Source organism: Crocodylus siamensis, chromosome 1 (genome assembly GCF_052110815.1).
Source record: "Crocodylus siamensis isolate JL-2025a chromosome 1, ASM5211081v1, whole genome shotgun sequence".
In the NCBI taxonomy this organism is placed as follows: Eukaryota; Metazoa; Chordata; order Crocodylia; family Crocodylidae; genus Crocodylus; species Crocodylus siamensis.
In genome coordinates, this window is record NC_143395.1 from 222,677,745 (window position 1) to 222,821,923 (window position 144,179).

General features: G+C 42.9%; 5 protein-coding genes across 8 annotated transcripts; 1 reads left to right on the top strand and 4 right to left on the bottom strand.

Annotated features, from left to right (window-relative positions):
• Window positions 1–2,312: 2,312 nt before the first annotated feature.
• Window positions 2,313–14,628, bottom strand: LOC149874190 (OX-2 membrane glycoprotein-like). The gene is made up of 5 exons (XM_090031594.1): window positions 14,566–14,628; window positions 12,527–12,862; window positions 4,114–4,419; window positions 3,545–3,678; window positions 2,313–2,648 (listed from the first exon to the last, which is right to left on the bottom strand). The coding sequence occupies exons 1-5, from the start codon at window positions 14,612–14,614 to the stop codon at window positions 2,544–2,546; spliced, it is 930 nt and encodes a 309-aa protein (XP_089887720.1). The 5' UTR covers window positions 14,615–14,628; the 3' UTR covers window positions 2,313–2,543.
• A 6,115-nt stretch (window positions 14,629–20,743) lies between these two features.
• On the top strand, window positions 20,744–35,310 carry GCSAM (germinal center associated signaling and motility). The gene is made up of 4 exons (XM_090057805.1): window positions 20,744–20,886; window positions 26,023–26,063; window positions 30,382–30,416; window positions 32,971–35,310. The coding sequence occupies exons 1-4, from the start codon at window positions 20,861–20,863 to the stop codon at window positions 33,232–33,234; spliced, it is 366 nt and encodes a 121-aa protein (XP_089913931.1). The 5' UTR covers window positions 20,744–20,860; the 3' UTR covers window positions 33,235–35,310.
• A 110-nt stretch (window positions 35,311–35,420) lies between these two features.
• C1H3orf52 (chromosome 1 C3orf52 homolog) lies at window positions 35,421–53,364 on the bottom strand. 4 transcript variants are annotated; one of them, XM_090057775.1, is made up of 7 exons: window positions 53,229–53,364; window positions 51,674–52,002; window positions 47,531–47,651; window positions 42,834–42,964; window positions 40,348–40,418; window positions 38,525–38,724; window positions 35,421–36,731 (listed from the first exon to the last, which is right to left on the bottom strand). In XM_090057775.1, coding segments are annotated over exons 2-7 (666 nt in total). In that variant the 5' UTR covers window positions 51,815–52,002; window positions 53,229–53,364; the 3' UTR covers window positions 35,421–36,729. The 4 variants fall into 4 exon arrangements, with proteins under 4 accessions (XP_089913901.1, XP_089913892.1, XP_089913910.1 ...); XM_090057766.1 differs by having other exon boundaries at window positions 53,258–53,317; XM_090057784.1 differs by lacking the exon at window positions 53,229–53,364 and adding an exon at window positions 52,974–53,055.
• A 1,565-nt stretch (window positions 53,365–54,929) lies between these two features.
• Window positions 54,930–86,739, bottom strand: LOC149874193 (suppressor of tumorigenicity 14 protein homolog). The gene is made up of 14 exons (XM_090031595.1): window positions 86,499–86,739; window positions 86,368–86,406; window positions 84,891–85,107; window positions 81,956–82,098; window positions 81,277–81,374; window positions 80,206–80,318; window positions 79,141–79,274; window positions 76,742–76,846; window positions 75,731–75,838; window positions 71,460–71,579; window positions 67,249–67,432; window positions 63,841–64,112; window positions 61,939–62,075; window positions 54,930–56,613 (listed from the first exon to the last, which is right to left on the bottom strand). The coding sequence occupies exons 1-14, from the start codon at window positions 86,737–86,739 to the stop codon at window positions 56,455–56,457; spliced, it is 2,070 nt and encodes a 689-aa protein (XP_089887721.1). The 3' UTR covers window positions 54,930–56,454.
• A 4,479-nt stretch (window positions 86,740–91,218) lies between these two features.
• TMPRSS7 (transmembrane serine protease 7) lies at window positions 91,219–133,076 on the bottom strand. The gene is made up of 16 exons (XM_090031596.1): window positions 132,946–133,076; window positions 129,227–129,294; window positions 127,062–127,255; window positions 126,130–126,168; window positions 121,905–122,133; window positions 116,125–116,255; window positions 113,579–113,691; window positions 112,134–112,240; window positions 107,995–108,131; window positions 106,572–106,679; window positions 105,706–105,816; window positions 102,668–102,784; window positions 96,912–97,092; window positions 96,162–96,430; window positions 93,660–93,796; window positions 91,219–91,389 (listed from the first exon to the last, which is right to left on the bottom strand). Exons 2-16 carry the CDS (start codon window positions 129,292–129,294, stop codon window positions 91,219–91,221), a joined length of 2,112 nt encoding a protein of 703 aa, XP_089887722.1. The 5' UTR covers window positions 132,946–133,076.
• Between the last annotated feature and the right edge of the window lie 11,103 nt (window positions 133,077–144,179).

Below are 144,179 nucleotides of genomic sequence, written 5' to 3' on the forward strand. Positions count from 1 at the left end.
TCTCAAACCAGTTTCAGCCATTTTGAAATGGGTTTATGTGCACTGAACATCTATTCTGTTACAGGTTTACACCAGTTTCTGGTCACTCAAACCCATTTTATGTGTAATGTCTGTCCTTAGCCTTAGTGGTTGATTGAAGTTCCTACATCTTGCAGCAGCTTATTACACACGTCTCTAGTGTCTGTTGCATTGCTCACTCCCCTCACTGCTATTTTTATGTCAATGTAAATCCAACACCTCCTAAAGCAGTATTAATTCCCAATTAATTCAAGGTCAGTGTAGAGGGTCTCTCAGAAAATATACCTGCACTTTACAAAAACCACTCACAGAATTGAACCTTTGGTCTGGGTCACATAACTGCTCTGGTTAAGGTGACCCCCAGTCATACCTTTCATATTGCAGTGTAGACTTTAACTGTTCGAGAATAAACATTGCTCTACATCAGGGGTGTCCAGCTGGTGGCCTGTGGGCCCCAACATCTGCCTCTTGTATTGGCATGCAGTGAGGAAGGATCTGGGGGTCTGTGCACCTGCACAGTCTGTGTGGTAGGGGGAGATGGGAGGACCAGGGGCTTCCTCCATCATTTGGTGATGGAGGGGGACCATGTGCATCTGGTATAGTAGGTATGGGGGATTCCAGGGGTGCAACTCTTTTCCCCAGCGTGCCAAAGTCAGACAGCCCTGTCCTAGATAACTCATTTGCCTACCCTGTGAAAGAAGTGGCAGCGTCTCCTCTTCACAGCATTCTTAATGAGCTGGACCCTTGTCCTGCTCATTTGAATCTTGTGATAATGCAGCCATTTGGATTTCTCTGTGGAGCAAGCGTACATAGTTAACAATTCTTCAGCATTTTTGTTCACTTATCTCAGTGTGCGGCCTTCTGGAACACCACTGACACATGTTTTTCACAGGGCCATCAAGTTCAGTTTTCTCTCTCCAACTTGCAGTGGTCTAGCACATTGGCAGTGTTCTTCCATGTTCACATCTCCAAGCTCAATGAACTCACAAATTTTCAGTACCTTTTCAAAACTTTATTTTCTTGATCTAATGACAGAAACACTTCCCATACATTTATAACTAGACTGACTGATAGGAGGCAGCTCACTGAAGGTCTATCATTGGAACTTCTCATTCTTATGAGTAAGAGGTTGATGTCACACTGCTCAGAGCCATGTTGTCTCCCGATTGGAATGGTAGTGTCTTGTCGTAGGAAAGACCACCTGTCACGCCTTTGGAGTTATGGGAGATATGTCTAGACACTCTTGGGAGACACCAGATATTTGTCATAAACTCAGGATGTTGACGGCTCTTTGCAGGGCTCCACTGTCCCCATACCCTGCCCTCACCACACCTGATGTTCTGGGCATTGTTATGTGCCTCTTAGGTCAAGGTTCCCACTCTCACTTCAAGGACCCTTGCCTGAGGCTTTGGCTAATTGGCTGCTTGCCCCATTCTTCCCTGCATGGGTCCCAAGGCAGCTATTTCTCTCTTTTGGTCCCCTGTTGTCCTCCTGGGACTGGGGCCAACTCTCTCTTCCTACTACCCTCCCGGGGAGTAGTTCCGTCCGTACCTTCTTCCTTCTCCAGCTCCCCAAAGTGGTTCTCTTTATCCACTGGTATTGGATTCACTGGTCAATTAGCTCTCCCTGTCAGATCAAGTTCCTCACCGGGTCTCACCAGGTAGGGGCTAAAGTCTTCCCTTAGGCTCCGGACCTTCTCCTCCCATCTGCTTTCAGTTCTCCTCTCTTGTTCTTTGCTGTCTTTTTGTTCTCCTCTGACCCTGGATGCTTTCTCAGCATCTCTTAAATCCCCCTCTTTCTAGCTGGGTCTGCAATGGCAGCCCCCTATTCACTGCCCATCTGACGCAGTTATTCTTCTTTTGCTCCCTGGTGTGGTCTTTTCTTTTGCTGCACTGTTTTCTCCCTCCCAGGTTCAAATCCTGGTGTTTGAGTTTGCTGTGGCAGCCTTTGATCTGCCATGGCCCCAGCTGACTCCCCAATGATCCGGAGCACAGTGTTTTCCTTGTCCCAGCTTGCCGTGGCTTCTTCTGTTTCTTGAGGTAAGTTTGTCCCTTTTACTTCCCCCTTGGTGTTCCCATGGCAGTGCTTCAGTCACCCTGTCACATTATGACTGAAGTATGTACACATTTTTGAGATACCCTTCTTCCATGTGATTTAAGATTCCTAGCTTCACAAAATACAACACATATTTGAATTTTAGAAAAGGGTAGCAGTTTGTGCAATAAGCAATAACCAAGAAGTCTTAATAAAAAGATTATAGAAAATACAAATCTTGCCTTTTATTGTATGTGGCTGTGCAACTAAAATTTAATAAATAACTTCATTTCTATATAAAATTGAATGTATTGGCCCATGTATAAAAATAAATAGATATTTAAAACATCTCATTTTGCTTCATTCTTCATAAAAAATGTAGTAAAGGAGTATGAACGACACAAAAGTCCCAGGAAAAGTCAAATTATGGGTGAATGCTCCTACTTCACTATAGATAGGCAAAGTTCTCCTATATTATACACAACAAGCAGTCAGCTATCTAGTAAGTCTTTAGAGGCAGAAAGTGTGGTAGGGCATGGCTGACCATGGTCTGTGTGCCATATAGACTTCTTATCTCTGGTGCTGATGGGAAGTACCTAGCAAAAGAAAAAGACATCGTTTTTAAGCAAATAAAAGGGTGAATTATTTTAGGGTGGAAGGAGAGCTCCAGACTTCTCAGAGGCTAAATTACTGCTCCTGTCTATATCAGAGGACGAAGGATAAATTTCTTCCTCACAGTATGATCAAGGGAACCCAGCTTTGACTTAGAGAGGATTGTGGAGAGGCAGTAGAAGAGCCTCCATTAACCAATTCAGTTGTGGTGACTTTGCACAGCACTGCTTTTTATAGAATGCTGTGCTGTTTTCAGAGCAAATACTTTCCAGCAAAGGTTCACTATAGTCTGATACTGAGAGCTGTCCAAGACCCAGACTGCTGGACATATCATATTTAATTTCTGTTTTTGCAAACATTGCTGCAACTTGTTTTCCTCCCAGGGAGGGAGTTAGATATGAGCTAATCACTTTGTGTCCTAGTGCCTCTGTTTTTTTATCCAAGATAATATTAATGATGCCCACCCTCCTTTATATAAAGTTTTGAAAATATAAATGGAAGTCAATCAGGATCAGCAAAGAACTTGCATTTTTCTATTTCCAGACAAGATGTAACAGCACTGAGAAGTTATTCAGTAACTCTTAATAAATCTGGTGTTTAATCTTGGGGTCCACTGCACATCAGTCATGGGCTTATTTATAAGAATAGCCCATACATAAGACCAGCCATTTACTGGGTCAGACCATAGGTCCGTCATGCCCACTATCCTGTGGCAGAAAGTGGATGCCGAAAGGGACAGTGAGCAGGGTCTGACCATAGTTTTTCCACTGTTCCTCTCCCACTTCCAGCCTCCGGCGTTTAAGTTCTAGGAAGTTCCAGTTCAGAGGTGGTGCCCCTAATTTCCATGGTCCCCTGGTAACATAGTTCTGGAAGGGCTCACCCAGCACAGATATTGATTTTCGTTTGTTCGATGTTGCCATCTCCAGCAGAGGCAGCCGAGAAGAAGCAAGAGAACCAAAGCAGTGGACACATAGATGGGTATGTCTCTAACCTTTGGTTCATGAAGACCTTGACCTGCAAAAGAATCAACAAACCTTAAGAGAAGGGCTAAAGCTACATCAACAGCTGCAGTCAGCTTTGCCAAACTCCAGAAGGAGGAAAGGACCAGGTGCAGCTGTACTGCCAAACAAGCTGTCTGTCACCAGGATCTTAATGTAGCCTTCAGTCCATAACACATTGTGCTTTGGCCTGTTCCAAGTGAGGGGCATCACCAGCCATATTTTGTCCCTCACGATATACACACTCACTTCTTGTTCTCTTAGCTGTCCCAAAGCATCCCCTTCTCCTTTGCATGAGAAACTTTATCTTTCTCTCAGCTGTGCTAAAGGAGCTCTTGTTTGACAACTAGTCCAGGACCTCCTACTCTGCATCGTCTCAGAAACACTTTTGTTTATTTCGTACCACAGGATATAGCTCCCTCCTCCTCCACAAAACAAATCCTATACTCACTCTGTTTCAAACTGTCCTTGGGCAGGGCTAGGGTAATGTTCAGAGATGGATGTTGGATCTCACAGGTGAGAGATTCCTCCAAGAGTATCTTGGAGGGGACGTGCGTGAAGCTGCTTATAGCAGTCACAGTCTGGTTAGCATGTTTGATAAAATACTCTCTTGGTTTCTGCTGAAGGTTGCTGGACAGGATCCAGGAGACTTTTGGGGTTGGTTTCCCTGTTACTGAGCAGTTCATCTCCAGCAGCTTCTCCCCAGCCTTGTCAGGGTTGGACACAAGCTTGGACTCCACTCTGGGTTCTGATATTGCTGTAAAACACAAGATAAGCTCATTAATCAATACCTCCAGCTATTTCAGTGAAGAACTGTAGCAAGTATCTTGGTGAATCTCTTGGTGAAAAGAGAATCTTGGTGCCTGTTTCTTGCTAAGTCATGAAGACAAGGCTTCTATTAATTTTACTTTCCAGTGCTGTCTGCCATCTCAGCCAACCAGGACACTTGGCATGGTAATACAGGCTTTCACAATATTGGAACAAAAATGAAGAACTCCATAAAAACAGACATGGGGAAGTAAAAGCATGGGAGCTGCAGTAGATTATCATAGCTTGACATAAGCAAGAATGAGTGGGTTAAAAGATAAAAAGTAACATATGTGGGAAGTAAGAAACCAGGTAACTAAAATGAGTAAGCAACTTCAGCAAGGCAGATGTCTATTACTTTTCTTTTTTGTTTTTGTATAATTTTACTAGCAGATGGTAGGTGCTGACCTAAGAGCCCTAGGGCTGACCCAGGAAACTAATAAAGTAAAACAGGAACAATGCAAGTTTCCCCATACAGATCATTTTTAATCAAATCACAGTAACATTATTGGTTACATATTTATATTGTTGTGCAACTGAAGTAAATGAGCATATGTAATTCATGCACTCCCATGGGGTTTTTTCCTTTATATAGTTGTAAAGTGTGCTTATATTTTGAGTTACAAAATTAAGGACAACATGTATAAAGGAGTGGTTCCTTAAGTTAGGTATCTAAATACACACCCTTAAGAACTAAAGTGTCGGTCTCATTTTCCCACGTGCTGAGCATCCAGAAGCTCCCATTAACTTCAACACATGCTTGGGTCATGCAAATATCACCACTTCCTTAGGTGCCCTAATCACGCCAAGATTTACCCAGACATACAACTGTACTTTGGTGAGTTGGACTTCATAATACCATACATGTAAGTTAAATTAAGCATCTGTGTACGTCTTGGCAGGACCTGGGTCTACATATGGATCAATAAGTCTAGATACTTGCAATAAAATATTAGTTTCCTTGGATGCTCCCCGAGTCTTAAAAATGGCAACTATAGTTTTGTCTTTTGCTTGATACAAAAAGGATTTTGGATTTTGTTGGTTCACTAATATTTGTGTGTTCTATCAAAGCATCTCTTTTTCCACTGTGCAGGTAAATGGTTTCTGCTGAAGGTGGCTGGACAGGATCCAGGAGACCTTTGGGGCTCCATTCCTGAGCAGGATATTTCTTTTAATAAATAAATAAATATATATATAAAAAATTAAAAACCCAGGATGGATAAAAGCTGAAAGTCAAATCAGCTGAAAGTCAAAACAAAATTGAAGGATAATAAGTGGCATCTATCAGTTTGACATCCACATCTCTCCTGAACCATTAAGTAACTTCCCATAGCCCTAGCTAATTTTCCAAGCCAAAAATAAGACACCATGTACCAACCTTAACTTCAGAGAAGCTACAGCCACTCCAGACTTAGGAAAAACAATAAATAAATAATGTCAGTTTAGGGTTTTCTTTCAGGAGGTCTCTGATTTCTAGTTTCTACAATAATCCTAAAGCACATTGAAGTTCTATGTTATACCCCAGACAATGTGTTTATTATGGTTGCACCTGCATTTGAGATCTCATCAGAAACTTCTCACTTCTCTTTTCCCAACCAGATAGAAACACAATATTATCTAACTTCAAGGACTGATGAATTACAATACTGCTTCCTCTTAACACTGCAGTAAAAGCAGTCTTGGGGATTTCAGTTGGAACTTCAAAAAATCTCCCATCTGAGTTTGGAAATTGAGAGAGGAGTGATTACACAAAGAACGTTAAGTTTCAATTAGCAAATCACTCCTTGAACTTCTTCTTTTACTCACGGGATGCACAAAAATATGGTTTTGATTATCACCGCCTACGACATTGGCCTCAAATATTATTGAAACTGACAAAAAAGAAACAGTGAGTAAAATCTTTTCAGGGTCACATGGGCAGGTGTTTCCACTGGGAGGTTCATTTACAGAACATCAGTGAAAAATAACTCACATGACTGGCTATTAATACTTCACACTGTTCAAGTGAGACATCACTGCTTTTTGTAGACGAAACTCTGACGGAAGGCTCAGAGAAATGATCAAAATTGCCCCATCATGCAGTGAAACTGTGACAACGTGGAAATTCATATTTCTCAACTCTCACAACCCTGCTCTTTACAGTGGGCTGTATTTCCCCACCCCTGTTAGATTTTTGGTTAAAAGTTTTAAGCCTGACGTTTTATACAGCCAAATTCACCAGTTCTGCCCCAAAACAGCTCTCCTGGTAGACAGACATCTGAATCTTATATTGAATCTATCCTTATTCATTGGTTATGTCTCTGGTTTTAGATATTAAATGAAGCCGCTCAAATTTCTTTACTTTCAATGTTCTTTATTTTAAAGGGCTTGACCACGATCCCAGTAATGTCAGTGGGAGGCTAAGAGTGGCACTGGTATCTAATGTTTATAGAAGAGAGCCAGAATTTGCTCTGCCCCTGACTCACCGTATGAGGTTTGGCACATAAGTCTTCCTGAGCCTCAGTTTCCCCATCCCCCAAGGGATGACTAGGTCAAACGGTCAAAAACTCCTGCAAGACCGTTTCAGGCTGGACATAAGGAAGAATTTCTTTACTGTCCGAGCCCCCAAGGTCTGGAACAGCCTGCCATCGGAGGTGGTTCAAGCACCTACACTGAACACCTTCAAGAGTAAATTGGATGCTTATCTTGCTGGGATCCTATGACCCCAGCTGACTTCCTGCCCTTTGGGCCGGGGGCTGGACTCGATGATCTCCTGAAGTCCCTTCCAGCCCTGATGTCTAGGAAATCTAGGAAACAGTGTCAGTATTTATCCACCTTCCTTTGAGATCTCCATTATATTATTCAGAACATATCTGGATACACATAAATACACTCATAAAGGATCCTGTCAACTGGCCAGTCCCCATCACTGTAACAAACATTGCCTTTCTCTCAGGTTCCAGCTTCAGTATCTGGCATTTATTCTTTGGAAAGATCTTGAATTCAGAAGTACAAAGGAGCAACACTCTAAAATTTCCACAGTGTGTGGTTGCTAGGCCTTGTGTGTGGTATACAATACTAGCTGTGGTTTCAGTTCCCTTGAACAACTATAAACTAGTTATGGTGCCAATGCCAGAATAACCCTCCCATGGAATATGAAGACTGTAAAAGCTTGTCAACAACTGCCATGTAATCTCCCTGAGAATCCCCAGTTATCCCTTCCTCCTCTCTAGGGTAAGCAGATAATGATTTTCCTTCAAGCAGAAATTTTTGCAGTTGAATCTTGGTGTAAGTGACTGAGGGGTTCAGACAGTCTTTGGGGTGAATTCTTGCATCGCATTCTCAGACAGTAGGAATCCTCTATTTGGTTTAGCACAAGTTACTCCCATAGTCAAAATAGGAATTTAGGGCTGCCTCTATACATGCTCACTGGCGTTCTAATTCGAATGCTGCAGTGTCACGTGTATTAAGCTCCTGGGTGTTTTAAAATGGCTGCAGGGCACTTTAACTAAGCCTTGTTGAATGAGGTTTAAATAAAGTGTCCCACGGTCATTTTTAGACACGTGGGGGCTTAATATATGTGACGGTAAGGCATTCCAATTAGAGTGGCTACCCAGAGACCATGCTAATTAAAACACCTTCCCCTCCCCACACTTCTGATCATATGTATCAGAAGCCTGTCTAAATCAGGAATTTAAGGATATGCCTGTATTGCAGTGGCAAAATGTCCCACGTGGGCCATTGCCAATTCTATCCCATGCACTTCCATGCGCCAAACCTCAAAACATACCAGTGAGGCCACTGCAGGCTAGTCTCCTGGTGCTGGTATCTGGCTCTTGCAGACAACCCTGGACTGGCCTCACTGGAGTATTTCTATGCCTGAAGCATATGCAAAAATGGCCCATTCAGGACATGCCCTAAAGTACCTTTGAGATTGTGCCAGAATAATTAAGCAAAAATAAACGCACAATTTAAAGCATTCACAGTACAAATTAAATTATTTTGTAGTTAAAATGGGTCAGAGGGATTGAAAATGTTTCATTTGGTGATATCATTGGGTGAAAATATAGGATAAAAGCTAGTGTAAACATTTCAGAACATTTCCCATTTAAGTTTCCAAAGAGTAAGCTCATTTTGTAACTATATATCATTTATGGCCAGAAGGGATCAACAGATTATCTCATCTGACTTCTTGTTTATCCCAGGTCATTAAGTTTTACCCAAAAATCTCATTTCAAGCCCAAATACTTAAATTAGACCAAACCATTTCAGCCTACACAAAACTAAGCTGAAGTGGGCCAGAGGCTAAGAAAAGAATAGACCCAAGTTACCACCTACAAACCCAGTCCATGACATGGCAGAAAATTGTTTAGGTGAGATATATTCAGGTTATCGTAGCAGAGGGTCCACACAGCAGAGGAAGGCAACCACCACCTCCCTTCCTCCCTCCCCACCCAAGATCGCTGACAATCTGATGAGAATGACATTTCTTTTCCAGTCCTAAAGTTAATAAGAAATATGACCCAGAGTATATGAGCAAGGCAGCAGCCAGGAATTTAAGAAAGAGAATATCTTATATCTCAAAGCATGTATCCACCCTTGTCCTGAACAATTTCGGATCCATTAGAGGAAGGTGAAAATAAAAACAGAATAAATATGACCAAACATGCACTGGGCAAAAATGTGCGAAGGGGGTGGAGAGAATTTTTTCCTGAACTTGGCAGGGTGACCAGATGAAACGGGGAACTCTGCTAGATTTTAAGAGGTTAAGAATCCTGAATTATTATTAGAGGAAGGGTCATAAGGTATTTATTTTATACACACACACATACATATACACATTTTAGTGTTTAGGAATATAGACCCACATTGACAGTACCATTGTCAACTGTCTCCTTCATTCAGTACAGTTAGCAATGTTGGGGAAGGTATTTCTGTTGTTAGAACAGCAGAAGAAAGCTTTGAAATGGTACTGGAATTATCAGAATGTCACTGAGGTGCAAGAAGCTTGGAGAAGTACATATGGAAGAATGCCATCAATGTGCAATCTGGAGAGAAAAAATTTAACCTGATTGCCCTGTGAAATATGTGCATAAGCAGCATTCTAGGAGGCCACACACTGTGACAAGTGAAAAGAGTTGGTACACGTTATGTATCAATGCTCCTAAGGGAAAATCCACATTGTGTGCTCACTAGATTGAAATGGGCAGGGCAAGCGTCCAGTGTATTATGAAGGCTGCAAAAGGTAAGCCTGCCTCTGCCCTTACAGGGTAGGCAAATGAGCAATTCAAGGTAGGTCTACACTGCAATACAAAGAGTGTGTCTGCCACTGAGCTAGCATGGGTATTGGTAACAGGGTAACTGTGCCAGCAAAGACTAGGTATCTGAGTATTTGCCCAAGGTTCCCACCGGATCTCATGCTGTTTCAGCTATCCTATTCTTGGGGTAACTTGCTTACAGCTAGATTGGGGATGTGTATACAAGGTGCAAATGCACCTTTGGATTGCAGTGTAGGCATAACAGTAAAGTCCCACCAACAAGAATAATGCTTATTCCCTTACATTAGGAAATTCTCCATACCTTTTTATAATACGGCTGTATCTCATTGTATGGGATTCCTAACTGCTTTACAGGCTACATGAAGAACTAAGCCTCCTCTGGCTGAAGGTAGGGTTGGGTGGTACCTTAGAAAGTACCTGATTCAAAGAGGCATAGAGAACAATTTACTTTGTCAGATGCAAGTCAGAAAAAGGATGTATATCTTCCTGCAGAAACATCTGGTACCAAATACCACCAAATGGAGTACAATATCTGGTCTGATATGCTAAGTTTCATAAGGTTATTCATTTAATTAAGAAATGCTTTGATTATTTATTTATTCTCAATGCATTTTATTTCTCAATGTATTTGATATAAACACAGTAGGATATTTGAAAAAAAACTAAAGCCCTGGACAGACATACACAGAACCCAGTGTAATTTACTTTGGTTTTGTATATCAATAAAATACACTAGAAGCAAGAGCTGAGAGATGCGTAATCCTCGTAAAAGGTGGTTATTACAGCGTTCAGGTTGTATTCCATTAAGGAATGGGATCTCTGCGTGTTTTTATACATGCTCTGGTAGTGGGACAGAGGAAGGTGGGGGTGCTTTAATTAGAGTGGCTCTGAGAGCTGCTTTAATTAAAGTGCCTGCAGTGTCTTGTGTATCAGCATCCCCATGCTTCAAAACGGTGGTGGGGGTGCTTTAACTGAAGCTTGTTCAACAAGCTTTACCTGAAGTGCCCCCTCTGCCATTTTGATGTACGGGGATGTTAATATACAAGACACAGAGGCCAAATGGAGAGCAGTATTTAGCACTCTCCAGGGACTCAATTAATTAATTAAGCAGACTTAATTAATTGAGTCTGCTCTGACACGCTGAAATTACAGCATGGAGCAGCCTCCCCACATGTATACAGGCACCCTCTGTGACCAACAAAATCTAAATTCATGCCAGTAGAGCTTCACCTCTGATTCTTTAAAAGTAAGAGTGAAACCTTTGGAAGACTCACAGAAACTGCAAGCAATAATGTCTGTCAACTACGGATATGCTTGTGAAGATTATTGCATAGGGTTGGAGTCAAGAAACAGAAATGGCTGCTCCAAAAAGCATGTGTATTGGTAGAAAAATATTTTTAAGAAGTTTGCTCAAGGCCAGGAGGAATCATAATAGCAAGGATTTTGGTTGCCTTGGGAAAATTCTTTTCTTGCTTTAAATGTTAATGGCAAAAGCTATACGTCTGCATTGCAGGATGCATGTTTGTACAAAATGTTTTTCTTTGTTATAAATGATTTATTTTAAGCAAAACAAAACAAAGTGTGTCCCTTCTACTACCCAGACTACTACATTTAAATTCTTTCTGTAATTTGTCAATTTTGATTTAGGATCTAATCATGCCTTAATTCAGATTTCATTCTCAATATCTGTCCCTAGACACCTGTGATTAGCTATATGATCCACTCCATGGTTGCTTAAGAAATTTATCACATGAGAATTCAGAGGATTATCCTGAACTCTGGGCTCTAGTCACTTCGATGTGAGCTCTTTTTGGAAAGTGTTGGAATTAACAGATGAGCAAAGTTGCCACAACACTACAGGCTGCATTATGCCTCAATACTGTTATTCCGAGAAACTGTAAATGTGGAAAATACCTTCTGCTCATACTCCTTAGAGCACAACTTAATCCACTTGAGTGTCCAAGACAGTGAGAACGACAATTGCTAATAGTGGATATTGAAACCCTTCTCATATCCCGCCTATCTTCTAGCATTAAAACTGAAACACTCTAACAAGACACATTCTCATTTCATTTCCAGGTAATCTCCCATCCCTTTCTTTTTTATAGAATCTCTATTTTAATTGAGGACTTTTATTATGTTTGATTATGAAACCTGACATCTCATCTCACAGTGTTCTTCCCCACTCATTTCTTTGAGCCAACATAAGCTGATCTCTATGATGAATTCTTAGTCACCTACCACGGGGTAAAAACAGCATCTTGAAATTCCCTCTGCTTCCCTTCTTACCAATTTCTTGAACTCAACCTATCCACTGTTTTTTAATTGTTGCTCCATAATTCACCTCCAGATATGTTCAATGTTGAATGTCAAGATTTAAGCTTAAGGAAGAAGCTTAATTTAAACACTTCAGTGGCACAGAAGTACCATGTTGGGGAGGAGAGGTCCTCAGCTTTCAATGCAATGTGCAGTTGGAATTTCTTCCTACAACTAGAGCTTCAATGCTGGAAAAATAGAGAATGGTAACCTATCAGGTACTTTGAGTAAGCTGTATATCAAAAGTCACCATTTCCTGATTTTTTATTTTCTTAATGATAACAAAATTAAAAACAACCATTAAACACTACTTCCCCCCTATCAAAGGTACAGCTGATGAGGAAGGATGGAAGAACAATTAGGAAAAATTTGCCTTAGGAATAGAGAGATTTAACAAATGTTGCAACTAGAGATCAACATCATTCTTTCCATGAGAATGGCTAGAGTTTCAAAAAAGTCCCCTGAATACTGACGATGTCTTACCGTAGACCTTGAGACACATCCTGCCAAAAACGGACCCCATGGGAAATGTGTTGAAGATGCATTTGTAGCATCCCTCATCTTGCATGGTGACTGCATGAAAGGTGATGGCAGAGACTTTTAACTCACGCTGGGTAAAGTTTATGTGGCCAGCATAGTTATCCAGGATCTTGTGACCATTTATCTTGCTGTAGGTTGCTATGTTGTTTTCTTTCTTCCCATTCTCTTTTTGCCAGGTGACTTGAAGCACATCATGCTTTGAAATCAGGTGGCAAAGGAAAGTAGCATTTTTTCCTTCTTTAGTGGATTGGACTTTGCTTGGTATTACCTGCACAGAGCCTGTGGGAGACCAGAAGGTATAATTCAAAGATTGTTACATTTATTCATGAAACACATGCAATAGAGAGATCTCAAAATCTATTACATTAATATGCTAAATGTTCCCCAACAATTTCTAAAATTCGTTGCATGCTTCACCATCATACTTTCCAGAAAAAAGTAGTCCTGGAGAAATTCACTGAAATGTTAAACTGCTGAAAGTAACAGGGACACTCATTAAGATAAGACATATCCCTAGACTATTCAGTTGCCTCTTGCAAGATTGCCAGTGAGACAGCCAGTTCAGATCCCAAGAACAAGTGCTCATGTATTTTGTGATGCAAACATTTGTTCAATAGGATCTGTAACAAGGACTCATAAAGCCAATGAGCAACAGCTGCTTTATTAGCAATTTCTGGATGCTACCAGTCCCTATCCTACTGGACTTGAATTAGTAAAGCTGAAAATTGCACTTTAATGTCTACATACAAATGTATTGATGTAGAGCAAATGCTTCATATGTAATTTATTCTATATGTAATTCATATGTAATTTAAGCTATAGTCCATGGACCAGCAGGCATCTTAATTTGAGCACTTCTGATAGCTCACAGAATAAAACATATTAAGAATTAGTAGTGGGAGGGACAGGGAATGTCCATACATTACATCTTGGCCTCTGAGGAGTCCTTGACCAGGAGGCCTGGCCCCCCATGCCCGTGCTGGAATGAGACATGATCGTGAAAAGTTATCTTTCAAAATCAAAAAGCCACAATATTGAAAAACTCCATAAAATATTAATGGCTTCCCATTAACAAAGGCCCATTGAAGTACCATTAACATGACTGGTGGGCCTTACTTCATTTAGCACCAATTCTTGTCTTAGAATAGAAGCTAAAATTAACTTCATTACTTTATATCACTGCTCCCCAAAGTAAGATATAGGCAAACCAGGCACAAACAACAGTATTTCCTTCCCTAACCAGGCTTGAGTCAGTATGGTTATGTCTACAGCCAGTTGCTGACCAGGAATAAGGTTTTGCCATGCATACTGATATGACAAGGATACATTTTCTTCACATACAGAATATTTACGCCATAGTCACTCCCATAACTGCAATGTAGTATAAACACATCCAAGTTTGTTCACATATTGCTGCTAGCATAGTCGCAACAAGCACAGAATCCACCTAATCAGAAGAATAAATGCTCAAGTGCTTAGTTCTGTTACAGGTAGACTGCCACTGGAACCTTTTTCTGGCAGTAGTCTAAGTCAGTCATCCCAGCCTGACTAGAAGAAAACTAGTTTAATATTTGGCAACCATAAATTCAGCCAAAACATAAGATGGAATCAAGTTGGGTGGGGTGTTGGAAAGCATTTTAAGCAGTTAACCATTTTCATTTAATATTTTTAAAAATAATCTATGCACAAGCATCTAGCAAATGGACGTACTTCTTTTAGAATTAATATGAAAGTAAATTAATTAAGAAATCTAGGTAGGAAGTGTCAGTAAAGAAAGAGAGGATTAAAAGCCAGCCCCACCCCATGGACAACATGGTTGTTTGTCTAGCAGTAGTGCTTTGCTACTGAAGATATTAATCTGGGATGGTCAGTGAGAAGCCAAACTGGAGCAAACATTTCTTTGTAGCCATAAATCATCAGGTCAGCAGGATGTTTTGTCAACAAAAGTTTTATAAGTTTTAGCCAAAAAATATAAAGTTTACCTGAAGCAACAGTCCAAACCCCAGAAAAGAAGAGGAATTTGAATATCATCTCAGCTGTGAGAACAGAAGTCAACTGACTGGTTCACAGAGCTTTCAACTTCTCTTTTATAGTCTTCACAGCCTCCGCAGGGATTTCCACATCAAACTTATGGTAAATAAACTTCTCTAAATTTGTGAAAAAACCCCAGTAGAGGCTATATGTTCAGGGAAAGAAAACAATACCATCACACAGTTTCTTAAACCTATTACCTAGTACCTATTAAATGGGTATTTTGCGTCAGTCTTTCATCAGTCCCATGGGACACCCATGCCCGCTACTGGACAGGGAGGTCCAGGTGAGGATGATCCCTTGCCCTCCATAAATTCTGACCTCATAAAGGAACACCTTGAGAGGCTGGATACCTTCTAGTCAGCTGGCCCTGACAATCTACACCCCAGGGTACTCACGGAGATGGTCAGCGTCATAGCCCAGCCCCTGGCACGGATCTTTGAAAACTCCTGGCGCTCCAGTGTAGTGCCCGAAGACTGGAAGAAGGCCAATGTGGTGCTGATCTTCAAGAAAGGGAGGAAAATGGATCCAGCTAACTATAGGCCCATCAGCCTGACTTCTATCCCGGGGAAGATCTTAGAAAAGTTTATTAAAGAGGCCATCCTTAATGGACTGGCTGACGCCAACATCCTGAGGGATAGCTGGCATGGGTTTGTTGTGGGTAGGTCTTGCTTGACCAGTCTCATTTCCTTTTATGACCAGGTGACCTATCACCTGGACAGGGGAGAAGAGATTGATGTCATATATCTTGACTTCAAAAAAGCCTTCGATTTGGTATCCCATGATCACCTCTTGGTGAAACTGGCCAATTGTGGCCTTCAGTCCACCATGATCCACTGGTTGGGGAATTGGCTCTGTGGTTGGACCCAAAGGGTTGTAATTGATGGCAGTCACACATCCTGGTGGCCTGTGACCAGTGGGGTCCCCCAAGGCTCTGTCCCTGGATCCATATTGTTCAACATCTTCATTAATGATGTGGACATTGGAGTCAGAAGTGGACTGGCCAAGTTTGCCAATGATACCAAACTATGGGGCAAAACATCCACACCAGAAAACAGGCGGGTGATCCAGGCTGACCTGGACAAGCTCAGCAGATGGGTGGATGAGAACCTGATAGTGTTTAACACTGAAAAATGCAGGTCCTCCACCTTGAGAGGAAAAACCTTTCAGCATCCTTATAGGCTCAGTAGTGCTACATTGGCTAATACTACAGAAGAAAGACTTGGGGGTCATCATTGACCACAAGATGAACATGAGCCTGCAATGAAATGCTGTGGCTAGAAAAGCAACCAAAATGCTGGCTTGTATCCATAGATGCTTCTGAAGCAAATCCCAGGACGTCATTCTCCCCTTGTACTCGGCCTTGGTGAGACCACAGCTGGAGTACTGCGTCCAGTTTTGGGCCCCACAATTCAAGAAGGATGTGGAGAAGCTTGAAAGAGTCCAGAGGAGAGCCACACATATGATCAGAGGTCAGGAAAACAGACCTTACGACAACAGGCTGAGAGCCATGGGACTCTTTAGCCTGGAAAAGTGCAGGCTCAGGGGTGACCTGATGGCCACGCATAAGTTTATCAGGGGTGACCACCAGGATCTGGGGGAACATTTGTTCACCAGAGCGCCCCAAGGGAAGACAAGGTCAAATGGTTATAAACTCCTGCAAGACCATTCCAGGCTGGATATAAGGAGAATTTCTTTACTGTCCGAGCCCCCAAGGTCTGGAACAGCCTGCCATCAGAGATGGTTCATTTATCTGCATTGAACGCCTTCAAAAGAAATTTGGATGCTTATCTTGCTGGGATCCTATGACCACAGCTGACTTCCTGCCCCTCAGGCAGGGGATTGGACTTGCTCTTTCAAGGTCTCTTCCAGCCCTAATGTCTATGAAATCTGTGAAAAACCAGTGCTGACTAGGGGGGAATAATTACTTCCCTTGATGTACTGGCAGCACACCTACCAATGTAGCCCAGGATGCCATTAGCCTTCTTCCAATAAGGGCGTGCTGCTGGCCCATATTCAGCTTATTGTCCACTGTGACCCCCAGATCCTTTTCTGCAGAGCTGCTGCCCAGCCAGTCAGCCTCCAGCCTGTACTGGTGCATAGGATTGTTCTGTCCTAAGTGCAGGACTTTGTACTTGTTCTTGTTGAACCTCATTTCTTTCAGCTTAATCCTCATTTCTTTTGACCCAATCCTCCAATTTGTCTAGGTCACTCAGAATCCTAGCCCTACGCTCCAGTGTATCTACTACACCCCACAGCTTGATGTCATCTAAAACTTGCTGAGGGTGTTCTCTGTGGCATCTTACAGGTCATTGATGAAGTCATTGAACAAAACTGGCCCCAGGACTGACCCCTGGGGCACTCCACTTGATACCGGCTTCCAACTAGACACCGAGCCATTGATTACTACTCTCTGAGCCTGATAATCCAGCCAGTTTTCTATCCACCTTACAGTCCATTCATCCAGCCCATACTTCCTTAGCTTTCTTGGGAGAATGTTGTGGGAGACTGTTTCAAAAGCCTTGCTAAAATCAAGGTACACCACACCCATTGATCTCCCTGCATCCACAGAGCTAGTCATCTCATCATAGAAGGCAATCAGGTTCGTCAGGCATGACTTGCTCCTGATGAATCCATGCTGACTATTCATAATCACCTTCTTCTCCTTCAAGTGTTTAGAAATTGATTCTTTGAGGATCTGCTCCATGATTTTTCCAGGGCCTGAGGTGAGGCTGAGTGTTCTGTAGTTTCCTGGATCCTCCTTTTTCCCCTTCCTTAAATATGGGCACTATGTTTGCCCTTTTCTAATCATCTGGGACCTCTCCTGATTGCCATGAGTTTTCAAAGATGATGGCCAGTGGCTTTACAATCACATCAGACAACTGCCTCAGCACCCTTGGGTGCATCCCATCCGGCCCCATGGACTTGTACACATCCAACTTTTCTAAACAGTCCCTAACCTGTTCTTTTGCCACTGTAGGCTGCCTACCTCCTCCCCAAACTATTTTGCCTGGTGCAGTAGTCTGGGAGCTGATCTTGCTTTTGAAATCTGAGGCAAAAAAGGCATTGAGCACTTCAGCCTTTTCTGCATCCTGTCACAAGGTTGCCTCCCCCATCGAGGAAGAGACCCACACTTTCTCTGATCCTCCTCTTGCTGCCAACATACTTGTAGAAACCCTTCTTTTTACCCTTCACATCCCTTGCTAGCTACAACTCCAATTGCACTTTGACCTTCTTGACTTCATTCCTGCATGCCCAAGCAATGCTTTTATATTCTTCCCTAGTTATTTGTCCAAGTTTCCACTTCTTATAAGCTGCCTTTTTGTGACTTTGTTTACCGTAGAGTTCCATGTTAAGCCAAGCTGGTCTTCTGTCATACTTGCTGGTCTTCCTGTGCATTGGGATGGCTTGTTCCTGCACTCTCAGTGAGGCTTCTTTGAAGTACAGCCAGCTCTCCTGGACTCCTCTCCCCCTCAGACTGGCTTTCCAGGGTATCCTGCCCATGCCAGCTGTTTGAAGAAATCCTCATCCACCATTTCTTCCTGGTCTGGTGGTCTACAGCAGACCCCCACCATGCTATCACCCTTGTTTCTCTCCCCTCTGACCTTAACCCAGAAACTCTCAACAAGCCTATATCCAGTTTCATACTGGAGCTCTGAGCAATCATATGGCTCTTTTATATGAAGTGTGACGACTCCTCCTCTTCTCCCCTGCCTGTCCTTCCTGAACAGTTTGTACCCATCCATGACAGTGCTCCAGTCATGTGAACTATCCCACCAAGTCTGTTATTTCAATCACATCACAATTCTGTGACTGTGAGGACCTCCAGTTCTTCCTGTTTGCTTCCTAGTTTCTGTGTACTTGTGTACAGGCATCTAAGGTAACTAGTTGATTGACCTAATTTCTCAGGAAGTATGAGAGCACCTCCCCTGTTGCCCCCTCCTACTTGTTCTTCCTCCAGGTCTCCTGCCTCTCCATTTACTTCAGGGCTTTGCTCTCCATTCCCCCGGTGAACCTAGTTTAAAGACCTTCTCACTAGGTTAGTGAGCCTGTCTAAGAAGATGCTCTTCCCTCTCTTAGTCAGGTGGATCTCATCTCTTGCTAGCAATCCTTCTTCTTGGAAGAACATCCCATGGTCAAAGAAGCCAAAGCCTTGCTGGTGATACCACCTGTGCATCCAGGATTTGATCTGCAGGATGCACCTGCTCCTGCCTGGGCCTTTCCTTTCACCAGAAGGATTGACGAGAACACAACTCGAGCCCCAGACTCCCTTACTCTTGCACCCATAGCCCTGTAGTCACTTTTGATACACTCGGGATCTCCCCTGGCAGTATCACTAGTGCTCACATGGATGAACAGCATGGGGTAGTTGTCAGAGGGTCAGATGAGCTTTGTGACATCTTGGATCCAGGTAAGCAGCAGACTTCCCAAGACAACAGATCAGATCAGCCGATGGCTCCCCTCCATCCCCACAGAAGGGAGTCTCCAACCACCACTACCTGTTGCTTCTTCTTGGTGGCAGTTGTCTTGATTCTTCCCACCTTGGTGAGCCCTGGCTGTCTTCCTCCACCAATGGAGTGTGCTCCTCCCTCTCTGTTGCTAGGACTGCATATCTGTTCTTCAGATAAACCACTGCAGGAGGAAGTGAAGATCTCTGCTTACTGCCATAAGTCACAAGCCTCCAGCTTCCACCTCTTGGGAGTCAACGCCCTCTCTCTTCTCTAGTGCTTCCTCTGCCATTTCTTCCTCCAGTCCCAGAGGTGTGCTCCAGCATCCAACTGAACTCCTCATGGCAGAAGCCTTGCCACCTCCTCCTGTAGTTCTCTTGCCCGTTTCCTGAAAGACACCACCAGAAGGCACCACTCACACCACAGGTGCTCCCTGACCTGGCTGTCACTGGAAGGAACCTCCAAACTGCAGTTTCCACAGCGCCAAACCTGCACCTGGGTAACAGTGTTGACAGTGAGTGGTCCTGCCTGGACAGACACATCACAGGTGGAAGCAGAGGCAGTGGCAGTGGCTCTGGCATTGCAACATCTTCCAGCCATTTCCCTTGGTATCTTAATCTGCCTTATCTCTCTTACTGCTCTTCTTCCAAGCACACCTTCCCTAGAGAACTCACGTGCTTACACCGTTTGCCGCCCCCGCATGCTCACTTGATCCATAAGTGAAGCAAGCTTCAAGGACCTAGAATTCGAGTTTTAGAGCAAAGGGTGTCTGTACAAAAGTTCACAGTTGTGCTAGTGTCACAGTTTGGTTCATGGTGACTTTCAGATGTATACACAAAACAAATGGTTTATTCTGGGTCACAGTTAACACTAGAAACATTTTTGCGAGCTGCTGTTTACAGTTGGTTGCCTTCATTAACAGGTGCTAATGCAACATAGCAGTGCAAACCCTAGGAAAGCCACTGCAGAGATACCTCTGACCACCTACAAAGCCACAGGCTTGCAGACGGAAACATATCCTCTAAGGGATATCTAGACAAAGCCAGTCCTCTGGTTAACCATGAACTGCTAATTTATGTTTCAGTCATTAGTGTTGCCATTTAATCTTACCAGGGTTTTTCTTTTCTTTTCTTCCACAAATATATATCATAATGTATTGGCATGTCAGATGCATGGGCTCCCTGAATTGTCACCACTGACAGATTTTGTTTCTGGCTCCTCCATGTTAGGGATCTCTTACTCTTTTTTGAAACTCTTGACATACCAGGCCAACACATAAGTGAGGAGGGATTCCATGAAATCAGACACAGGAAACAAATCTTTCAGAAAAACTCAGTAATAAAGATTCTGGCTTTTTTTTCTTTCTTTTTTTTTTGCAGTAATTTGGTCACGTTGTTTTTCAGAATAGTTGACTGATAAAGATTGTGGTTTCTGTTTATTCAGAAAATCATGGGCCTAACATTTTAGCCTTACAATCCTAGGGGGAATTCATGATACATTCCAGTCACAATTCAGTTTCTCATCACTGATATTTTTCAATTTCAAACTAGTCTCTTTCATTTCTGCATCTCAGGAAGTGACATCAATCATTGATCCCTCCCTTCTTCCTGTACAACCCCACACTTACCAAAAACTGCCTACAGTGGAGATATGCTGCATCGTATCTGAGTGTATGCAGATGATGTAATTAAATGAACCTACCTGCTTATTTGAGTTTTAGCTTGTAAAACTACTGTTACAGAATACAAGAGGAGAGGAAGACAACTAAAAGACTTAACAGAGCTGATCGCTTGGGAAGATGGGAAACTGCATCCACAAGACAAGGTAGGGCCAATATTAAGCTATGTATTTTGAAGACTGGACTGTGACACAGAGGGAAAGGATTAAAAATAAATATTTTAGGAACTAAACAAGGGTAAGTGGCACCCATGATGTGTAACCCCTTAAGGGACCAAGAAAAGTCCACTGATTAACAAAAGCTCACTAATCAAGGTGAACAAAATCATAGTAGGTATGTTTTAGGGTAGGCAGTTGCTCCAGATTTTGGCTCTGAGGATTTGGCTGGTGTGGGTATCACTCTGTTGCAGAAGTAGAGTAAACAAGGCACAAGCACAAGCTATTTACCCAGAATCACACAACAGGTCAGTGGCAAGTCCAAGAATTAACGCAGGTCTCAATGCTGTGCAAACTTTCTACATGGGAGCAATTTAGGGGTTTCATTTTATTTGAAAATTAACTGCAGTTTTACCATGATATATTTGATCTTGCTGTTCACTGTATATACCGTTTGCCTTTTCCGAACCTAATCATTCAGTAGGGTGTCACTAGGGTGTCACTCTGGAAGTCACCAGAATTCTAAAGGTTATTGGGAAGTTCCTACACACGAGCTTTCCATCTATCATCTCCCATTTCCCATTGTGGCTATTAACTTTCCAGCCTGCTGAATATTCACATCTGCGGAATGCTATCCTAGTTCAAATTTTCTGTCCTTGTACTCCATGCAGAAACTGGTGGGTTTGGTCAAATAAGATATCTCTGTACTAGATATCTGAGAAACAGATGTAGAGGACTGATAGGTATATCGTTTCCTTGACAATGGAAACAGGTTTTTTTTTGTAGTAAACGAACTGTTTCTTGCGATGCTATAGTTAGAGTGCCTTAAAAAGTTATCACTCAATGACTCACTGCCAGGTCATGTGTCTTATAGAGCTTAAACAAGCCTCTTTATTATATTTCCTAAAAATATGAACCCAAATTCATCGTTTTGTTTATTTTCAAAATCAGTGACCCCTGCAACTGGCTACAGCCCTGGGAATAACTAGAAGACTCCAAGGCAGGGCCACCTAAAAGCACTGTATGTCCTCCTTGAATATTATGCAGACAGGATAAAAACTACCAAATCAGTAAAATTGATTTTTCAAGACAGACGTAGGCTCCCAACTCGATGGCTCTGTCTATACTGCCACTTTGTTAAGCCCAAGGCCTCTATAGTAGAAAGAGGCCTATCCACTTGCTCCTGGCTCTGCTTGTGCCCAAGCTCACCATTTAAGCAATGTAGATGGCCCACAGCACTTCCAGGCTTTCTGATTAAGGTGCATAATCAAGACTTCCCAAAACTGTCTATGGTGCCTAATACCAAGCTTCAGTACACATAGAGCAGAAGGTTATTTCTTTTGGCAGTGGTCTCAGACTTGGCAGAGAAGATTTAGCTAGTCAATTAATTTCATTTTTGGGTGGGGCAAGGAAGATTATCTATCAGAGGGGAGCTAAACTCCAAATGCAGCAACACATCCCAGCTCTTGCCTATACGAGACATTGTTGCTCATGCCTGAGTGTCCACAGCACAATTTATGAACTCTGTTACAGTGACCACACCTGCCTAGTTGACTTGGTTTGCCCACTGGGGCAATTCAAATTGGTTTTGCATGTGGGAAGGAAGGAAACCAATTCTGATATGTGTATCATTCCTCCCTTAAAACCACCTTCATGCTGACAAATCCATGTGTTTCTTATACGTTCCTGTATTCCATACTGAGGAATTAACAGGAAAACCAGAGGCAATGAGACAGACTGAAGTCCTAAATCAAAAAAAGTTTTTTCCCTGGAGGAAACAATGTACTTCTGAAACCCTGAACTAGACTTTTGGGAAAGTTAATCTGTTAGGACAGGTAACTTTACCATGAACTCTATCCTAGTGCAGGCTAATTTAATCATCACCTATGATGACAAAAAGAGATACCCACTTCTGACAGGACTAGAGACTGAGCTCCCTTAGAGAAATTATATTCAGTAGATATATCTGATGTAGCAACCCTCACCATCAGTCTGCTGCATTCTTGAAAGGAAGGCCTCCTTTGCAAGGAGAAAAGGGCAAATTAATCATTTTAGTCTATTCTGTCTTCGTTACTGCACTGTCATGAATGTAGTTTGTGCCCAATTTCTAACTGAAGCAACTTTAAGATACACTGTCAGCTAAGGTCCCTGCAACATATTCACATTAAAACTGGATAGAAACCAGCTATGAAGTTATTGCACATTTTCAAACATTAAATTAGTAGCTGGTTGGCTCTTTTTATAACTGGATGACCATTTTTATTTATAGTGCAATAATTACTTTGTGCATATGCCCAGTCTAAATGTATTACACCAGTGGTCTCTAAGCTTTTTAAAGTAGGAGATCACCTTTGGCATTTATAAGCAACTTCAAGATCTATCGTGTGCCCTACCCACCCAGCAGGTAAGTCTGTGGGAACGGAAGATGAGGGCAGATCCAGGCAGAGGGAGAAAAATTTATTTGGGGGCAAGCCTTCCCAGCAGGTAAGTCTGTGGGGGAAGGGGAGAAGGAAGGGGAAAGGGCTATGGGGAGGGGTAGGGCAGATCAAGGCCCAAGCCCTAGCCCCTCTTCCTTCCTCACCACTGGGGCCTCGATCTGCCCCCCTCTCCAATGGCGGGGAGGCAGGGAGGGGAGCTGGAGCAGAGGCAGGCCCTGAACAGCTGGGGCGCGAAACTAAGCCACAAGTGGCTTGTTTGTGGGCTGCAGAGAGTGGGGGCCATGCACCTTGGCAGGGCATGGGGGGCATGTGCCCCCTGGATCTACACACTGGCCATCCTGGCTGCTGCTGCAGGCTGTGGCCAGGGCTATGCTGGGTGGCACTGGGAGCGGGGCTACGTGGGGGGCTGCAGGTACCTGAAAATTCATCATAGCTCCTGTGCCCAGTGCCTGCAGCAACCACCTAGCCCAACTGCAACACAGTGCAGCACAATCCAGAGCAGACTACCACTGTGAAAAGCATGGTGCTGCCTTCCAGCTCCAGCCCGCTCCCCCTGCAGATCCCAGGGGGATGGGGAAGACAGTATCGTGCTCTTCACAGAAGTGGTCTGCTCTGCACTGTGCTGTGCAGAGGTCAGGCTGGGCAGAAGTGCTGGGAGCAGGGGCTATGGAAAATTTTCAGTGCCTGCAACCCCCCACATAGCCCCACTCCCAGCACCACCCAGCACAGCCCTGGCCCCAGCCAACAGTGGCAACCAGCCTAGTCAGTGTGCAGTTCCAGGGGCCTATGCCCCTATGCCCCTCATTCCCCACCTTCTCTGTGGCCCCCAGATGAGCCAGGTGTAGCTTTGTCCCCCACTCCAGCTGTGCAGGGCTTGCCTCTGCTCCAGCCTCCTTCCCCGAATGCCACCTGTGTCCAGCCACTAGACTGAGCATCGTCCCTTGCCCTCCCAACAGCAGGACTCACATGGTGTCAGGCCACTTCCAGGCAGGGTTCAGCTGGGCTCAGCATGCAAAGCTCAGTCTGCAATGGCAGCAGCCTCTGCTGTGTACAGATGGGGGGGCACCTGGGACCTCTGCCAGGGTACGCACAGTGACGGGAGCCCCCCTGTGGACAAGCTGCCCAGGCTAAACCACCTGCTCAGCTGGCTGGGGCCCCACTCAACTTACCCCTGCTCTTGCTTCTACAGGACAGTCCCTGACTGTGAGGGGCCTCAGTCTGGCCTCCGTCCCTTCCCTCCCCCAGGGACTGGCCTAGTGGGCTGGGGGTGGAGTGCACACATGCATGAACATGTGCTCAGCCCCCAATCCCAGCCTGGGATTAACTTCAACAGGCTCCAAGATCTACCAGTCAATGACCACTGCATTACATGATTGACCAGTTGATTGCATAAAATATGTAACATGTGGCAGGGGCCTAATAATAAGAAGAGTTCAGCAGTTTTATGCCACCTTAACGGCTGTCTGGTCACCAGAGTAACAAATTCTATTTGGTGCTATCAGGAGAGAATATTTCTCTCCTTGTCCCTATTTTTTTTCCTTTTGATTTGCCGTCACCCAATTTATCTTCTGGGTATCCCCAAGATTATTTCTGTGGCAATATGCAGAAATATACTTCTATATTTGTCTTAACCACTTACTGCAGCGATAAGAGGCTCCTATAGTTTTGTTGGACAATATAGTAGACCTATAAACAGCTGCTAGCACAAAATTACAGCCCCCTCTGGGCAGGCTTTTAAAATTATTAGATGTTTAAATAATTAATAAACACTGCATAGACTTCATCACAGTTTTTCTTTTCATTCTTCTGGGATTGTTCCCGCACTTTTTTCCTCTTTACTTTTCCACCATTGATCTTCTTGCTTAACTCAGTTCTCAAAAGTCATAACTAACTTTCTTAGAATGAGGGTTGCACAGCAGGCCTCATTCAAAATGAAGCTGCCTTAAAAAACAAGTGCCACTTCAGTTACTCAGTAAGTGAGAACTGGCACATATCCCTCTGGACAGAAAATTATTTTTCATTTCGTAGGCAATTTTAACATTGCGACCTGCATCACATCAGGATGAGCCCAAGACCTTTGCATGTTAAAGAAAAATATAATTTTTTGCCTTTACCACCACTAGCTTTCAAAAAATATTTCTCAGCATTCAACACATATCTACCCATGCAGGAGTCTAAAAGTCTCTCTCTCACATATTCCATACCCCTTTGGTATCAATTACAGAGAGGTGGAAATCTCACTCCAACACTGAGTTTTTTTGATGAAAGATGCAACAATAATGATTCCTTATGAAATTAATCTGGTATTTGCCACTTCCTCTATCAGCTTGTTAGACAAGATTGGCTGCTTCTCCCCTTCATGGCCCCCTTCCTCCTCACCCCCCCTCAAATTGTAGCTACCACTGTGGAAGCCATGATTTGCTCCCAACTTCTTTACCTTGCTTAGACCCACCCACAGCCTTTTCTTCTTTCCTAATACTGCCATGCATCAGGAGTTAATTACAGGGGAGCAGGGACAGGCAGGAGAAATACGGAGAGAAGCACCTAGATAAAAGTGTCCCATGTCACCCTATTTTGGAGAAGAAAGAGTGAGGCATCCCTATAGAGTACAAGGATCTGGGTGAAAAGTAAATGCTGTGGGAATATTAATACCAGGCCTAACGTACATCCCCTTATTTCCATTTTCCAGGCAGGAAATCCGTGCCTTCAGGAAGAGGCAAGACAAGACAGGTAAATAGTTGCTCTTTAAGCAAAATGTGGATGTAAAGCAATGGAGGCTATGGCTCTGGTAGGTCTTCTCTGAATTGAGCTGAGCAATAGTGAAACTGGCAGGAGCACTTTGACCATTACTACTGCAATGCTTTGGTCAGAATGGCATACAACATTTTCATCATTAAATCTGACATTCAGGGTAAGGCTCTTGGGCGTTTCCTGTGCCAATCATAACAATCCACTGTGCAAACTTTCAACTCGGTAGAAGATGTAGCTTCAATTCTTCATTACAAGATGTAGTCTCATAGCTCTGGGGGAAAAAACAAAACCAATGTACTGCCTTATTTAGGATGATTTTTATGTCATTCTATACAATTTCTATTCCATTTTTGCCTACCAAGTACTCATGTCAGGCCGCCAATTTGATGTGTTTATGCTGGTGGCTTAGATGAAGAAGCATTAAGTGGCATAACTCAAATGGATTTGACATTTTATAGCTATACACGTAGCTATAGAATAGTAGTGGGAACAACTGACAGAGAAGCTGAGAAAAAGGAGGAAGCTCCATCATAAATCCTCTGCATTGGTTAACCACCAGCAGTCATATCAGTTTGAATTAGTCTTTTGCCACAGACTACAAGTTTTTTTGCAGTATATGATGACTTGCACCATTTACTAATTTATACCTTGCATGCAACTTCTATTAACAATATGGACAACTGTTGTAATTCAGTTGTATTAGTTAATATAATTCAGTTACAGAACTGATGGTGGTATTCTTTAGGCCTCAACACGAGAGCACCACAAAAATGTAGCTCCTATTTTTCAGTAAATATTTAATTGCATGGAAGTCACCTTACAACCAGATAAAATGTTCATATACAAAAGATTCATTGTGCAAGATATTCAAGGAGGAACTTCAAACTGATAAGGATCATGCGAAACTAGGGGGCAGATTTTATTGTACCATTTAGGCACGTAAATGGACTTAGGTGCCTAAGTGCAATTCTGTTCCCCACTCTCAAGACCCTGAAAAAGTTAATATAAAAAGAAGGCGAGTCCTCCTCCTGCTCTTGGATTTTTTTGTGACCCGGTTTTAAAGGCAACAGGACTGCATATTATAAAAGTAGATGCATTCATGGATTTTCAAGTCTTGAGCAGGATGGAATAGAATGACATGTAGGTGCTTCAGAGATGCCTAATGGATGGAATAGAACCTGTCCCCCAGGGCCAGTCTGTACCACCGTTTGTACATGCAGCAGTGGTGTTCTGTAACTGGCTATAACTACCCATTAGGGCTGTGCAAAAAAGCACCATTTTGTTTCAACTTCTGTTTTGCCATTTTGAAGGAACAGTGTTTCATTTTGTCATTTAATTTTGTTTCAAAACAATTCCATTTTGTTTAGTCAAAACCGTTTTACTGTGTTTTGATGTTTCGCCTATAGGCTATAGTGGAGACTCATGAAACTGCTTATAACTTTATCATTTCTTGAGTCAGACAAAAATTGCAGGGATGGTAGCCCCTTTGGAGGGCATGAAGCCTGCCATGTTTCAAGGAGATAGGTGTAAGGGAAACTGTACCTCAAGTTGGTGCCAGGCAAAACTCAGGTCACTCGCTGGCAGTGGCAGCTTTCTGTCATCCCACACACAGATCTGGAGGCCTGCACCCCCAGGAGGGCTGTGGGGTTGAGCCAGACCCCTCCCAGGGATGTGAGCCCCTGGATCTGCACTCAGGATGACAGGAGGCTGCCACTGCTGCCTGGGACCGGCTCTGGGCACAGCCCACACATAGTATCAGGAAGACTGGTGCTGCCACTGGCCCCAGGCAGCAGCAGTAGCCTCCTGTCATCCCGCACACAGATCTGAGGGCTCTGCTACCCCTAGGAGTCATCCAGCAGCACTGGGAGGGCAGGTTGAGCTCCATGAGCCTGGCAGAGCCACTCAGAGTGAAGCCCTGGCTCTCTCTGCTTCCTGCCACCGGGCTGCACTCTGAGCAGCTCCACCTGCCCCATGGAGCTCAGCCCGGTGGCAGGAGGTGGCAGGAGAGCCAGTGGCAGAGCCGCTTGGAGCACAGCCACTGCCAGGCTGAGCTCTGTGGGGCTGGCAGAGCTGCTTGGAGTGCAGCCCAGTGGCGGGAGTTGGGGGCACAACCAGGGCTGCACTCTGACTGGCTCTGCCAGCCCCATGGAGCTCAGCCCAGGAGCAGGAGGCATAGCACAGCCCTGGCTTTCCCTCATCTCCCACCATTGGGCTAAGCTCTGTGGGGCTGGTGGAGCTGGTCAGAGTGAAGCCTGGTGACGGGAGGTGTGGGAGAGCCAGGGCTGCACTCTGAGCAGCTCTGCCAGCCCCACGGAGCTCAGCCCAGTGGTGGGAGGTGGAGCACAGCCCTGGCTCTCCCCTGCCTCCTGCCACGGGGCCGCTTTGAAACTCAAAATGTTTCCAAACTTTGAAAACACTTTGAGTGCCCACACTTCATTTTGAAGCTGTTTCAAAGCCTTCCATTTTGTTTCGATTTCACTGTTTTGAGCTCAAAACGCATTGAAACAGCTTCAAAAGAAAGCACTCGTCAACATTTCATACAGCCCTACTACCCACATACAGAGTACATGGTACTACATGTAGTTGGATGCCTATGCTTTTAAAAGTGTGCATGGGTACTCGCATCAATATATTAGCATTACAATACAAATGTGTGCTAAGTATATATGTGAGTTTCAACTGTGTGTATGTATAGTAAGTGTGCACATCTGTAACTGATAACTTTTAAAATTAAAGTACAAACAGGGCACAAGTCACTGTTTTCACAATGAAACTGGAAATCCTATGGGTATGCATTTATTTAATTTACACTGGGGTTTTTAAGGACCCCAAGTCAAGTTTCAGCTCATGAAAAGAAACGTATGGTCTCTGGAGAAACTAAAAATAATTTTGCAGTCATCTAGAGTTAAATTTATACAAAACAACCCAAAGTAGTCATGCAAACATGATCACAAGACTCACAATATCTTCTATAAATCAAACACAGAAGAAGAGGAAAGATAGTCTAGAGAACAGAGCACAGCATCTAGGTTTCAGTGTAGAGTGACACTGTCTCACTTTCATGGTGATTAAATGATTTGATCCAAATCTATTTCCTTTTCTCTAGAGATGTATAACATGTCCCTATCGCAGATGCACTGAAAAAGAATTCTTTATTTTGATTACAAAAAACTACTGACTCCTCTTTATTCTGTTATAAAAGTGGCAACCCCATCCTACTGCTCACTCAGGAAGTATGTGGTAATAAATGTTTGTAAGGGCTTTGATATCTTTTGATGGCAGGTACAATAGTAACATATAGAAGCAAGCAACAGCACTGACAAAATATTAAGAACCTGATTTCAAAAGGATCTGCCATCCAAATTAGGCACCAAAATAAATATTTCTATTTGGCTTGCCAAATTCATAACGACAACAAATATTTCAAACGAGCTCTACAACAAGGAACAGCAGAGTTGTGGCAAAAGTCTAAACAGGTGGATAACCATTGTATAAACAATTCTCCAATGATATGCCAACATAATCAGAACAGGAAAGTTCCAGGAGAGAAAGACACTCCATAACCAATTGCACCATCATCACAGGAAACACTTAAGATACACACTGCAACATACAACATCGCATGGTGTAGACTATACACTACCACACATAGACATTTGATAGCAAGCTGCAGGCGGTATAAAGCTAACGCTGACCAAAGGAAAATCTTATGTCCCTAAGGATAACTAAGGGAAATGTAAATATAAATTATGTGATCTATAAATTACATAGTGTCACTGAGCAAGACAAAGGTGGAGGATATTTCTGGTATTTACCAGGGCACTCAGCTACCTGTGAAAGGTTGTGGGCTAAATCCATTTTAAGTTCAGGAACCACATGCACGTATGGGTTCTATTTGACAGTGACAAGTTTTCCTTCCCTTTCCAATCAATTTCACATAAATTGCTTCTACTTCACTGCACCTAGGGCCTGTCTCAGGCTCGGTCTCATGATGACAGCCTAAGAGTAACATGGGGGGTGGGGAAGGGTGGCTAGGCAGCTGCAGCCATTCCCGTTATTAATCACTGGTCTCTGGTGCACCCAAATATGAGATAGCTAGTGTTTGTTTTTAATCGTTGCAGCCCTGGTGTTGGGAAGGAAGCCACAGAGACACCATGAGTCTCTATCTGTCAAAACCCCATAATAAGAGAAATTCCTCCATAGTTCTCTAAACTTTTCTTCTCCTATCTTCTTGCAGTCATGATTTACCTGTGCCAAAGGCTAAACATTCATACCTGTTTTCCTTCTCTCTTCCCAGGAAAATGTCTTAGATGCGTTTCAACTGCTTCTAAGGTAATCAATGCAACTGGATATGGATAGTTTTGCTGTTTTGTACAGAGACAACCCCAAGGCATTTTAAGTTCTCTTACGTGGGAAAGAAACAAAAAAAAAGACCCACAGCAGCCTGAGGTTCAAGGCCTCTTGACTGATTTGGGCAGAGCAAGTACTTAAAGCCAGCTTTCCCACATCTGAGGTGATTGCTCTACCTACTGGGCTATTAGTTATTTGGAGACTGTGTCTCTTCCTCCACTACCCTCCACTTCCACTTCAGACAGAAATTCTGTCCTGGGCCTGGGAAATCTGAGAACAGCACTTAACAACTATTTTCCTGCAAAAAGTTTCATTTTCAGTGAACCAATATTTGTCAGTAAGTTGAAATATTGCCACCAACACTAGTAAACAGCACTTTTCCCTGGAATTCTCCAAAGTGAGTTCAAGCCTTGGAGAAAGCTTTTGGTTAAGGTCCTGGAGAGCAAGACTCTAGTGAAAGGCCAAAACATGAACCTTTCAACATGTGGCTGAGTCTTCTGCAGAAATAAGGTAATACTTTCCTTTATGAGATTCAACCACTGCAATTAGGAGAATAGCCAGACCAGTTCAAAGAGAAAGATGGGTCAAATAGATAGACTTCCATAGCAAAAGGCCTGCAGAAGAGCAGAAAAATAGCTGAACAAATATATGCTTAAACCAGGGCATCTCATCACCGTGTAATTGCAGAGTGGAATTAGGTAAACCACCTAACGTCTCATACAACACAATATAAAACAGCTGCCTACAGAGCTGAATGTATTTGATGTAAACATAGGCCTTCAAACCAAATCTTTAAATGTGTTTTCAAAATTCAAAGTGTCCAAAGTGAAGCTGCCTATGATGCTGTGGGCTGAGAAAACAGATACTTGTGGTTGTGCGTCAGACACAGAGTTTGTGCATATGGGGGAAAAGAGATACAACCACGAAGAGACTTTCTAGTGTAAGTCTTGGGTGATGGCCCAGAGCAAGGTTTGAAAGTGATACTATTGCAGGGTCTTTTGTGAAATATGAATGGTTTCCCCTGGCAGTAAATTGGGCCTGTGGATAAAAATACTGGAGTGAGACTCAGGAGTTACATTTCTGGCTCTATACCCTGCTGAGTGACCTTCACCAAGCCACTTCACCTGGGGCCTCAGTCTCTTAGCACTGTAAAACAAATTTAATGATGCTGACTCCTCATAGCAAGGTAATTTGAAATCTCTGGATGAAAAGCACATTAACTTTATTATGAAAACTTTGGATGGGTGTGTGTTCTCAGTGTAAAGAGAAACAAGTCTAGATATAACAGGGATTTTGGAGTCCGTGGCCATGTACAGATATTCAGACTTATTCTACTGGAGCAAAATACCTAAGAACAACCAGAGTTAAATTGCTTCAAGGAGAGTTTCCAGGAGAATAGATGTCTGTATGCTTTTCCCTCTGAGAGAAGCCTCAGTACAGTCCTCCAGCATCCTAGGGTACTTTGCTCCCAGTCTCTTTCTCCTCCTTTTCCAGGGAGACAGGGTGTCACTTGTGATGGACTCTACTGCTCTAGCCAAGCCAGGAGCAGAATACACCCCTTTCACAATCCTCACATTGTTCTGTAGGGGGACACAGGTTGACCCTAAGCAGTTTGGGTTAGCCAATCAGGACTGCCATGTGCACTTTTGCCAGCTGTCTCTAGGCAGACTGAAGGTTCCTGCTGAGAACAGAGATGCGAGTATAGGCCCCACTTAGCTGTGCAGATCTAAGTATGTACACCACCTTACATGACCTTTCCAGGCCTGGTTAAGTTAGGTATCCTGATAATTATCAACATGCACATAGTAATATACTTGTTGGATAGGTAGGAAAATGGACATGTTTAGTATTAATCTTTTTATCTATGATCTCATTCTCTCTTGTTCATTGTTTTTCCTATTACTCTCCACTTTTCTGACCCTTTGGGTGAGATATCTCGGACACTGGTGTAAACTTTCATGTGTGCGCAACTCAAGCAGCCTATGGAAGGGTCTAGAAATGGCATTAAGTAGTCCAATATATATATATATCAGTTACACCAATTTGGATAGCCTGCTTCCTCTTAAATAGTCACAAGCAGCATTTAAATAGTCTTCTAAGTCCACACACATCTGAAGGGCAACTTGGCTCTGCCAATTCATGGTAACTGGAAGAAAAACATTGTAGCTAGGTAAAACTACAGAGAGTGAAAAACTTAAAATATCTGACCTGGAATGAAATTCAGACTTTGGTGTTTAATGGTGCTCATTTTACCAAAACAACAAACAATCTGGAACCTGAATAACCTAAGAGCAGGTGTTCTGTCACATACTGTTGTATGTTCCCAGTTTTGTAAAACCACAATGCACATAAATCTGGGAAAAGTGCATATTTGTGAACAATTTCCATAGTTCTTAGTAGCATGCTATGTTGACTGAGACTACCACATCAAGTACAAGTAGTCTCCAGGGATAAGGGAGTCCTCACTGGCAAAACCAATTCTTTACTTTCCAGGTGCAAGAATTCTAACTCTCTCGCTCTCTCTCTCTCAAATTAGAAGAATCTCAAGGGAAAAGACTCTGACAGTGCCAGTGAGGTATGCTATGCCGTCATCATTCCTCAGAATAATCTTAAGGAAAAAGACTCTGACAATACCAGTGAGGTATGCTATACCGTCATCAATCATCAATCAATCAAGGAAAATCCCAGTGTCAACAAAAGTGCTGTTGAGATTGAATATGCACTTGTTAACATGCCTGCCAGCAAAGTGACCACCAGCAGCTTCCAGGACAATGAATATGAATATGTGATGATACCGTAGACATCCCTTTTCCTTTTAGAGGTGCTTCCTATTAAGTAGCTAATCAACTGTCTACTCAACTGTATTTCCTGTCATGCCTGCACTTCAATCAGGCCAGAGGCATCCTGTTCTTCTACAGAGTGTATAAAATAAGACAGGTCTACCTCCTAGATCCTAAGGGACGCATTTGTCCATGAAGAGTTGAACATACCTGGAAAGAAACTGATATGGTATACAAATCAATGTAAATGTTGCACACAAATGAGCAGTCCCAGTTTATACCAAGGTGGCATTTCGGTATAGCATATTAGGAGCTTCATTGCTACCGGCTGCTGAGATGTGTTTTCAAGTGGATTGCTGCATTATTCCACTTTTTAAAATTATAGATTTGAAATATGCCTTCATCTCCATGACAAGCCCTTGTATGGGCTTGTCCTGATAAAGCCTAGTAATTGAGACCCTGTGCAGTCTGTGGCTAGTTTTTAAATCTACGTATGATCCAGATCTCTGAGAAAAAGAAAGGTCTTAATGAAATTTGATCTAAATGTAACAATAACATTTCACTGACAATTGCATGAAAATAATACCATACTACCATCACTACAAGGATGGTGGAGCCTACAGAGGGACCTTATGTTGCTTCAAATGCACATATGCCAAACCCATTATTTCCTATATTGGTTCCAGTACCCCTAATGGAACTCAATTCTTTCAAATTCATTATTATGCTGCGGCACCTTATGTTATTGCAGCACTGTGCTCTTTATGATGAGGGTCTAGGAGCAAGACCTAGGGCAAGAGTAAACTGTGCAAGCTTTTTTTGCACCATTTTCTAAACATAGCCCAGTCCTTGACTCCCTGTTATTCCAGTTTGGGGTTTTCCCCAAGGCACAGGCCAATAAATAGGTGTCATTGCTGATATTAATAGAGGTATACCATCTGCAAGATGAGAGGCATTTTCTTATGCAGCTTCAGAAGGAAAAAAAACCCAGGAAAAATAAAAATCAGAGCAGTTATGCTTGGTGGCATTTGAGGACAATAATTCCTCATGTAACATTTTGGCTTCCATAAGCCATCCCATCAACATGACAGCTCAGCATTTTTAAACACATGCTAACTGATTGTAGAACATGCATTTTCATTTTATGGATGATCAGTGAAATGAAAAAGCATGCTTCTGGAAATGCTGCTGGTTCTTGTGTTCTAAATTTGCCTCAAAAGGGAAGGTAAATAAACTCCAATTTGCTTGTTGGATATCACACTCGGGAACTGTAATGCAGAGCAGAAGAGATGGGATGGTAGCGGAGGAAGCACTCTGATGGCAACCAGCTTTCCCCACAAATGTCTGGCAGCTCCTTTTCTCCAGAACTTTTGAATCCAACTCTGTGACTCTATCCTGCTGCCCTTGCCCTCACAAACCTCCTGATACTTGCCCTACTTCCCTCTCCGCTTACAACAGTAATTTGGAGCTACTCCATTCCCCAAGTATGGTAAAGGTGGTGGGGCACAAGGAGCTAGACAGAATCTTCCCTCCCTCTCCAGCACCTTTCACTAAATCCCTGGGAAGGCAACAGATAAAAATGAGCAACTGAATTTCTTCCTAGCAGTGCTGTAGAACATTCTCCCAAATTAGAAAGGGCTTAGGGCACGAAAAAATCACTATCAACAACGAGAGCCATGGGAACAAAACAGCAGAGTCTAGGCAAGGCTACTTTACACAACTCCCACTGCTTGCAGATATTCTTCATGGCATGCTGCTTTGGGAGACAATGCAACCGCTACCTTCCATTAAGGTAGAAGCAAATTTTTCCTTCCACCAGTAAATGAAATTGAAGGAAATATTGTTTTTTATATATACAAAAAATGTAATGCACTACATAAGAGTCAACACAAAATCAGGAAATGGGATGTATGATTTTTGTCAGCCACAGCCAAACTGTATGTACCAATATAGTGTCAGCAAGTCATGTGACGCATGTTAAGAGCCATGTAATCAGCTAACTTACCTTGTATTATTTACCAAATTTACCTAAAACTCACATGAGCAGACCTCAACTGGGACACTTACAGTTTTTTTTTCTAACAACTGTTCAATAGTTCTAGTTGTCTAATAACTTCATGGTTATTTTTTCACCTCAAAATCACCAGCTGGGGACAACTTTAAAATGTTAAGTAGTATCATAATAATAATTGAATGCATATAAGGCGGCTTTCAAAATAATTCTTTAATATAAATTGAGAACTTAAACTTGAGAAGTTATTATTATTTCCCAAAAGCTCATCTCTCACCATAACATAAAAAGGTTTCTAAAATAACATGTTTATAAAAAAAAAAAAAATCCACATTTTAACTTTTACAAAAATATACACAGACATTTTCCTGATCGAATTATACTTCATTTATACAACATTAAATTTGTGTTCTGTCCACAAAGTCATGATACTCGTAAGAAAGTCTCTCTTCAAATGTGATCCCTTGCTCATGTGTAGTGTTGTAGTAAATTGTTACTCATTTTGTAACACATACCTATATTACACACTTCAAAACACAAAAGTTTCTTGATCTTCTACTGGTTTACTTGGCCCACTGTCTTGCCTTCATGAAGGCCTAGTGCTTAATGCTTTGGTATACAGGGAATGCTTTTGGAGCAAATTATCTGCATTACAACACAGGACAATTTCTGAACCCCAGGAACATCCAAGGTGCTTCATAACACTGAACAACAAAGGACTCAAGTCTTCCCTCCACCCCAACCTTCAGCTTAAATTCTCAATGCAAGAGAAAAAGAGAAGACGGCTCCTGCAAAGTGAACACAAGAAGGAAAAATGAGGAAGACAAGAGGATTCCGAGTTCCTGAGAGGCTAACACACACACACAAAGTCCGTTAAAAAAAATAATAATAATAATAATTTAATTTGTGGTTTCCAAACTTGCCAGAAATGGGTTTTGAGATCTATTCAGAGTTATGGGTAAAATACAGGAGGAGTAGGAGGGAGGAGGAAGGGGGTGATAGTCAACAAGAGAGAAGAGATGAAGGTGAGGTTGGGAATTAGACACAATGGGAAAAGCTTCATAGAAAGCAATCTTCTGGGATGAGCCAAGAAGATAATGTGACTATGAACAAAATCAGTTAAGGGCTGAGATTTAGAAAGCAGTGAGGTTATGAAAGCAAGAACAAGGAACTGGGACCGGCAAAGGACTTCTAAAGTCCAAAAATGTGGTCAGGTGTCAGGCACAGTGCAAGATTTATTGCAACGAGCTTCAAATGGATTGAGAGATGTGTGAGGTGAACATCAGGACAGTAATAAAAAAGGAAACTGCCATATCCCAGGAATAAGGATTGCTATAAATATGCTACATTTCCTACGCACAGTCCAGCATCATGTCTAGTATTTGCACAACACCACTTTTTCAGAAATGTTTCAGCACAACAAAATATCCATCAGGACATTAACAGATATGGCAAGCTCATCTCCTCAAGCGGTTGCAGGAGGCTAGGGGCTGCTCCATGGATTCTCTGAAACAAAAACCAATGTTATTTAGAATTAATTTTAAATAACCACCTCAATTCCTCTTAAATAATTTTTTTCTCACTACCACCATCTAACGAAGTAGACTCCAAGATTAGAATTCAAGAGTGCCTGGTCTCCAGTACTGCAGCAATACCCTTCTCCCTAGTGATATTACACATAGGGTAATGTCACTGCCTGAACTTATTTTGAAAGCCATTAAAGGGAGGTAGATTTCCAGTTAACTGCTTTTTGTTTGTTTGAAAATCCCATTCCATAGATAGGCACCAAGAAGAATGGAAAGCCCTAAAAGTGAGTCACTAGAAACTAGCTAGGAAAGCAGAAGAGTCTATAATTTGAACTAGACCACAGCTTGAATGACATGTTTTTAGAGTCTGGTCTGGGATTTTCCTCATTAAAAGAAACCTTTTTTACACCTCTGGACTTTTTAACAGTGCTTATACTCAGCTATAAAGGCCTTGTTACACCTTTGGATGAGTCACATGTGCAAGCCTGCAGGGGCCTGGTGGACTGAAAGGCAATCCCCCTCTCCCTTGCTCTGGGTCCCTGGGGTTCCCTCTGCTCCCCACTGCCTCTCCCCCAGGGGTTCCTCCATTTCCACCGGTTACTTGTGGCCACAAGCGGTCTGTCCCAAGGGAGCTGGCAGGAAAGGGTTAACTTGTCTGTCCCACCAAAGTGTCAGGCTGGTCTGAGCTGGGCCCAGCCAGAAAACAGCCACAGAGGAAGAGCAGGCAGGTTAACCCTTCTCCGCCTGCTCCCCCAGAGCAGACTGCACAGGCAGCCTCAAGGAAGTGGGGGGCAGAAGGCCAGTGTGCAGGGATCTGGGGTGCTGGAGAAGGCGAGGGGCAGTGAGCCCAATCCGAGCCAGCAGGAGAAGTGGGGCAGGTGGGGTGTTTACACCAAGGTGTAGCCTAGAGTGACCACACCTTAGTGTGACCTGAGCTGCGTAGCATAGATCAGAGATCATCCTGCCTTGGAGTGTCAACATTTTGAGATGCATAACCAGTGCTTAAAATTTGCTTCAGTTTGTAATGTGTGGACAATCTGGGTGTTCAGAGCTCCAAGACCCAAAACTGCCAAATAGCAAAGCCCTTAGGCAGAGCAAGATGCTTCATTCAGGGTCTACAGCAAAACTTGAAGCTCACTAGATTTTTAGTTAATGCATGTACTCTTAGCAGATGAGGCGCATGCTGCAATATAACAAGCTGAGAAACAGGACGGAAATCCAGCACTTGAATTCTGACAACACACACAGAACTCCTGTTTATAATACATTTCCCCAACTATATCCGGCACTTCCAAACAAATGAAATATAATTAAGCAAGACAAATCACATTCATTATTTCTTTGTAATGAGCTTTTTCTGCCCTCACACTCCATCATGGAAAAAAAAAACCCAATCATCATCATCTACTTGCTACTCCTCCCCTTTTCACTAGCATTTAAGCATTCAAAAAATCTTTTTTAATAAAAGCTTTTCCAACTAGTTCCTAAACCCTAAAATTATTTGCCTGATATTATAGCTGTGACCAAAGTAGCGTAGAAATTTAGCTGAGTGTTGTCTCACAACACTAATTTCAGAACTCATTTGAGGACATAAGTTCCATTTGGTACTATGAGACTGAAAATTTTAGAATAGTCTTAGCGTTTTGATGAGTGGAAATGTCTTAACTGACAAATCTCACCATCTTTCCATAACTAATATTTCAAATTTAAGAGAGAAGAGGATGTACACATGCTATTTCTGGAAATATGTTCTTTGTAACATATGACACTTACAAGTTAGCGTGAGAGAATCTGGATCAAGCCTTATCTTTGTACAGTCAAATGCTCCCTTATCATAACTATCTTCCTCATCAAGAATATTTTGACGCAAGACATTCATCACAAACTCTTTACTCATTGTGTACTTCATGAACTCCTCAGTCACAGGCGGTAAGGAGAATAGCAACTGATAGGATGCAGTGGCGTTTTCATCACTGAAAAACAAACAAAGCTCCATGGGCATATACACAAAATAGTCTAAGGGCTAATGTCACCTGTCAGTCCTCAAGTGCAACTATTGTTGAGGCTAATAAGTTGTGCACACAGCGTGGAGATAATGAGAGAGATGCTTTCAAAGGTACAAAGGGTAAGTGGGCAAGTAGTGATACAGTCAGATGTTTGCAACATACTTGTGTTATAAACTGAAAACAGCAATTAAAGGAGAGGTGCTGGCAGCACACAATTTATTTTCATTAAGAATTTAAGATCCCACAAACAGCTTTCCTGATAATGATATCTGACACAACCCATCAATGCATCTAATGCAAAATCTGGAGTGGATTGTTCAAATCACTGAACAAGAGTCAACCTCTGGAGCAGACCTATTAGTTCACTGAGCTGGAATCACTGTCTTATATTCTGTATATACAGTTTCTATGAAAGTAAACTTAGCATGGAGGAAGAGTGACACTAGCTTGGTTGCAATGAACCACTTTGCATTTGCTGATCTCCTTCTCCACCTGTGGCCAGGCCACATCCTCCTTCCCCCCTCCATGTGGCCGGGCTGGAGCCCAGAATGCCTGCAGGATCAGGCCACTGACTGGATCAGCATGCCTGCAGACATCTGGCCTGCCAAGTGAAAAGGTGGACTACCACTGGCCTGTCATATCTTTATGCTCTTCTTGCCCCTCTCATGTAGAGAACACTTCATAAAACATACTGGCACACTTTGAGGAACCATATAAATAATGGATATTTAAAATCAAGCTCTTCTGACTTTTAAGCCTATTTCTTACTTCTGCAAGTTTAATTAAACTAGCAGTCAAAATCCAAAGCAATATGGATAATATTTAGGAGGTATCAAAATATTTAAAAATTATTTTCTATCTACACACACCTTATCCCTTACAATATATCAGGCAAAATGTGATTAAAGTGCAATTTCACTGACTGGGGTGGTATTTCTTCTAGCAATAGTTATTTCACAAGTTTACACAGTTTTGTACATCTGTCAGCTTCAATCCTCATAATTTCTCCTCCCCACCCCCTTCCCCACCCAATCCCCTTGGCTGCTACATGCGTCAGGGAGTTTTTTAAGCCTCCCTCAGAGGCATTGGATATTGCCTGCAGTCAAGGCTGGGGATCTTGCCTGGGGTGTGCCAAATATCCTGCTGGGACTTAAGCCCAGAGGTTCCTGGTTAGAGGGTCTTGCCTTTGCTCAGGGTCAGACTGATCACCATAGTCAGGAAGGAAATTTACCCTATGGTCAGACCGTTAAGGACTGTGGTGGGTTTTGCCTTCCTCTGTAGTGGGGGACATGGCCCTTTTCCTAGGATCTCTTGAGAGTATATCAACAAACTGTACCGCAGTGCAACATTGGCCACCATGTTCCCCATGCTTTACCTGAGGCAGGTTAGGTGTTGTGTCAGTGTTGACTGTGTAGTATTGCTAAGAAGTTAGACACTGGATTTGTAAAGGATGGTTTGGATGGGGATAATCCCATTTCAGGCAGGGGGTTGGACTAAATGACCTATACAGGTTCCTTTCAGTCATACTTCTCCATGGTTCTAAACAAAAATAAAAGTTTAAAGAAAATTCTGATGATGGGAATTCCCTACCTGAAGGAAACTACATGAGCAGAGACAAAATAGCGCCCCAGGGCTGGAGAGGAATTGTAGACATCTGTTAACTTGAAAAGAGAAAAAGGTTAGCTATTTTCCCTATTGAATATCTTTCAATCCCCATGAAATAAAAGAGGACATATCCAGTTTTCAAAGTACTTTAAGAGAAAACATTGTAAGTACAGAAGTTTGACCCAAATCTCATTAGTCTAATTACAAAATCCATTTAGCTGCTCCTAGTTGGTTTTCATTTTCAATGTGTCAACTTAAATTGTTGGATTTATAAAATGATGTTCAACTAATCTAGAAAAAAAAAAATTCACTGGAACTCACTTAAAAAATGAGGATCTCAAGAGCCTGCATAGAGTCCTCACAGAATCTATACAAGAAAGTAGGTAAAATACTTCCTTGAAAATAAAAGTAATGTCAGAATGTCCTAGCTTCTGAAGCTCCCTGGAACTATGATATCTAAACAAGCAAGTTAAAAGGTGATGTATAGCTTCACTGAATAAAACTGAATAAAATTCTGTAGTAAATGCAGAGCCTGTGCAAGTCCCAGGGAGACCAGTGTTTGCTGCCTACAAGGTCCTTAGGACAAGAAGTTTAGGGTTATACATATCTTAAGAGATCACTGAAATGGAACTTATCCCCAGTAACATCCGAGTTAAATTGTGTGTGGGGTGATTGTTGGTAGCCTAGTCAGAGGAAGAATTCAGGGTGAGTTAAAAGGCTATGAGCTTCAGGCCACCACCCACTGATAAAAGCAATCAGCAGTTAGAGCAGGGGCGGGCAATTATTTTGGGCAGAGGGCTTCTTACTGAGTTTTGGCAAGCCATTGAGGGCCGCATGACAGGCAGCCCAGGGCAGATAAAATATTAATTTTCTAAAATTTTTAGGGGCCCCGCGGGCCAGATAGAATGGTCTGGCAGGCTGCATTTTTCCCACCCCTGAGTTAGATACTGTTATTACACAGTTTTCCATTAATTCATATGAATAGTGAAATAATTCCCTTCCACAGTACTTGAACAGATCTGTTGCATTTACTCAGCATAATTTTTGGGCAGCAATAGGCAAGGAAGGATTATAACAGTAAATCTGATATGTCAGTCATTAGGCTCTTACAAGAATTTTTAACCAGAAGGCTCATTTATACTAATATAGGTAATCACTAGGGCTGTGCAAAATTTCTCTGGCATTTCATTTCAAAGCTGTTCCAATGCGTTTTGAGCTCAAAACAGTGAAATTGAAATGAAACAAAAGCCTTCAAAACAACTTCAAAACGAAACAAGGACACTCAAAACATTTTGAAAGTTTTGAAACATTTTGAGTTCCAAAGTCAGGCTTGCTTGGCTTCAGCACCAGTCCCAGTCGGCAGCAGCAGTCTCCTGTCATCTGGTGCAGATCTGGGGGCCACATCCCCCGGGAGGATTCTGGCACAGTCCAGGAGGATTCTGGCACATAGCCCTCCCAGGGGTATGGGCCCCCAGATCTACATGCCAGTTGCAGCACCAATCTTCCCAGCACTTGGCACAGGCTGCGCCCAGCATCTGTCCCAGCTGGCAGCAACAGCCTCTTGTCATCTGGCAGGCAGACTGAGAGCTCACCCGCATCCCTGGGAGGGCTGTGGGGATGTGCCGGACTCCTCCTGGGGGTGCAGGCCCTCATCCACCTGCTGAATGACAGGAAGCTGCTGCTGCCTGGGACCAGCATTGGGCACAGCCCACACCCAGTGCCAGGAAGATTGGTGCTGCCACTGGCCCCAGGCAGCAGAACTAGCCTCCTGTCATCCAGCAGGCAGATCGGGGACCCATGCCCCTAGGAGGAGTCTGGCACAGCCCCCACAGCCCTTCCAGAGGTACAGGCCCCCAGATCTGCAAGCAGGATAACAGGAAGCTGCTGCTGCTGGCAAGTGACAGGACTTTTGCTTTTCAAAGATTTGAGGTGCAGTTTCCCAGAAACCTCTGCACCTATCTCCTTGAAACTTGACAGTCTTCATGCCCTCAGAAGGGGCTACCATCCCTGCAAAATTAATCCAAATCAGGGATGAAATGACAAAATTTTAGGCATTTTCATGATTCCCCATTGTAGCCTATGGGTGAAACGTCAAAACACCAAAATATTTTCAATGAAATGAAACTGAACAGTGCTTTTGAAACTAAACAAAACTCAAAACAAAACACTCTTCCATTAAAATGAAGCAGAATGGTGGTGTTTTGCACAGCCCTAGTAACCAAACAGCCTAGTTCAAAACTACCTGCATTACTTTTACTCAAATGCTTAGAGATATGCAAATTGTTCACTAGATGGAGACCTTGCATCACATGAGAAAGAGAAAAGAACCTCAAGAATGCTTTGCTTTAGTAAACTGCTTGGATACAGGAGGGATCTAGAGGCAGTGTACAGGCACAATAATTACTCAAAGGGACCCACACTCCTGCATTATGGTCAGAATTATCCCTGTTAGAAAGATGGTCAATACTTACCTTCTTTGTAAGATCTTCTGAGTAAGCAGTTCCAGCAGAACACCGTACTTTTAATGTTCCTGAAAAATTATGGTGATTTCCACTAGCCACCAAGTCAGGGTCCCAATATTCATCTTCATCTATGTAAACCTCTATGTTTTAAAATGAGACAGAAAAGGAGCAAGATAAAAGTTCCTGTTGTCACAGATGGGTTGGAGACAAGCAACTTGTTTCTACACAGATTGTGAACTAACACAACGCAGGCAGGCTTATTTTGTAGAAGACACTCACGTCCAGGATAAAGTTAGCTCTTGAAAAAGGTGTAGTAACTTGACCATGTCTCCCAGAATCTCCCTGCAACACAAAAGAACTTCCCTGCCACCTAGTGGCCAGGCCCTGTAACTGCTACTACTGCAGGCTACTAACTTGGAGGGTTGGTCAGGTATCTTCTTTCCACAGAGTACATGGAGATAAATTACAGGGTAATAACTAGGTTGTGTACCCGCCCTCATAGAAAAATGATGCTGTTTCACTCAACATCTACCAACTGTTAAGTACGTTCACTGGATGGAACACTGCCAAGTGGATCATTGGCTGTTATAGCCAGATTGGCAATGTATTTTTTCATGCTTAGAAAAAAATATTTTCTACCACTCATAATCTAGACCTGGCTCAAGGTTTATGGACTTTGTCTAGATGTAATCAAAAGTGCTATTCCTTCTATACATTTTCCAAGGCTGCTTTTCCCTGTTATTTTTCTGTATGTCTATTTAAACTAGATTTAGAGAGAGGAAAAAAAACAGAGCATGATTGAGTCAGATGCATGTTGCCACTGACTTCACACATTGTTTAATGCCTATCCTGATGGTAAGGCACTAAAACAAACACAGCTTCAATGGAAGGATCCCACTACAATTTAAATGCACAGCTGCCCAAGGCCAGAGGTCTCTGTATACCTTACCCAATGGCCTTTTTACACATACTCCAGGAGTTGTGGGGGGAACGGGGAATTTAATTAGAGAAGCTTTAATTAAAGTTCCTGGAGTCCCTTATGTGTCAGTGTCCCTGGATTTCAAAATGGCAGTGAGGATACTTTAAACCCCCACCACTATTTTGAAGCACAGGGATGCTGATACACAAGACACAGAGGCTGGCTGGAGTGTGCTAATTAGCATGCTCCAGCTGACTCAATTAATCTAGTCTGCTCCAGTGTGCTGTAATTACAGAACATTGGAGCAGCCTCCCAGCACATGTACAGGCATCCTGAGAGTCTGTACACATTCATGTATAGTAAAGTCCTTATTTACAACTAACAATAATCCACTGTTCAACCTAGCACCTTTGGTAAATCAATACCCAAAACTGCAGTCTTTCCATCACAAAACTAAAGACAGGTCACAGCATGATGTCATAGATCTCATCTGATTTGAGAGACGTATACTATTAAGCTAAGGACAGAAGTTACGCAAACTGGTTTAAGTGATTGGAAACTGGTTCAAATCTGTAACAGAATGGAAGTTCAGTACACATAAACTGCTTTCAAAATGGCCAAAACTGGTTGAAGATAAACCTGGCTGGATGCAGTATCAGACTTAACTGATTTAGGTTAAACCAGTTTAAGGAACTTCTGTCCCAGATCCCCACCTAACTCAAGTTAACTCATGGTCTCCTAATATGTCAGGATGCTTTCCAGCTGTGGGCTGTGCTGCCTACTCCATGGCTGGCCCTGTCCCCAGCTGTCACAGAGCTGTGGTAACCAGAGCAAGAGGAGTTAAATCAAAAAATATATTCTCTTGGAAGCATCTGGTAATTGTATAAGCAGTTAAGATTAACTAAGGCAAAGCTTGTATGTTTGCAACCTGCAAGTGGAATTTGTCTGTCACAATTTAACCAGTGTTAAATCTGTTTGCACTGATCATGGGACCACTGAACCCCCAAAATAAGCGGAGCTACAAGATTAGCTGATCTAATGGGTTTTTTAAAGGTCAAGCCATAACAAGATCTGACCACCTAATATAATTAGCACATTCCAAGGAATCCAGGAATAAGAAACTAAGGGCAGAGCAATGCTAATTTCAAACCTCAAAGTAATGTGGTATAATTGCTTATTGGGTAAACCCAAGTTCAGGCAGTAAACTTTCATGATAATTTCTAACACCTTTTGATCCCATAGGGTAACAGCTATAGGGCAAGATTGTGAGTGGCTCTAAAGCCAACAGATTAGCAAAAGATAAGGTATAAAGAAGCACGTATGTCAGGTGACCAGCATGAAGGACAGGAAGAGAAGGACCATCGCTGTACCAAGACTGGAGCCCAGACTCCCAGCGTGAGTGAGGACCGGATCCTGACCAAGGGACCTTCCCGGTGACCCCTCGAACAGCATTGATTGGGGATCCTTGACTTTGCTGGAACAACTTGGCGCGCACCTGGCATAGAGGGACTGCTGATAAGTTGCCAACCCCATGTGGGAACTCCTTGTCATTCTGTCTATCTGTTGCTATCATTCACTATTATCTCTTTATTACTGTACTATCTGTTTGTCACATTAACCCTTCTGGTAACTGTTGTAAGCTAAGCTATTAGTAAATTTGCCTTTACTTCACTCCCAACTTGCCTCCATGATCCCAAACCCAGTAGCCTCATGGCTGATACACTCACAGCGCCTAGCCAGCCTGTCACACAGAGCTGAAGCATTAAAGCCTCTGCTCCCCAGCCTGCTTCCCACTTGCGTCTGTTAGCTTGGCAGGTTGGGGGCCAGAGAAACAGACTCACAGGACCTTCTAGCCCCAGGCAAAAGACCCTGTGTTGGGAACTTCTTGCTCCTTCCCTTCCAGGCCAGCCACCTGGGCTGGATTCAGCTTAGCCCTGCCCTCTCCCCAGCCTCCACCTCCTAGAGGTGGAGAACACATCCCACCCTGCTCCCACCTGACATTCTCCCCACCAGGTTGCTTTTCACCCACTCCCTCCTGGCAGCTTAGAGCCAGGCTGGGATTGGCTCAGCCCTGCCTCCTCCTCAGCCATCTACCTGCTCAGAGAGGTAGGGGGGAAGGTGAGGTGGGAGCACACTCCCCTAGGTGAGGTCTGCCCATCATGGGGAGGAAGCACCCACTGGGGGGCTTTTCACCTCCCCTACCCTACAGCTTGAGCCAGGCTAGATCATAGCAGCTCCTCCGCTTCTTCAGTCATCCACCTCTAAGGGACATTGGGGGTGGGGGGAGGAAATGCACTGCCCCCATCTGCTCCAGCCTTCCCAGCCAAGGTCTGTCCAACATGAGGGGGGAAGCAACCACTTTTTCCCCTCCCTGCCCCACCCTTGCAGTGTCAGCCAGGCTGGGATCATCTCAGCCCTGCTCCTTCCCCAACCACCTGCCTCCAAGCGGTCGTTTGCACATGCTGCCCTCCTCTCCTCCCCTCCCCTTTCAGTCAGATGACTGGGAAAGGAGCAGGGCTGGGGTGATCCTATCTTGGCTTGAGCTGCAGGGTAGGGTCCTGAACCCCCCCCCCAGTGGGTGCTTTCTCCCTCATGCCATGCAGACCTTGGCTGGGAGGGCTGGTGCCAGGTCCCATGCCCCCCCACTCACTTCTCAGAAGGGAAGGGGCAGAGTTGGGGTGATCCCACCCACCTCTAATCTGGGGGGCAAGTAAAAAGACCTCCAGTGGGGGCTTTCCCCAACACCCCAAAGACCCTGGTTGCCAATCCATCCTGGGCTGCCACTGAGCTAGGTTCAGGAACACTAGGCAACCTGATCATGAGGGGTGGTGCACATGACTGCCCCCAGGCTCCTGGCCTGGGCCAGTATAGGCTTCTGGGTGTCTTGGCCACCCAGGATACACCTAAACCAGTTTAAGTGATCAGAAACTTGTTTAAACTGTAACAGAACAGAAGCTCAGCACATAAACCAGTTTCAAAATGTCTGATTGAATGTAGTATTAGACTTAACTGATTTAGGTCAAAATGGTTCATGAGACTTCTGTCCCAGACCCCTTCTTGGTTCAAGTTAAATCACAGTCCCCCAGCATGCTTTGCAGCCCTGGGTGGGATATGCTATCTGTTCCAGAGAGCAGGTCTGCCCCACCCCTCTGCTCCCTAGCTGGTGCAGTGAGGACTGGATGACAAGGGGGTGGGGGGCAGCAAGCCTGGCTGAGGATGCAGCCCAGTCTACAGAGGTGGGGACTGTCTCCCGGGAAACCCCAGCTGGGGGCTGGGGCCAGGGAGGGGTTTTAAACACCCTTTCCCCTGCTCAAACTTATTGTTGACTGCAACTGTGGATTACAAATCCCAGAGGCACCCGGAAGCAGGAAGAGGAAGTGATGAACAATCCTGCAGAGTTCTGCTGTAACCCTGCTGCACTGCAAATCCAAAAGACCTCAGGGGTATGAGGAAGAGGAAGTGAACACAGCCAGAGAGCCATGCTCTAGCACCCCCCCAGGGTTCTGGCCTGAGCTACTACAGGGATGTGGCTGCATTTCCTGAATTAAAGGTAAATGTCTGTTCACTTCTGTTTCAATTTAGTCTGCGCCATTTAGACTAATGTGTAAAGACTGAACTGATTTGACCTTGGGCTTTTTGACTGTCTGTACCTAGCCCCAGACACTGGACATCAGTTCAGTTTGTTATCGGTTTAATCTATACAGCTTAGAAAAAACTGTGAAGATTGAATCAATTTTGTTGTGGGTCTTTTGAATCTCTGTTCTTAGCCCCCATGTAATGTACATACCTGAATAAAGAATTAAGCTGAAGGTAATCAGTAGGAGGATCACTAGAAAAATTGCCAATATAAGCATCCACATCTTACATTTCCAGAAAACTACTTCTCTACACGGTCTCCAGATTCTTTCCTAGTCACACAAAGAATAAAAAGGAAATTTATATTAACAAATAAAGATGGGGGAACCCCCCCCCCAACAAAGCATTATCTGTTTTCAAATTTTAATCTATCTGGCTCTGCATTTTCACTGTGCCTTTTCTTATTCACTCAAGGGTATCAAAGCACTTCCAAAATTATAGACCTAGCTCTATCTTAATAAAAAGATGGCCAAATTCATGCATCCAAGGTCACACAGTAGCAAAACCAATTAATAGAAGAACCGGCCTAGCCTTCTTTTTAACTGAAAACTGAAAACCAGGAGCTGTTGCGTACTATTTAGTCAACTGTCAAATGTGTAGGTTTGTTTCTACAAAAGGCAGACCTGCACCTTTGTACCTTTTCAACCAAATGTTCAACTTTAACCTGATTCAGCTAAGTTATTTCAAAAGGTTGCATAAATACACTTGGCACATCCATACAAGCACAAACATGCAGTATGTGGTGCCACAGAACCATCTGCAGCACCCACATCACGCATGCATGTTCAGCACAGGGAGGTTGGGGTTTTTTTGGTGTGGGTTTTTTGAACACAGGATCTCCTAGGTCAAAAAAAAGTGGGGCTGTGCATGTAGCAGCAGAGCACACCACCCAAAACTGGAGCCTGGCTGACCACAGCCAGGCTCCAACTACTGGCCAGGCTTTCTGCTGCAGGAGTGCCACAGCTACAGCTGCCAGAGGCCTCCAGGATACCAGGTAAGGCTGCTGGGGTCAGTACAGTTGCACAGGTGTTCTCTGGGAACAAGTAGCAACCTTGTGCCACTGCTACTTGTCCCTGGGGGAAACACACTTTCCTGGTTGTCTGGACATACCCACTCATCTTAAATGAAATAGGTTTAACTTAAATACACCTGCATTGGTGGAAGATCAGTTTTATTAAATACCTTTAAATATAAATCTGTCTGGTGAGAGTTACTGCCTTGATAAAAAGTCTAAGTTCCTTGAACCATTATAACTAATGTGAAAAAGGTGGAAAACTATAGGCAGATCAGGGATTTGATCAGGGATTCACAGAAGTCACCAAGAAACTCAGGTCTTGCAGATCATGGTTACCTGCATAATGGATAACTATTATAGAAGTTTACAAAGTCTGGAGGATGCAGCTGTTTGGCAGTTATTCAGTTAGTTACCCCTCCCACAAACACTGCAAGCTACCCTAAAACAAGAGTACTCATGTATCATAGAATCTTTCTAATGGTGGGTACGTACAACAGTTCAATGGGCAATAGTGCTCAGCACACAATGTCCACTTGCTAAATACCTTTAAGTATAGGTGTTTGGTTTAAATACTTTACAGACTGTGAGGCATTTATCTAAAAGCTTCCTGGTTTCCTAGGATCAGAAATAATCAGCAGTGGTATTGTACATTTCACAGCATTTCTGAGTTTCTTGAACCAGACCATAGAGCCTGCTTTAGTTTACAGACTCCACAACCTGCCTCTTGAGTGTTTGCCTATTCTGGTATACTAAGGAGGAGTAGTTTACAAAAGTATTCACAACCTAACTAAAACATTAGGCCACAGCGTTTTCAAATATAAACACAGAGAGCAAATAATTCTAAGTTAACTTCTGTTTTCTAAAATAGAGTAGTATGTACTAAACCTTGCTCAGAAAAAAAAATGCCTTTTTTTCCTTTTCTTTTCTTTTTTGTTTTTTTTTTTAAAGTTTTAGGGGGTTTGGTTGTAGCTGTGTTGGTCTAAGGACATAGGCAGGCAAGGTTCTTTTGGCAGATATGGTATCTTTGATTAAACTAAATAAATAGTTGGAAAAAAGTTCTTTGCGACCTTCTGGGCACAAATACCCTTCTTCAGGCATTGGGAGACTCTGCTGTTGTTCTGAGTTCTCCAAGGTAGAAAAGAAGCTAAAAGTGTGACAAGAAACCTGTGAAAATGAAAATGGGTGAAAGTTCAAAAGATGTCGTAGATTTCATAGACATTAGGTCTGGAAGAGTTCCCATTAGGGATCATCAGGTCCAGACCCCTGGCCCCAAATGGCAGGAAGTCAGCTACAATGGGTAGAGATAGGAGGGGAGGGGGAAGGAGGGGAATGTAATGCAAATGGTAAGCTTCAGGCAGGTACCTGCTGAATCAGATGTCAGGCAGGTTGTCATATGTCATAAATCCAATGTCTATATTAAGTCCATGATTTTTTGTATCCAGTAGATTTATTCAGTGAAGTTTGTAAGCTTGTCAACATAAGGTGTTTTGTAAATTCCCTTTGAGGATTATAACTGAAAGATTGGAGAGGGAATGATTGTCTTGTGAGAGGTGTATATGCACAGGTAACTGGATATTTTTATTTTTGATGGATTTTCAATGCGTTCATTTTGGTATGCAGGTCTAATTTCTCAGCTCTAATCCCAAAGGGAACTTACAAAGCACGTTTCACAGATGAGCCCATTGAGATAGGGAGTTGTGATAGGAGTTTGTAAAAAATAAAAACAAATAACAACAACTGTTTACAGATAGATTCACACCACTGGATGAATTAACATTTGGTAGGTTTTCCCTTTTTAGGAAAGAGCTTCAAGAATAAGGAGAAAATTAGTGGGGCATGCTATAGGGCATATTTACCTGAAGGATATATTTTAATTTGAACATTTAAGTACGCAGCTGAATTTAACACTGAAAATTAATAGGAGTTTGGTTTTTAAAGAAAGTTAAGAGAGCTTTCAAATCAATACTTTGCACCCATGTCTCATGTTTTATCTGCCAATTATGTTTACTAATTGTTGCTTAAAACAATTCTGTAAAGTCAGCAGGCATAGTTCCCATTTTAAGTTTGGGGAAACTAAGGAAAACACTTGCCCAAGGACAGAATTTCTACTTCAGTTTCCAGCCATTTGCTAAAGCCATTACAAAAATGCTGCTTTCACTAAACATGTGTACACCAACATGACCTCAAGTACGCACTCAGGTCTGACCCCTCCCTACAGAACAAACACACACCCTCTACTTATGAGAAACTGATGTGTCAGAGGTCTGGGTGGAGAGTGGCTGTGGAAAGTTTCGCAAAGCTTTCGAGTGAGATATACTGGAGCAGATCAATATGAGAAATGCCCAAGGAGCCAGGAGTAATAGTATCCACAACAATATATATTATTAGTCTGCTGCCTAACAAATTGTTCAGTGGAGTTAGGGCCATATACATTCAAACAAAACCTTACTTGCAGTAGTCTGACAGGTAAGGGACCCAGACTGGGATTTAAAAACCTGGATTAAAATTTGGCTGTGTCACAGCCTGAGAGAGAGAGATTGTTTTTCACCCAAACTGAAGCCTGGGAGTCACTGAAACTTCTCAGTCTCCTCATGATACAAATTAATAAACTCTGTATCACCTGCAAGCTGTGACCACAGACAGGCCCAGTCTAGAAATCTGCTGTGCTGTTATTTGGACAAATATAAATACATTTATATTTTGTTTGGTGATGGGTTTTATCAATTGATATTGATCATCTCTAATTGTCATTGCTTCCAGTTCCATACAGAACATTAAGTTGTATACTAAAGGACAATCAATAAGTAATTTAGACCCAAATATGATTTACATTGTGGGAGAGGACAAATTTTTCAAAAATCCCACTATTAATGTCTTTTCCTGGTATTCTATTTCTAAGTGTAAAAATGGTTTGAATTTCAATATCTTTTCCACATATGCAATGCAATACTACATCAGAAAAGGAAAGTGAAACTAATAAAATAAACGGGCTGCTTTCCCTTCGCTCAGGAAAAATGACAAAAGAACTTTATTCTCAAAATCCTGCCATCCTAGCAGGTGTCATTAACAGAGGTGAGAAAAAAACAAAACTAAGCCTCAAAACCTTGCTTTTAAAGTATAAGAAAACATTTAGAGGCAAGTGGCATTTAAGCATAAGTGAACAAAAATTGTTATGAAATAGTTTTACAAAAAGCTCCCATGACCCTGAAATGCTCCTTTACTTCATTTCCTCTGCTTAGGGAACATCTTTATAAGCAAAAATCAAATGACAAATCCTACCTTACTTTTTGTAGATTCTTCAGGATTAAGTGGGTCCTTACTTTTTGCCTCATCTTCATCTTCATTCGGTTCTGCTCTTGCTTCTTGTAATTCAATAACCTGATGTTCCTGCTTAGGAACATGGTCATTCACAGTTTCCATGTCACTGTGAGAAACTGACTTTAAGGCAAGTCCCGAGAAAAAGCTCACTTCTTGTTATGGTCACGGTTATCTCAGTATCTGTTTAGCAAGGAAGTTTGAGGCATTGACAGCGAGGTCAGCATAGTTAAACAGGCAAGGGATATCGCAACTATGACAAACAAGGGGAAATCCATCTGCGAGTGTACTCTCTGCAAAGGAAAGGGATGGGACAAAAGTCTTGACTCTGGAAACAGGCTCCCATTCTCTAGCTGTGCAATACAAGATTTTCCAGTTTGGCTACCTCACTACATCAGCCCTCAGCAAGCATGAGCAGGCAAGTGACCCTGGGGCAAGAGAGTGTCCCTGATAAAACAACCAAGCAATACTAAAACAACTACAGTTTGTATTCCCAGCATCCACCACCCCACAACAGGACAAGCAAGCAAAATCCTCTCTGTGTCACAAGCATCAGTTACTGGAGTGCACACATTTGGTATCCCGCTTGTACAAGGTAAGTTGACTGGAGAGTCATACTGTGCTCCATGTTACTTAATCTTAGACCGGAGATGCCCTTTGCTGTCACAGACCCTATTAGAAGGCTGCCATGGGGAGCATGTGTTTGGAGACAGGAGGGCTCAAAATTTGACCTTGACAGGGCTCAAGACCGTCAGTTTGCCTACATAAGTAAACTACTGTAAAAGAAGGTAGGATGCATATCTACAGTATAATGGCTGCTTCGTCATGTGAAACCTCAGGTCACAGCACCTTTGGGCTACACAACTGAACCCAGCTCCCAAGTCCTCTGTTTTTTTTCTCACTATGCCAAGGTGCTCTCTGTGCACCCCCACTCCCTTTTGTCCCCAGACCTTCCTTTCCTTCAATGCCAGTTTGGTATGCCATAAGTATTTCTTTTTTTTCCTCTCTCCAAAATACCTTTCTTCCACATGGCTGAAAAAAGTTTGGCAGAGGACTGGTGCTTATTCTTATGTTCAGTCTCTCTGAAGGTCCCTTCCACACTGAAGTGTAGGGGGGAGTTAGTGCATGAGAAAGAAGTTAGGAAAAAGAGAAGTTTCTTTCACCCACCTCTCCCTTCCCCCTGCTGGCTAAACATCCAGCTCACTGCAGGTAGAGCAGAAGTAATGTTAAGTGTTAATGGCTTTCCAACTTCCATCACACTTACAATATAGTTATGCCCACTGATTCTTTCAAAATCAAGATTCCTGGTTTTCAGGGATCAGCTTTCAAAGCTAGCTACACATCCATCCATCCATCCATCCATCCATCCATCCAGTCATACAGCTGCCATCAAGCTTGATTGTAGTCTTGCTTTCCTTGTCCAAAACCAGAAAGACCCTTTAAAATTATGCACCACCTTTTCCCTTAAATGACGTCAAAGAGCTCAGCAGAAGAATGAAGTGCAAGTTATATGTCTTACTTTAGGATGTTGATTCAAGTCATTTCTACCTGAAATGGTCTCCTGGAACGTTTTGGTACTCCTGTCAGATCCGAGTTGCTTAATCCAGTGACTAGTTAGAAATCCAGTTCCAGTGAAATAGGAAAGGTGACCTGCTTAACATCTTTCAATCATTAACTTGTGTAAACTTTATTAAGGTTGACTTTATATTTCTCTCATCCAACAAGATGGAAGTTAATTCATTTCACAACTGGAGAGAGACAGGCTTGCATAAAAATTCCCGAAAACAGTTATGTTCCTTGGTTCTGTTTCGACCAAGATCCATGCTTTGTGGTCCATAAACTATAAAAGGAATGACCTGAAACCATTAACCTAACAACCCCTCCTCTCCATTTCAAAGGAAACCGAGAACTGAAATTGAACTTTGTCATCCAGGTCTGTGATTAACCTACACCATAAGACAAGAGCCTTGTTACAACCTTAGAAAAACAAAGAGACTCTAAGCTGTCAGTACACCTCTGAGTATTCCAAGAATTCAGACTACACATTTGTAGTGGTACAGAAAAACCAAAACACTTAAATCACTGCATTTTCATAAAGTTTATTTATTAAAACATAGGAAGGAAGGAAGTGATAAATTATTCAAGAAGAACAAATACATTAGTTGGATAATTTTACGATTTTTGATACCTTTAAAGTTTAGAAAATTGGGGGGGGTCATATTTGGTGTAAAATTAGAGGAAAAGCAACACACACTTTAATATGTCAACTATATTAAAATCAGTCTTAGATGCTGGGATTATGTACTAACCACATATGATTAGAACTCCTATCCAGTACTTACACAAAATTTACAAAAGACACCTTGCACAAAATATACTGTAACACAAGTCAGATTGTAGAAATGAGTTTAAGAAGAAATAAGAGAGACAACAAAGATGAATGAGATACTGAGTGAGATTTTTAAAGCTGTCTAAGAGAGTTAGATAAATCTGTTGATAAAATTAATGAACTTAACATCTTCTGGACAGCTTTGGATACCGTGAATTGTTATACGGATATTAGTAATGCACAAAAAAAGATCGTGATCAATTGGGTACATAGAAAACTACTAGAGGTGCACCAATATAATCAGCCTATATCATATCAGCACTGATAAAAGGAAAATTGACATTATTAGCGATCACCTTTTTTTGGCCAGTGCAGCTGATAATGTCATCAATAAAAGCCATGTGCGTGTGCACACCTGCAGCACTCAAGCAGTCAGGAATGCAGCCTGGCAGCTTGGAGAACAACATCTGGCCAGTAAATCTATGGGGGAAGAAGGGGCATGGGAGTACAGATCGAGGCCCCCACAGTGAGGGAGGGAGTGGGTCTGGGGCAGGTGCTGCCCAGCTGGGGCAGGGTGGAGTGGGGTGTGCGATTGAGCTGTGGGTAGCTCCTCCAGGAAGGGAGGACTCTCTGCTGCTGTACATACCTCTGGGGGAGGCATGGGGGGGAAATATGCCCCCCCGGATTGTGCTCAGGGTAAGGGTGGGCTGCAGGCTGCGCTGGCCTCTTCCTGGTGTGGGCAGGCTGGGCTCATCTGTGCAAGGCAAGAGGCAGTGACACGGGGGGGGGGGGGGGGGCTGCTGGATGCCCAAGGCAAATTTTGGTGTGCTTGTAGCTCATCTTGTAGCCCCCCTTCTCAGAGGCACTGCTGCCTGCAGCCCCAGCTTTGAACCCGCAGCGGGCCCACTGGGAAGAGGCCAGTGCAGTCCCTAGCCCTGAACCCACAGTGGGCAGCCTGCACTCACCCAATGCACAAATCCAGGGGACACATGTCCCCTATGTGTCCCACAGGGGTGTGTGCAAGGGTAGGGAGCTGCATGCAGTAAGACTCCAGCATACAAATTAGCACTACAGTGGCAAGAAAAAGGACAAAGGAGGATAGGAAAGTGCGACTGCATATCAGTTATCAGATCGGCATTGGCCAACATAGCTGATTAATATATTTGGCCATCAGCATCAGCTAAAAAAAATCTTTACCACTGCACCCCTAAAAATACTATTCCCTTGAATCCTCCCTTCCTCCCCCATGATTTGTGGTCCCCCTGGGTAGATATTCAGGCTTCTCCCTCTCAGCTGCTCTGTGGACATGCATGTATCAGCAAAGTCAAAAACTCTTATGTAAAGCTGTGACAAAGTAACCCCACATTTGGGGAAAGGGAAGCAATGTCCTGGGAAGATGAAAGCATGGGGAAGCTGCCCAGGAACTGGTTGTAACTGCTGAATGCTGTAATCAGGAAATGATAAGATCTCAAAAACCTATGGGTTCCTCTTGTATTTAGTAAATGAGTGGACTGGAGAAAAAAAATTCTAGGAAGAGGGCTTGAAGACCAGTGAACTTCTAGAAACTCAAATGTGAAATGCTGTTTTACTTGCATCACTTCTGACTGATTAACCCACTGAACATGGGGCACTTGCCATCTGACCATTTCTTAAGCAACCCAGGCAACATACCCATTTCATTTTAGCCATGTTACTGGGCCCTGTAGCATCTGAAATGTGAGCTGATAGTACTTGAGGAATTCAGTACATCACAGCTCTGAACTAATGACAATTATATCCTAATAACAACTACAGATCCTGATGAACCTCTAGCCTTCTGGAGGATCAACTATTCAGCTGAAAGCTTGGATTCTTATTTAAACATATTACAGTCTTTCTGGTGTGGACTATCATGAGGTTAACCTCCTGACTTCAAACCACATCACCCTGACTTGCCTTCTGTATATTCAGACATGACAAGTGGACAATGAAGCTTGCCTGGAAGCATTAGCAAGAGAAAGGCAAGACAATACCTATGCAATGGTCTGGGAACAAGTTCCTTATGCATTTGCCTCAGAGGCAAAAGGAACACTTTGAATATCAATTACGATTTTTTTGAATCTTAGTTCAAGGTTGTAAGCTGCTCTCACTTTTGTCAAACCTGTTGCTTATTCCTCACAAGGAGGAAAAGAAAAGATGAATCCATGAGAAAATAAAGGTCACTTTTAGTCCAAACTGTTACTGAAAGGTTCAAAAGAGAATCACTAGACAGACAGACAGACAGACAGACAGACAGACAGACAGACAGACAGACAGACAGACAGACAGACAGACAGACAGACTACCATGAATTATAATTGCCATGAAGATGTGCTTCACAGACTGCATTTCTAGGAATTTCAGCAAACAGGATGGTTTGTGTTGCCTGCCAAATGCATCATTTTGTATACAGACGAATCCAGTCATAAAGAGCTGTCACTTCCGTGTATACACCAGGACGATTACGCCGAGCGCATCCTTCACCCCAGCTCACAATTCCTGCAAGGTACCACCTATTTTCCTTTCCTATGCAGGCCAATGGACCTCCAGAATCACCCTAAAGTGAAGGATACAGTCCAGCCATTAGAACATGCACAGAACACTATAATCAATGTCAGGATATATCTGGATACTTACATTTTTACATAATTTCTCCCCCAACTTCTAATTATTTCCTATTATTAGACAATGTCTGTATGTCAAAGTAATTTTATTTAACATTTTATTTTAACCAGTAAGACTCCAGCACGCAAATTAGCACTACAATGGCAAGAAAAAGGACAAAGGAGGATAAGAAAGTGCGACTCACTAAGCTCTCATGTCGAAATCATCATTCAACAAATAATTAATCATAAAGCAGAACAGAGGGGAAAAAAAGAGACATGAAAAAAAGGGAGCTGCCGTCTGTGCTAACCAATATGTTATTAACTGGTATCAGGAAAAACATGGTGACAAAGTCAAGCAATAAGTCATAAACCTAGAAGTATGCATACAATTACACCCAAATAATACAGGGAGATATCACTAACACTTTCTTAGCAAGACTGTGGCAAACTTTGTCATCATACTAAATTATAAACACAATGCAGCATATTCTTATTCATTCTACAAATTTAGCTCTCTAGTTTAGAGATGACTTTCTGGAAAGGAATAGAAGCATTCTGAGAAGTTGCACAAGAATCACAAGCATTACTTCCTTTTGAAATACAAGTCAGCCATCTACATTTAGATACCCCAAGATCACAAATGATTTGGTGTTTTTAATTATTTTAAGGTTGTTAGAGCAATTTCAGAACCATTAACAGTTATCTCTCTTAGTGTTCTTGAAGAATTACAGAGGTTTCAGATTATGGAAAGATAAAATTTCCCCCTTAAATAGGCAGATTTTATGTCAGTAAACCTAACTTCAGTTACCAAAAATAAATTCTTTTAGACTACTAAAGGAAACTACTATAAAATGGGTATGCACCTGGCTGGTGGGGGAAGAAAAAAAAAACAGTTTTCAAGAAGTGGTTATCAATGGCCTGCTCTCAAAATGGAAAAAATTATCAGAGGGCAGAAGATAGGGGTGTTCTTCTGATGCTTATCTTGAATCAAGTATTCAGTGGGTGCATCTACATGTGCCAATTTAAGGCACATTAAGGGTGCATATCTACGCATGCGAGCCCTTAATGCATCTTAAAAATGGCAATTTTAGGCTATTTGTGTGTTAATAGCTGAAGTGCATTAACACACATGTAGAGATGTTATGGTGCATTAACTCTGTGTATGATAAAGCACGTGAAAGATTCTCCGTATAACATGCACATGGTGTTAATGCACTTTAATGCATGCACACGTAGATGCAAGCCTAAAATCACCTTAATGCGCATTAAGCTAATGCACATTAAATTTAAGCATGCCTAAATGCATGTGTAGACACACCCAATGTTTTAATCAATTACTTGAGAAGGAACTGTCAGCTACACAAATACAACACGGGGGATAAGTAGGTAGGCAGAAGTTTTGTTGAAAGTGAAGATGATTAACTAAATAGGAGTTACCAATGCCCTACTGTTACAAAAACAGCCACCACACAGGGATATGAAAACAAGAATACTGAATTGTATTCAGCAGTGAGAGGGCCTGAGCTAGATTTCAGTTTCCAGTTTAGGGTATTCACATCCAAAAAAAGTTTACCCAGTTCAGAAAGTTGATGGAGAGCAAGAAAAATTGTCATAAGATTTAGAAAATATGATCTCTGAGGAAAGATTGAAAGAATTAGGTTTGATTAGTAAAAGGCTGACCGGAGACAAAGTTAGAATGTTCAAGTTTGGCCTTAAGGGACCACGACCCCAGGGAGAGGGGAGTTCTGCAAAAGTGGCTGCATCTCAAGGGAGCAATCATCAATGCATAAGGCAATTCTATTCCATCTCATAGGAAAGGCAGCAAGAGGGCACAGCAGCCCCCCTGGCTCTCCAGGGATCTAGCAGACCTCCTGAATCTAAAAAGAAAGGCCTACAAAGGATGGGGTTCACCTCCAAGGAGAATTATTCTGCACTGGTCCGGTCCTGCAGGGAGCAAACCAGGAAAGCCCAGGCTGCAACTGAACTCCAACTAGCTTCGAGCATCAAAGACAATAAAAAGTCCTTTTTCAAGTATGTGGGGAGCCGGAGGAAAAGCAAGGGCAACACTGGACCCCTGCTGACCCAGATGGGACAACTGATGCTGAGGAAAAAGCCTACCTATTAAATGGGTACCTTGTGTTGGTCTTTCATCAGTCCCATGGGATGCCCATGCCCGCTACAGGACAGGGAGGTCCAGGTGAGGGTGATCCCTTGCCCTCCATAAATGCCAACCTCATGAAGGAACATCTTGAGAAGCTGGATACCTTCAAGTCAGCTGGCCCTGACAATCTACACCCCAGGGTACTAGAGCTGGCTACCATCATAGCTCAGCCCCTGGCACGGATCTTTGAAAACTCCTGGCACTCTGGTGATGTGCCTGAAGATTGGAAGAAGGCCAATGTGGTGCCTATCTTCAAGAAAGGGAGGAAAGTGGATCTGGCTAACTATAGGCCCATCAGCCTGACTTCTATCCCGGGGAAGATCTTAGAAAAGTTTATTAAAGAGGCCATCCTTAATGGACTGGCCAATGCCAACATCCTAAGGGATAGCTAGTATGGGTTTGTTGCGGGTAGGTCTTACTTGACCAATCTCATTTCCTTCTACAACCAGGTAACCTATCACCTGGATGAGGGAGAAGAGATTGATGTCACATATCTTGACTTCAAAAAAGCATTTGATCTGGTATCCCATGATCACCTCTTGGCAAAACTGGCCAATTGTGGCCTTGGATCCACCACAATCCCCTGGCTGGGGAACTGGCTTCGTGATCGAACCTAGATGGAAGTCAATCATCATGGTGTCCTGTGACCAGTGGGGCACCACAGAAAAGCTCTGTTCTTGGACCCATATTGTTCAACATCTTCATTAATGATGTGGACATTGGAGTCAGGAGTGGACTGGCCAAGTTCGCCAATGATACCAAACTTTGGGGCAAACCATCCACACCAGAATACAGACAGGTGATCCAGGCTGACCTGGGCAGGCTCACCAAATGGGTAGACAAGAACCTGATGGCGTTTAACACTGAAAAATGCACAGTTCTCTACCTTGGGAAGAAAAACGTGCAGCATCCTTATAGGCTCGGCAGTGCTATGCTGGCTAGCGCTACGGAAGAAAGACTTGGGCTTCATCATTGACCACAAGGTGAACATGAGCCTGCAATGCAATGCTGTGGCTAGTAAAGCCACCAAAACGCTGGCTTGCATCCATAGATGCTTCTCAAGCAAATCCCGGGATGTCATTCTCCCTTTGTACTCGGCCTTGGAGAGGCCGCAGCTGGAGTACTGAGTCCAGTTTTGGGCTCCACAATTCATAAAGGATGTGGAAAAGCTTGAGAGAGTCCAGAGAAGAGCCACGTGCATGATCAGAGGTCAGGAAAACAGACCTTACGACAACAGGCTGAGAGCCACGGGGCTCTTTAGCCTGGAAAAGCGCAGGCTCAGGGGTGACCTGATGGCCACCTATAAGTTTATCGGGGGTGACCACCAGTATCTGGGGGAACGTTTGTTCACCAGAGCGCCCCAAGGGATGACAAGGTTGAACGGTCATAAACTACTACAAGACCATTTCAGACTGGACATAAGGAAGAATTTCTTTACTTGTCCAAGCCCCTCAGGTCTGGAACAGTCTGCCAGCGGAGGTGGTTCAAGCACCTACATTGAACACCTTCAAGAGTAAATTGGATGCTTATCTTGCTGGGATCCTATGACCCCAGCTGACTTCCTACCCTTTGGGCCGGGGGCTGGACTCGATCTTCCGAGGTCCCTTCCAGCCCTAATGTCTATGAAATCTATGAAGTACAAAAAAAATTTACAAACTGTGCGCCACATTCACTGGACTTAGAAGAAATAATGGGCTTAGGTTGCAACAAGGGAGATTTAGGTCAGATAAAAGGAAAACTAGTTGTAAAGATAGTTAAACACAGGACTGGATTATCTAGGAAGGTTGTGGACCCTTCATCATGTGGCATTTATAAAAGCAGGTTAGATGAATATCTAGGAACAGTTTAGGTATATCTGATATGACCTTGGAGGAAAAAGATAAATCAGATGTTCTCCCAAGGTTCCCTTCCATCCCTATCTTTTTTATTCCATGAGTTTGTTTTGTTTGTTTGGTTGGTTGTTTTAAATACACTACAACTACTTTGGTAAATCCATCTAGGTGCAGTTTAGGGATCCAGTTTGTTATTTGGGATGTGATTCTGACAGCAAACTCATCTAGAACACTATGTTCTTTTGCTCTCTTTTGCTTCTGTTTTAAGCCCAAACTGAATGGAAGCAACGAGAGAACTATTTGCTTTTGGCACAGGACTAAACATGGAGAATCATTAAACCTTCATTATATTTATCAATTTAATATAGCCAGAGCAAAAACTGCCCCCCTATGCAAGTAGGCTAGTATCTAAGCAAAGAATAGGCTTTGATCTCTTGACGAGGCTAACCACACAGGTCACCTGGCAAGGAGGACTGGGGATTATTAAGGGAAGGGTTTCTCACTAGTCTTTTGAAAGAAAGATAACAGACTTCTTGTTCCAGAGGAAGAAAGCCATGTGCAGGCAGGATGAGAAAAGACTTTTTGATCCTTAAAAGTTTGATCCTTAAAACAATGAAACACTCAAGAACAATAAATAAACGAAGGCAGAGAAATGCAGACAGATGTACCATTGTTTCATGAAAATCTATACAGAAGTGTGAGGTGTAGATTCAAACCCCCTCCAGCTGAATGGGGTCTAGAACCCAGGCCTCCCACTTGATAGCTGGCAAGTACCATAAACATTAGCTTAATGGGCCAAACGAGGGCAGAGCCTTTTCCTGCCACTGGGCTTTAGTTTACACTTAAATCAGTGCTCTTCTAAGATGTACTGGTTGAGGTAGACCTCTGAACTACCTAGAATCTAGTTCTCACAGGTATCTCCCCTCTGAGGTGGATAGATCCTGATAAAACAGACAAAAAAGCTGCCCAGCATGAGAAAGGGAGAGCTATATGCCTCCAACATCTTGCAATAGGACTAGCCTCCAGAGGGGAGTATTTTTTGGGCAAGCAGCTGCAAAGTCTTTTAGATGTCCAGTAGGCAGATTAGATTTGAGCCATCAAACTTACACATTCTTTTAAATGAACATTTTTAAAATTCTGTCACTGCTTCTGAGAATAGGTTGCCATGTTAATAAATAGCCATATCCACAAGCCATGTTCTCCACCACATATGAATAATCAAATATTTCAGATAAACCAAAAAAATATCCTTCTTCAAGTTTCCTTACAGCTTTCTGCTTTACCTGGCATGCATCAATGCCACCATTGAGGTTTCCTGCACACAGCATGCGAGAAGTAATCAGATCATCATAAAGCTTGCTGCAGACACTTTGATTAATTATTTTCACTCTAGCTTCTTGCAGTGTTTTGGCAAGCTGACCTAGGAAAATAAGTACATGATTTGTAATGTTTCCTAAGACATTAATGAGTTAAGCAATGAGAGATCTGAACATACACTTCACCAGTTATAAAAGAGAATTGCTATGTAATTCTGGCCCTCTCAGACTGTTTCTACCCACAGCATTTGCATGTCCATTTGTAATACCATTTCAGTATGATCCTTCAAGAGAAAAGAAAGTTGCAAACATGTTACTATTGATTTCTTGTATTTCCTTAATGCAGTAGTCCTTGATCTTTTTAGACTCAAGGCACCCTTCCAGAATTTTTTTTGAATTAGTGGCATATTTCAAAAACTTAAAAAAAAAAAATGTAAAGGCAACAGAGCAATTCTTCTACTGCAAAAAAAAATGAATATGAGTCGCCAGTGCAATGAAGCAATAGGCAGAGCCAACTGCACCCTGTCATGCATCAACACGGGCATCACTAACAGGTCCAGAGAGGACTTGCTCCCCCTCTATGCGGCACTGGTCAGGCCGCAGCTGGAGTACTGTGTCCAGTTCTGGGCGCCGCACTTCAAGAAGGACATGGAGAACCTGGAGAGGGTCCAGAGGAGGCCACTCGTATGGTTGAGGGCCTCTGTGGCCAGCCTTATGAGGAGTGGCTGAGGGACCTGAATCTCTTCAGTCTCCGCAAGAGGAGACTGAGGGGGGATCTTGTGGCTGCCTACAACCTTATCAGGGGCCACCAGCAGGGACTTGGGGAAAGTCTGTTCACCAGGGCCCCCCTTGGGGTCACCACGAACAATGGCCACAAGCTGAGGGAGGATAGGTTTAGGTTAGATATTAGGAAGAACTACTTCACGGTAAGGGTGGCTAGAGCCTGGACTAGGCTCGCCAGAGAGGTGGTGCTCTCACCTTCCCTGGAAATCTTCAAGAGGAGACTGGATAGGCACCTGGCCGGGGTCTTATGACCCCTGCCACCCCCAGTGCTCCTTCCAGCCCATGGCAGGGGGTCGGACTAGATGATCTGTCTAGGTCCCTTCTATAGAAAGAGCCAGATTTGGTGCCATTAAATGTTTACCATTAGTGTAACATACTGTCACCTTTAAACTTAGTCTTTAGACATTTTTCTAGAATTTTTTTTGTAGCATTATGGGAGAGCATGTGACCTATTTAATTCTATTTAAAGAGACATTTTAATTTAATCAGTTATTGTTTTGATTAACAGTTTAGGAAATTACATCTTTAAATATCCATTTGCAATTTATTGTTGAGGACTTAAGATCCAGAAGTTTGGGGTTAACTGCTAGATAAAGCTCATCTCAAGAAAGCCAAAATGAGTACAGTAAACAACATCTGATCAAATGTGAGACCTGTGGCCACAGTACATTTCAAATGACTATTTAAGAGACTGGGACCCACAAGCTCTTGAGTTCTGATTCAGATACATACTACTTCTCAGTCTGAGCTAAATCAAAACTTGAACAATTTACTGCTAATCCAGGACAATTCCCCTTTGAATAGCCTATGAATTTTCAGTTTCTAACACTTACAGAAATTAAGAACACTACTTATTAAGAACACTAACACTACTACATGTAAGCATTCAGAATCTCTGCCGAACACCTTCTGTGGTTTGGTGCAGGCATTATTTGAAGTTGTTGTGGCTAAAAAGAAATACATTAGATTTTAACGGATCTGTTAGGTAAACCATAATTATTTTTCTTTGGCCCATGAACATGCAACTCCTTTACAGCCAAAATCTAAGTTAAACTTGCAAGAAACATATCCAGGAAATGAACATACTATTTTCTTTTATGGCTCCCCAGCCAGTTACATAGCAGACAGTTCCATAAAAAAATATTCTAGGGCTGCTGGGTAAACAAATGGGCTGTACCAGCTCACTGAAGAATACTGGCGTTTCCATTTCCAACAGGGCAACATCATAGTCTGAGATATACTGGTCGTACCGTGGATGGACAACAATCCTTTTGATTGATCTCATAGCTACATGATTGCTGTTTTTGCTCATAATCCTTATGCCCATGTATGCTTTCCAGCCAGAAGGTAAAGAGTATCTGCAAGGTCAATAAAACAACCATGAGGTAAGTAATACAGGACTAGTTTGTTTGGGTAAGAGTTAAGTCGGCTTCAGTTTGAATTGGTCAACCTCAAAAATGATGAAGCAAGAGAGCAAACAAACATCTTACAAAGCATTCTAGTAAGATAACTGTTTCAAGTTTTATTTTCATGGGAGTTTTAGGTTTTGTTTTTGCACACTGTTTGCATAACCATGCATTCCGGGAAAGCATTTATTTGCACTGAGAGATTTCCATCCCAAATTCCACAAACTCTTTATCTAGGAGTTGTCTAGACAAGTTACACGAGCCAATTAGCACTTGCTCTTCCAGTATAACTCTAATCTGTGGATGTAGCCCTAAAGGAGGAAATTGTCCCCAATATCTGGGAAAAAAAAGACTAGAGAGCAGATAGGTTAAGGTTTTTTCCCTCGATACCACATAGAGCTAAGCTGGGGAGCCGAAGTCAGATAGTGTCAGCAGTGACTGCTACACATCACACCACAGAGTGCTCATCTGCCTCAGTTTTGTTCGTGGAAATTTCTGCTTCCTCTGCATAAGCAAAGGCAAGCCCATTCTCATTTCTGAGACAACAGGCAAACCTACAGGAAAAAAGACTTCTCTAGCGCCCAGCAATGGCTGCCCCACCTGCCCCAGCTCCCAGCACTCGTTAAAAAAAAACCCTGACTGAGCAGGTGCTGCCGGGTGGGGGCCGATCCCCACTGCCCCCACTGCATGGGGGTCTCTTCATGAGCCCCGTAACCCCTCCTTTACTCCCCCAGTCCCCTCCATGGGTGCCCTACCTCGGGCCAGCTCTGGCCTGTTAAGAAAAACAAACCAACCAACCAAAAAACCCCAGACTCATCACTCCTGCCAGCGGGGGTGATCCCCGCTGCTCCCACCATGGGGGGGGCTCTGCATGAGCCCCCAAAGCCCCAAGGCCACACCAGTAGCAGAGAATCCTGGGTCTTTCTTCAGGTTTGTTTTTTTTTCTTAAAGGGCCAGGGCACGCATGAGGGGATCTGGGGCAGCGGGGGGGTGGGGAGGTTTGGGGGCTCATTCAGAACCCCCCATGCAGCATGGGGCAGTGAGGAGCGCCCCTTCCCCCACCCCACCCAGCGATTTGGGGCTTTTATTTATTTATTTATTTATTTTTAAGTACTGGGAGCTGGGGCAGCCATGAGGGGGCTGGGGGAGCAGGCGGGTGTTAGTGGGGGCTGGCAGGGGTCCCCCCCATGTCCCCCACCTCCCCTTCTCCAGGCCCCACCTCCCCTTCCCCTACTACTTACCAGCTCAGAGGGACTGTCCGAATCAAAGCTCTCTTAATCTTTTCCAAAGATTCAGACGGCTTTGAATCGATTTGGACCTTTAAATTGGTCCCCTGATTCAATTTGGATTCAGAGATTTGGCCACTCAGTCAAGCTGAATCTCCTCCAAACTGAATCACTACCCAAAGCTTTGCACAGTCCTACCAAATATTTCATTACAAGATGTTTTGGCAGCTACACTCTTCATTAGACTCATAGTTATTGAAGGAACCAGAACTTCCAATTCCCAGTCTTTGGGAATATCACCCATCCTGCCTATTTAAACCACAGGGCAACAATCTTTCTATCACCCTTCTATCAACTTTTCAGTCAGCGTATGCACTACCATGCTGATAAGTAGGTAGGGTGAGAGCATAATGGAGAATAAGTGGATGGTGTCGCTACAGTTCATTAAGTCCTTAAGCAAGTCAGAACATCTATGGTGTTATCAAAGTTGTATGTGAATGTATTAACACGTTCATCTCCAGCAATTACTCAGGATGGCTGCCAGGATAAGAAGCATGGCAGCCATCTTACAGTATCTCCATCCTTCCCCTCCATTCCAGCAGAGAAAAATCAGCTTCCCTATTTAAGATATACACTCCAACTCTGATTTTGAGAGGAAAGGTACATGTGATATTTGAGTAAATACGTCCAGCTCTCCCACTGAGTGCTATTCTAATCTCCTGGAAGTTTATTTGTATATAGTTATATTAAGAAGTTGCATTCATAAGCAGATTCATGTGGCTCAAACACAGGATTTGCTGGCCACAATGGTGAAAAAATTAGTATGAGCACTTCATACAGTTTTCAAAAGTCTGAAGTATCTAAAATCTATTCAACATACCAATTATGGTCAGCGCAGTGCATTAAAAGACTGCATCGCTATTGGTATTGCATTTACTATAGATAACCGATGCCTAGAAAATGGTGTTTAGAGGTTTATTTTGAGGAATTAATTTTAAGGTAAATATATATGTATTAGAATAATGGCCCAGGGTGGCAGCAAATATTAACTGATTTCTAATGCCATGGCATCACAGTCCTCACAGCTTTTAAGGAAAACTGGCTGTCTAACACAACAAGACTAATGTACATACACATAGCCTAGGAAATTGTGGGCATATACCATGCTGTTCCATAACCTGAGATAAGTGGCACCAGCTCGCAAGGCCCAAGAGTTGGGGGCCTGATAGCTCCAGTTTGTGGGGAGCAGACCAAATTAGGAAAAGACCTGGAAAGCCCAAATTAGGATGCGTGCATGTGATGGGCTTGTGAAACAAAGGAATATGCTGATAGGATAGTATGACGACCACAGAAAGACCAATCAGTGATAACCATGGATTAGGAGTCATCAGGAGGTAAAATGTATATAAAAGGAGAGCAGAGACTTTAGAGTAACAAAGGGTCCCCGTCCCAAAGAGGGGAACCCAAGGCACCATAGACAGAGGGATACCACCAGCCTGTATCATCCACCCCACTGTATGGGGGGTGGTGAGCCTCAGCCTCCAACCTCCAGGCTGCTGATATCTGACATTCAGGCGGGAACCTCAGAGTTAATCTTACGTCCTGGCCAGATGTATCTTGACTCTGACAACAGCCCTAGGATTGGTACCTATAGAATTGCTTGCATTATTCCTTTCTCTTATCACTGTGCATCAATAAATTTGCCTATTATTGAATGGAAAGGTCGTGGTCAGTCTGAGGGTTTTGGGTCCCTGCAGAACAAGGCACCTGAGTCCTAAATCCAGTGCCAACAATAACTTTCCTACTTTTTCTAACATATATGTATAGTTCACACCCCTGAATTAAAAGTGGTTTCTACTGACCTTATGGAATCAGAATCCAGGAAACAGTGAGCAGCAGATATCAGCCATCTATTTGAAATAACAGATGCACCACAAATATGGCCATAAGTTCCCATCTGTAAGCTTGCTTGCCATGGCCACTTTCCAGACCTTGCATCCTCACCGCCCACAATTCTATTTTTTTTAACCTGACTCCTTCCACAGGCTAATAAAAAAAAAAGGTGGATTAAGAAATGCTCAACACATTGGGCTCTTTTACACTGTTATTTTGTTTGTTTGTTTTTAATATTTAGCTCTTACACTTATAATTTTTCATATGATATACAGAAGTGCTTCCAAAAAGTAATCAGGAATACAGGTTGTAGCCATGTTGGTCTATAGGCAAAAGCAATCAGAACTCATGGTAGATGTGGCATCTCTTATTAGACTAACTAGATAGTTGCAAAAAATATATATATATATAAAAAAAAAAATAAAGAAAATGTTTTGCAGCTATCTAATAAAACCAAAGCTCCCTAGGCTGTACTCAACCAAAGTAATGGTATTTACTCCCATTTTTCCACAGAGGTTACTGAGGAAGTGACTGACACAAGGTCATACTATAAGCAGAGTTGAAAACAGAATCATAGTCTTTGGATCCTAAATCCAGTGTTCTAGCCACTGGATCAACTATTAAAGCAGCTAAGAATTAAAGGAGACACAGAATTATAGGGCAGCTATACATGACCAGTGAAGCTATTCTGTCTCACTGTAATTACAGAACATTGGAGCAGGCTTCATTAATCAAGTCTGCTGGAGCATGGTAATTACTGCATGTGACAGGGGAAAGTCACAAAGCTGCCCACAATGGTGACATGCCCCATCTCACCTATCACAACTTGATGTATAAAAGAAAGATGTAATAATGTGTGAGGTTGCCCATTTTATGCCCCAATACCTAGGGCATTATACACAGCTCTGACCTTCCCTATATCATGTCCCATAGCTTGCAGATGGCATCCAAAATCATCCAACTTCTCCCGGCTACATTGCTGAACTGCACCACTTACCCTCCGGCCCAAATTCAGCCTCAGGCATCCGTAGACTTCCCTTGGTCATTACACCCCCTCTCTGGGACCTCCACTCATGCCCCTTCACTGGGCCCTAAACCCACACTCCCTCACTGAGGCTCACTCATCAAACTACTGAGGCCATCCTATGCACAGGGCCTGAAGGACTGGGATCACTCCTCCGCCCCCTCACTGGGGCCTCAGGGCCTATGCCCCTCATGTACCAGGCCTGTCCATACTCTAGGGTTACCCACCAGGTTGTGGGGGCTGTGACTATAAGGTGCCCCATAATTGCCTTTCACTATGGAGGCAACTAGTGTGGCATTTCCTGAGGACCACCTTGCCACAGGCACCCCACCACACCATCCTACCCTAACAGAATGTAATTTTAGGTCATGCCCCAGGACCAGGAGTTGCCACCATCCCCATAGCTCCTGTTCTGTACCTCCAAGATATTATGTGAGCAGCAGCTCCAGCCAGGCAATATTCCCCCTCCAGCTGCTTGCAACAAACTGCTGGCCTAATGCAAAACATTTTCTTTATTTTTTTTTTCTTTATTTTTTGCAACTATCTAGGAGTTGGACTTGATGATCTACTGAGGTCCCTTCTGACCCTAACATCTATAAATCTATGAGAAGTGTTTGCTTGACTATCTCTTAAAAACTTCAAAGAATGGATATTCCAGAACCTCTCTAGGTAGTCTTCTTCAATCCTTAACCACCCTCATAGTAAGAAAGTTCTTCCTAATATTCTGTCCCTGCAGCCACAAAAAAAATCAATTGCTGACTCTAGAGTGTTTGAAGACTGTTATCAGAGCCTCAGTCTTTTCTTCTTTAAACTAAGTTACCCAGAAAGGTGGTGGAAGTTCCATCCTTGGAGGTTTTCCAAGACCTGGCTAGACAAAGCTCTGGCTAGGATGATCTAATTGAGGATGGTCCTGCTTTGAGCAGGGGGTTGGTCTAGATGACCTCCTGAGGTCCCTTCCAACCCTAAATTTCTATGATTCTATAATAGGGATCAGGATCTTGGGGCCACAGCAGCATGGGACTGGGACTCAGGGTAGAGCCATGATCTGCTCCCTCCATTCCTCTGCCCATAGCAGAAGGTGCAGGGCAGACAGGCCATGGTACATGAGCAGCAGCAGTCATGGAGACTGCCAGCAGGGAGTAGTGGCAGGTCCAGTGGCAATGGCAGAGACTGGCAGTGGCGGCAGGAAGGAAATGCCACTGCCAGGGCTGCCAAGAAGCAAGTCCAACTACTCCACCACGTCAGCCCCACTGCACACGCAGGGGTGGTGGGACTAGCCCAGGCTGCTCCCCACACCTGGGATGGGCAGAGCCAAGGGACCTGCTGAGGGCTGGATAAAAACCCTTGGTGGGCTGGATCCAGCCTCTGGGCCATATTTTGCCCACCCCTGTTATATGTCACAGTTCCTCAATCTCAAATCAGTTTTGCTACTCTCTGATGAACTCTTTTCATTTTATTCACATATTTCTTGAAGTGCAGTTTCCAAAAGTAGAGCAAAAAGCTGAATAGAGCAAAAGAATGACTTCCCTTAATTTGTAAGTGACACTCCTATAAATACAGCTCTGTATGCTACTGGCTTTTTTATTCTTATTTTGAAACAGGAACACACACATTGTCTCATAATAAGTTCGTGATCTACTCTAAACCGTAGGTCCTTTATGCAATACTGCTGCCTAGCTGGGCATTTCCCTAGGCTGTATTTGGACTGGAACAAGAGCATGCACAAGTACAGAACCATACACTTGCCCTTAATGAAACTAGTAGGATTAATTTCAGACCATTTCTCCAGTTTATCAAAGTAATTCTGAATCCTAATTCTAGCTTCCAGAGTGTCTGAAACTTTGTTATGTGTGCCCTCAAATCTCATTCTCCAAACCATTCATGGAGAAATTAAAACAGCACCAGACCAAGCACAGGTCCCTGGGCAACTCCACTTCACACTCCTCCCTTCTTCCCCCGCTCCTCCCCACCCCCCCCACCAAGTTAGACACTGAGATCTAGGTAGATATTGGATGACTACCTCTTTGAGCATGAAATTCCAACCAGCTACCAATGCACTTACAGTCTACATAAAAGTACTGCTATTTCCTAAATTTAGCCATGATTTCACACAAAACCTTGCAGCTCTACACCTATTAAAGCTTTGATGACAAGTTTCAGTATCAAACTTCCATTTTTCTACTGACATATACACCCTTTACTTTTTAATTGTGGTCTGTACAATGAACCTAGATTGGCTAGTTTAGCTTATTCCCAATAATTATCACATTTAGATGACACAAGGTAATGATAATTGGTCTAAACAAATCACAAGGAAAAACCGAGAGAAAACTAGGAAATTGCCCATCAAGCATGATGGGGCGGGGGGGGCAGGGACTGCATTGTCGTCCCCCGCTGCCGCTCGGGTCAGGTTCCAGCTTTCCTCCCATCCCTGCCCACTGCTTTGGCCTGAGCTCATTCCCTTCCTCCCCCCTGTCATTTCAGGTCTGGTTCCCCCCTGCTCCCCTGCTGCTTCAAGTGCAGGCCCATGCAGCCCCTAGCCCCATGCCTTCCAGGACTAGGGAGGGGAGTGCATGCAGTGGCAGCGGCTGGCCGGCAGCAGCGATGGGCAGCTGTGATGTGGTTGTGGTGGCAGCTGGCTGCCACATGCTACCACCAGTAACCCCCCCTCTCCTTCCTGCTCCCACCTGACTCTCCCTTTCTTCCTACCCTCTTCCCCAGTGCCTCCCCCCACTGCTGGCTGTTGTTATGGGGAGGGCAATGGGGTCCCGCTCTGGCCCCTGGCTCCAAGGAGCAGGGATGGGGGGGCAGTAGCACTGGCCTCACCCCCCAGCTCTGGTCCCTCAGTCCCCACCATCATAGCAGTGCTCTGCTGTGCATCTCTGTCTGTGGGAACACTGATTGGCTCCCAGGACAACCAATTAGAGTGCAAATAAAGCATTACAGACAGACAGACTAAGGCTTTTATAATATTGGAATATTTTCATACAAACAATAGCAGGAAATTATTTTTGTTCATATCTAACTGTATAAATCCTCTGTTCTACTAATTTTTAACCAAATCTACTACTAGTTATTTCAGTTTAGTGTAATAATTCAGCCCTAAATTAAACCCTAGTTTAAAATGTTTTCCATTGGACCTTAAATGTTACATACCACAATTAACTTCATCAGATCCATCAGCACAGTCTCTTATTCCATCACATTCAGGGTTTGGTTTCATTAAACACTTGCCATTTGAGCATTTATATGCATATGGAGAGCAATTTTCAGAGGCTGAGAAAAAAAAAATACATGACTTATGAAACATCTTGGAAGGTACTTTTTCGTAGGTTACTTAGCAGAATTCTCTCTCATTAATGACTTGTGTAAGGAAGTGAAAGGTTACAGGCTATCCCCACCTGACACAGTTTTAAATTAATACCAGGTTGTGGGAGAAAGGGACATTATGTTAAACACATCAATCCTGTTTGCAGATGGTGGTATGCGCTACCCATGCCCACCTACTGGGCAACTAGGTTCAGGACAGAATGCAACATATTAATAGATGTGATCAGTCTTCTGGCTGCATCGCTACAAATAATGAGGTTGTTGGTATTAATTGTAGATATACTAAACATTGATTATGATAAATCCTACGTGTTTAGGAATTCTACCTATCCCTACCCTCAAACAGTGGCATTTTATACCATCTCTTTCATATTTTTGTTGTTTAATTACTGATAAACTTGTTAATTTAACATTTCTACATGGAGTCAAATTCCTAGATTTACCCTGTGTATCTATGAGCAGTATGTGATAATATGTGATACTATGGCGAATGATGAAGAAAAAGGAGAATGTGAGGAAGGCAAGAAAGGGAGATGAAGCAGATGTTTTGGAAATAGCTGCTGCTGATTGCCATGTATTAAAAAAAATTGAGACATGATAGATCATCTGCCTTCAGACTATATAGTTCATTCTGCTTGAAAAATCACAGATATTAGATATGAATTTTAATCTTTTTCATTTTAGCCGTAATGTAGATCTCTGTATTCTTCTTTGGTGCTTTCTCTACTGCAGTTTTAAAATATTTGAAACAATTATATTTCAACTATTACCTAGCAATAGTATTGGATATACAATAGATCATAACAGGGTACCATGGTGGATTTGTTCAGAAAGATTTAATGTCATACCTTTAACAGCAATGAAACAGTGAGCTGTGTGGTAACACACAACTTTTCATTTAGATGCACAATGAAATCCAATTTGAGAAATCACTTGATAATACTCCAATTCCTACAATCTAAAAATGTATTACCTGTTTTGTATATTAAGACTTTCTTCACAGTAATGGAGGAGACTACAGACATGCTAGAATAGATGTCACTTGGACAAATTAAATAACCCATATAGCATATATCCTGAAAATCATAACGTGAGATGTTGAAAACTTAGACTAAAATTTACTTGAAGATTAACGTTTTTAGATAATAGAGTACAAGCTAGATGGTTTTTAATGCTTCTGAATGAAAGGTATTAATATGCCACTACTGCTATCTTCAGAGTTGAGTTTTTTACTTTTTGTTTGGAGAAAATACTTCCCTTAAGATTTGGGTCCCCAGTCCTTATTGCAAAATGTGTTGTTCCATTAGAAAGCCGGTGATTCATTTCGTGTGTCCCTGTTGGCAAACTTGTACTTTGGGCAGATGATTCTGTTCTAGCTTGTCTGATATTTGCATTTAAACCATAGTCTTCTTGCTAAGTCAGCTGTTAAGACTCCAAGAGTCTCCTCAACTCAACAGTTCAGTGGGTGGAAAACAAGCTGTATGGTAGGACCCAGAGAGCTCTCATGAACAGATCTGTCGTCCTGGTAAGAAGTTTCCAGTGGTGTCCCTTAGGGGTTTGTGCTTGGACCAGTGCTTTTCAACATCAACAAGGACACTGGAAAAATTTGAAAGGGTCCAAAGAAGAGCCACCCAGATGATCAGGACTTGCAAGAAAAGCTATACAAGGAGAGGCTGAGTGGCTTGAGCCTCTTCAGCCTACCGAAGAGAAGACTGAGAGGGGACTTGGTAGCAGCTTACTGCTACATCAAGAACTCAGTGAACACCTGTTCACCAGGGCACCCATGGGGAAGACCAAGAACAATGGATACAAATTCCTGGAAGGCCATTTCTGGTTTAATTCCAGGAAAAACTCCTTCACAGTCAGGGTGTCTGACTGTGGAATAAACCCCCTTCAGTAGTGGTGCAATCACCTACCTTGGAAATCTTCAAAAGGAGACTGGACAGTCACCTTGCTGTGGTCACTTGACCCCAGTTGTCTTTTCCTGCCTAGTGCAGGGGGACTGGACCTGATAATCTACAAGGTCCCTTCCAGCCCCTAGCAATCTATGAATCTATGAATATTTCTGAAAACTGATTTATATATAAAGCCCTCATTGTGACAACAGTAGCCTCTCAGAAGTTACTGCTTGGTAATGGATTTTGAAGTAACAAAAGCTACCATTTTTGCTGCAACATACAGCAAAAACAGTGTTTATTAATGAAATTTCTTATTCTAATCCCATGGTTATTCACAATATGCAGAAAAATATGATTCCACAGGCCACATAGGAAAAGTAATTTAAATTTCAAATATGAGGCAAGTCTGTTACTATACATGGTCTGAAAAGAAGAAAAAAAAAGCATGTTTATTGTCCTTTCTTCGTTTAGGGAAACTAATGACTCCTCCATGTTCAAGATGTTCAATATATGAGCATGCTACCTACAAAAAGAGAGATGACTGCTACATCAAAGTGCAGTAGACCCAAGCGTACCAAGTGTCATGCTTCTAAAACAGGGATGGGCAAAATATGGACCACAGGCCGGATCCAGCCCACCAGGCCATCTATCTGGCCCATGGAGCACCAAAAAAGTTTAAAAAATAACATTTATCTGCTTCTGGCTGCCTGTCAAAGATGACAGGAGCCAGGGGCAGCAATACCCAGGGAAAGCCGGCAGGAGTCAGAGCAAGGCTGGCTGAGCCCTGCCCCCCAAGTTCCCTCCCACAGAAGCTTCTGCTTGATCCATCTTTCACTGCTCCCCTGTGTGCCTGCTCCAGGACCACATGGCTTGGGCTGCATTGCCAAACCGTGGGAGCACAGGGCCATACTGGGACCCCAGGGCCAGGAACAGGAGGGAGTGTGTATATGGGCATGAGTCCATCCATCTGTGCAATGAGGGAGGGAGAGACAGTGTGCATCTGTGCATGTGTGTTTCCGTGCAATGAGAGGGAGAGACAGAGAGAGCAATGAGGGAAGGAGTGTGTGTGTTTGTTCATAGGGTGAATCCCACAAGCAGATCCCACCATACATATGCACCCACAGCCCCCTCACCCTGCCATACGTGAAGGCTCCCACCCCCACACACATCCCCCACAAACCCCATACCCACCCACACCCCACATAACCACGCCCACATGATCCATCCCTCTGCACACCCCTATAAACCCCCTGACAACCCCCCCACAGACAGCCCCCCCCCACAAACCTATACCCTCCCATGCCTCCCCCAGTATACAAGAGTAGGCTTCATTTTAAGCTTTTATGCAATCACCTCCGTGTACTCTTCACAAACACAAGTAAATCAGGACAAAAATATTTTTTTGAAATCAAATTAATGAATGTTGTAGATGTTTGATTTTTAGAAAATAATTTGGTATTTTTCTGGTTCTGAAATGGCAAAACCCCTTGCTAAATAGGAATATTTCCTGGGGCAAAGGGAGGGACTTCTGGTGGCAAAGGCCAGGGGCTAAGGGGTGGGACTTCTGGTCCCAAGATGGTGACCTGGGATCAGGGCACTTGTCAAGGGGTGGGGTAGCCCTCGACAGCTTGCCAAAACTCAGCAAGTGGCCCTCCGCCCAAAGTAATTGCCCACCCCATTCTAAAAAATCTGATTGCTGATGTTTATTAACCTAATACCACATGTGAAATAGAGAAATGAGAGAGAAATATGTTGGAGATACCACATTTTGTTGACACACTTGTCCAAAATCATCAAATTTACTGACACAGCAACACAAGGAATTTATGAGCTTTGTCCTGCTTTATATTACAACACCATTCTAGCATGCCCATATTTAATTAGACTGGCAGAACAAATATTAAATGTCAGAAAAATCCATTTTATTTTCCTTGGGCCTATTCATGCCAGGACAGAAATAATTATCTGAAACCACTCATTGACTAAAAGTTTACTAAAAGTCACTAAAAGTTCCCCCATTGTTGTTTCAGGAAATAAATCACTTTTGCACATAAGCAGAATTCTTGAAATGGTTTGCATCCATACACACACACACACGATCTACAAATGCAGTTAGTTTGAGAAAGAAAATTAAAGTGGAAATGTTCCTGTTTCTACCGCTCATGCATCTCATATAGAATTACTTCACAGTATGCTTACAGCAGTTGTTTTCATCACTGTCCTCTCCGCAGCTCTCCTCCCCTCTGCACATCTTAGAAGCATGCTTACACTTCCTATTACCACAGTTAGACTTCTCTGGACTGCAGCCTGAAGCCAAAAAAAAAAAAAAAAGTTAAAGCTTCCCATTAACTGTACCATTTGACCAGGAAATGAAGAAAATGTAATGGAGCATCAATACCCTGTGATATAGGTTAAGATTATTCTTTGCATCTCCTCTCATGGTCTAAGCCCTCCTTACAGAAATCTCTGTAACGAATGCATAACACATCATAGGTTTCTACATGGAAGGAGGAGTTTTGGTTGTAGCTGTGTTGGTCTAAGGACATAGGCAGGCAAGGTTCTTTGGGTAGAGGTGGTATCTTTTATTAAAACAACTGACTCACACTTGGGAAAAAGTTCTTAGCAAGCATGCAGGCAAAGCACCCTTCTATGGGCATAGGGAGTCTGCTGTTCTGAGACATCCAAAGAATGAAAGAAGCTAAAAGTATTGGAAAAAAAGGTAAGGGAAATAATGCCAAGGTAAGTAAGGGAGACACTATTATAGCTGAGTTCTCCAAGGTAGAAAAGAGGCAGTTTGGGAAAAAGTAAAACCTGGAAATTAGGAAGACAAAGGGTAGAAAAGGAAGGGAGGACAGAGAGGGGGGTTAGGAAGTGTAAATGGTAAGGTCAGGAAGGTACCTGGTGAATCAGATGTCAGATTTATGGCAGATTACAACCTGCCTGACATCTGATTCACCACGTAGCTGCCTGACCTTACCATTTATACTCCCCTCCCCACTCTCTCCTCCTCTCCTTTTCTACCCTTTGTCTTCCTAATTTCCAGCTATTTACAAATTCTTATGCATAATACATTTTATTTCTATGGGGTATATGCAACAGTACTGAAAGTTAGTATATTAAATGTTAATTCCTCTGTATTTTTAATGTTATACAGCCACCCAAGTGCCTTGGTGTACCACTTTCGTTCCATAGTAATAATTACAAACTTACCACAGTCTAATTCATCACTGCCATCTGAACAATCTTGCCATCCATCACACCGACTGTTTAAAGGAATGCATGTTCTATCTGCGCACTTAAATTGTCGAGGACAAACTAAAAGAACCAAAGATGGGAAAAAGCCACAAAATTCTAAGATATTTAAAAACTTGTTTTGGATTGAGCCAAACACATTGTTTCCCTTTTTGACATCTTGAAATCCTTACACGCAACTTTCAAAATGATTGGCCTGAAAATTTGTTCTCTATGTGCCTGACCCAAGTCAATGTAAGTGGTTTCTCTTTCATCTCTGGATCTGCCAGGCAGAACCAACCACCACAGTTTTGTCCCATAGTTTTATTAATTTCAATCAGAAAAAATGAATTGAGTCTACTTTTCTGTATACTTCACACAGAAGTGGGGGGAAAGGATCTGATAAATTAATTTCAGGCAGTTGTCTATTCCCTTCACATCTTGAAAAGGGGTAATCCACCGTTACACATCCTTTTTGCTATATATATATATATATATATATCTACATGTGCCACAACAGGGATCTAGGTGTTTTTACAGCAACACTTTAGTAAAATCTCACATAATGAAAGATTGTGGATACTCAGCAGTCTATGAAGAGAGGAATTTGTTTTCTCCTAATTTGCAATTATCAGGCAGGATTGCACTGGGAGAACATGGGTCTCAGAATCCTGCACCCACATAAGCCACACACCTTGCCGACATCCTTCACCAAGCATTCATAGGCTGCCTATATACATGCTGGATCACATTCTAATTAGAACACATCAGAGCAGACTCAACTAATTGAGTCTGCTCCACATTCTAATTAGAAGGCCCCAGTGTAGCCTCATTATCACATGTACAAGCCCCCACGCATTTAAAAATGGCTGCTGGGGCGTTTTGTCTAAACCTCATTGAAAGCACCCTGAGGCCATTTATAAACCCATAGGGGTTTAATACATGTGACAGTGAGGCATTTTAATTAGAGTGGCTCTCTGGGAACTTCTCTAATTAAAACTCCCTCTCTGCCCCCGAGCGACTGTATAGGCAGCCATTGTGTCTAGGTAGCTACATTACAGGACTTGCCCTACACACAGAACCATGAAGCCCACTATTCTGGTCTTCACTGGATTGACTGTGGGTATGGCAAGACACAGCTAAGTGGGAGAAGAGCGTACAATGAGTGCATACCACTAGTGTAAGGAGAAAGAACTCTGCATTGTCTTTAAAGAAAAGCATTTTTAAGCTCTTGTTCTGTACCATTCTCTATTCCATATGGCAGCCCAGGCAGCCAAGGGACCCTTAGCCAATGACTCTTCTGAAACAAGAATCACCAAGGCACAGATGAAACAGCATCCCTGGAAGTTCCCAAATGCTGAAGTCTTAATTGCCATTGGTCCTGCCCATATCCTCCCAAGCTAAAACATAAAATTGGGTCCTAAACTACTGAAATACGACAGCATTAAAAACGCCAACACATCAAAAGAACAGAAAAAACAAACACACACCTCACCAGCAAATCCAAATGAACAAAAAATGATACCACGCACAATTCTCAATCATAAAGATATCTAAGGACCCAATCACAACATTTCAAATACTGCATAGATCTTCTGAAGATCAATACTTGTTTTGTTAATAAAGGAGGCGTTTGAAAAGAGGAGTGCAGAGGTCTTTCAAAATATCAGTCATCCAAAATGCTGACTAGAGGACAGCTGTTGATAAATTTTGAAATAAAGCAGGCAAGGTTCCCATCAAACCTTAGCTTCTCCTTTAAGGGCTTATTGTTTATTCTAAACTATTCTGAAAATGAGTTCAGAACAAAATAGAAGCAATTAGTCAACTTTGAATTCACATCCTAATTAATTCATTGGGTGGCTGCTTTTATTTTGGAATAAAATTTGCTTTGTGTCATTTCTGGAAATCCACAGTAAGAGCAGCCACTGCTAAGGTAATCAGGAATAGTTAATACACTTTCAAGTCACACCTTGCATTAGTCCAGATTTATATCAATGAGAAGACAAGCCCTAAATTTGCCCCTCCTCCCCTACTAGCAGCAGTGATCACAACATGGACCTTTTAAAATGTCTTGAGAATTTCATAAGCCTTCAACAAACTGGATTTGACAATTTTTTGGAGGTCCAACTATTATCTGCCAGTTAACAGAAGTTCTCCGGGAAGCCTGGAAATATTAACGCAAGAAATTATTTTGAAGGTTGTAGTCGTATTTTCTCAAAGTAATTCAGTGAAAAGTCCAATGCTTTAAACATCCAAATTCATGACAAATACTTTTAGATTAATAAACTTAACTAATCTAGTGAATTAGAAGTTTATCAAGATTAAAGAAGCAAAAAAATATTAACCCCTTAAATTAAAATGGACCTGTATCCACTTACGGTCCATGTAACTGAATGCTTTATATTCAATGTAAAAACCTCTATGAGTGACCAGTTCATCTGAATGGAAATTGATTGCAACTGAATAACCATAGTCTTTATTTCTCTGGCCTTCTGCAATAGCTTTGCAATACCTGGAAAGGGAAAAGAATCATTATAACTACAATTCCACTTCCATCAGATCTTAACTCTTTTTAATGTAGTGACTTTAGATTATCTTGCCAACCCAGCCTTCTTTATTATTCACCATACAAAAACACTAACATCTATGCATGGGCAATACAGTTCCAATAAAATCCATACAAGTTCCCCAAAAAGTCACAGAGGTTTTAAATGAGTGTGGTTCCCCTCCCACCGTGCAAGGATACTTTTCTTATCTTTGAAGTTACTGATTTTCACTGGGACAGGAAGCCAAAGAACAAGTCTGCAAGGCGGCCAACATTGAAAACTATGGCCTATCTATCTGGAGCCCTTCTAAAAAAGTCTCTTTAAAAGGTTTCCTGTTCAGTCCTGCAAACCCAAGAAGTTCAGTTTCCACTCACAGAATTCCACAGTCCAATTGCATGTTAACTTGGATGTATTCCTTCCCAATGATGGACACTGGACATTTGTAAAACACTTTATATTGCCACGAAAAATGAAAGCAAACTGCAATCATTACAGATGCATTGCAACTACAAAGCAAAATTCTGAAATGACAAAGGAACTCACCCGTCAGAACAGAAATCTAGTTCAAGAGGCTGGCGAAAAATCATCGCTCCAGTGGCTCAATGAAAAACCCTGCAGTGGACCTCATGGATCACCACTGTTTTCAATCGAAGTTAACCAATTAAGCACATTTTTATTGTTATGAAATAGGGACCATGCTGCCATTAGTGACAACCGTTTGCTGTTTATCCACAAGTAATAAAGTCAGAGTGAAAACGTGATAGTGTTTACAAAGCTGTAACAATTCTTCACAAGAAACAGTTGAGAAATATAAGGTTTTAGTACAAAACTTTTTATAGCACCAATTACATCCTCTCTCAAGATCACCAGGCAATTAGTAGAATTTGTTTAACTCACCTAACTCCGTCAATTTCTAACCAGTCCTTATCACATTTACTAGATCCTGGAGACTTCTCCTGAATTTGTATTACAAGAATTTTTAGTGATAACTTATAGCCAGGCAATGGTGCCTAAAATCAAAGGGTTGAAAAACAAAAGAAAGGAGTTTTACTATGGCTAATATGTATTTTCAAATTGGCTCAGTATAAAGTGGAATTCAAAAGTCATGTTCTCATCAGCAAATGATGCAGACTTCAGAAATGCATGGATTCACACATTCTGTGGTGGCAGCTCTCTGGCACCAGGAGTTCTGGGCAGCAGAGCCAAGTAAGCATAGACAAATCCTGTGCAGTTGTATCTATGTTCATGAAGCAGAAAGCCAGCAGACAAAAAAAAGCACCAGTGGGGAGCTTGGCCTAGATACGAAGCCAAGGGACAGCTGCTTTGGGACACAACACTCACTGGAAAGGCAAAATTGGATACATCCAAGTAAGGGAACTTCCTACTCTTTCTAGTAGTGTTGGGGTGCTGCTGTCTCCATGATGGTCAGGAAATGTGAAAGGCGATGATTTTTGTGGGTGATATCTGAATGCACTGCATCCTAACTATGCAGTTGGTTCAATAAAAGACATCACCCACAAAAATCCTTGCCTCTGCTGTTTCTAGCATGTTTAGGGAAAAACAGAACTATACTAAAAAACACCTGAATAACATTTCAGGTTTTTCCTCCTGAAACAAATCGAGCAATGCCCTCAATATGGAACACTGATCCTAACTCATGCAGTGACAGAAACTGCCATACCCTCACAGTCTAAGATGCTTTCCTATCTTGCACATCATATGTGACACTGCCAAATCCTGTCTCCTTAATGGACAGTGGACGTTTTTGCTCCTACCCCCTCCAAAAAGACCCCAAAACCTCAGCTGCAGCATAGGTAAGAATATTAACTGCCATCAGATTTGTTCAACGCTGTTGCTAGCATGGTTCTCAGGATGGTTTCCTTTATTTCCTTCCTGTTTTACTACCTCAGGATGTGCAATGAAGAACTTTGCACAAAATCACTATGAATTCCAAGTGCAAGGACTTACTCTGATTATCCAGCTGCAGTCAATGCTTGGTGGATAGTAACTTGGATAATAAGGGGAGCTCACAGTCCCATTCCATGAGATGTAACGCCCGCCACATACTGGGAGAAAAAAAAACATTAATTAACAACCCAATTACAGAAATTGCAATTATATAAGTTGCACTCAGGGGTCAGCCCATGGGCCAGATCTGGCCCACAAAGATCTGATGCAGCCCAACATGGCCACACAGCTCCACCACTGCAGTGCCTGTTTTTCTTACAACTAAACTTACCATTACAGGTAACAAATCAGCAGCACTTGGTGAAGGGGCATGAATAGCAGGGGTTGCAGTAGGGGAAGGGGCATGGGAGGTATTTTTCCCTGATGGTAATTGTGTATATGCAGAAGCAGACACCATTAATGAACCACCTAGAGCCAGGGACAAAAAGTCACCTTTGGAAAAGATGTTCTAGTTCTAACCCCAGGAAGACTAACCCTAAGAAGCAGAAGGATAGTATTCCCCAGACTCAGCTGCTTAGCTGACTGAAACCTGCTTCAAGCAGATACAGTGTGGGTTATTAGGATGATACTTCAATATCGTTGTCTCAGGCAAAACCCAGACAGTAACATTCTAAATTACTAGTGACTATTAAGTATGAATATGCCCATGTCAAATGTTCAACTTGATTTGATTACCTACCAATTTTAGGAACTGCTTGGAAGTAGGCTTTTAGTATGCTGTTCTCTTTTCTTTTGTCCAGCGAGAAGGTGACCAGCATTACATTACTTGATGAAGTTAACCGAACAATGGGGGGATTCCAAGCCCCTGGTACTCCACACCACCTGAGAAGCATGCAGATTTGATTAGACTGTGATTTCTATATTATTTATACTTCTGCTCAGTTATATGGTAACAATGCCTAGAGCCCTGAACTCCATTGTGTTAGAGGATATACCAAGAGAATAAAACAGATTCACTCCAATACTTAATGCTTGGTGATGTTTTATGCCATAGGGCCCCTCTAGATGTTCAGATAAAGGTGAGATGGGACCTGATGTGCGAGCCGCATGTTCATGATTCTTGCTATGCCACACATGCGTAGCAGGAGGCATGATTGTGGGATTATGCATTAGAACCTATCATGCCTTATTACTGGTTCAGGGGGAACCTGGGATCATGATCCCAGGGTCTGCCTCCACCAGCAAGTAGTAAACTCCCATGGCTGGGAGGCCCCTCAGCAGACCAGGCTCCCAGATGCAAGGACACCCTAGGCTTTCCTGTACCTAGGAGACTGCTGCTGATGCAGGCTTCCAGCAGTGGGAGCATCCCAGGCATTGCTGCAGCTGGGAAACCGCAGCTAAATGCAGGCTTCCAGTGGTGGGGCCACCTGGGACAGCCCCATCAGCTATGAGCTCCTAGACCTTGGGGTGCACATGAACCCCCCCCCCACCCCTAATTAGCTGACTGGGCTCCCAGGTGGCAGAGGGGCTGGCTAGGACATGAGAGTAACAAAACTATAGAGCCATGTGGCTGTCCCCAACCAAGCCTGGTTTGCTGGGGCTCAAACTGCTGCAGACCCAGTCGCTGTTCACATATGCATTTCTGTGCAGTAAATGACTCTGCCATAAAATAATACTGTCCCCAACAGTATTATCCTATGGTGGAGTCAATTAATTTACTGCATGCCAATAGCAGTGCACGTGTAGACAGTGATGCTTTTCTGTGGAGCTAATTAGTTAACTCTGCAGTAAAGCTCACATATAGATGCACCAAGTGACCACAGAAGTTTACTGTGTGAAATACATTTGTTGTTATCTTAACTTTTTAATGAGTTAAACCTTAATGAGTTTCATTTCCTACTCCTCTACTGAGACACTGCCTATTTAGTGTTCCCGGTTTACCTTCTCTAAAAAACATATATTATTTAATATACTTCTATTGCATTCCTTTTTATTCATCTTTTACCAAAAATGAACAGTCTTAATTTTTCTCCGCTCTTCATCATCAGATAGTCATCTTCTGATGCCCTTACCATTCATATTAGTTACCTGTTTGAGCCATTCTATTTTTACTCTGCCTTTTTGACATGGGACTACGAGAATGAGAGGGTGAAGACATATAAAAAGGGCCTGAAAATTCACCCAAGTTGCATGCTTATGCAGTATATAATCACAGCCTTACTTCATACCCTCATAGCTAGCTTGTTGCCATGGTACATGTTCACCACTGTATTGCATAGGAGGTAAATCAGAACTATTTATGATGTGGTCGTCTGCTTGGATGGGATGCCTATACAAATGTATCATGAAGAAACTAAGGATCATTAAGGAAGATTTCCCTACAGTTGACTTGATAAACCAGTGGGGCTGAGGTTTAAAAGTACATGATGTTAACCTCACGTCTTCCATGTGTATAGCTGCATTCTCCCTTCTCCTGCAACATGACTTACACTGCCAAATACACAGAAAAGGATGGTCCTTTGAAACAACTCAACTGCTTTTCCTCTCACATGTCTTGGATCACACACAAAAGCTGAAATACTCAAAGTACTAAGAACTTTCTATATTAAAGATAACACTGGATACAACACAAATAGTATAAACCCCACAGATTATCTCCTCTCAGCTAAGAATAGTGGAAATGTGTCCATACCATTTGTCCACACCATACAGGATCTGTTGCAAACATTTGACGTAGTCAGATACTAGTAATTTCATTGCTGCTTAAAAAGTAGTAGGCATGCAAGGAAATGCACGGACTCTGTCAGTCAGCAAGGAAACAAACATACCATTCAACTTGTGCCCAACAGAGAGAGAGTAAGGCAACATGTGATAAGTTTTTCCAGAATGAGAACAGGCTGAGAAAGAAACCTCCAATTACATATAGACTTTCTTTCCAAGTATGGTTCTTTTTCTTGAGTATACTTAGTTCTTTCAGTGTACTCAAACCCTATTTTTTGTAGGTTGCTATATACAAGCATCAATGCATAAGCTAGTTCCATATACCAAGTGCATGAATTAAACTGGGGGAAAATGCCCTTATCCAAAGCTGTACCTAAAAATACTACGAGCTGCTTGATATTAATGAACATTTCTCTTCTGTTTGTTTTAAAGTAGTGTTCTTATTAAAAGTAATAAGAGGGAAGTTGATAGCCCTTGAAATTGACATCTACTCCATAAATAAAAAAGTGCATCAGAGGAATTTCCTGTCATAAGCTACCCAAGTAGCTAATTTGAGGGTAATTTAAAACTAACACTAATTGGTGGCTGCACAATATCTGGTCTCTTTGCTGAACTCAAAAGGTGAGTATTAGATCTAAATATCATTAATATTTGCCAAGTGGATCTCTGTTAATAAGAACTGGCAAGAGCCCATCTACTTATTTTAGATAGGTTTGTGATATCAATGATACTGAATCTCAGTCACTACTAACCCTGGCTGTATTCTGAACAGACTTTTTCAAGGTGCATGATTCTCTATTTCACTGCCAGTCCCTTGAGCTATTCAACCTTCAGGCAACCGTTTTTGAATAAAGATGTGTTCAGAAGAGCTCCTACAGGCAGTGGGTGCATGTGCTTGGGGTTTTTGTTCTTTTATTTAAGCCCAAAAAGTAGCATTTTGTGTACAGTCATACCTTGTAATGATCTTGTTCTGAAGAGGGAGGAGGAAATCATATGCTGATAATCTGTGAGATGCACAGCTCCTCGGAATAACGCCATGCAATGTAAGAATGACAAGTCTCACAACATAGTTAGAAGGAACTCGCAGCCGCCACTGGTAAAAAGATTTCTTGGGATTCATCAAAGTCAAACTCCTGTTGTTACCTGGCTTTGCATATAGGTCAAAGGATACTGTTAAACAAAAGACACTACATCAGCAGCTGCAAAATTCAAAACCAAGGGAAGGCAAATAGAAATTAAACTGTGGAAGTCTCAGTATAAATCAAATGGATAGAAGCCGTCTGCAAAATAAGGCTTCATCACAACAGACATACTTCTAGATGTCAGCAGACAAGACAAGGACTGCACATATGATAAAACTATACAGCAATACATTCTCAAACAAAACAGGTGGTCCCCTCTCCAACAAGGCTGAGGTGAAACTATGAAAATAAAAGCTTCATACAGTTGGTTTGGTCTGTAGATATCTAAAGTCTTTCAGCTGCACATCTCTAGGAGCACTTCTATGTCCTAAAAATAAGAGAATCTGTGTGCAAGGATCTGTATCCTGTAACTTCCTCTTAACTCCGGCCTTCCAATTCAGCCTGAACTCTTTCTTCTGCAAGTCTGTAGGCCATTTTTGGAATATCTTTATGCTAATAGATTAACTTAATTTTGGCAGAAACCCTACGTACATACACATTTCTCTCCTATGCCTGCCAACAAATCCCAGTACTCCATACTCCAGCATGTGCAGAGCCTGCTCTTCTTCCCGTACAGAAGCACATAATTCATTCCTGAAGTGAACTGAAACCCTATTCATTCTGCTGTCAGCCTGAAAAATCTTCATCCCTACCATCTTAAATTTCCACGGGATAAACACTTTCTCTTTTGCCTCTGCCACTAGATTATTCTCTCTCTGCTTTAGTTCTAACATGAATCCATTGTCCTGAATTTACAGGTCAGAGGCAGACAACCTCATGTGAAAATTAAAACCAATGGAACTGCATATTTCCAATGTGATGGTCAATATTTTCTAAGTTGGGTGTCTAGATTTAAGCTGTTCAACCTATTAGAAGAGCTATGAAATGGCTTGCTTTCTGGGTACTAAGCAGCAATCTCTTTCTCAATACAAGACATGGAAAGCTGCACGTTCTCATTAACCTTGAAAATGACATGTTCCTAAATAGGTTTTAAAAGCTCAACATTAGGTATCCAAAAGATTTTGGAGAGCACTTGCAAAGAATTTTCGCACTATTACTTACACAAAACGAGTTCTTCAAGGGAGGGACTGTCTACTCCTGTGTATGGGCAGTGACCAAAAAAGGGGTCCCCATTCTCATTTGGTTTCTTGACTCTACTATAATTAATGCCTGGGACTCTGATCACTTTGTTGATAAAGGGACTTTTTTTGCAAGTAGTATTACTTATTATTACTTGGTATTTCATTACCTGACTTTAAGGTCACATCATACTCAGTAGCATCTGCAACTTAAATTAAAAAGGGAGTATCAGTCAGATATAAGCAAGCATACATACTTTAAAAGAACTAGTAGACTTATTTTAATCAAATGCATATTTACCAAAAAGATCCATTGTAAAGCGATCAAAATTCTCTTCTACCAAAAGGCTTTCAGCAGAAGAATTAACACTCCAAGGTACTTGCTTCCTGATTATTTTCTTCTGCTTCAGTGAGATCAGTTTTTTGAAAGAGCCAGTAATATCTTGTGGTGCCCAGAATATACTCCAGTAGTAGACTTTGAGACCATCTTCTCCTTCACTATGGGAAGGAAGGGGAGATTTATAAGAAGCTTTTATATACATTTATGTAGGCTTTTGTTGTTTTAGAGCCAAGTTTAACTAGTTTGCACACTAGATGGCTTGGCTGCATGGTTGTGTAGACTCTACATGGTTGTATATACTCTCTTAGTGCAAGTGTTTTTAAGTGGGGAGTTTTGGAAATGGTCAAAGGTCATCCCCCACACTCACCCCTGAAATGCATCTTTCCCACAATTAAAGGCCTGATTCCTTCTGAGAAAGGTCTGCCAGAATTCAAAACAAATGAATTTGTTTCACAATCTGAGAACAAGTCTTGCATTTTTGTCAGCTTGAGGAAACAAATTATACAGAAAAATGGAAACAGATAAAATCCAGTTGGAAACTGCTTTTCAAAATTTCATCAGAGGGAGGGATAGGTTCAAAAGCAACCCTGAAACAAACCTATAAAACAACTAAAACTTTGGTCTTGCTTGATAGTTTTTGTCAGCAAGCAATAGATACAGAAAGCAAAACTCTTCAGAGAAAATGCTAAGATTCCATGAAAATTACATATAGCTGTTGGTTTTAAAGTAGGCTACCAAACTTGCCTATTTTCTCTTCTTTTAATTCTGCATAACCATCCCAGTTAAGCCATTTAAGACAAAACAAAAAAATACCAAAAGATACTCAAAAACATTTCTTTAATTCAGAGTACGTGGACTTACCTAAATGCAGCAACCACTGAATTCAAGTAATATCTCCCTAAGGTAGAAGATTCATAGAATTCTGCAAACTGACAGTTAAATAATTAGAAAGACAAATATAAGACTAAAAGAAATTGGTTACATTTTTGTGTCTAATACACTTTTTAAATGGTCATAGCATGATCACCTCAGTAGTAAAGTTACATCTTGCAGATACTGTCATCATTTTCACAGAAGACAAAAACTTTCTAATTTTAAGAGCAATAGCCATGTGCATATTTCTACTAAAATTTTCATTGCAATGCAGAAAAATTTTCTCTTTTACAACCAAGCGGAAGAAAATCTTTGATTTTCAGCCAGAAAAGAAGACACCTTCTAAAGGAATTTATAGCATTTTAAACTTAATTATGTATTTAGATTCATTACACACCATGGCAAATTTCTGGTTTATAATTCAGTCATGGATGACTCATGTTGGCCACATACAAAGCAGCTTTGAGACACTAGATTAACTCTGTTGGGAAATACAAGTTAACAGAGGGCTGCTTTGTCTCTAAAACTTCTGTTCGCATGGACCCAGGAAACTGAATTGATCTCACAAATACAAGTCACGAGAAGTGCAAGAATGCAAGCATTGTTGTGATGCTTGTAAGAGAAAACAAAAAAAGTGTGCGCATTCAATTTAAACAGTACTTAAAAGCCCACAGACAAAGGGAAACAAATCCATGCAAAATAGTTAATATGAACAGAAAAAGCAAATAGAAAAGATAAATGTCATGAACAGAGTAGTGGGTTTCTCTTAATGTAAGATTTTGTACTTCCTCTAAGACCAGGGTGCGGCACCTGGCTACTTATATTCCCAGTGCACTACTGCAACACAGCAGGTTTACAGCCTCCCAGCCACTTGCCCATCTTATCTAGCACTTGTCTTCAGCTTTGTAACTTAACTCTCTCAAACTAATCCTAGATTTCACTCATTTGAAAGAATAGAAACAATACCTGCGACTCAAAGCTTAACTTTATACCAAAGCTGGAATTTCACAAGATGGACTTCAACCAGTGGTAAGAAATGCTTCCAAGATTTCTTATTTTACACATGAGAACTTACATAACTCTGGATCATTTCTGCTTGCAATAGAAATTTCTGTGACTTTGGATCAGTGAGGTCACTTGCGTACGTCAGGTTTGGGATTTCTACACTTCCACCAATATAAATAAATGAGAATGCTGGAGCTAAAAATAAAAAAATAAATATAAAGGATCATGCATTAGCAGTTTAATATACATTGTTGAAAACATTACAGATGCTTGTGAAAGGATTAAATTAAACCTTAATATTACTGAAAATAGGCCTCTAAGAGAAGTACATGGCTATATGGTACACACATTGAATCAAGCACCTCTTAATCCAGTGACTGAAGACAATACCTTGGAAGAAACAGAAGTGCATTGCTACAGGAAAAGAAAACAGGTAAGAGTAAGTCAACTTCTATATGTACAGTAGATTCACATTTTTATGGTTTTAGGCTAGGATTTTTAAGGGAAATCTAAAGGAATTAGATATCCAAGCCCTTTTGAAAATGTGTCTGGACTGAAGACAGCTAATCTAGTAGGCTCCTTTGAAAGTTGCAGCTGTCACGATTATAGTATTTACCAGGAGAGTCAAAAGGACCATTTACAGCTTTATTATTCTTTAATCAGTTTATCATTTAAATCAATGCACCCCCTCCCATCTCTGCAAAATGCTATAAACAAAAAGGGAGACTCATTAAATTTAGTTTTCTATAAAATGCACCTTTCCAAGCATGGTATATTCAAATTCTCAATGCTTAGCAAAAAACACTGGTAAGAGAAATGGCACTTACATAATGAATAGTGCAAGACTAGCACAAATACAGTGACTGCTAAGGAAATAATGGGTAATATTCCTAGATGCCATCTCAGCCGTTTCAAAAAAGAACAATTCAGAAATGAGCTTTCTTCTTGGGAAGACTGGACCCAATGCAGGCTTGGACTCTATTTAGGGAAAGAAAAAGGGGGAGGGTGGAATTAAATAGTCAGACAATAAAATGAGGACAGTTGTTCTGCTATACCTCTGCATTTAAAAAAAGAAAAAAAGGTTTTCTTTTAAAATTGCAACAATATGCTTTTGCTGTACCATGTGTAGAAACTTTCATGATTCTAGATTACTCATTTGCAGTTTCAGTTTCTGCTGCCAACTTCAGGATACAACAAGTTTATCATCACCTCAGTTACAAGCAGGGTCAAATGTGTTCCCAAATAACAATACACACTATTGTTTAAAAAACTCATGGAATAAGTCTTAGCTGCAGTCCCTTACCTGCCCAGACACACACTCACAATCATCAGGAGGTGGTATGCTGTATACAACTGACACCCTTTTGGAAGCAACAGACTGTATCATGATGCTTGGAAGATTTGATTCCTGCAAATCAAAATTCTGAAAGAAACTTAAAATTAACCTAATTGTTTTAACATCATTCAGAAGAGGTGTATGTCTTCCTCTTGCTTCTTTCCTTTCACCTTCGCCATACTGCTTAGAGAGAAACAGCCGATCTGAAATCAAGGTAGGTGGGAAGGGAAAAAAGTCACCATCACTGTAACTCTTTGTTTTCCTAACTAGCTCAGTAGGATATGGATTCCACAAAAATATCCCAGTTACTAGTCTTCTTTGGAAAGACATGGGCAAGATAAACTTACAGCTGGTTATGTAAAGAGGGGGGTATGCATGTGTGTGTGCGCGTGTGCGTGTGCGTGCACGCATTACACAAATGTAAACCTCAGGTTGAACTGAATATTCTACTGAACAACAGAAGGAAACCATAGGAATAGTATCAAAGGAACAAAAGTGTTTAACTTCCATGAAAAAATTACTTCAGTGACTGTAAAAATAACAATATTGTGCCTCTGCTGGGCAATATTTTTCTCAGCTTCCTAATTTATTTATTTATTTTTAAACCAATAGCTTTACGTGGACAAAACAACAAACAAAGTGAAATTGTGCCTGTGATGCAAGAAAACTAATAGTACTTTTAAGGCCCAGTTTCAATAATTAATTTTTGAAAAGTCTGAGAAATACAAAAGCCAGAAAGATTCTGTTTGAGAGCAGTTAGTCCCCTATGAGGTTAAGAATTGCAAAACAAATGGCAGGAAAATAATTCTCTTTCAAGTAGTCCTCCTCTTTCAGCCTATGGCCACCTTATAAGTAGCCTGTTGATTGACTGGAACTTCTTTACTCAAGACAGAAGGACCATGTAGAAAAGCACTGGTCAAGACTACTTTTTAAATATCTTTTTTATATTACTAACCATAAGTAAATTAGAGATAAATAAAAAACGCTTGAAACCTTAATTTTGTTCAGTGCCCAATTCTGCTGCAGTTTGTACCTATTAAGATTAAAATTCACACAGATTTTTAAACACTTTTGCCTGAATAAGAAACAAGAACACGAGTGTCTTTCACAAAGCAGTATTTAAACACTCTGCAAAAGGACTTTGACATTTTCGTCTGAGAACTATCACACAGGCAAACTGTGCAGTACCATCTCCATTTTGAGGACCTTGAGGCATGGAAGTAAAAGTCACTTTTCTAAACAGAAGTGGGTGACTTAACTACATTCAATCTTACACTTTACCTGAATGTACCTCCCTTATTTTCTTCTAGAACTAGTAGAATTTGTGATGAAAATCCACTCTGAAACCTCAGGCATGCGTGCAATAATTGGCAATGTGGTTAAGAAACTGGACACATTTTTTTAATTAAATATAACATTTAATGGAGGTTTCACCATTAATTTTGTTCCAAGTTGACCATTTCTGAATTACAAAACTGAAGGCACATATCTGTGAATCCATGGAGCAAAATTTGACACCCTTGTGTAGACTCCAGGAAAATTTGGTCTTCCACAGCCATAGCCCCAGCTGACAATACCTGTCAAAAACCATTTCCCATCATAATTGCTTCGACATGACAGAGGTCCACCAGAATCACCCTGAAAAATAAAAATTTTAGTTATACATGGATCTGTAATAAAAACAACTGAGACAAAATCCCAGTGTATTTACTTAAAGTTCCACCGAGCTGAATGGAATTTTGCCTAAATAATTACACAAGACCTTGTTTTTCAAAAAACAAAGTCAAATGACAACAATACAAACCAAACTTCTCCATGTAAATCAATTTATACCACGGATGACCAAGATATGGCCTATGGGCCAGATCTAGGTCATGAAATCTTGTCATCCAACCTGTGGGGAACCTCACGGATCTAAAAATTTGGCAATGTGGCAAGTGGCAGAAGCATTACATTTCACAGTTCTTGGAACCTTAGCAATTAATGTTGCCAGTCCTCAACTTGCCACCAAATTTCCAGACCCTGGTGAGAGCCCTACAGGCCAAATCCAGACCATGGAGCCATATCATCTCACTTGCAAGGCTATCTATGGAAGAAAAAAAATCTGGTGTCAGGAAGAGTAGCAGCTGCCAGGGCTTCAGGAAACGCAGCAATGAATGCTGCCACCACCAAATGCCAGGCCCACAGGCCAGATGATGCAACTCTGCACTCCAGTTCTGGTCTGCCACTGATTCAGTCTGCAGGACTACGTGAGTCGGGCACCACCAATTTATATGCTTGTGTATTTAGTTTTTCCATCATCTATTTCTTCATGACTTGCGATCAAATTAGGCTTAATTCCCACAAACTGAGCTTAAGGTTACTACTAAAAAGTAATAACATTATTAATAATTTTATTGGAAGACATTTGAGGATTTCATGTTATCTTCCCCAGATTCAGACAGAGATAAAATTCTGTCTCTGCACACCAGGTGAAATTCTGATGTATACACACCTTCTCCTGATTTATTAGGTTGTTTAATACATTAGCAGTAGTTGCATGCATACCTCTGACGGAAAAACCTAGACCCCTATATTGGTATTCCACACAAACTGGTAACATCTTAAAAATACACACACACACGTCATTAAAATTTAAAACTGAGATACATAAAAAGGATGGTAAGGGACCCAATCTACCCCTATTTAAGTTAAATGCAAGAACAAACCAATTGGAACTGTTAATTAAGCCATCATCTTCCTTTATATTATTAAAAAGCACAGTGTAACAGCTTTTAGCTTTAAAATATTTATAAAGAAATAAGCATTTAGAATTCATCATTAAAACATTTGCTGTGAAATTTATGAACTCTGACAAAGAGAATATAGTAATGGCTTTTCTTTTTTTCCCCATCACTAGGTTATCCTACAGGTAATACTATACATATATTTTGGGGGGAAGTTGATGATCCGTGGTATCATTCCTCCATCTTCCTGGCACAAATTTATGTCCAGGAGTAAGATTCAAGTTTGACCTTAATTTGGTAACAGATGCCCCATAATACAAGGTACAGTAGGATAATTATTAGAGTTTGTTATAATAATTCCAATGGAAGTATCTAATTTGATTAACTCTACATGTTGTGCACAGTTATGTTGAATATATCTGATTTTTTGACTAGGCCATTTGACTGAATTGTAGAAGGATTTTATTTGGACTTTGTCATGATTTAGCTCACAGATTAGTCAATGATCCAACTCCAATATTATCATTAACAACAACCAAAATAGGATGCTTTGGTGTTACTGAAGCAACATTTGAGAATTTGTACATTGCTGTAAAATTCAGAGATACAATTTTTGTCATAATTCAGGAAATTTTAAGTGTTGGCTTTTCCTACAGAATGGAAATTCAATGACTTGATAAACTCTAGTTATTACCAGATGCCAACCACTACCATTGACTTCAGGGGAACACATACCAGTCTTCCATGCCAGAGAAGTATAGCTGATGCATGTTAAATTTCCTTTCCCTGAGTTTTGGCCAGCAAGCCACCCACATGGCTGCATGACTGGAGAATATTCTTCAAGTAAACAATGCTTTAAATGCTTTTTACTTGCCTTGTCTGGCACTAATGGAAGGATAAAAAATAGGTCCAAAGCTTAATCCACATTTGTATATCAGCCAGTACTGCAAAGGACTTAAAAACTCAGACAGTGAAGTTACACGTTACACTCGGACCACATGAAATCCAAGGAATTTTAAGTGGTGTTAAAGTTAGAATGCATTGTGAACAGTTGCATGATGAAAGTTAATACCAACACCATTTCTTGCCTATACAGTTTTACTCAGGAAAATGACTGGACAAGTGGAGATTACCAAACTCCATGGTTATTATCTGTCTCTCCAGATAATACACGATACATACTTTGCAGCCATCTCTTTTCCCAGACATAACCCCCGCACATAGCATCCTGGCTGTGATAAGCCCATATATCGAATGACACAGTGTTTGGTCAAAAATTTCTATTTCTGCTTTCAGCAGAATTGTTGAACCATCATCATCTGGAAAAAGCATTGAAATAAAAACTGATATATTAAACCCTCAAAAGTATTCATGTATTTTTAAATTATGCAAAAATCTACAAAATGTTACCCACAAACAGTTTAGTCCCTTGTGCCTGGTGACGACAATTTTAATTATAATACTGTGGGCCACAAATAAACGGTTTCATCTGAGATGTATGCCACAGTGTCAGTTCCTTCCTTTGTACCTTTTACCTCTACCCAACACTGTACAGATAAGGGCCTGCTTTCATCTATGAAAGACAGCTCTGTTCCGAAACAGCTTATCACTGCTACTTGTTGTTCCCATTTGTTCCCTGGCTACACTGCCCTGCATCTTGACAAAACAAATAGGGTTGTTTAGAAAATAATGGCTTCTTGAAATGTTCTGATATTCCAAACATTTCCACTTCTTATTAAAAAGAAAATGCATCCTTTCAAGTTAGGTCGTTTTGCAAGAGGTTTTGCAAGAGATTTACCCAGAGGCTTGGTGGTTAGAGCCTGAGGTTCATGTTTCTGTTTCAGAGTAACTGGGGAGGGAGAACTCTGCTATCTCTAAAATGTTTTGCAAAAGATCTGCTTTGGCTAGGAGAGAATTTAGTCATATTTTTCTACCAAATCTAACAGTAGTAACTGCTCCACTTGAACAGAAAAGAGCCTAACAATACAACTTTATCAGACTTTAAAAATAAATTTAAAAAAAAAATCTTTTCCATTCTCCCTACTTTGTGTTAGTAGTGTGCAGGCTTGTTCCTCTTCATTTTGGAATTATACTAGTTTAGAAGATCAGTTAACAAGTTGACTGTCAACCTTACCCTCATTAAAAGCGAAGAAATAAAAGATATACAGGAGAAAAGAAGACGTGTACTCTTGAGGCGGTCTCTGAAGCTGCAAGATGCATCTAGGACAGAGAGGACTGACCAAACTAAGAAGACTCCATGATTCAGAAACAGGCCATGAGTGCCACAAAAGGATGCCAGATTCCCTAGGAAATTTAATTCATGCTCCAAGAAATCCCAACTGGTGAGGAAACTTGAGCAAGATTTACTGTTTTTAGTCTGGAACTTTGCACTTTTTATGCTATGAAAAAGCATGGAGTGAGTGAGTCCATGCACTTATCACGTAGCTGTTTAAGACTTAAATGCAAACCAAAAGGTTCACCCCTTCATTGGAATCCAGTGTAATCCAGTGACAGTAGAGTCTGAGGAGACAATACAAGGCTTGGGAGATGGATATAGACCCCAGATTCCATCTCTCATAAGCTGTGCACTAGATATGCCAGAAAAGAATTAATTGTATTCTGACTCAAAGAGGATAAAGCAGATTAGAGGGATTTCAGCATGTCAGTCACCCACCCCAGATTAGTTTTGTAAGTACTCATCTAGGAGAGCCTAACCCAATATACAATAGTTAGTATGAAAAAGAAACATTATATCAGTTAGATCAGGAGTGGGCAAAACGTGGCCCACAGTCCGGATGCAGCCTGCCAGGCCATTCTAGCCAGCCCATGGGGCCCCTAATTGTTAATTTTCTAAGTTTTTTATCTGCCCCTGGCTGCCTGTCACGCAGCCCTCGATGGCTTGCCAAAACGCAGTAAGTGGCCCTCCACCTGAAATGATCGCCTGCTCCTGAGTTAGATTCATCCCCTGAGACCTTAACACAAATCATTATTTCCCAGTCTGCCTGGTTCCCACAGGAACTCCGGCCTGTTGAGTTCTCCAAACAAGATATCATACCTGATTTTCTTGGGAAGGTTATTTCAGAATGCTGAGACACTAACAGTGACAGCCAGTGATCCAAAGCACATATCCCAGCATATTAAATTGAAGTTAGGGCTGGATGCATCCCAGTTAAATGTCCACTATTCTATGATCTAGCTCATTTCTCAATTAGCTGAAAATTGTGCTTCTCCATTCTCTCTAGACTGTACAATAAAATAAAATCTCCTTCTGGAAAGTATTGTTCCATATGAAACAGTCCTGTTTGAATCAATAAATGTGTAGATTTCACTATCGTATTAAATAACAAGTCTCTCTCATCATTGCCAATTATTCCCTAAGCGTTTATATAAACTGCTAACAAGCTAGAAGAGAGCTATCTTCTCCATTTCTGAATTCAGTACAGAGACTATTACAACTGCTCTCACAAATGAGTAGTTAAAAGATTACACCATCACTGCATTAACCAAGTAGGAAGAATAGAGCATGCAAAGGAGAGTTTGAGTCTGGACTTCTTTACTGCAATAAACAGTGGCGACTAATTCTAGATACAAGTCAAATTCAGAGCCACTGCAACTTTACTCAAAAGAGCAGAGATGCTGCTGCTTATACACAGAGCTAAATAAGGCCTAACAAGTGGAGCTCACCTGCCTCTTGCCTTTGGCCCCAACCTGTAACCCAGCACTTCTCACCCCCACGTGCTTTATGTGAAAGAGGAGGTATGCAGATGGGCTGAATGACATGTCTTAATGTGTCTGGCCAAGGTATGCTTAACTGTAGCAGTGCAATATCATAGTCATAGTTTCTGCTGTTGTAGTATTCATGGACAATGATTCGTCTGACTGAAGACACAAACTTGGCCTTCCCTTGAGTGCGCATCCCCAAGTGTGCAGTCCAAGCTCTAGGATCAGATAATCTAATTGAGAAGAGAGCAATACACCATTGACATTTAGGATAACTTTTTAGGGAACGCGTCCATAGCACAATGGTAAGACCAACATGTTAAAAAAGACAATGAACCAAAGAAGAGGCTGTGTGACAGCCTATAAAACTTTTTAAAAATTTTTCATATCATCTTGCCTACTGCCGTTGGCAAGAGTCACCAATACTACACAATAGATGCTTGCTTGTATTTCAAAGTTAAGCTTCCCAAGGGTCTATGTTTAAAGATGTTTTCAAAAGCTTGAACCCAGGGGAAAAAGTAAAGTTTTTCTACGTACGTGAATTAAGATATAAAAAAGAAATATTTTCCCTAATATTATGTTGGCTGAAACAGGTCATTTAAATGAAGTGAAATAATATCACAGTATGCAATTAAACCATTGGGTGCTACTTTACCGCCACATGCAGAGGTGCTAAGAACAGTCTGAGTCCATTTAGTAGAAGTCATTATTTACCTGGTCCCCTGAAAACAATGAGCTGCAGACACAAGCCATTCCCTTGCTATCACTGAAGCCCCACAATGAGGAACTCCCACAAAATGGAGACCGACTTGCCAAGGCCATTCACCTTCTTCTGTGTCAGCGCCTCCTATGATTCGATGGACATGGACATGACTGTTTCTGCTGCTGCCACAGCCTGAAAGAGAATGTTTAGGCTTATTTTATTTCTAGTGCTATCACAGTATTCATGGGTGAGGCTGCTTTCTATAAACAGAGAAAGAAAAAAAAATGCCCCACCCTTTAAAAACATTATGAATGCTTTTACTGAAAAGCTTTCAGAGGAAGCAGAAGTCTTAGATTTGTTTTATCACTACTTGGGAACCAAACATGAGGTTAGTACATTGGCATGGAAGCATGGGAAATCCAGGTTCTTTTCACAGTTCTGGCACAGACTATGGGCAAGTCACTCGCACACAGTTGCCCTTGATCAAACTTCATGTGGCCATACTTGGTTTGGAACAAAAGTGCCCATGCTGGAGTTAGTCAGGAGCAGCTCATGTGCTTAAAAGTTCATGTTAATTCACTTAAAATTCTAAGCCCTTATCTTCTGTGTCCTGATTTGATGTCCATGAAGCATCCTTATTTCAATGTTGGAAGGATTCACTAAATATATAAAACAGAGAGAAAAATTTCAAATCCTCATACCCATTCAAGTGCTTCCACCCCTGAACTAAAATGATGCCTCTGGACAGGAAAAAAAAAACACAGTTCAGCATCACTGAACTTTAATTCTTGCTCCAATATATTCAAAAAATGAATCATTGACAGTTAAAGCTGCATGATTTGGATACTTAATCATTTGGGCCCAATGATTTGAAGTAAACTCAGAGCCTGAAATTTCAGTGTTGTTAACTCACAAATTGCTGGCACCATGATTTTCACTCCCTGCTACAGTTTTATTAGACAAAAATATCATCCAGAAATTTAGCAGGTAAGGGACAGAGATCCCTCAACAGGAACTTCCTCAAGCTCATTTCAGAAACAACTGGGACTAAAACTTAAGGATGTGAAACGGTGTAATCTACATGGTTTTTGTACATGTATGTAAATTACACCAGGATAAGGAATGGACAGATAAACAGTTATCCCGGAGTAGTAGCCACAGTAAGCTCAAATGCAGTATTAGATAGAAGGAAGAAGTAATACACTATTTGGACTGAGCAAACAAATTTCCTCTGGTAGCCATGGACACATGACATCTAAGCCAGCATATTTTTGGTTGATACTTTTTCCTTAGTTCCATGGGTTTGCTCCTCTTTTTTGCTGGTGTAAAGGTAGTTTACATTGGTGTAAATCAGTATCCATTCTTAGTTTAAGATGGTATAACAGAGCAAAATCTCATCCATTTTTCTGCCATTATTCAGAGAGAACCTTTGTTACACATGTAGTATCCCTTTTTCACGATCCTTACTAGCTTAATCACATGTAGGAGTAAGTGGTGAATCTGGCACTACTTACAGTTCAAGAGCTCTGGTTCTTTACCTAAGATGATACAGGTTCATGCTTTCACATCCATAGATGTTGGAGTTGTCTGTACAAATTGGGCTCAGAAGCAACTTTGATGATGCTATGTGTAACTGCTAGACCACACTGAACCCAGAACCAGAGAGAAATGTAGCAGGAAAAGAGCTTAGGTTGTGTCCCAGGCTTAAGATCCTGCTATTTTGATTTGTGGAGCCCATCCACCAATCAGGAGGCAGCAAGAGAAATAAAGGCACGCCCCTTTCCTGGGGGGAGGGGGAGAAGAGCTTCCCTGGACCTGACTGAAGACTGCAACACTGTCAGGTCTGGAAGACTTCAGGGGCAAAGCCCTGGAGCATATAAAAGGAGCTGCGTGCCCAGCATGAGGGGCAGATGTGGTGAGGGACTCAAGAAAAGTGGAGCCAAGGAAAGCTGGGAAGCTCTCCCCCAGTGGCCAATAGGCCAAGGCTCCTGAAGCTGCCACTGGAGAAGCAGCCTTGGGAGCAGTGCGAGACCACTCGGGCTGTTGATGGCACACAAAGACGGTGCACCAAGACCCAGCCCTGAGAGCGGTGTGAGATCACTTGGGCCCATCACGGTGAGCTGTTTGGTGCACGGACCCCAGGCTTTGGGAGCCACAAGGGTGGCTCAAGCCTGCAACCGCAGCAGGACCAGCAGGCCACACAGTGCATGGGGCAGAGCAGGCCCCAGCTCCCAGCAAGCAGCCAGGTCTCACGGTGCACAGGGCAGCACATGGGCCCAATCCTTGGGAGCCAGGGAGCACTGGAGGCTAATTGGGTTAGCCACCTGGCACGGGGACAGCTGGCTGGAGCCTGAAGGGCCCAGCCTGTGCTAAAAGAGCCCTCAGTGCTGAAGCCAGGGCACAGGGAAATAGTGCTGGAGCATGAGTCCCAGCACCCAGGAGTAAGCAGCAGTGGTGCAGCACCTGACAGGAGCTGAGCCCTCGGTCCCCAGAGCAGGGCACAGGGTGAGGAGGAGCCCAGTCATCTGGGAGAGGCCTGGAGAGGTGCTCTAGCAGAGCAGACCCCATCAAGCTGCGCCCTGGCCACTGCCACCTGAGGGAGTGAGTCACTGGACCTTGAGTCCCACAGGGGAAAGACGTTTGGGGTGGGCAAACCCAGAGAAGGAACTGGGTGAGCAGCCCTCTACCTAGTCAAGGCCCTAAGGGGAGAGACCCCTGGTGCTTCCTGGACACCCCCCAAGGGACCCCATTGGAAGGAGGACTCTCTCTTGCCATGGGTCAGGGACTATATTAAGGAGTTGGTGTTATTAAGATTGTGCCTGTTTGCGCCTTATATTTTGTAATTGAAATGTTGTATTGTGATGTTGTATTGTGTTGATGCTGCTGAAATTGCTTTATTGTGATGGGTAAATAGTGTTATTTAGGGTTTGACCTTGGTTGTTGGTTAATGTTCACTGTGTAAGTATATGTATATAATATTTTGTTTTATGATTATGTACATTATAACTCAATACACTGTATATAGTTAAGAACTTTGGGCTTGGGCTAACTCTATAGAGGAAAGGGGGATCTGCATCCCTCTCACAGCACCCCCTCCTGCCTACCCATCCCATCCAATTGAGAATAGGGCACACCCTTGGGTGTCCCCAAGTTACAGAAACAACAGAAACCTGATAACCAGCATTGCATTGCCACTTCCAAACATATGCATTACGCTGATATTGCACATTGTTTCTCTGTCCAAAGGCTGAGCCATATAAAGGATCAGAATATTTGAGGTAATAAAACTTAACTTTCCAGAAAGCAAGGCCTCATTCTCAAGAGCCTAACTCTGGTATATATAGGGGACAAGACACTTCAAGCTATTGCCAGTGAGCTACACAATCTCACGAGTATGCTGGCCAGTTTGAATCCAGCCCTGTTTAGCAGGGACTAAAGTCTTGTCTACCCTACCATCTCTCCCAGCATGTCTTCCAGGGGATACACTGTGTGCAACAGCTAAAGCAGGGTGGGCAATTCTTTGGGCAATTCTTTGGCAGGTCACTTAAGGAGTTTTGGTGAGCTGTTGTGGGCCGGGGTGGGGGAAACCCATGACAATTGATCCTATCTGGCCTCAAGTCCATCTGTCCTGCACCCACTGCTGGGCTTACTAGATGGAACATGTGAGTAGAGAGACCATCCCAGGAACCCCACAGGCAAGACATACTTGACTGGGTGGATGGGATGGGGCCACAGATGGGCAGGGATCAGTGTCCAAGTGTGTGATGGGTGGCAGGGCTGGGGCTAGTGCTGGGATTGTGGGACAGTGACAGCATGGGAGCTAGGGCCTGGAGCAAAGCAAGAAATCTGCTCCCTGCCTGTCCCTGCCCTTGGAACAAGTGCCTGTTGCAGGGACGTGCAGAAAGTGGATCACACGTCTAGCCTGGGCCCCAGCCCCACACTGTCACTGCCCAGTGATCCCAGCCCTAAACCCACTCGCCTGTTCCTCTTCTGGACACCACTCTCTGCCCACCCAAGGCCCCATCCCATCTCACCAGGCCAACCGAGTGCTCCCTGCCTGCTGGGATCCCAAGCCACTCTCCACAGAGACCATGTCAACCCATCCACTCTGTCAGGTGCCCCCAGCAGTGAGCGTGGGGCAGATGGGCTAGGGTGCCTGAGCAGCAGGGTCATATTTGGTAGCATAATTCAGAGACGCTGGCAGCAGCAGATGGGGAGAGTAAGCCACTACTGTGGGGGCTGCCTGGAAGCCACCCCCTGCCTGCCATGGCACCTCTGTCTGCCACGTGCCTGGGGGCAGCAGGACTGGCTGCATGCACCATAACCCAGGCTGCCCCACTGTGCCTGGGCTTGGCAGGGCCAAGGGACCTGCCACAGGCTAAATAGAATCTCTGGGCAGGTTGGATCCAGCCCACAGGCCAGATTTTGTCCACCCCTGAGCTAGAGGCATGCCATGGTACCATGTCTGGCACAGTTGTATCTGCACTCAGGTATTTTTTAGCAAAGCTGTATCAGCTAGATTTTTCACACTCCTGGTAAACAGTTTTATTTGTTAATACCTTGGCACATATAAATGAAGACCATAGGCTTTTCCTGTGTCATGGAAATTTGGTTGCTGGTCCCTATGTAAAATGAGTATTAGCTAATCTAATTTTCAGCTCTCATGTGATAAACTCACCCTCATGCTTTCCATCAGAATAGAAGCTCTTCAGGGCAAGGACCACTTCTCACCACATGTTTGTACAGCACACAACCAGAGATCCAAGGATCAGCTGGGGCCTGCAGTTTTGCAGGCAATAAATCTCACTTATTATAAAGCAACAGCAGTTGGCAGCATGGTCACATTCACTGAGGAAGAGGGCTAGGAGCAGGGCAGGGGGCACGTAAATTTAAAAATCATAAAGACCCAAATCATGATTCTGGTATCCAACTAGCAGTTTCAGCAGGACATGAGAATACTAGGATTCGTGAGAAGATTTGCAGATTAATTGATTAGCTACTAAACATCACTGTTGAACTAACCGTTATCCCCTGGTGCTTGCCTATAACTCTTAAAATATGAGGCTTAAAACAGAAATGTAGGTTGAGTTACAGCTCCCTAAAAGAAAAACTTTTGATAAAAGCATCATACCAAGTATGCATTGATCTTTATGCATTAGCTCACTGGTATCACAATCACAACACTTCTCAGTCCCATCAAAACATTATTCCTCTGTGGACACTCATAGCAATGAGAAGAAAGTATATACACATGAAAGGCATATCCTGATGAGTACATATTTGTAGTTCATGGCACCACAAACAGCACATGTGCAATTGTGTGCCACACTGCAAATTTGCAGCACAGTGTCAAAATTTGATACTGGGATGTCCCAATATTAAAAACTGCCACAAAAAGTGTGGTGTATGCAACAGCGTGCACTGCCAGAAATGGAGCCTAACTGTCCAGAGCCATGCTTTGGCTGTTGGCCAGGATTTGTGTGGCCAGATCAGTGACACTGCTCCCCTGGGAGGCCCCCAGGACCTTAGGGAAGGCTACTGAGACCAGCATAGGTGCTGGCCCCAGCCTTCCCTTCCCTACCCCACCAATGGCCCCAATTTGGCATGCACTAGAGCGTGCCCTGGGGCACAAGGGTGCGCTTATTTTGCTGCCCCTGGAAACACATGTCTTTGCATGTGGGGATGCACCCTAAATGGGAAAGGAAAGCAGTGTAATTTAAATGCAAAACCTGATGCATGAAGTTTAAGATTAGAGAGAGATACTTACTGCAGTTGTTTTCATCACTTTGATCAATACAATCCACTGTCCCATCACATTTTGCATTTCGCTTTCTAATGCAAATATTATTGCTGCACTTAAAAGTATACTTGGTACAAGGAATACCTGCAAAACCAAAAAAGGCTCTATGACTAATGAGTTGTCTACACCTAAAAATACCTTGTCCTCTGAGCTCTTTTTTCTAAGGACACAAAAGCTTCTACTGGATAACATTGCTTTTAACCTCACAGTATTTAAAATGGTTCCCTCTACTGAGCAACTATAACTGCATCTTTACTACAGCTTTGACCAAACTAGCTACATTACACTGTCCCTTTGCCTCTCCGCCCTAATCAACCAACAAAACTTGGACCAAACCTTTATAATGCCGCATAAAGCAGCAATTATATAAGAATATTTATTATAAGAAGTATAACTTAGACAAAGAAAAGCACCTAGAATAATTTCAAATAAGCTGCCCTTGCATTTCCCATGTCCAGGTCATCTTGACTACAGTTTAGGGGTGGCCAGAGTTACTCAGCCTAGGAGCCACATTCAGTCGTCCACTGAAGTTCAAGAGCTGGAGAGCAGGGGGGCAAGGTGGGGGGATGGGGCGTGAACAGCAACCCAGGGGAGGTGCCAGGCCCCCCCTGCACCTTCCCGGCTGTACTTTGGCCACCATGACTTGTCCTCACAGTGGCTCTGTTCCCCGCAACCCTTCCTCCTCCACTCCCTCTGGCAGCCACTGAGCACTGGCCACAGGATCAGGTTCCTGCTTCTGGAGTGCCGAGCCATTCCAGCTTCCCCCATGGGGAGCACACCCCGGAGTAAGCGGCATGGCTGTAGCCCCCACCCTAGCAGCCCAGTGCCTGAGCCAGCAGTCCCAGAAGGAGAGGAGGGCAGGTTTGGGGCATGGTCCCCGTGGGGAAAGCCAGAGCAGTGGGAGGTGCCAGGCTGCACTATCCCCTGGAGCCGCCTTGGGGAGAAGTGGGCAGGGCTTCAGGCAATTTCTGGAGAGCCGCAACAACCATGCTGGCAAGCCACATACAGTTTGGCCACTGTGGCTATAGTTGATTGCAATTCAGACAAACATTTTATTCTACTACATATGGAATGAACCATGAACATTTATCAGATCAATAGCATTAAGTTCAGAGCTAAAAAAAATAAGTCACTTACCTGAAAAAATTCTGTTTTGTAGCATTCCCCCAATTTTTTTTTTTGGCTTCTTACCCATTTTTAACTCCTCTGTGAAACCAAATCTTTTTGTCTCAAAAGTATTCACACCTAATACCTAATAATAAAATTCACCACTTACATAGCAGTGGTCAGACATTACCATTTAGTCCTAAAATCCTAACAGAAACCTGGAAGACAAGTTCAGACAGTTACAGCTGTTTTTGTAATGGGAACTTGTTCAAGTTTGTGCATAGAAAACATCTGAATTTGAATTTTTCAACTCCTAGCTCAGAACAGTCAACTGTGCTGCATGAGACTGCAGCTCATGCCTGTGGACTTATTAAAAGGAGACATTGTGGCTACGTACAAGTGTTACACTTAGTGTGCTTTAAGCACACGGAAGGTGCTTTACAGCTGTAGCAGAATAGATGTTCGTGGAACAAAGGACACCTATACATGAGTAGCAAGGCTGCTTGGATGTGTTATAGATTAATTGAGCCTGCTGGAACATGGTAACTACTGCACTCCAGTGTCTCAGATGCCAGTGCCCCCTCCCCACCCCCCACACTTAAAAATGGTGGCAGGGGTGCTTTAACTAAAGTTTGTTGCATGAGCTTTAGTTAAAGTGCCTCTGCCTCCATTTTTAAGCACAGAGATGCTGATACATAAGACATTCTGGGTGCTTTAATTAGAGTGGTTCTTGGAGCTGCTCTAACTAAAGTGCCCCCTCCCACACCCAGAGCACGTGTAAAAATGCCCAGAGTACTTTAAAAATAGTGGATCCTGCTTTAAAATAACTCTGGATGGATGTATACTAACCTATAGTGCTTTCTGTTAGAGTGCTTTGTTGAACACCTGTGACAAGGTCAACTTAGAGTATGATCACTGCCATCCCGGGTAGTGTTGCATAGGTCTGCACTCTAGCAACAGACAGAGCTCACTTGCTCTCCCCAAGCCTAGGCTTGCCCTGCCCTCCCAGCTGTGACTGACCCCAGAACTGCATGAAGTCTGGCGGGGGGAGGTGTAAAGGGGTGAGGGAAGCGGGGTTTCTGTTTCTACAGCTGCCCTAACCTATCACAGCTGGGGGATGGGGACAGCCTGCAGTGGAAGGAGTCCCTACTCTCTCTCAGCAGCTGCCATAGCCAGGATGTGGCATGCCGCTGCTTGGCTGGAGGCGGAGGACTGGGGTCTGTGTCCCTGCAGCAGCCCTGGTCAGGCACTGCAATAGCCCCCCACCTCCACCAGGTCATGCTGCAGTGGTGCCCTGCTAGAGCTGCTGCAGGAACACATTCCCTGGGAAACCCCTGCAGAAGCCCCGGCTGGGTCACACTGTGCAGTAATTGCTGGCTGCAGCTTTCAAGATGCTAAGGGAGAAAGGGAGCCCTGCCACATGGACCTGCCCCATTACAAGACCCCAGCCGGCAAGTTGGGGGCAGGTGGGGGCGGGGGGCTCTGTTCCTTACCCGCCTTGCCCACCTGGCTGCCGCTGACAGCAGCCAGCTGGTGAAGGGGGGGTTAGTAGGGGGTTCTGGCAGTCTTGTGGGTAGCATGTGGGAGAGCCCACAGCAGCCTGTACAGGCAGGCTGCAAACCGTCTCCCCCCAAAATAGCATACACCTATTCAGCTATCTCCTGCTCTAACTTGTAGTGCTTTAAGTAAAGTGCAGTAAGTTACAGCACTTCCACCGTGGGCTTTTTAAACATCTGTACGTAGCCACTGATGTTCAGATTATTTAAGGGGATCTTAAGAAACTAAGCATCATTTTCCACCCATACAAAAAAATGTCCATGATTTTTGGCAGAGTTACTATAAGTCCAATAATGGCTGGATACATGATAAAAAGTGAGTATGTTTGCTAAAATGCTTACTTTCAGTGCAGTTCTGCTCATCACTGTCATCTTCACAGTCAGTTATTCCATTGCAAGCAAGTGAATGATGCTGCATCAAGAAGCTGGCATTACAGTTCTGCCTGGGTACAGCTAGAGAAAGAAGATGTCAGCTAAGGAATGAAAATGCTGTGGTTAAGTTTGGAGGGCTGTCATGTTCATGCCACTACTGTTGTGACTGCTGCTGTGTAAAAGTTTCAGAGCTGAGTTGGATGGAGAGTTAAATAAGGTACCCAAGGTCACACACAGAGCAAGTAAAAAAGTCAGTAACTGGAACCAAGTGTTTAAAATCCTGATCCTGTTGAATCACTAACATAAACCTCCCTTATATACTGGGCATAATGAAATTTGATACCCACTTTGACCGGAACAGAAATTTCAGCCTTTGCTTACTAGTTATTTTTAATCAGATGTTCAAGTACTCCCTTCACCTGGGGCTTTTAGAGGTATCCTATCCTGAAAGCTAAGGGCTGTTGTGCTAGCTCACCATGTAGCCATCAGAACCCAGAACTAGGCAGTCAACAAGAACTTGCATTGCTAAAATAAGAAGGTAGACAGTGCAGAGAAGGCTTGTTTCAGCATAAGAGTACGTGAGAGAGAGTGTGAGAGAGCATGAGAGCCATTTCTCTCTTTCTTCAGCTTTAACAGGCTTTTTCCGATGCACTGGAGAAAGCTCCAAAAGTTAACTATGGATAAGCATCCCACCAACTCAGTGCAAATTTGAATGCAGCTTAGCCTGTAAAAGCAGTCTGGAAAATTTCCCTCCACTTGTTTAAGTTGTAACACAAGACGACATGAATGCATTCACTTGGTTTCTCTTTTCAGCTATTTAGTAAGTGAATACTGACCACAAAAGAGCTCATCACTTTCATCAAAGCAGTCATTTATCCCATCACAGCGCTGCACCTGCTGAATGCATAAACCAGTGGAGCATTCAAAGTAGCCAGCTGGACATGCTGAAAGCAAAAGGACAATTTACAAATGCTCTGCTTTTTAAAAGCTCATAGTCCCCCTCTTAGCTAATTGATTTGAAGCTAATTAACCATTGTATCGGTTTACCCGCATTACCAATGGCTGCATACCATAGTTCATTTTTCTACACTTCCCTCAGCTTTCAGTACTGAAACCACAATGTTCTAGTGATTTTAAATATCCAGATTCCCCTTCCGATTTCCCATTTTTCCTTAATACATATTTTATATGTACACTGTCCCAAAACTTCCATCACTGCAGCATATAGCTCACATATCTTAGCATGTTGGGTCCAGGCCAGTCCAACTACACTGTATAACAATGGTTAAGACAATTCACATAACTCACACACCAGCTCTTTCGTAGTTAAACATGCTTCTGACAGTCTCTAAAGGCTACCAGCAATTCCACAGTAGCTATCACTGAGCAAAGTTTGTGCAGGACCCGTGCATAGCAAAACAAATTAAGGTACATTTGTAAGTGCCTTTTAACTACAGATTCAAATAAGTAAAATGTTGAAAAAAATGACCGTGCTTACACAACTTAAGACCCTATGCAGTGAAATAATCTACAAACACAAGAGTTCTACATGTGGATTACTATTCCTTCATCACATTAACATAGAAATTGGTTAAATGTTTTCTATATTTAAATAGAATTTTTTTTAATCATTTTGCCACAATATATCCTTAAATCTCTCCCTGCCTCCACTCTCTCCTTCACACACACACACACACACACACACACACACACACACACACACACAGACACCTCCTCCCTTTTATGCAGCACCCTCTTCAGTAAAATGTCGTCGTTGTTTCACACCCAGCAGATGGGTTTGGCTATCAGATGAGGGTGGCATTTGGCTCTGATTTTTTTATGGCCAGACATGCACATTGATGAAAAAACTGGCATGGGATGATCTTATTAATCAATATACTGTTGACTTGGTGGAAGTCTCTTGTTCAGCAGCAGTAGAACAATATAGGGGAGACATCGATGACAGAGGCTTTGAAAAAAATAGCAGCAACAGAATGCTGGACAACTGGCAGACAGATGCACACTCCCTCCCGTTGGCAGCTTTCACACTGTTATTCCACTAACTTAGCTTTAACATCTGTCTCTGTCTTTCTTTAGATTAGTGAAGAAAACAAGATTTCCTCAGGACAAAACCTTCCAGCACTTCATGTATTCAGTCAAATTTACAGTGATTTAAGACCTGTGAAGGTTGGTAGACATTTTTCTCAGTAAGAATAGTTCTCAGAGCATTTACCAGAAAAAAAATTAAATTCATCTTACGTTGGCTGATGTCGTAACTTCCATATTCCACCAGAAGTGGCTGCTCAGAAAGCCTGGAACTACACTGAAGCTCAACATTAACTACAGAGCTTGCAACACGGAAGACTGTTTGGTGATCAACATAATAACCACAGTACCTAAAAGTGAGCAATAAAAATATTGCTTAAAAAAAAAAAAAAAAAAAAAAAAAGCAGCTTTCACTTTGAAGCACTTTAGGTAGCATTTTAATACAAAAATAATTGAAAAGATCACACAATGCACACCTAGAGAAGTTGTGAAATCTCCATTCCTGGAGATTTTCAAGACCAAGTTGGATAGCTCTGAGATCCCCGGTGCAAGGTATACTTGGAGTCCCTAAAACCCTGCTTCGTTGCTGGTTCACTCTTCCCTTCCCCAGATACATCAGCAGGGAAAGGAGGAACCAGGGCAAGCAGCAGCAGCATGGAGCCTCCAGAGCTGAGTGAAAGCAGGATCTGTTGGTGGCTAGCATGGTTTCGTCAGAAATGATCCAGCCTTGAGCAAGGGGACAGACAAGATGACCTCACAAGGTCCCTTCCAGCACTACTTTCTTATGATCCTATCATAGAGCCACCTGCCACATTTTAGCTGATGGTACAACGGCAATCTTAATTAAAAGAGAAGCTCATCTCCCAGAGAAGTGCAAAAGCAGGAGTAGTGGAATGCATATGAATTTGTACCTCTCATTCCAAGTCCAAGTGGTCCAAATCAAGGGCAGTGGGAGACAGAGGGGGACGGAAAGAAAGCATCATAAACCTTCTATATCATAAACCATCTGTCTGCAGGAAGAGCTTTAAAATTTGATGTACAAAGTCAGTTAGTAGGCATTAACATAGCCTACTTAAGCAGCGATGAGCACATGGGAGCACTTGGGTTCAAATATGTGACCCAAGTAGTACCACAAGGTGTTCAATTATAGAAGTACATGCTTTGCAACAAAGAATACAATGTGCTTCCTTGCTGTATTAGTTACTCTGTCCAGAAGCACCACGAAGGAGCATGGGTGGATCCAGGATTGCAGCTATAGTGGTGCAGCCACACCCACTTTGGGATGAGGTGCATGTACAGTGAAGAGAGCTTATTGTCCATGTGCCACACAGCTGAAGGGGGTGTACCCACAGTGATCCTGGATGCCTGTGCGTTTCCAGCAGTTCATGCTGGGGCTGTGCATGTGAGCTCTGAGATCCCCAGTGCAGGGTATACTTGGGAAAGGAGGAACCAGGACAAGCAGCAGCAGCATGAAGCCTCCAGAATGGAGTGAAAGCAGGGTCTGTTGGTGGCTGGCTGCTCCTCCCTTCCTTTCCCCTGTCACTGAATTACAGGGGGGAAGAGAGCAAACAGCAGTAACCTTTGGAGCAACTTGAAAGCAGGGACTCCTCCAGGCAGATCCCACATCAATGGCCAGTGAGCTCACAGTGCTCAAGGAGCTCCCAGCAAGAGCTGCACTGCTGCGCTAGCAGGCTCTGAGCTCATTGTGCATGCAGTGAACCATTTGGGGGGGGGGGGGTTGCAACCATACCATTAAACTACCCCTGGACCTGCCTCTGTAAAGATCCAGCACAGAGCACATTGAATTTGAGGTACCCATTCATTGATAAAAAGTGCCACCAGGAATAGATCAACTATTCAGAGCTGAGGAGAAACAGAAAATGGTAGAACATGTGCACTAGTGCTTCCTTGCAAAGCAAACCTGGACTGGATCGTTCAGGCCAATCAAAGCTACTTGCAAAACGATGAAAGCTATCTATCATGATTTTTTCGGATTATTTCAGGGAGTTGGTTTGCTCTGCCCCCTACAGTTGGTTGAAAAGGTTTTGCTGCAATTGTTGTTTCAGTTTGCAAGAGGGGTTTCAAGAAAGGTTACAAAAAAGGGTTTGAACCAAAACAAGCAAAATATTCAGGAAAAAAAATGTTTTAACCAAAGCTTTATATTAATCTCCAAATTAAAGTGGGAGCATTTTTTCTTAAATAAAGTTGAAATATAAAAGGAATTAACTCCATTTATGATAATGAGACTAACTCCAGAAACCACAGTCTTTTGGAAGATTTAAAAGAGCATTTGGTAAGGATACAACAAAGGAATGGGCTGAGAGAAGTTCTCAAAATTTAATCAAAGTTGTCTTGTCATCATCATAAAAGGTGGCAGCCCAGCTTTTCTCCCATTTCTAAGATAGGCCCTATGAAGCAGAAAGGGAAATGGTGGACAAGGAAGTATTTGATTGTTTTTAGAGAAAAAAAAAGAGTGTCAGAAAATTTTTTACGTATTATCCACCATTAATATTCAGGAGCTTTTGAAAGCAGTCTTTAAACTGGTAGACTGCATGAAAGATGGAGAAGTGCCTTGGGTGCTCATCTACTTTAAGCTGCCACCTTGGCAAACAGCTTCCCTGGATTTCTGCCTAGGTGCCACTTAATGAATCTGAGAACCCTAAATGCTTGCAGATGCCAAGAAACACTTAATCCCCCCCAAAGCCAACTGCATTTCTATGGTGTCCTTTATGCAAAGATGCCAGAGGCTGTACGTGGTCCTCAGACACTGCCAAAATAAACAGAGAGAAAACCACCCAGCAAATATTTGAAGTCACTTAAAAAAAATAACGTAATGAATTTTTAAATGTGGTTACATTTAGAGCAATTTTTCAATAGCCGTGGTTACTCTGGAATTTAAACAGACCTTTGAGAAACTTCCCAAAACTCAGAGTTGATCATGTGAAATAACTTGTGGATTTTAGGGACTTTTCCCCACTAACAATACAGCCGCTAGAAAACATGTCTTCTATGAAGAGATCCTCACTAATACTGGTGATTCATTTTTTAGCTATTACACTGGGTTAAGACATCTCCCACAAATATTCTAGCCTCTAAAAATACCAGTGACTACATAAACTAATGAATACACTACTATATATTGTGACAACAGGAAGGCATTTTTCCTAGCTCTTTTTGATTAGCAATTTTATCATCAGACAGGCCCAAGTGTGTTATACCTTGTAGAAGTGAATTTAAAAATGTATATTTAACTTAAATTGTATTGGATTTGATTTTTACTTCAGTGATATTGTAGAAACAAAGTAACTCAACAGAAAGCAAGCATTAAAAAACCTTTCCATCACAGAAATACAACATCCCAGGGAAAAAAACAAAAGCAATAGCAATAACATAATGGAAAATGCATAAAAAATACACCATACTTAAAGCAGCCAACTATACCAGTTTAGGCATTTGGAATGGGAAATGGGAATAGTTATATGGTCTCCTCATGACACCCTTTTACTACAAAGCCAGTTCCAGTGTTATTAAACGTTACCTTTCCCACATGTTAAAAGCTCTTAAGAAAAGAGTATCCACACATTAAGCCAGGAAAAGACTAGCTAAAGGAGAAATATCGCTGGCTGGCGTCAGGTAGTTTGTGCTGCAGTGATGACACACTGTTGCATGGGGCTAGCATAAGCAATTTGAAGTCCTCCAGGATCCCAAGATTCATTGCTCCGAGTTGCCCCCATGCAGCTGATATATCCTCCTGGACTCTACTACCCAGGAGTAATGGAAAAGCAGCAGCTGCAGGAGGGCCAGCAGCCACAGGACAGAACTGGCACCCCTGCTCCCCAGCCTTCTAGTGTCAAGTCAGAGCCGTGCAGGTTGCAGAGGGTATTAACCCTTAACAGGCAACTGCTCACAGCATGCACTGACTTTAAAATTGCCTAATATTCCCTAGAATTACCATGTGCTAATTATAACATCTGACAACACCCTTAGATCCGAAGCCCTTACAATGAATGATGGATTAAGTTCCAGGTCCTACAAACTCTTTTTTTGGTTAACCCAGTAAATCCACTACTATACGAAAATAGATGTCCTGTGAGCCTTAAAGTTCTCCCATTCCTACCTCCCACCTGAGCCAAGAGAGTTCACACATCTTCCACCCATCTATTCTTTTAATTAGGAATGTCATTTATTTTAGGTAGAGATAGTTAAAGTCAGACCAGCCAAAGGAAGGTGTAACAGATATTATTAGCAAATATCCGTCCTTGTTGTTAAGACTTGCTAAACATCTTGCCTTAATAATTTAGTAAAGTTTACTCAGATCATCTCAGGTTAATAACCCATGTGAAAATACTTACATGTGCTCATTAATTTTCCACCATCCCCGCTCACAGCCTTTGATGCTTTTCTCACTTATAGTATAGTTATGAAACTTCAGTGCTATACCTAGGTTCTTCTGAGGAGTCTGTTGCAGACAAGTGAAAAGGCCAGTTAAAAAGGGGTTAGTTTATGTTGTGTAGACACTACACATTAGTCATCTTTAAATATTTTTCTCAGCAATCACTGTCCACAAGTTACAGGAGCTTACAGTACTGTCCACAGCTCAGCAGCAAACACCTAAGATGGCTTATTCAGCTGCCAGGAAAAGCTTCCACTGACAGAGGCCAAGTGCAGCTGCAGACTTTCCATCTCCTACCAAGCAAAGAATCCTTTCATCTTCCACCGCCACTGACCATATAAGGAACAAAGCTTTTGTGCCAAGATCAAAGGACTCTGGTGATTCCAACCTTGCTTATATGGGACAGGTTGCCATGGCTGAGCGACAGATAAGACACTGCCATACAGAGCAGTCAGCTCTCAAATGCTTTTTGCTGGTGCTTTTCATCCAAAGAATTCTAAATATTTCACATCTTATTTTAAACTCAAGGGTACCACAGAAGTATGCAATTACTATGCATTCCTTTTTTTAAAGGAATATATGATAATTGACAAACCCATGGTCATACAAAATGGCAGAGCCACGATTAAAAGCCCACAGCATTCATCCCATCCATCTCTCTTTTTAAGAAAAGTATAATCTAGGCAATGCACAGTGTGTGTGGCGGGAAGGGAGGGGGGAGATGGAAGGGGAAGATGGGAAATTTTAGCTCAAATACTTCGGCTCTGTTCAGCCTTATCCAGAAAGGTCTAGAAAAAAATATCACCCACCCCAGTTATCCTGGGATACTTTTAATGCTCACACTCCAAAAATGCCCCAATTAGATTAAATTGTAAGTATTTAAAAATTGTATTTCATGCACACTTGGCAGAGACAAGCTAGTCTTTTAACAAATAAACCCACCAAATGTTCCTTCCACCCTCAGCATGCTCCAGATCCCAGGCCCTAAAGCAAATTTCCCTTTAATGGGAGCTGTTGACTGGTATAAGCCAGGCTGATCTGGGACCAAGACTAAAAGCAAGTTGTCAGCCTCCCAGTAAATCTGCTGTGCCTCAGTAGCATAGAGCATGAATTTGCCTGATATCAAAGCATGGTGCCCAGAAGCAATAAATACCAGCACAATATGTATCAGAGTTTATTTATTTGTATTAATTTCATGTGTTGATGCACTCAGTTGCTCCTAGTAAAGCTGTGCTTAATTTCTGTCAGCCAGGTATTAACTGCTGTAGGTTATGGTGTAGTCAGAAATATTTACCAGATCTCTCATAAAATGTCACTCCCTACAGAAATCTATGTTGGGCATGCTCTGAGGCTTTTGATGCTTTACATGCACGTCAGTGCCAGAGGAAAAGGAGTAGACTTTACCTGGAAATTCCATATACAAATGCATTTTGGAGGATAGTAGCTTGGGTAATAGGGACTCATGATTCTCCCCTCATACCCACTTTTTTCTTTTGCCAGTATTGTTTTTCCACATTCTAAGGGGGAAAAAAGAAGTTTGTTAAATTTCATGCTGAGTTCTGCAGGACAAGTGGCCAAACTGATGATCTTCCTTAAACACTATAGCAGGGCAACTGAAATGTTGCATTCTAGTCAATCCCTGAACTCAAAAAGAAGTCAGAATTACATACTACATATAATATCCCCTCCCCCTGCCTCCCTCCATACACATGCATACACACGGAAGTGGTATAAAAGAACCTGCGGCTCTCAACCCTCAAATCCCAGGAATGCCATCACTGATAATTTGCTGAATGTCTTTCACAAAACAGAAAGGTCAGCAATTCATGCAAACTAATCAGTTCTCCACAGCTGCCAGGAACAACCTCCATTCAATTCACTGAACTTCGAAAGTGGCCCACACAAGCCATTGTCTCTATTTAAAGGGGCCCCACAGAATTGATCAGCCAAACCGTGTGTTTGTAAAAATAGATAACTTTTTTTTTTTTTTAAGTTTTTAAGTGTGGTAAACCTAACATTAAGAAATCATATTCACTGCCAAAGTGACCTGATTCCTCACTTCCTCATTCCTCTGTGCAGTGCAAGTGGTTTGATTTCTGTGAAACAGCCTCCACTTGAAATAAAGCACAGCATTTCAGGTTGTGTGGTAATGTGTGTGTTTTTAGTTGTTGTATATTGTGGGAGGGCGGGGTGGGGGGGGGGGGGAAGGACAGGAAGAAACCCCTCCCCCCCATCATGTCCAGCCCGTTGCCTTAAGATTTTTTTTAAAAGAACCTGTAAAACCAGTGTAGGGATTCTGGAGCAAATCCTGGAGCACTGGCCATCTTTTATAGCCAAGACTGCATGTCCAGGCTGCAGCCATAAGCCTGGGCCCCTTTTTGCTGTTTCACCACTATCGCAATTTTAGCCAACCTGTGTGGGGCTGAGCACTGAGGCCTGGATCAACAGATATGCCACCCAACATATGGCTGGGGTTGGTATAGGCCTGGTCAGCTTTTTGCTGCCCAGTCCAGGCCCAGCAAGATAGGCCTGGGACTCCTTTTGCCCCTTTTGCAGTTGGGCACTAGTTGTAGTTCAGGGCCAACCAAAAATAGACCTGCCCCCTTTTTTTGTCTCACAGCTGTTAGGTCTGTGCGTAGCAGTGTAGCTGAGACTAAATGTCCAGGCTGCAGCCAAATAGGCCCGGCGCCCTTTTGTTGCATGTTCAGAGCCTGGTGCAGGACAAGCCTGAGTGCTCCCTTTATTGTCTTACAGCTCTTGTGTCTCAGCCTAGCTGTGCTGTTGAGCCCTGCTGTACATTTGCTGTATGTGTGGGCCTAGCTTTGGGCCTGGCACATGTTGTTGCTTTTGAGCTCTGGTTGGCACTGGTTGCAGTTCAGGCTCTTTTGCTGTTTGGCTGCCTTGTCTTTGAGTTCTCTTGCAGTCTCCTGGCCCATAAAGGCAGACAAAAAAATAAAATAAAATGTAATAGAACAAACTCCCCAGACAACTATGATCAAGTGACTCTTGAACCCAGAAAGGAAGATGAACAGACATGGACTATAACACTAGCACATACATTTGTCCTTTTTTTGTCCAAGCAGAAACAGAAATTAAGATACTGACGATTATAAATGCAGTCACAAATTTTAGTTTTAATACTGAATATTTAATGCTCACTACTTTCATCTTTAAGACTGAAAAGCAGAGGCTCCAACAGCAGGGAGCAGCTACAGAAGCAATGTAAATGGACTTATGTGGGAAGGAGAAGGAGCGATAACTAATTTCCGGATATTGACCCCAGTCAAGAACTCTTTCCCCCAAACTTTGCTCTGCAAGTCTCCTTGGGACAAGATGCATCTCCTTCGGTGCATATATACAGCACCTAGGCACAACAGAGCTTGGTTGGATGATTCTTAGGCTGAAAACAAGAAAAACCACTAGATGTATCCAGACATAGAATTTTTATGAAATTTCTAAATGGACAGCAGCCCTTAAGTCATTCAATTTTGAACCTACAGCATTTTTCTTGTAATTATGGAGATTTCCTTTCAATAAGATAAGAGGTAAGAAGTATTTTGTTCACTATGCTATAGTTACCAACTGTCACTTAGGTAATACAGCAACATCTCCATCTAGTGACAATCAGGAGTATTAAAGATGATGGGTTGGCAATGAAAATTCAAGCATTTTTCTTTAATATACTTCCTACCTACTTCACATAACAAAACCTAATCCAAAACAGAGGACAACAAGAAAGGATTACAGGAAAATAGTCCCAGTGTCAACAAAACGCATGAAATAAAGAAGAGAATATCATGGAAGGAGGTAGGAGGGGAAAGATGGATTAAAAAAGAAATCAATCAAGGGGCTGCTAATTTAGGATTCTAAAAAAGCATTGGCTCTGTACTCTTGACTGGCTTCTCCATGATAAACACACTTCATTAAAATAAATAAATAAGACGACTTACTTTCTTGTGCAATGACCTCAAAAAAGCCATGGAATTTCTTCAGTTTCTGTGTTTGTGTAGACTTAAACGTAACCAGCATCAAATTATTTGTAGAAACAAATGACATTAAGGAGTTGGTTGGTTCACATATTCTAAGAGAAGGGAAAAAATGACGAGACAAAAGGAGTTATTTTTAAAAGCAGATTATGCTTGTTAGGTTTTTAAGTTTCTACTCAAAGACTAAAACCCCTACTTACAAACCTATGTTGCTAACCACTAGGAAGTGTGGTTGAAATGTACTGAGAAAGTAGTGTTATGTAAGCATGCAGTGGCCCTATCTTACATTTACTATGCTTACTTTATTAGGAATATTGGACCGGAAGGGACCCAAATGTGTCAACATGCCTACCCAGTCCTCTGTAACTGGAGTCAACCATGTAACAAATGTTAAGTCCAAAGTCTCCATAAAGAACATCCAAATTCAGCCCTTCCACCCACACACAATAAGCCACCTCTCAGTAACAAAGTTTCAATAGCCAAAGGACACATCCAGATGAGCCCGCAGGTACTTCTTGCAGCATCTCAAACCCCTTTGAGATGCTGCAAGAGGCGCATACAGAAACGACAAAATGAGACCCTTGGATATCCAGGGGTCAAAAAAAACCCCACACAGAAAAAAAGTAGGGCAGGGCAAAACCTAAGGCAACCGGAGGCTGGGTGCTCCCTAGAGACACTCTGGCTGGCAGAGCATCTCTATGGTTAGTCCTCACCCATGAGGGCAGGCAGCATGCCAGCAGCAGGGAGCTGGACCCAGGCTCCACTGCTGGCAAGTAAGGGGTCAAGGGGCTGGAGGAAGTGGGAGGGGACCATGGAGGGGGCCCACCAGCCCCACCCGCTCCCTCAGCCCCCCAATCCTTACCCTACCTGGCCCCACCCCCTGCCTGTCTCCTGACCCCCTGATCTTCTGATCCCTTCCCTGCCAGCCCTAGCTCCCCCCAACCTTCCCTTCTGATCCCTTCCCCACCCGGCCCCATCCCCTCCCAGCCCCATGAGCCCTTCCCTGCCTGGCACCAACCCTCTAGCCCCCTGAGCCCCTCCGATCCCTGCCCCCCACCCCAGCATCGGGGGACCCCCCCAAAAGAAACCCAACCCCAGCACTTACTGGCAGCTTGAGCTGCCATCAAGGTCACTGGGGCCCCGGCCACATGGTGCAGGGCAGGGTGACAGCCCCAGCAGCCCCAGCCTGGGCCCTGCTGCCCCCCCGCTGCCCTGTGCTGCCCAGGGAGGCTCTGCCAGGAGGCCCTGGAGCCCCACCAGGCCCTGCTTAGTAAGTAGAGACTTTTTTTTTTTTTTTTTTTAAGTGCCAGAGGCTGGGGTTGGGTGGGCAGCCATTGGGGGGGTATGGGGGAGCAGGGGGGCTGGGGAGTACAGCCTTTGCAGGGATGCTGCAGGACCTGGCAAGTGATGAGGCCAGGTGGGGCATGTGGGTCCTGGGCGGTGGGGGTCACAAAATATATATTCATGTATTCATGAAAGGTGTATTTAGAGTTCACTTCATTATTATGATAGAGACACTGATAGTCTTCCAAATTGTTTTAACACTGTAGATTTATCAACAAAACATTGGCCAACTGATCACTGTCTCTCTCTCTTTATAGTGGTCTTTTATTTTAATTGTGGAGGAAAGTGGATTTGGGGGTATTTTACAGAGTGACTCTGGTATTTTTTTTTTTTTTTTTTTAAATGAGGGATTTTTCAGTTTTCCAACAGGGAGCACCAGAATTCCTGCTAGGGAGGCTAGTGGCAGGACCCTGCCTGCTCAGAGCTGGCACTTGGACCCAGCTGGCTGTGGCTGACCCCCTGGCCAAATGGGGCCAGGAGGACATGCTTTGACAGTTCAAAGCAGGTCACCACACCCGAAACATCTTCTGGGCAATAGCTGCCCAGATGGCCAGGCAAGGGGGCACACATGGCAGTATTGCCACACAGAGGCCAACCCTGCAACCACAGTCAACTGGCAGCTGACACAGAGGGGCAGATGCCTCTACTAGCTGTGCAGTCCCCATCTGGGTCTGGCAGCTACACAGCAGGTCACAGCCAGGCAGCACCCCCACTGCCAGACTGCTGCAGTGGGTAGAGGGTGCAGGGAACTCTCCAGGCTGCTTCAGCAGTCCAGCTGGCACAAGGGGTAGTGTCCCCAAGTACCAATTGGCCTGGCCCCAGAAGCTCCTGAGGGTGAGTAGCCCTGAAGCTACTTGCCAGGGCAGCTTTTTGTACTGATGGGGCCAGGACAAGGCAGCTTCTTATACTGCTGGGGACAGCACAGGTGCTGGCCCCAGTCTCTAGGTCCCCCTGGCTGCAGATCTGGGGGGAGCCAGGCAGGTTTATTTTGCCCCAAGTGGCACAATTTGCTCCTCAACAAAGTGCATGTTCGAGCACATGTGCTGAGGCAAAAAGCCCCGGCTCAAATTTGCACCGCTTCTATTTGAGCTGCTGCAAGCACATGTGCTTGCATGTATGGATGCACCCAGAGAGCCAGACAAACCAAGGGCACTCCACTAACACCTTGGGTCCATGGAATGGCAGGGAATTTAAGTTAATGGTCCCAGATAATCTCAGGGAGTAGAACATGTTCCATGCTACAGACGAATGCAAAACCTCTAGTGGTCCTCAGCAATCTGAGCTGGCATAAATTCGTTCCTGACCCCGTATCTAGTTCTCAGTTTACCTCTGGGCATCTGAGTATAGGAATAGCCAGGCTTTTCTCAGCACTGCTAGAAGCATTCTCTGGTTTCTCAAATATACAGTCATATCCCCTTTCTGTCTTCATGCTCCTAGGCTAAACAAACCACATGTTTTTAATCTGATCTTCCTAATGCCCCTCATACCCCTCCTCTGCATCTATTCCAGTTTAAATTCATGTTTTATTTGATGCAGATTACCAGAACCATCCACAATATTCTAAACAATGTCCTACCAATGCCTTTAACCAAAAGGCACTATAGCTTCACTGTTTCTACTAAAAATAAAGTTAGCTAGTACAATGTTGAATCACATTCGCATTTTGGGGTTGTCATATTGTACCTTATGGTATCCTACAATCAACACTATATCCTGATCTCACTTCTTTTCCTCTATGGCTTCCAAACTGTGAGCCTGTGGATAACAAAAATTCTTCATATTAATCTCCAAAGATAAGTAAGTATCTGCACTTTGCGCAATTTATTCCATTTCTATTATTCTTGTCCACAATATTCCCTCTAATTGTTCTGGTCCTCTTTAGTATTGGTGATTCCTCACACTGTTGTGTCCTCCATGAATTTTGGAAGAGCACACCTGAATTTTGTTAATAAGAATTGAGTGCACAATACACAAATCACTTCTGGTTAATAGTAGAATAATTCTTTTGTCCATCCCTGACTCATTTGATCCTATAGTTTCTAGTTATATCTATGCTTTCTCCATGACCTGTTCTTACAAAGAGTTTCAGCTCTCACCTCCACAATACGTTTATTTCTCCTAGTCTGTTGCTACACAGACCCAAGCGTAGATCTGAAAGGGCTCATCTCATGTCAGGTAGTAACAGAGTGGTGACCTGAACCATTTCCCAAATGCACATGCAATTCTCTGATTTCCTAAACATTTCCATCCAGGTTCATTTATTCAGTATTCACTTCCTCCATCATTCTCTCACTCATCATACACACATCTTTACACACCACCCTCTGATGTCCAATAGTATTTGACCATTCTATCAAATGGCTTAAAAATGTATGTGGTCTTCAGACCTTTTTCACAATAGTTCTTCACCTTCTTTAACCCTCCTTTCTCCCAGATGTTCACTCAGTGCAGCTGAGGGAATGGCAGAAATGCTTGTGATAACTTGTTAATACCCTTTAGGTGTTCTCTAGCAAGTTTAAGGACTTTGGCTCCCTCTGAGATTTCAAGTCAAAAAGATTAGATTCACTCAAACTTTCACAAAGTAAATTCTCTTCTTCCCAGATCAAATCACATTATCAAAATTAAATTTTGTGTTACTGGATTAAAGGGGAGTAACAATAACAACAACAGGATGCTTTTAATTAGAGATAGACCAAAAATGTTGATGCAACAAGACCATGATGAAAATAATGCGCTTTTGTCACCTTTCTGAGAAAAAAATAAAAATTCATTAGTCCCTCTTCTTGAAAATGGTTCTCTCAAGGAAGAAATGCTGCATCACAAATTTTCACAAATCAAGTTATGGCAAAAGTTAATAATGCTGTTGAACTGTTTGGCATACTGGGCTAATTATCTCAATCAAGTTTCCAGTGGATAGTTGCAAATGCTCTAAAATAAATATCAGATCTATTAGCACCTGGGTTTACATTCCCTAGATAGGAAAAAAGATATAATGTGCTGCAAACTTCAGGTCTTCTTCCTCTTCCCTTTAAAAGGTGCTCCTTACAGATCAGTTGAGTCATTATGGGAGGCGATAGCTCAGGTGATGCCGCCACTGACCCCATTACACCTGCACTCTGGATTTATTATTTGTGTCGTGGCTGTTCTTAGAAGACCTTCTCAGGTCTCAGGAACCCAGTGTGCTAGGTGCGCTTGGAACATAGAGCTAGAGCAAGAACACAGTCCTTGCTGCCTCCAAAATTGCCTTGGCTTATTGTTTCATCTACTCTCACCACAATAAAATTCAGCACTCGACATTTTAAATAACCAACAGGGGAATTTTTTAGAATGAAAAAAAAAGTTCATTGCTTTTGATACAAGAAAGTACCATGCAAACTAAGCTAGTCAAGAGAACCAGACTGGTTTAAGAACTGCATGAAACTATCAGTTATCATCAGGAATCCTGGTTTTCCATTTCCCATGGAAAAACAAAAAACCACAGATTTCCCCTTTTTATCAGAGAAAACATGGATTTCTCCTTTTAGCGGAGAAACCTGTGGATTCCCTGCTTTTGCAAACAGTCCTGAAGGCTGGTTGAACTCCAGCCCGCAAGAGCTGTTTGCAAACAGGGCAGGAAACCCCCAGGCCTGCTTGGAGGGGTAGGGCAGGGCCTGAGGCACTCAGCCACAGCTCCACTCAACTAAGCTTCAGTCTTCACTCCTGGAGCCTGAGGTAAGTGGGGCTTGCAGGGGGCTGGGGGATGGCACTGGCAGTGCTGGGGGGGTGAGGGCAGGAGCTGGCCCTGCCCCCACCAGAGCAGGCGGCAGCAATGAAGGGGCTGGCTTCATGCTGCTTCTGCTGCAGATGCCTGCCGTTGAGGGCAGGGAGCTGCAGACTTGGGTCCCTGGCCGCATAGCCCTGCAGCTGGGGGCCCCCACCAGCAGGGCTGGAAGGCAGGGGCTGTGGGTGGAGGCAAGAGGTATGAGTAGGGCGGGGGGCTGTCATGGGGACAATAAGGGGCACCAGCAGGGTTGGGATGGCTTTGGGGGCAAGTTAGGGGCACCAGCAGGGCTAGGGGGGGACTGCAGGGGTCTTTTAATTTTAATAATAGAGTTTGTGGTTTTTAAATCAGAGAATGTGATTTTTTTGTCAGAGAAAACCAGGGTCCCTGGTTATCATACATTTTGCTTTTGCATATTTTCTGTGCTTCTGCATCTAGTTAAATAATCATCATTTTTCAAAGGAGGAATTCAGCTCTTTCATTCACAGTCCACCATTTTCTAAAGATCATCAAGTGTATTAAAAAGTAGCTGTTACATGACACAAGATTTACAAAGTCCCAGGGAAAACACAATTAAAAAACCCCCAGCTAATAAAGAACTTAAAGAATCAAAGATTTCTTGTTTAAAATATATACATACCGGTATAGTATCTTACTTTTGATTGGCATCAGAGAGTCATAAATGGTCAGCGAGTCTGTGATACAGTTATCCGCTTCAATTTGAATAGATGCTATTGAGAGACGGATTAGATGGCCAACTAATGCAATCAGTTTGAAATAACAGATCATCATCCCTGAGGTAGCAGTGATATCCAAGGGGAAGTGCTGGTGCAGGTGATCAGCATACAGGTCATATATGCAACTTGAACCTGTGGAAATATAACATGATCAGTATGATTTATTCATAACTCCTTGGTCAAAGGAAACTTGAGCTACTAGAAAATTTTAATAAAACAAAATTATGATGAATATATAATAGAATCAACAGCTGCAAGGGTAGGTGCAGTAGAAGTACAGCTGTTTTGTAAAGGTGCTTCTTCCACATTAAATATGAAGTAGGCCAAAATTCCAAGATAAAAACCAACAAGGTTTAAATGCCATTCTTCTAAAGAGATCACCCTGTTCCAGGAGAGAAGTTAATAAGATTTCTTGTCTCTATGTCCATTGACTTTTTTAGAAGAGAAAAACTTAATCTGGTTACATATCGTTCTCTTAAATGCAAAAATTTAAGTCAGGGTTTTGTGAAACACTTATACTGTAAGACACACCTGCATAAAGCTTGTCTTATTTCAGTTTTGGTTTTTTTTAATTAAAATTTGGGACTCCCTCATCAAAAATTACTACTAGAAAGTAAAAATCTGATTTTAATGAAGCAGAGCCAATTTATGGTTTTGTGGTCAACTATGTCAACTCTTTAGTTCCAATTTCCATTCAAGCAGCTTTTGGATATTCAATTTGATTTTATCTCTAATCTAAACAAAGTTCCTTAAAAGAAGAAAAGGAAAATAAGTTAAATCAAGATGGATGTAAATAAAATATTAACAAAAGTGTCTTCGACATTAAAAGGGTAGTCTTACATTATTAAGATTACACACACACACACACACACACACACACACACGTATCTCCAAAAAGGAGTATACCTCCTCTGCTCAGGCCTGTAGGGGGCTGTCAGGAAAGCTAAGGCGGACATAAAGCTAGGACTCGTGTCCAAGATCAAAGATAATAAAAAGTCCTTTTTCAAATACATAGGGAGGATGAAGAAAGCACCGGGACATGTGGGGCCCCTGCAAGATTCTCTGGTCAATCTGGTGGTTGCACCAGAGGAGAAAGCAGGCCTCTTTAACCAATTCTTCATCTCTGTTTTCTTGGGCAGGGACTGGTACTTCCCCACCGTGATGCAAGACAAACTCAAGGGGAACGCCTCCAGACCTCAGGTTGGGAAGGACCAGATTAGAGAGCTTCTGGAGGGGCTGGACATGCTCAAATCAGCAGGTCCAGATGCTCTCCACCCCTGGGTGTTGATGGAGCTAGCAGGGGTTATTGCAGGGTCTTTGGCACGGCTTTACGAGTGCTCGTGGTGCTTGGCCCAGGTGCCAGATGATTGGAAGATAGCCAACATGGTCCCCATCTTTAAAAAAGGAAGGAGGGAGGACCCGGGCAACTATAGGCCCATCAGTCTTACCTCAATCCTAGGGAAACTCTTTGAGAAGATCATCAAGGAGCACATCTGCAATGGGTCAGCTTCAGGGATGATGCTCAAGGGCAACCAGCATGGTTTCAATAGGGGCAGGTCATGTCGGAACAACCTGATTGCCTTTTATGATCAGGTCACAAAAGCATTGGATGCAGGTATTGCCATGGACGTAGTCTTTCTGGACTTCAGCAAGGCCTTTGACACCTTCTCCCACCCCATCCTCATTAAAAAACTAGGCGACTGTGGCACTGATGCCTGCACAGTCAGATGGATTGCAGATTGGCTGAAGGATCATACTCAGAGGGTGGTGGTGGACGGGTCATATTCAACCTGGGGGGGAAGTGGGCAGTGGAGTCCCCCAGGGCTCGGTCCTTGGGCCCGCACTGTTCAATCTCTTTATCAGCGATTTGGACGCTGGGGTGAAAAGCAACCTGTTTAAATTCGCTGATGATACCAAAATTTGGGGTGAAGTGAGCGCGCTAGTAGGGAGGGAAAGATTGCAGCAAGATCTGGATGGGTTACAGGGATGGGCTAACAAAAACCAGATGCGCTTCAATACTGACAAGTGCAGGGAGCTGCACTTGGACAGTAGTAACCAGCAGCACACTTATAAGATGGGAAACTCCCTTCTTGAGAGCACGGAGGCAGAAAGGGATCTTGGAGTCATTACTGACTCCAAGATGAACATGGGCTGACAGTACGAGGTCACAGTTGGCAGGGCTAACCGGACCTTGTCGTGCATCCACAGGTGCATCTCAAGTAGAGCCAGGGAGGTGATCCTCCCCCTCTGCGCGACGCTGGTCGGGCCGCAGCTGGAGTACTGCGTCCAGTTCTGTGCACCCCATTTCAGGAGGGATGTGGACAACATGGAGAGGGTCCAGAGGAGGGCCACTCGCATGATCCGGGGACAACAGGGCAGGCCCTACAATGAAAGACTGCGGGACCTGAACCTGTTCAGCCTTCACAAGAGAAGGTTGAGGGGACACCTGGTGACAGTCTATAAACTCAGTAAGGGGAACCAGAGAGGTTTGGGAGAGACCTTGTTTCCCCTAGCATGACAAGCAATAACGGTGACAAGTTGTTGGAGAGGAGGTTTAGTTTAGACATCTGTAAGAACTACTTCACGGTCAGGGCGGCTTGAATCTGGAACCAACTTCCAAGGGAAGTGGTGCTGGCTCCTACCCTGGGGGTCTTTAAGGGGAGGCTTGATGCCTACCTGGCTGGTGTCATTTAAGCCCAGTTTCTTCTCCTGCCCAGGCAGGGGGTCAGACTTGAAGATCTACAAGGTCCCTCCCAACCCTACTTCTATGATTAATTATTATCCCCTTGAAATATCAATGAAATTATCACTAGAGTATTATCTAAACGAGTGAAAGAGAAAAGCTGGGAGAAACTGCAACTGAAGCAGCCAGTAAACCAGTAGTGAATCAAAACAGGGGAAGGAAGCTATTTATAGGACTCACTTGGAACACGTGTTCTTGAAAACAAATGCCATGTATTTTTAGGGGTAATGAATAATGGTCATATGCCATCCAATTTGCCACAGTCTCAGTTAACACCTCACATTATTTGTGCATCTCTTACCAAGAGCCACAAAAAAGTGTTTGATTAACAGTTATACACATTTCCCCCCAACACTAGAAGAAAACTGGAAGAATGAATTGACTACAATAACTATGTGGGTCATATTATTAGGGAAGAAGAGAGGGTGGTCCTGAGAGGTAGCCAGAAACCCTGGACCGTGAAGGGTACAGGCATCCAAACTTCTATTTAGGATCTTGCTCTTGGTGTCCAAATTGCAGCCAGGAATGCAACAGTGTGGCATCACCACAGGTTTTCCCTGACTCTACTGCAAGTCTCTTCAGGGTTTGACTAGCACAATCTAATACCAATGACCATCTGTACTCAAATGCATACTGATTATATGTTGTAGACGAAGATAAGAACATGGCATCTCATTTTTTTTTCCTGTAAGTGATTCGGTTCCTAAGAGAGTCTGAATGTAAGTTTTTGCATTGTGTGCTCCTCATATTCCCCTTTTTTTCCTTCCTCCTCTAAACACCACACACACACACAACTAAATCCACACAAATACCTCATAGGTACACAAAATCAACACCACTCTAGAAATGGACTACCAAAAAACGCACGTATTTCACTGGATCAGTCCCACAAGCAGTTTCCTCACATATTTAAAAAGCCTATAAGAACCACTCCAGAAAATCTCCAGTGTTGTTATAGCTCACAGTCAAAGCTAAGCAGCAAGCTAATTCTGGCAAGGCTTGGCTGATTTATGAGTAATAGTGTGAGATCGAGTTGAGATCTGAAATACTGTTAATAAATAAACTCAGCACAATTCAGCTGTTTTGAGTCATTTTGGTTTTCATTTTTATTCAGATACTACACCAAGGAAATTGTTGAGGGAAAGGAGTGGAGAAGGTTGGAGCATTTACCAACTAAAACAGCCCCAGCAATATCCTCAGAGAAAGGTTGCATATGTTTTGCCACATACGAGACTCCCATTGACACCAATGGCACCTCAACACATACAAACCAAGGCTGAAATTGAGCCTTCTAGTTTACAACAGATGGAAACACACAGGAGAAAATAGCACATAGTGAAACTATCCCCCATCCCTTAACCAAAATGGATGCTCGTGAAAGGTACCTGTTCCAGTTGCTGAAGAATAATCTGATCGAAGCCCAGCTGCATAGGTAAAAAAATTGAAGTGAGCCTTCTCATTTTACAAGTAAATCAACATCCATAATTTAAATGTACCCAAACCCATGTTACTTCAGTAATAAACACACTTTTTGCATACCCAAGCAGCTGCAAAGTGAATAGCTGCCCTGGGCCACCTGCCCAGTTTATGTCAGTTCAGCAAGCAGCCTTGCACTAGGTGTTTCCCCAGGTAACTCAGGCCTTAAGGCAGAAGAGACTGCATATTTTCAGTAACATTTGAATGAGGACCTGAGATGTACAGAAAGAGGCACCCAGGAGAAAGATTGTTTGGCGCAAGACTGTGGTGCACTACCTCAGGTTTCTGCTAGGAACAGCTGCTTGTAAGCAGTTTGTGATCACCTTTCTTCAAGGGAACAGAATTTGTGTACTCTTTCCAAATAAAGAGATTACCCCAAGAAAATATCTAATTTGGCTGCACCCATACTGGATGCAGTTAGGGAAGCTGCTCTGAATGCAGAAATAGGTCACTGGAGAGGCAACTCCACAGCTTGGTTTTTCAATCTCTGTAACAAAGTAATTTTTATGTTACATTAAGGGTGCTACATTTTCACTTCTGAGGAAGCCTTAACACTGTAAATTTGTCACGCTTGAAGAAATAGTATAATCCAAACTAGGCTTGGATAGAAGTGGTGAAGTTGACTCCAAAAATAGATACCATTTAGGAGCCTTTGGGCTTCATCGTCTGAGTTCTTCTCTCTCCTTAACTTTGCTTCAGCATAGTGTTCTGCATCTTAATATAAATTCATTTGGAGATAGAGGACTGGAAATAATAAATATTTGTAGTAGTTGCTCTTCTAGGTCAAAAGACTTCTGATTAAATTACTGCATGAAGGTTATGGACACACTCAAATACTGACCACTCAGAACAATGGAATCCATGTCCACTGCAAGACCTTGAAGACTCCCCACAGAAGTCCGGTTGACAATACTCGTCTGAATAGAGTCCTTTAAAATGGCAGCTACACAGTCTTCACAGAATACTTGGCCTTTTGCTGGTGGTACCACAAATACTATCCAGAAATGAATGAGAAGGCCTCCATTGTTGTTGTTACTGAAATAAGTATTAAAATAGATTCTGACATATTGTGAAGTTTCTCAGGATTGGTACTCTTAATGTAGGCTTCTGGCTAGTAATTCAGATGAATGAGAGTTCTACTTTTTAAATGACCTTACTCTTTTGACTCATTGAGCCTATTTTCCCTCTTCAAAAACACTACTTAAGACCCTCAACCAAGCAGCTGATTTTCAGAGGGCTGGCATATTTTTACTAGGTCTAGTGAAAATCTTTTAATTGACTTGAGTTGGAGCTGGAATGTACTCAAAAGGAAGGGAATGAAAATGATTATCCCCATGTCCTTAAACAACCCATCTCCATCATCCTGAAACAACTTCCAAAAGTATTCAATTGAATCTTAGGCCCTCAACACTCTTATCAACCCAACATCTCCCTGCTCCATTGTGTGGTCATTATGGCCTGGTCCTCACCTGAAAGTCATATTAGCATAACTATGTAGGGTAGAGATACAATTTAAACAATGTAATTATACCTGTACAGCCACGGTAATATGGATGCAGCTATACTGTTATCAAGTTGCATAACACAGCTATACTTCTTTGTCCTTCCCCTGGCTGCAAAAGACAGGAATAGGAGCAATAACCTCAGACTGTTGCAGAGAAAATTTAGGTTGGAGATTAGAAACAACTTTCTCACTGAAAGAGTGGTCAAAAAGTTGTAGAATCTCCTTGGAAATTTTCAGGAGCAGATTAGATAGTCAGTTGGCTGAGATGGTTTAGTCAGGGATGATCCGGACTTGAGCAAGGGGTTGGATTAGATGACCTAATGGGGTGCATCCAGATGAGTGTTCATGTGCAGTTTGTGATGCTGCAGACCCATCCGCAGTGCCGTAAGCGTGGTGCAAATGGAGGCATTTGCTATGCGGCTAATTTGCAGTGTGGGGCTTTTTTGACACAGGGAAATCCTGATGTTAAAAAAAAAAATGCACAGCAGAAAAAAGCAGGGCAATGCATGAAACCAGAGCCTGGCTGGCCAGAGGCAAATTCCAGTTGCCAATCAGGCTCCATGCACCTGGACCACCACCACTGGAGCCCTGAGAGGGCCCCAGGGCCCCAACTAAGGCTGCTAGGGCAGGCTGGTGCTGGTCCCAGCCTTTAATACCCTGCCCAGGGCAACGTGCTGCACACCAGAGCATGCATGCACAGGCACTCCCCGAGGACAAGTACCAGCAGCATAACTATGCGCCACTGCTATTTGTCCCCAGGGAAATGCATGTGCATATTCATCTGGAGGTGCCCATGATGTCCCCTCAGCCCTACTTTCCTATAATCCTACAGATTTAAAGTACTTTTATTAGTATAACTGTGTCCATATTGGAGTACTGTACAACTTTAAGTATATTGTAGTAAAAATTAAGTTGTTCAACTTTTGTTTTACTAAAAGAGCTACCAAACTCCAATAGGGCACTATTTCAATTCAGTGAAAGATTTGGTTCAGTTTAATTTAATCTAGTTCCTAGAAGTCATGCATGAAACTAAAACAGACCCAGTGCAAACAGATAAGATAATGTACACATAGCCTTTTATGCTGATTCACAAAATCAGCCTCATGAGTTGCGACATCCCCAGTATTTCAGTTTATAATCGTTTCCCTTGCCTCTCAAATAAGGTCCAGTGCATCAGCCCGTATCTACAAACAACTTTGCATTGCTAAGTTTAAACCTGCCTAGTTAAATGGAAGCAAACACCCGTACACAGCCACAGTCATCCTAAAGAGTTATAGGAGTTCAGCTTACCCCTAACTTCCTTTAATCATTTTTAAGAGTCTGCAAAGTTTCAGTGGTCTAAGTAAAGATCCAATTTCTAAAAAGAGCTAGTTAGAAAAGCAACTGCATATAATGGACCGAAATTCCAGGAAGAAGTCATGTAAAACTAAGCTTGCTTGGTGTACTTACTCCTGTATTCAGGGTCAACAAAACCAGAGAACAATTTCACCACTGAGCTTTACCTGACATCTGAAACAATGGACTGCTTATAGAACTTGGAGAAGACAGATGTTGTATAAACCAAGTTCATCTGAAAGAGAACAAAGTATTATTTCTTTGGGTCAATCAGGATCCATAGCTCTCAGAAAGATCTTGAGGAAATAAGCACATCCCAGTTTTCTGTACACACATTTAACAATTTGTGGTGATGATATAATTGCAAATTCCCTGTGATTTAGCAGCTTTTAGCAAAGCATTTTCATCACTAATACTTGCTTCCTTCATGTCTGTCAAACAAAAACAGTCTCCACCATTCAAGCAGGCTCGGCAGTTGTGCATTTAAAGGTGAGGTGTGATCTGAAGTACGATGCCCCCAGTTGTGCTTCCTGGCATGCCACACATTCATGGCAGGAGGTGTGATTGTGAAATCAAGCATCAGATCCCATCACACCATATTGCAGGTGCAGGGGGAGCCAGAGATCCTGGGCTCCCTCAGCACAGGCAAATAGCAAGCTCCCACTGCTGGGAGCCAGGATCAGCAGATCAGGCCCCAGCTACGGGCACCTACCATGCAGCTAGGAGTCGAGGTCAGCTGGTGGGGCTCCCAACCGCGGTGAAGTAAAACTCTTGATTCCAACTGTGCCCCAAAGGCTGAGAGCCCCCAAGCTGCCACTGCTCCCAGTGGAAAAGGCATGTCAGAGTCAAGGGTTCCAGTGCACCCCTATAGTTGGAAGCTGCAGCCAATAGCAGCCCTCAGCCTCAGGGGCACATAGGAGCTCTTGACTCTGACAGCCCCCCAAAGCTAGGAGTGGCAATCAGCTGATTGGCACACTCAGCCTTGGGAGCGCATGCAAGTCAAGGGCTCTTATATGCTCTGGAGGCTCAGCCTGGCCACATGTTCAATTAATGACATGATAGGGACCAGCCATAAACGTATTGGACATATTTTGTGTAATAATTTTGTGACTTATTCTCTGTTGTATCATGACATTAAGTGCATTAACTTGTGGCTGGGTACTACTTAACACATGATTAACTGGTTAATCACATCTTAGGTGTAACATGTGCCAGGGGCTTGTGACAGATTTCACACTGGTAGCTAACCTGTCTTGTTCTGAAGAAATTTCCAATCAGTTTACGGAAAAACGCTTTGCCACTTGGATAAAGTCTGCAACTCATATGAGCATTAAATAGGATGATGCTTCAAGTAAGAATATTCCAAAAAGGCAGCTACAACTTGGAATGGCAGCTGGATTGTTTGAAGAAGTATTTTGCACTTTGCCACTAGGTGGCATATGCCTCAAGAGATCCGCAGCTAGTTAAAAACTGTAGTCACAATTAAATTCAATACAGCTGCAGCAGTGGCTAGTAGCTGAGGTCTGCCTCCTCCTTTGTAAAGAGCACGCTAATTAAGAGCCTGCAAGTCAAAGGGCATTGTCTTTGCTCATTACCTCTCCAAAGCAGGCTTAAAAGTAACTGAAGAGTGTTTTGTTTTTTTTACTGAGACATCAAGAAGTCAACCTTAAAGGGCTCCCCCACTGCACTGCAGCTCCTGTGACAGCCATACACCTATTTGGAAGCTTTTATAGATTCATAGATGTTAGGGTCAGAGGGGACCTCAGTAGATCATTGAGTTCAACCCCTGCCCAGGGCAGAAAAGAGTGCTGGGGTTAGATGACCTCAGCCAGGTGCATGTCTTGTAAGAGCAGGTTAGACAAACATTTGGATGAGATTGTTTAGGCTGGGATGATCCTGTTTTAGGGGGTAGATGATCTCATGAGGCCCCTACTTTCTGTATGATTTTCCATATTTTTGAGAGAACTTGGAGACAGCAGTTAACAAAGGGGTGTCATATCAAAAGTGCTGCAAGAAATAAGTAGACAAATGAGTTCCCCTTCTCTAATTCCCTTTCTAATACCTGTACAGGTAGGGATTTTTTTTTTTCTATTGAATGGAGAAGTCAACTGAAAATGCAGGTTTGGTCATTCGTGAATTCACCCAAGTTTCAACTAAAAAAACGCAACAAAACAAAACGAAGCCACTTGGAGCTAGAATTGAATCTTCAGCCAAATACAGGACAAATATTTGAATCTAGGTCTCCCACATCGCAGGAAGGTAATCTCTAAATCCATTGCACCTAGGTGGCTCTTACACCACCCCTCTGGTTGGAGCTGTTTCACTTATGTACAGTAATGAAATGGTTAGTGCAACAGAAGGCAAGATATAGAAAAGCATGTCCTAGGCTGCTGGCAAGAGCACTCACTCCAGCATAAGTCTGGTGAGAGATGGAGTACATTGTTCCTGCTGTGACTGACCAACACTAAGCATTTGGGGAATACCACCACTCTTCAGGCAGGCAAGTATCAGAAGGCAACTAAACATATCTAGCCCAGCTATTAAGCTGAAAGCAAACACCATCTTCTAATTAATATTTCAAACTTAAGGTTAAGTATCAGCCAATTCCTCAAGTGTTACCTTAAAAATGACTTTGTGGGGTTCTTTGCTGGTTTCTCATTATGATCTGATGAAGTGAGCTTCATCCCATGAAAGCTTCTGCTATATGCACACATAGACCCCTGGCAGATGTTCATTTAAAGGTGTAATGGGACCTTGGCCACAACCCCAACAGTAATACCTCCTTCCATGTATATGTGCATAGCAGGAGGTGCGATTGCGGGGTCAGATCCCAGTGTGTCCCTATTGCCTGTGCAGGGGGAGCCTGGGATCATGATGGAGCTCCAATGTGCTCCTGAGGTTAGGAGCATCAATCAGCTGACTGGTACATCCAGACATGAGTGTACCAGAAAGATAGGCTCCAATGCATACCTAAGCTGGGTGCACCCATCAGCTGACTGGCACTTTCTGCAAATGGGAGTGCGCTGGAGAAAAGGCCTCCGATTCACTCCAGTAGCTGGGAGTGCCCATCAGCTGATAGGTGCTAGCCAAATCAGCAATTTAATGTGCAGTAGGAAACAGCCACAAACTTATTACACATTTTGTGTAAGAATTTTGTGGTTTATTCTTTTTTATTGTGCCATTAATTACAAGAATGTGTGGCCACATTACCAAAGACATGATTAATCAGTTAATCAGAGGCCTTTTCTCCAGCGCACTGCCATTGCAGAAAGTGCCAGTCAGCTGATGGGTGCACCCAGCTTGGGTATGCATTGGAGCCTATCTTTCTGGTACACTCATGTCTGGATGTGCCAGTCAGCTGATTGATGCTCCTAACCTCAGGAGCAGATTGGAGCTCCATCATGATCCCAGGCTCCCCCTGCACGGGCAATAGGGACACACTGGAATCTGACCCCGCAATCACACCTCCTGCTATGCACATATACATGGAAGGAGGTATTACTGTTGGGGTTGTGGCCTAAGTGTAACATCTGCCAGGGGCCATGCATAGATGCGCGCGCGCGCACACACACACACACTTTGGTTAGTTTATAAGCTGCAAATCTACTCTATGTTCTTTTTACCTTCCAAGCCAAAAAAGTTCACTAGCAGCCCTAGGATTGCAAGGTTTGTGAGCTTGTACAAACTTGTCCTGCCTTTAGTTTGCCAGAAAAGACTGAATGCAACCAATTCTAGCCTGCTTCCAGTTAGCAAAACTATTTGCAGCTTTCTATGGAGAGCTACCATCATTGCAAGAAAGGGTTTTTCCTCAATGCCACCTTCTAACACCACCATAACCCTCCCAGTTTTGAATTGTTTGCCGGTTGAAGAACATGCTGCCTCTTACCACTTGCTGCACGTTCTGTGCCACCGACAGGAATTCTCTTGATTCCTTCCGCCTGTGTTCTGGGAGAAACTCTATGTTGGCAACACGAAATAATCCAACAAAATACAAAGCATCTTCACCTCCTGGCTGAACTGTAAAAAAGGAAGGGATCCCCTTCACTTAAACAGCATCAAAAAAGACAACTGATAAAGTTCCAGTCCAAAATCAGTTATTTATTTCCACAGCAGGAATAACCCTACTGTGGGACCTCATAAAGAAACAGGGCTGGAAGGGACCTCCAGAGGTCATTTAGTCCAACCCCCTGCCTGAGGGAAAATCATCCCTCTCCAAACTATCCCATACAACCATAACCTAAATGCTACATAAGACTACCCTCAAATTTGACACAAGACCTAACAATCTAACCTGCCACAGGTAAAGCAGGGGGACCATGGCAGCCAATGCCCTGCTTCCATATTGTTTTCATGAAGCAAGCTATGTTTTATAAAGAACGTTTTATGCAATGAGCTCATTGCACTCTAAAGAACTGTGACCAAGCAAGCCTCAAGGCCTCTGTAATGCACATTTCATAGACAAGGAGCCCAAGGCACAGAGCCAAGATAATCTCACTGCAAGTGGCAAATGTATTTACCCTGGTCTTTCCCTAAAGAGCACAGCCATCCTTTCCAGGTAAAATAAAAACTGCAGTTTTCTACAGGCATATTACTTAGAGTGTACCTTTTGGCTGTAACCTGCCTCCAGCAACTATGTCTACCAACAACCAGAGTGGGGCAGAAGGAAGGCTTTCCTGGGGGGATCTAGTTCTGGTTCTACAATCATGCTTGTCCTCATCTGGTTTAAATTTGGCACCTGACCCTTTTTTCAGTATTAAAACCTATGTGCAGACCTCAAGAGAAATGAAAAGCAGAATGAATCAGTCTATGGTGGGCTGCCTGGAGTTTTTGACAGACAGCTCCTGACTGGCTGCTGGGAGGGCAGCTACCCATTTAGTCCCTCCTGCAGCAGCCTCTAGGCCAGCCCACAGTACTGACTCAGGTGTGCTTTGGTGAGCCTCATGGTTCCTGCACTCTGCTTTCCTGGTACCTGACCCCAGTTTGGCTTTGTTCCTGGGCTCTAGCTTTGGATATCCCCTTGGATTGGTTTCCTGATCCCCAGACCCTCTTTTCTTGGTTTTTGGACTCTGGTTTGTAGATTTCCCCCTTGGTTCCAGTTGCTTGCTGCCTCTTGAACTCATTAACCCTGGATTGCCCATTGAATCCAGTTACTTGCTCCTTGATTCCTCCCCCAGATGGAGCCTGTAGTTTGGCTCCAACCCTTCCCCAGTGGCCTAACCACTAGGACACAGGCAGCCTTGCCCAAGCCATTATACTCTTGGCTTAGACCTTCCTGTTCCTAATCGTAATCCTTGCAATCACAGGACCCTCAGCACTATAGTGAAGGCACCACCAATTGTATGATTCTGGAGATAAGGAAGGAAGGTAGGGTCATACGGACTGAATACTAGCAACATTGAGTCCAAAGGAGCACCTCTGCCTATTTAGACACACTCAACAAAAAGGGAACTTTCATACATCTAAGGTAGTTGTTTCTCATCAATCAGAAATGCTTCTGTGCTATCATAAATAGCGTCAGAACAGATAGTTGAGTACGTTTCCACCTCTTATCTTCTTCCCCAAATTCACAAACTTTAGATATTTTCTACATTAGAAACAAAAGGCTGTGCAGGCCTTGCTAAAGGATGAAAGTAGGGGTCCAGAACTCCCTAGGCATGCCAGCATCAGTCAGCTAGGCAGCACTGAAGTTGGCATCATTCGCACTAGGAGAGACTACTTTGCCCATCTTTGTAAAGGATGACCAGCACCTTCACTGATTTTTCTCTGGCAAGTATTATGTCTAAACTTCAGTTGGAGAAAAAGTCACTGTAATGTTGGTTATGAAGATGGCACTAAACCATCCTGAAGGTTCCTCTTAAACTTAGTTCAAGTGCATTTCAGGGAGTCATCCAGAGTTATTTGAAACTCTAAGAACAAGTAAGTGTCATCCAGAACAGTGATGCATGAAACATGCCTGAGCTGTCAGTAACTCACCAATGAAGAGCCACAGTAAGGTCCAGGTTATAACACCTATGACAAAGAGAACCAGGGTAAAAAGCATTATTTTATTTTGCAAATTCCAGAACGTTGGTGTCTTTACTTTCCTCACAGATTTGGATTTCATTGCAAGTATCTTCTTGGCCAGCTTCTCTTCTGTATTTACTATTTGGAGTGAAATATGTGATACCTAAAATAAAAGGGGGAAACCACAATGAGTTATGAAGAAAATGGAGACCGTCAAACCACAGCTTTTGTTTTATTGGTATTCAGAGATAAGTGAATAAATGAATTTTCCCCCTGTATAACATTACCTGTAAAATGATCATAATAATCATTGTGCTTGTAGGTAGGATCCTCAGTCATGGACTGGTAATCCACTATGCAAGACAACTACACAAAACAACAAAAAGATGGTCCCTGCCCCACAGGCTGGTCAATCTTAGCATCAGTTATTAAACACTCACTGACCTTGTGCATGTCTACTCACAAAAGGGAACACCCCCCTCCCACACACACCCCACTAGTGCCGTCTAGTGGATGCAAAGTTGATTTATTCAGGTAGGCACCTGTACATGAGCAGGAAAGCTGCTCTGACATGTTATAATTATAGCACGTCAGAGCAGACTCAATTAACTGATAAAGAGGTTAATGGAGTCTGCCGGAGTGTAGTAAATTACAGTGCTCCAGCAGCCTCCTGTGTCTCGTGTATTATAGCCACAAATATTTCCAGCGAAATAACGAGTTCTTACCAGAGGGCAGGGTAATAGTAAGGTCATGATCTTTTCCTCAGTGGTGGTGGGGAAGGGTAACAGAGCATACCATATTTTCTTCACTCTCAGATACATGCATTCAATAAATAATAAACCATACACCTTGTTTTTGGAAGACAGAATTTGGGAGGGTGGGAGTTTTTTCCAGAGTCTGTTTGACTGTGTAATATAGATGCTCTGTATTCCTTAGGAATACAGAGCATCTAGGAAACATTGCACCAGAAAATTCCTGCTGCCAGCTGCCTCATCCAGACCTTCTCCTATATACTATCGGGACATTCTGGGTGCATCTCCATGTGTCGCCATGGTGATGTTGTTACTGCACCATGACTTAGCACTTCCAGAATATACTATACCGGGGGAGTGCATCACTATGGTGAAGTAGCTGCGGGTCACATGTAGACACCTGTGGATGCTACATCACTGTAGTGCATTGCTATGTTGACATAGCGTCACATGTAGGCAGACTCCAGAGCCTTGTGAGGCCAGTAACAAGACTATTAATTCTTTACTGTAAGTACTTCTTTATATAACATTCCTGTAAAGTAAGTGTTGTTCCCACGTCACATGTCTCATCAAGATACTACCAACAGATCATTTACTGGCAGGCAAAACCTTGTGCTCAGCCAACAGATGTGGCTGCAAGAGTGTTAACACTGGACTTTGCCATCTTGGCAGCTGCATAGTAAACACAGCATCTCCAAAACTGCTGCTTTTCCAGCAAAAACAGCTTCCCTACTTAAAATATACATGCCAATTTTGAGGGGCAGGTTTGGGACAAAAAGGGGCATGTTATGTATGAGAAAATATGGTATTAAAATTCAAATGAACCTATGAGCTTAGGTTCTGATAAGGAAAAATCGGTGGGTATGAAAAGCTTCCTGATAATCACCTATTGCTTTTTATCATTAACAATGCTTTTCCCTTAGCACATGGGACTATAATTCATTGGGAACCCAGAGCTGAAATCAAATTGTGGGCAGATTCAGGATTGGTGCGTGGCCCCACGTGCCTTAGCTGTGCAGAGCTCTCAGCACACGTGAATGCTGCCACCGCCATTCTTCCCTCTTCTTTTTCCCTGCCATTGAATTAGCAGGGGAAGGTCACGGCAGGCAAGGGCACGGGGCCTGAGACACAGAAACATTCACTCCCTGGGTTCCAGTCATAACAAACCAGCAGCTCTGACCAGATAAGCTGATGAGTGCTCACTACGTATTCACAGCCGAAGTAGGTATGCAATGGCAACCCCTGTACTGTTTCTGGATCTGCCCCCATCAAGTCTAGGTGTGGGGGAAAAAACCCATATCATAAACACTGGAAGTAAAAGATACTCACAGGCCACAGGGGAGAAATCAGACCTATGTCCTGTGTCCTTAGAAATAGGCCTCCAAGTAGTCCCTTCTGTTTACATTTTTTTCCTCTCCAGAACGCTCACCAGACTGCAAGTCTTGTTAACTTTTTTTTTTCCAAGGAGGGGTGGGAGGTTTGTTTGTTTTGGGGGGGGGGGGGTCTTTTTTTTTTTTTTTTACACTCAGCTAACTGTTCCCATTAATCATATTCTCTTAAACGCACATCTCTCTTTTCATTCTATACCATTCCTCTACAGAATCAAAGAGAAAACAGTGGAGCACATGATGAATGGATGGACTAGTATTTTGACAGGTAAAGAAAACGCAAGATGCCTGCAGCTAATGCAGCCGACATTAATTTTTTAAAAAAAAGGGGGTGTCAGAAGGGGCCAGAGGTAGGAAGGGGCAGAGGGATGGAGTTAAAAAAAATTAAGGGACTAGCCCAGCCTTCTAAGGTATTGCTACAGGGCTAGAAGATAGAAAGATTTGTTTTGAGAATTCTTTGCTGCAATGTTACGCTTTGGATGAAATATAGGGGGAAAGCATCACAAGGCTTCCCCAATACATAGGAAAAATTAGTCACATCCTGATCTCTTTGGCAAGTTTAGCAAAACAGTAAGAGAATGCCAACAGCAACTCTGACATAGACATGAGATGGAGTAGAAGGAGATTTGAGTTTAAAGCTAGTTTTTAAATTCCAAAAAACATTAACTAGAAAAACCATTAAGGGAAGAAATACTAAGTATTTTCATAGATTTCATAGGACAATAGGGCTGGAATGGATCTCACAAGGTAGCCGGGTCCAGCTCCTGCCCAAGGGACAGGAAGTCAGCTGGGGTCAAATGATCCCAGCAAGATAGGCATCCAAGTGTTTCTTGAAAGTGTCCAGAGTAAGTTCTTGGACCACCTTTGGCCCTGGGGAACTTGGACAGTAAAAAAGTTTTGCCTTATTTCCAGCCTAAAATGGTCTTCCGGGAGTTTGTGACCATTGGACCTCGCCTTCCCTTGGCATGCCCTGGTGAACAGATGTTCTCCCATATCCTGATGCACACCCCTTATGTACTTATAGGTTGTTACCAAGTCACCCCTGATCCTAGGCTTTTCCAGGCTGAAGTGTCCCATGCCTCTTAGCCACTTCTCATAAGGCTTGCTCTCTTATCCTCTAATCATGCATGTGGCTCTCCTCTGGACTGTTTCGAGCTTCTCCATATCCTTTCTGAGTTGAGGAACCCAGAACTGGATGCAGTATTTCTCAAGGCCAAGTAAAGCAGGAGGACGACTTCCTGGGTTTTCCTTGACATACATTAGTAGATGCAAGCCAGAGTTTTGTTTGCTTTGCCAGCTGCAGCATTGTACTGGGGGCTCATGTTCGTCTTGTGGTCAGTCATGACCCCCAAGTCTCTTTCAGTCATAGTGATAGAGAATTTAGCACTGCCGAGCCTGTAAGTGTGATGCGGGTTTTTTCTCCTAAGGTGGATCACCCTGCATTTCTTAGTGTTGAATGCCATCACGTTTTGATCCACCCACCTTACAAGCCTGTCAAGGTCGACCTGGATCACCAGCCTATCCTTTAGGGCAAGAACACTTCCCCATAGTTTGGTGCTGTCAGCAAACTAAGCTAGTCCGCTTCTGACACCAGAGTACAGATCATTTATAAATACATTAAAGAGTACAGGTCTGAGAATGGAGCCCTGGGGGATGCCACTGGTCACCAAATGCCAATGTTGGTTTAGTTCCATCAATTATCACTCTTTGGGTCCAAGCACAGAGCCAGTTCCCCAGCTATTGGACCATAAGGTTGTCGAGACAGCAGCTCCCCAATTTTTCCATGAGGACATCATGGGATCACCACGAGCCTGATCACCTTCACCATCTACCGTAAGGCTGGCAAGTCAGTCAGCAACACAGAAGTCCTTGACTTCAGAAAAGCTGACTTTGATAAGCTCAAGAGGCTAGTCGGTCAGGCCCTCAGGGACCATGACCCCAGGGAGATGGGAGTTCAAGAAGAGTGGTTGCTTCTCAAGGAAGCGATCCTCACTGCACAAGCTAAATCTATTCCAACACGGAGGAAAGGCAGCAAGAAGGCACAGCAGCCCCCCTGGCTCTCCAGAGACCTAGCGGACCTACTGTGGCTAAAAAGGAAAGCCTACAAAGGATGGAGGATGGGATTCACCTCCAAGGAGGATTACTCCGCACTGGTCCGGTCCTGCAGGGACCAAACCAGGAAAGCCAAGGCTGCAACTGAACTCCAACTAGCTTCAGGCATCAAGGACAACAAAAAGTCCTTTTTCAGATATGTGGGGAGCCGGAGGAAAAGCAAGGGCAATGTTGGACCCCTGCTAAACCAGATGGGGCAACTGACAACTGACGCCCAGGAAAAAGCCAACCTATTAAATAGGTATTTTGCATCAGTCTTTCATCAGTCACACGGGATGCCCATGCCTGCTATGGGACAGGGAAATCTGGGTGAGGGGGATCCCCTACCCTCCATCAATGCTGACCTCGTGAAGGAACACCTTGAGAAGCTGGATACCTTCAAGTCAGCTGGCCCTGACAATCTGCACCCCAGGGTACTCAAGGAGCTGGCGAGCGTCATAGCCCAGCCCCTGGCACGGATCTTTGAAAACTCCTGGCACTCTGGTGTAGTGCCCGAAGACTGGAAGAAGGCCAATGTGGTGCCGATCTTCAGGAAAGGGAGGAGAGTGGATCCGGCTAACTACAGGCCCATTAGCCTGACTTCTATCCTGGGGAAGATCCTAGAAAAGTTTATTAAGGAGGCCATCCTTGAGGGACGGGCCCAGGCTAACATTCTAAGGGACAGCCAGCATGGGTTTGCTGTGGGTAGGTCTTGTTTGACCAATCTCATTTCCTTCTATGACCAGGTGACCTATCACCTGGACAAGGGAGAAGAGATTGATGTCATATATCTTGACTTCAAAAAAGCTTTTGATCTGGTATCCCATGATCACCTCTTGGCTAAACTGCCCAGTTGTGGCCTTGGCTCCACCATGATCCGCTGGCTGAGAAATTGGCTTCGTGGTCGGACCCAGAGGGTTGTGATTGATGGCAGTCACTCATCATGGTGCCCTGTGACCAGTGGGGTCCCTCAAGGCTCTGTCCTGGGACCCATACTGTTCAACATCTTCATTAACGATGTGGACATTGGAGTCAGGAGTGGACTGGCCAAGTTTGCTGATGACACCAAACTTTGGGGCAAAGCATCCACGCCAGAAGATAGGCGGGTGATCCAGGCTGACCTGGACAAGCTCAGCAAATGGGCAGATGAGAACCTCATGGTGTTTAACACTGATAAATGCAAGGTTCTCCACCTTGGGAGGAAAAACCTGCAGCACCCTTATAGGCTCAGCAGTGCTACGTTGGTTAGCACTACAGAAGAAAGAGACTTGGGGGTTATCATTGACCACAAGATGAACATGAGCCTGCAATGCGATGCTGCGGCTAGTAAAGCGACCAAAATGCTGGCGTGCATCCATAGATGCTTCTCGAGCAAATCCCGGGACGTCATTCTCCCCTTGTACTCGGCCTTGGTGAGGCCGCAGCTGGAGTACTGCATCCAGTTTTGGGCTCCACAATTAAAAAAGGATGTGGAGAAGCTTGAGAGAGTCCAGAGGAGAGCCACGCGCATGATCAGAGGTCAGGAAAACAGATCTTACGATGACAAGCTGAGAGCCACGGGACTCTTTAGCCTGGAAAAGTGCAGGCTCAGGGGTGATCTGATGGCCACCTATAAGTTTATCAGGGGTGACCACCAGGATCTGGGGGAACGTCTGTTCACCAAAGCGCCCCAAGGGATGACGAGGTCAAACGGTCACAAACTCCTGCAAGACTGTTTCAGGCTGGACATAAGGAAGAATTTCTTTACTGTCCGAGCCCCCAAGGTCTGGAACAGTCTGCCAGCGGAGGTGGTTCAAGCACCTACATTGAACACCTTCAAGAGTAAATTGGATGCTTATCTTGCTGGGATCCTATGACCCCAGCTGACTTCCTGCCCTTTGGGCCGGGGGCTGGACTCGATGATCTCCCGAGGTCCCTTCCAGCCCTAGTGTCTATGAAATCTATGAAACCAGGTCAAAGGCTTTTTTGAAATCCAAAGATATGATATCAGCCTCTTCTCCTTTGTCCAGGTTAAGTGTCACCTGGTCATAGAAGGAAATGAGATTGCTCAGGCAAGACCTACCTGCAATGAAGCCATATTGGCTATCTATCAGAATGTTGCCTTCTGTTAGCCCGTTGTTAATGGTTTCTTTGATGATTTTTTCCAAGACCTTTCCAGGGACTGAGGTCAAACTGATTGGCCTGTAGTTCCCTGGATTTCCCTTCCCCCCTTTCTTGAAGATAGGCACCACATTGTCTCTCTTCTAATCTTCATGTACCTCACCTGAGTGCCACAAGTTCTTGAATATCCTCACCATTGGCCATGCTATGTCAACTGTTCCTTTCCTTGGGTGCATTCCATCTCGGCCAGCCGATTTGTATATGTCCAGCCTCTCAAGGTGTTCCCTCACAGGATTTATGGCAATGATGGGCATATGTTCATCCTTCCCCTGATAACCCTGCATCTTGTCAGGCAGGGTGAGCCCCTTGAGCTAGTGGAAGACTGATGCAAAGTAATTATTAAGGAGATTGGCTTTTTCCTGGGTGTTGGTTATCAGCTGCCCCATTTGGTTTAGCAAGAGCCCAGTGTTGTCATTGGAGTTTTTTCTGACTCTCCACATATCTGAAGAAGGAATTTTTATTGCCCTTGATTCCTGTAGCCAGTTTGAGTTTGGTTTCAGCCTTGGCTTTCCTAGTTCACTCCCTACAGGTGCGGGCCAAGGCTGACTACTCCTCCTTAATGGTGTTACCCGATTTCCATGCTTTATAAGCTTCTCTTTTTAGGTACAGGAGGTCCATGAGTTCTGTATTGAACCAAGGGGGTCTCCTGGCCATTTTGCTACCTCTGCTATGGGCTGGAATGGACTTCATAGAATCATAGAAGTCGGGTCAGAAGGGACCTTGTAGATCTTCAAGTCTGACCCCCTGCCTGGGCAGGAGAAAAAACTGGGCTCAAATGATCCCAGCTGGGTAGGCATCAAGCCTCCTCTTAAAGACCCCCAGGGTAGGAGCCAGCACCACTTCCCTTGGAAGTTGGTTCCAGATCCTAGCCACCCTGACTGTGAAGTAGTTCTTACGGATATCTAATCTAAACCTCCTCTCCAACAACTTGTGGCCGTTACTGCTTGTTATGCCAGGGGGCGCTAGGGGAAACAAGGTCTCTCCCAAACCCTGCCTATAGTAGGCTTCCCTTGTGCTTCAAGGATTACATCCTAAAGGAGTGACTGCTCATCATGGCATCTCAGGGCCTTGACAACTAGCTTCCTGAGCTTGTGAAATGTATCTTTCCTAAAGCTGAGGATTTCTGCATTGCTGACTTATTTGCCAGCTTTGTGATGGATAGAAAAAGTGATCAATTCATGGTCACTGTCTCCCAGCTTCTATTCAATTTGCAGGTTGCTCACTAGATCATCCCCTTTGAACAGTACCAGGTCCAGGAGTGCCTTACCTCTCATCAACCTATAGACTTCTTGAGACGAGTAAAGCTCATCAATGCTTGTGATGAAGCTTTGTGACCAACAGGATTTGGCCGAGTGCTCTTCCCATGGGATTTCATGGTAATTAAAAAGTCACCCATGACAACCATGCACAGAGAGCATGCAGCTCCCCAGTGAATTCGTGGTCAAACTCTTGTTCCTGATTAGGTCTGTAGTAGACTGCTACTATTATATACCCTTCACCACATTCCCCACCATATTTTAACCCAGAGGGTCTCAAGTCCTAAATCAAACAAATGATTTCATATTATTTATATTAGCAAAGTAGATTTTTGGTTCAACCCAGATTATAACACTGTGCAAGTCAATATATAGCCTACCACCAACTCAAAGCTAAGTTTAACAATCATTTCTTTCACATATGTTGCTAAGTGATATTACCCATTCCTACAAGTATTCTTAGTATCAGTCCTTAAGAAAGAAATTAAAGTAGAACAATATCCTGTAAGATTGATCATCATATTTGATGGCTGGCAAGGATTTTTGTGGCTGATACTTTTTCTTGAACCAACTGCATGGCTACAATAGATTTGGACAAGCTTTGGATGTAGCATGCTCTTTGGGTCTGCTGAAAAAGAATAAAGAATGTGCTGCATTCAAAAGCTGGTCTAAGTCTATCCTAACCATGAAGTTGGTCCAGTAGAAATTGGATATACCAAAATCCTGACCTCTCATATATTTCCTGGACCATCACAGCTGTAACATTACTCCAACTCTACCACATATTTGACTGCTGCAATTCCCTGACAGCTCTAAGTATCTTATTAGGATAGCGTCAACTGTTTTCGTCTAGGGAAGTAGTAAAATTGTAACACGGGCTATCTTCCGATACCAAACAAGAAGAGCTAAAAGTCTATTTATGTCATTTTGTCATTTTCAAAGGAATTAACAATGCCAATTTTGTATACCTCATGAAAAATGATTACCTTACTCTTTTCTGTAGTATTTTTAAAAGACCTTTTTAAATTGGGTACAATTCTGTATAATGATTACAAATAGAAAATGAAACTGTCATTTGTTTGAAGGTTATGGTCTAGAGTACTATAAAGGTGCCCAACATGATAGTTTAAAGATGGTCACTGAATGCTTAGTACCTGACACCTGAAAGTAAGGCCAATTTAAATAATCAAGCTGTCCTCTTCCCCCCCACCCAGAAAAAAACCAACTCTCAGCTTACACCAAAATTTTTGCAAGACTTATTTCTATTAAAATTAATTCAAGTCATTTTCTAGTAGTTTCTGTTGTGCCTACCCATCAGGGTGCCTGTATTTAAGCAGAATTTAATGGGAGAAGTAGATATCTTCACCCACCAGACTTGAGAAACACATGATGGCTGTTCAGCATTTGCATTACTAGTGAGTGTGCGAATACATTCCTACAAGACACTTACAGATCAATGCTATTTAGGAC

Excerpts from the sequence above, each read along its gene's own strand:
- LOC149874190 (XM_090031594.1), bottom strand. The coding sequence starts at position 14,614 with ATGATATTCAAATTCCTCTTCTTTTCTGGGGTTTGGACTGTTGCTTCA. Across the intron at positions 12,863-14,565 it reads GGTTTGGACTGTTGCTTCAG|GCTCTGTGCAGGTAATACCA; the intron begins GTAAACTTTATA and ends GGTCTCCCACAG. Across the intron at positions 3,679-4,113 it reads CAAGGACAGTTTGAAACAGA|GTCAAGGTCTTCATGAACCA; the intron begins GTGAGTATAGGA and ends ATTCTTTTGCAG.
- GCSAM (XM_090057805.1), top strand. The coding sequence starts at position 20,861 with ATGGGAAACTGCATCCACAAGACAAG. Across the intron at positions 20,887-26,022 it reads AACTGCATCCACAAGACAAG|GCAGGAAATCCGTGCCTTCA; the intron begins GTAGGGCCAATA and ends TCCATTTTCCAG. Across the intron at positions 30,417-32,970 it reads GCGTTTCAACTGCTTCTAAG|AAGAATCTCAAGGGAAAAGA; the intron begins GTAATCAATGCA and ends CTCTCAAATTAG.
- C1H3orf52 (XM_090057775.1), bottom strand. The coding sequence starts at position 51,814 with ATGGAAACTGTGAATGACCATGTTCCTAAGCAGGAACATCAGGTTATT. Across the intron at positions 40,419-42,833 it reads CAGAAGATCTTACAAAGAAG|TTAACAGATGTCTACAATTC; the intron begins GTAAGTATTGAC and ends TCTCTTTTCAAG. Across the intron at positions 38,725-40,347 it reads GCTCATGTAGTTTCCTTCAG|TGATGAAAACGCCACTGCAT; the intron begins GTAGGGAATTCC and ends TTTGTTTTTCAG.
- LOC149874193 (XM_090031595.1), bottom strand. The coding sequence starts at position 86,739 with ATGTATATAAAAGCTTCTTATAAATCTCCCCTTCCTTCCCATAGTGAA. Across the intron at positions 75,839-76,741 it reads CAGTGATGAATTAGACTGTG|GCTGCAGTCCAGAGAAGTCT; the intron begins GTAAGTTTGTAA and ends TTTTGGCTTCAG. Across the intron at positions 71,580-75,730 it reads CAGTGATGAAAACAACTGCT|CCTCTGAAAATTGCTCTCCA; the intron begins GTAAGCATACTG and ends TTTTTTTCTCAG.
- TMPRSS7 (XM_090031596.1), bottom strand. The coding sequence starts at position 129,294 with ATGAACTTGGTTTATACAACATCTGTCTTCTCCAAGTTCTATAAGCAG. Across the intron at positions 105,817-106,571 it reads AAGTGATGAGCTCTTTTGTG|CTGTACCCAGGCAGAACTGT; the intron begins GTCAGTATTCAC and ends TTCTTTCTCTAG. Across the intron at positions 97,093-102,667 it reads AAGTGATGAAAACAACTGCA|GCTGTGGCAGCAGCAGAAAC; the intron begins GTAAGTATCTCT and ends ATTCTCTTTCAG.